We start from the raw sequence: 144,179 nt of genomic DNA on the forward strand, positions 1-144,179 counted from the left end.
CCTTCCTCCTCAGACGTGTGTCTGATTCTCCTTTCTTTCTTCTGCTTACTATGCATCTCGCCTTGTTTTCAAATATATTTGAATCTCTGTTTCGATGTATATTTTACCTTGTTCACTAGTATTCCTCATCTTCAAAATATACACTCACGGCGCTTTGTCAAGTGTGAGTGATCTGTGTATTGACTTGTAAGTACCAGGCTAAATGCAGCACAACAAGAAGCTTTCTGGAAAGGTGTGGGGTAGGGGGCACGGTAGGTAGACTCTTGAGTTCTGCTCGTGTGAAAAACAGAATCTATAAAACTGGGAAATAGTCACTCAGCCTTGGCTGCTGGATAAAGCCTTCATTTCTTCCTGTATGCAGAATTTTTATGACGTGACTAAAGTTTTATTCTAAAACCTCTGTGTCTACAATATTATTTCTGCAATTCTGTGTGAGAAGGAATCATTGACTACTGAGTGAGTCAACCTGCCCGCCCAGCATCCACATCTTAGTTTACGTGTTCACTCTTCATCACATCTGTTGTCATATCACGTGAGATATACTTGGTGCATTTTGTGGATGAATTTACATGCTCCACTGGCATTCCTGAATTTAGAAATTCCAAATGCCTTGGAACCTATCCCTTGAGAATGTTGGGCACCCACTAGGTGATGAGGTGGCTGGACGTATGGAACTCCTATGGCGTGCTGCCCTGATAAGCAAACACTGTGGGTGTAATGGGTATGGCCTTGACACTGGCGAAGGCTTGGGATGTCCACACCAGACAGACATAGGGGGCATGTGATGCTTCTGGTGGCCTCTGTCCACCTAACCTCTTCCATTGGCCTTTCAGAGCTAATGATTCAGCTGACACACCTTGAAAAGTCTTCATCATTCTTGACCCATGAGGCCCCCAAGACATGGAGAAGCTTCCAGAACTTTGACTTTACTTTGATTGAGGGATCAGACTGACAAAGCAACACAATTTCTCCATGCTTCAGACCTAATTCCCTATTATTCATGTGGCACTCACTCCTGGTTATATTCCACAACTGTCGCTGCAAGCTTCCATTGCTGACGAAGCTCTGACCAGGTCTGTTATTCACTCTCCTATGTGCTCAGAGGAGCTGGCCCCTCTGGGGCCACAGGTAATGAAGGTAGTCAAGTGCAAGCTGGTGCGGTCACTCCATTCCCCATGACCATGATCACTTAGGTACTGGCATGGGATGCAGCCCTAGTTTCTGATGTGAAAAGAGAGGTCTTTTGGGGATTTGGGAAAAGGGTTTACTCCCTGATGAAAAGGGTATGTGAGGAAAAATCACCCTTCCTGTTCTTGGACATGATTCTATAAAGATATGCTATTGGAGGCTCAGATCACCATCTTATGGCCAGTGAACCAAGCTTCAGTGTAGGAAGCACCCAGGCCCTTGACCAAGCAAAATTAAACAACCTGTTCCCAGACACCTTGTACTGGCTTGTTATGGGAGATAACGAACCCTTTGTTGCCAAAGCCACTGATTTCCAAACTGTAGGGTGCACTCAAGGAGTTCGTTATAATATAGGAATTCTGGTTCAATGGGGCTAGAGTGAGACCCATGATTTTGCATTTCTAACTCCCAGTGACGCTGATGCTGGTCCAGGAACCACACTTTAAGTCATCCTGGCTCAAGCTGATTTTAACTGCTTGCTCGACTTCTTGCAACCAAAGCATCCTATCTGATAAGTGCTTTGGGAAGGCACATGACAATGGCTATTTTGCTTCATGACTTACAAAGCCATGAGGCAGTAGTAGTTCCTTCAATCTTCACTACACGCCTAGAGGCAGCTGATCTTGCAGAAGAGGAAACTGAAGTTTAGAAACCTAGCATTTGCCAGAACCTCTGTATTTGCAAGTGAGAGAAAGCTGGCTCCAATGGAGTTTCAGCACAAAGGGAAAGTTTGTTGACTCAAGGATGTAGACAGAATAGGGGAAAACCTATTCCAGGCACCGCTGAATCTACTGGCTCCAGTTATGTTGAGGGCTTCTTTCATTTTATTCGTGACTGCTGGCCAGCTTCCTTCAGGTAGCAGACAATCCGAGCAGTCATTACCCAGGGCTCTTATCGCATGACACTGGATTAGGACTCCAGAGCAGAGTGTTTCTCTCTCCTAGTGGCCATGTATAACCCCCTGAACCACTTGAGGAGGGTAAGAAGGGAAACCACTAGGACCACTGGGGAGAGGCAGTCCCAGCTGGGCTTAAGATGATGTGGCTCCCATCAGGTGGGAGGAATAGAGTTTGTAAAAAGCAGTCGGATGTGTCTAGATTCAGATACCATTGTAAAATGTCCACTTAAACATGTTTAAAAGTCAGAAAAATTTGCTTTATTAGAATACTTGTAGATTTGGTCCTAAAAATGTGATCCCTGTAATTATAGCTCTTATTTGACCCTACAGATCATAAATGCTAATTATTACCTCCTCCATTAGATTATATAGACCCTGATGGCCAGAAACATTTCATTCATTTATTTCCTCAATAAATGTTCCTTAGCCCTGCTGTATGGCTCAGAGAATGTCACTGATAATGTTGAGTTTGCTCTCGTTTGGAGATGGCATCTGGACACATTGGCTCCCTGTGGATTGGGCATCCTGGGGTGGGGGGAGGGGGAGCTTCATGGCAGAAAGATCCATTTCATCACTCTCCAGAAATAGAAATTTGTTTGATCACAATTTTGCTAAACACACACACACACACACACACACACACACACACACACACCAGTTAAGATTGAGCTTGACTACATTTACCAGAAAACCCAACATAGGGTTTAAACAAATAGTAAGAAGAAGGAGGGCAGGGGAGAGAGGATGCTGAGAAGGCCACCAGCAGCACCTACCATAATCTATATTTGTAATAAGATGCTCTGAGATTGTACTTAGTATTTTTGAAACTTCAATACATAGAAGTAGGGACAAACCACGATTTTTACCAAAAGTTGAAGTCTTCTCATTGTTCTAGGGCAGACTTTATCTTTTGACAAAGACTGCACATTGATTTTGCAAAGGCCCCATAATAAATCTCCTGTCATGCAACAGAAAAGTCCAGAAGCTTCTGAAGTGAAGAAATTCTGTGCATGTTGTGGCAGACCACTGGTTGCAAAGTGACCTAGGTAGATGTGTCCATTGAAAGCAGAGTTGTAATTTTTTTTTTTTTGAGATTACATTTGATTCTTCCCTTTGGGCTTTAGACTGAAAATCCCTGGATCTAGCAGGGAGAAATGGCAAAGGCTGTCATCTTGTTTCAGAGACCAAGTTGGCAAGAGGTCGGATACCTCAAGGGGCTTGGCTTCTGGATCTAGGGAGCCATATTTTGTATCCTGTTTAACTGTTTCCTCTCTGATTTATTACTCTTCTGGAATGTTACCTATAGAAATAATTTATTAACTAACCAAACCTGGTCTTAACTGTCTTCTAGAGATTAGGGAGGAAGTGGCCATGCCCCGGAAAGCAACAGTTATACAATAACAAGAGGATATCTCCAGGGAAGGAGAGCTTGTTGTTGAAGTGACAAGTAGCATATAGTACAGATTTGGAAACATGCTTTCTCTCTCTGGGACCCCTGGGAGGGAACCTATTAAAATCCTGTACTTCCTTCGAAGTGGATGATTTGGGGAATGACTCTACCCTGGCTATTTAAGAGAAGGGTTTCTTCTCATAGGTTGAACAGCTTGGGAATTCCTGGCTAAATATCAAGGGTTCATAAAAGTTTGACTTTGGTCTCAGTGTTTATGAGACATAATTATATATGTTTGTTCACATATATTATTAGATTTGGCCCTGCCATTTGGGAGGCTAAACAGCCAAGTGTCTACCTCTGTCATATCTGGCGTCTCTGAGCTGATTTAAAGATTTATTTTATCCTTCTATGCCAAGAAAAGGCTGAGATTTGTTTGCATGCAATGAAAATGGAGATGTGCTGGATACTCGGGTGTGATTTTATTCTCTTGAAAGCAAATTATATTGGTCCATTACCATATTTCTAGATCCAAAATCTGAGAACAAATTTTTTCTCAAAGGATAAAGTAAGGCAGTAAGTACACCCTGAAACGTAGGAAATAAAAAAATGCAAGAAAGGGTAATACCCTTAAGAGAACTTCTGCAAATATTCATGAAGCATCTTCTTTCTTTGGTTCTAATGTGTATGCCTTTATTTAGTTTCTTTTCTTATCATATTGCACTAGGTGGAATTTCTGGTATGATGTTGAATAGGGATGGCGAGGAAAGTCTTCTTTGTCTTGTTTCCAGTCTTCTAGTCTTAGACTTGTTTCCAGTTACTTCCAGTCTCAGTATCTCACCATCAAGTATGATATTAGGGTTTTTGTTTTTGTTTTTTGGGTTTTTTTTATATTTCCCTATTGCATTAAAGAAGTTCCCTTCTATTCCCAGATTTTTAAGAGTTCTTCTCATGACATTTATGGTTTTTTTTCATTCTGTTAAAAATTACATTGATTGATTTATGAATGTTAAATCAGACTTGCATTCCTGATTCCTGAATTATACTGGTTTGTAATGTATTATCCTTTTTATATATTGTTGGGTTCTATTTGCCATTATTTGGTTAAGGATTTTTGCATCCATATTGTTGAAACATAATTGGTCAACAGTTTTATTTATTGTGTTTTATCTGCTGTTGGTACGAGAGTAATCTTATTCTCTTAAAATGAGTAGAAAAGTGTTCTCTCTGCTATTTTCTGAAAAAAAAAAAGGTACAGAACTAGTATCATTTTTTCTACAAATGTTTGACAGAACTCACCAGTGAAAGTCTAGTGTTTCCTTTTTCTGTAAGAGCTTTAAATATCAGTTCGATTTTTTAAATAGATATAAGGCTATGAAGTTTATCTGTTTCCTGATGTGAGTTTTGATATCTGTCTTTCAAGGAATTGGTCTATTTCATCTAAGTTATCAAATTTGTGAGGAAGTATCATCTTTGAGTGGCCAAAGCTTTAGTTTGTGAGATTGCTTCTGTGAAATTACATAAGTATCATAAACCAAATTCTCAAGTCAAGTAGGTGAAGAGATGATACATCTTTATCTTAATTGCTACTCTCCGAGTTTGATAATAATTTGTTTGCAACATCACCAACAGCCTTACTTATCCTGATAGAGCTGACTTAATATATCTTCCTATCTCAATAGTGCAAAGTGAGCATCTACTTGGTATAAGTAGTGTTCAGGATAGTGATTTAGGAAATAAATAGCAGCTGGGGATCATAATACATAGTTTCTACATTACCATTTCAAGCTTTAAAACTGGCTACTAAGTTGTTTTAATAACAAAAATGTAAAATGAATGTATTTTGGATAAAATACCAGATTTTTTTTATTGCCTGACTTTATTCTACTATTATTGTAATATTTAGCTTTTGTCTTAACTTTAACCAAAAGCTGATTTTACCACTGGCCAATATAGAATTTGGCCAAATGGATAATCAGTGTGCCTCCAAAATGTAACACTCGAACACACATACACACACATACACACATAACCTTCTTTATCCCTTCATTATCTCACCAGGCTGTAGTTATGATCCCAGTGACAATAATCTCTATGGTTTACAAATAGTTCTTTTATTAACATGTACATTCTGGGCCTTTCCCATCTCAAAGTATATATTAACTTTGAGTCAGAATGAATCTCAGATATTAGCTTCCAAACTATTTTCAGATCCCCAGTACTCCTTTCTGTACCCTAAGTCTTGAATCTGACCCATTTTGGCAAAATCCCACTTCTCTTTTTAATTCTCTTACAAGAATCCCCCAGCACTTTTGATAGCTGTGTAAACTCATCCATAGAACGACAAGGAAATCACAACTGGAGTTTGCCTGCAATATCCAGGCCTTATTCACATCTGTATCATTTAGGCCTTAGGATTCAGCTTTCTCACATATGACTAAACCATTAATTGACAGTGGTTTAAACAAGATAGATATTTATCTCTTTCTTATGTAAATAGAATCTAGAGGGGGACTTCTCAGAGGACAGAACTACGAGGGACAACAGAAGAGGCAGAGGGTATACTCTCTTCCTTGCAATGAATCTTCTTGAAAGTTCCACATAAGATTTTTGTTTGTATTACTGCTATAGAGATGCTTGTTGTCCACAAACATTAACTTCCTTAGAAATAGAACATCCCCATCTTTAGCTGGGTTCACAACTATATGAAATAAAAACTGCCTCTTGCAGTTCAGACATCTAGTCAATGGAAAGGAGACAGAACGTCATGTTTAGCGTCTAGAAAGTATCCTTAAAGATGGGGGCAGGGGCATGCCCTTCTTCCCCTCTCCCTCTCCTGCCAACTGGAATGCAGTGATGTTTGCTTGAGCTCAGATGACATTTTGGACCTAGAGGTAGAAGCTATATTTCAGATGTGGAACAAGACAGAGGAGCCTAGGTCCTTGACCATCATGGAATGGCTCTACCAGACTTCTTTTGTGTCCATGCAGACTGTTTTCTTCTGAAAGAGCCATAAGCTTCTATTTTGATTTAGTCATTGTTATTTTGACCATTATTACAGCAACTGGACAAATATCACAACATACACAGATGGCTATCAGGTCCTGGACAGTGCATCGGAACTGGAAGATTGGCAGGTTGGAATTGGAGAGTCATGTCCTATCTGGGGCACTTAGCAGGAGCTCTAGGGAGCTTTCGCTAACTTAGCATATCTTTCCACCCCACCCAGCTACCCAGAGATTCTGATACACCCTCCCATCCTATTGGAACTCTGTCACTGATGGACACACTTAGATATGATAACAATGTGGAGGCAGGAAAGAATGTGAGACCAGCTGGGCTGGAAGGCTGATGGTGATACGGGCAGAATCAGGAGGATGAGGGGGGCAGGTGGATGTGGTCTGAGCTGATGACATCCACGTGGTGAGGCCCACAGCCAGCAGAGCAGAGTCTTGGAGAACTCTGCAGGGAGTTCTGTTTGAAGGCATGAGAAGAAACTGGTTGATGTAGAGTGGAGGGCAGACTCAAGGGAGAACTCAGCCTGGAATAATCCAGGGTTGAAGGACTGAGAGGAAGTAAAGCAGACATAGTCAATGGAAGAGACAAAGAAGCAGCAGCCTGAGAAAAGGCAAACCAGGGCCATGTAGGATGACCAAGGTCCAGGCAGGAGCATGTCTGGAGGGAAGGAGAAATGAAGTCGAAGTACCGAGAACTCAGGCAGGTGGGACTGGCAGCAGCAGGGAAGGGAGTAGTTCTGCTGTTTAAAAGGCTCTTGGTGCCCACAGAGGGTGTTGCTCAGGGGTTATTACAAGGGGAACAGGTGGTGGTTTCACTAAGTATAAGTCAAAACAAATACTAAAAAAAAAAAAAAATAAGAGGCAGCTGTGAAAATAACTTTGATGGATTGGACCATTTGCTAGTAAAACAAAGGTTATCACCAGCCCTTACATTTGCATGATGCTCTGTGCCTTCTGGGCAGGACAAGCTACACAATTTGCAGGGCCTGCTGCAAAATCAAAATGCAGGTCCCTGTTTGAAAATGATTAAGAATTTCGAGCTGGTGACAGCAGAGCACGGAAACAAGTGCGAGGCGCTGTGCTGCAGCACAGATTGCACACCCATGAAGTCGGCCAGCTTCCAAGCAGTTTTCTTCTCTAATTTCAGAGAATTTTCGAGATGCTCTGACCCATCCAAGTCATTTCGAGTGGATGGCTTTTTTGGCTGCTCAACGTTAGACTCTCCATCCTGTCTAAGGGATTCCTCATTATAAGGGTCCAGCTGGGAGGCATGGCCCCTCCACCTTGAAGACCCTCTTCCGACCCCCAGGACACCAGGGAACAAGCCTGTGATCCAGGCTCAGCTAATCAGATGCTTCCTCCCAGGATTTCAAGGTGTTTTGTTTTGTTTTGTTTTGTTTTGTATCACTCATAAGCATGCAGGGTCCTTAGAAACACTTCCCTGTGGTGGTCAAAATCAGGAGGTTGGAGCAGAGGTGAGGGTCTAGAAGGAGTAGCAGTGAGTGTCCCATCCCATCATTCCTTGGGAGCTGCTCTTGCATTCTCTATCATTGACCCCTCCTTCATGTTGTTCCTTCTCCAATGTGTAAGTTCTGGAGGGTCCCCAAGACCACCCTCAAGTTCAGCAAAGCTGTCATACTCACCTTTATGCTTTTCTACTGTGAAAGCTCACAGGTTAAAGTCAGAGGAGCAGAGAGAAGGTTCCAGGAGAATTCCAGGAGCAAGCTTCCTGTTGTCATCTCCCAGTGGAGTTATGAGCAGCCCTTACCTCTTCAGCAACCACGTGTGACAATACTGCGCTCTGAGTATTGACAACCAAGGACACTCACCCAAGCCTTGGCATCCAGAGTTTTTATGGCTGTTAGCCATGTAGACGCAGCTGACAGCCCTGCCACAAGACTGACTTTCGTATCCGGCCCCTCTGAAGGATGAGCTGATACAGTATGGCCCAAGGCCCCACCAGGGTTCACGCTGTTGTTTACTGTAGACTATCTGGTGCGGCTCATGAGCCCTCGGGTAAATAAAGAGCCTGTGATCAAAGCAGAACATTCCAAGGGCTTAGTGGTTATCTCCCAGAAGCTAGAGGCACAGGCTACACCTTTCTCTGGACAAAGGTTAATTACTGCACACCAAGCCTCCCTGAGCTTTCCCATCCGTTTCTCTGGGTGCCCCCAAGCCCTCTCTTGGGAATCCCTGAAGTGTCCAGCTGCCTGGGTCCTTTTGATGCCTCCTGAGGTAAGCATAGCCGATGCTGTCATCTCTATTTCCCAAGTGAGTCAGACCAGGCCCAGACTGATCAAGGAACATCCCCAAGGTCACACAGGTCATTCCAAGGCACCCATGGTCATCCCATGACCTAGCCCCGCATCCTTGTGGCTTCACCCAGTGGCCAGGGGCAGGAATAACTGCAATGGGAAGCAGCTGCCAGGAAGAATCAGTCATTGGAAAGGCCAGGAGATGAAGGCCCCTGAAATTCAGCACAAATATTTGAGGTTGTAGATTTTTTAAAACCCAGATGAGCCTGCTGAAATGAACCAAGTCTTGGCCAGCCATCGGTGTTCTCAGGAGAGTACAGAGGCAGTGTATGGATACATTTCTGTAGATCTTTACAAGTTTCCAAAAAATAGTCTCCTTTTTTTCTCTGTTGGGGAAGTTCGCCAGTCTTCCTAGGAGACATGACAATACCAGGGGGCATCCTGCCTATATCCACCGAAGTGGCTTCCCTAAATCACTCGTCCACAACCCTGACCTAGAGGCACAAGTCCTTTGTGAAGCACAAGATTTGTCTCCTATCCAGGGGACAATTCGCCCCCAGCCCTACCGCCAGCTGGTTCCATCTGCAGCGGGGAGCCCTGGGAGAGAGATGATCACTAAGGTAACCGCAAGGCCCCGAGGGTGGGCAGACGCAGACACACAGCAGCTGCTACTACTGGGCACACTGCCTGTGCCCTGCTCTGGAGGGATTCCCGTGGGCCCCCTGCCAGCTGAGGCCTCAGACCCAGGGCCTGCCAGGTTGCCTGGAGAGAGCTGCTTGCAGGGCATCTTCATGGTGTCTGCAGTGCGCCTGTTGGATCATAGAAAACCCAGGGACCTCGGAGACCATCGCTTCCAACTGGGGAGACTGTGGCCACGACAGGGAACTGACATTTAGCAGCAGAGCTGAGACTCACATTCAGTGCTCCAGATGCCTACTCGTTCTTTAGAGGTGACCACTCGAGGCAGTGGGCTCTCCAGGATCTCAAAGAAAGGGACGGGATACTCTTGCAGTGGATGGAGATGCATGCATGCGTTTACTTCCCCAGCAAACATTTACTGAATGTCCACTGTGTTACTTTCCCAGGGCTACCATCACAAATTACCACAAACCCGGTGTCTTAAAGTAATGGAAATTTATTCTTGTACAGTTCTGGAGGCAAGAAGTCCAAAATCAAGGTGGTGAGAGGGCTGTGCTCCTTCTCAAGAATTTTAGGGGAGAATCCTTCCCTGCCTCTTGCAGGTTCCGCTGGCGCCAGGTGTCCTTGGCTTGTGGTTTCATGTCTGAACTGCCTCTGTCCTGATGAGGCCTTCTCCTCCTGCGTCTCCTCCCCTTCTCTTGTAAGCCGCTTGCCATGGTTCCCAAGCCCATCCTAATAGGCCAGGATCATCTCATCCTGAGATTCTTTGTTTAATTATACCTGCAAAGACTTTTTCCCCAAATAAAGTCACACACATAGGTTTTGGAGGACCTATCTTTTTGTGTGTGTGTGTGTGAAAGGATTGGGGGCTGGGGGTGTGCACGATTCAACCCACTATACCTACCACGTGACAGACTCTGGTCTAAACGCTGGATGCAAAAAGAAGGGCACTTGATGGGATGAACACTGGGTGTTATACTATAGGTTGGAATTGAATTTAAATAAAAATAAGTGCTGGATGCCCCAGGAAGTGTGGCAGGCAGGGCCCAGCTTCACGAAGTTTGTGAAGGGGAGAGGGGGAGAGGTAAAAAAAAACTACGATTTAATGTAATTTTGGGTGGAGAGCAGCTCTGAAGTGCACTTGGGAAGGCCAAGAGGGCAGAGATTATCCCGGTTGGGGTGTGTTCTCTTCGGAGTAAAGCGGTCGGAGGTGCCCTGTGGCGGGAGGCACCTGCAGGAGAGGGGGCTGGTGGGTGCACGTCACTAGCATGTGTCCAAGTCCAGGGACCTGGGAGGATAGGCACGTGGACAGAGTGAAACTGTGGCTGCTTGTCTTTTGCAGAGCGAGCACCGGGGAGCGCAGCTGTTCTGGAAGCCTCGTGGCTGCAAATGTCTGCACAGTAGCAAGGAAAGAAAAGAGCCTTAGGACGATTGGTGCAGGAATCTGGGCTTTGAAGATGGCCAGTTACTGGGCACTGGGAACCAGGCACCGCAGCTGCCTTCCGGGGTGCTAACCGAGACCTACCTGATCACCCCAGTCCCCGGCCCCTGGGAAGCAGGGGGTTCGCGCGGGTTCCTCCAGGAGGTGGCAGCCACAGCCCCACAGGATTGCCCACACCTGCAAAACCCCGGTAGCCTGGCTCTCCTCGCTCCTCCTGGGGAGCAGCTCAGAGACTGACCAAGGGTGATCTTAGAAAGCAAATTCACAGATGTGGGGAATGTTGTGATGTTTCTCCTCCTCCCCAGAGGGCAGAGGCAGACAGGGGAGCGCCTCGCCCCAAGGGGAAGGGGAGCAGAGGAGAAATCCTGGCGAAGTAAGGGGTTCAGGCAGCCAGGCTGGCATCTTGGGAGGTGGCCCGAGTGTCTCCGGAGCCGCTGGAGGGCAGGCGGGGCGGGGGCAGTGCAGGGCCAGCGACAAGCGGCGCAGCCTTTCCGGAGCTGTCCCACTACACCCACTATACCCACCACGCGACAGACTCTGGTCTCGACGCAGGAGCACAAGGGAGGGCAGCCACGGGAGCATCTTGCATCCCCAGGGGCTGGTGAGGCCAGAATCATGGGAGTCTTCTTGTGGCCAAGGGGATGCCAAGGAAGGAACCAGACCGGAGCCACCCTGGAGAAAACCCTGCCTGAGAGGGCTGCTTGCTGAGCTGGGGGACCTCCACAGTGAGCCCTCCGGCAGGAGGTAAAGAGATGACAAGGAGTTATGAGGAGTCAGACAGGGAATATATCTCCCTTGCCAGGGGGCCCACGTGGTGGCAGGTTGGGGGTGGGGGGCAGTGAGCGGGTGGGATATCTCTGAAGCCACAAAAGCACTCCCTAAAAAGGAGAAGAGAAAGAGGGCCATTATGGGTTGAACTGTGTCCTTCCAGTAGAGAGGATGAAGTCCTAACCCCCCAGGACTGGTGAATGTGAACTTATTGGGAAATGAGGTTGTGGCTAATGTAATAAGGTGAGATCATACTAGGACAGGGTGGGCTCTTAGTCCACTGTGACTGCTGTCCTTACAGGAAGAGGGAGATCTGGGCATAGGCACAGGGAGGAGCAGGGCATATGAATACAGAGGCAGGGACTGGAGCGATGTGGCCACAAGCCAAGGGATGCTGGAGCCACCAGAAGCTGGAAGAAGCAAGGGGAGCCTAGAGACTTTAGAGGGGGTGTGGCTTTGCCCAAATCTTGATTTTGGAGCTTTAGCCTCCAGAACTGTGAGAAAATACATTTCTGTTGATTCAAGCCACCCAGATTGTGGTAATTTGCTGTGGCAGCTCTAGGGAATTAACATAAGGACCAACCATTGGGCATCCACCCCCACAGGTACCAGTGGCCAGATATTCCAGCAGGAGTCCAACCGGACTGGCTTGTCTCCACAGATCCTGCTCCCCTGCCCATCCTTCTCCCCCTAGTTCCAGAGAAGCCGAAGAACAAGGCATTGGGGAAGAGGAAAGGAAAAGATGAGCTGAGGGACACCCCAGGCCCCATTCCTGCTGCTCTTCTGCCTGAGTGGAGGGAAGAGGTGGCTGCTTTGAATGGGTTGTGAGATGAAAAAAAGAGAAAGAAAGTTCTGGTTTAGGTTGGACTGGAATCTTTTTACTACTTGAAAATGACCAGAATGAGTTGTAGGATCCACATTTAATGTACAAAGTTGCTTCAAGGAGCCAAGACTGAGAGAGAATCCACGGAAAACACACAGGTAAAAGAAATATCTGACGGGGGCACCTGGGGGCTCAGTGGTTGAGAGTCTGCCTTCAGCTCAGGTCATGATCCTGGGGTCCTGGGATTGAACCCCTTGTGGGGCTTCCCGTTCAGCATGGAGTCTAGTTCTCCCTCTGCCCCTCCCCATGTTCATGCACTCTCTCTCTCAAGTGCATAAATAAAATCTTTTTAAAAAAGAAAAAAAGAAATATCTCACAGGCTCTAAGCCTGGTGGGAGCTAGAGCACCGTTCTAGGAGACGGGGTGGGATGCAGGGTGGGTGGCAGCCAGAAGTCACCTTGGATTCCCAGCATTCCTTGGGCTTTTCTGTAAATGGAAGGAACCCTCAGTTCAGCTTCACAGAAGTCTCAGATTCCTCTTCTCCAAGGATTGAAACCTAACCTGGAGCCCAGGTCACTGCAGGGAAATGGTCCAGACTTCAAGGGACAGCCAGACTCTTGCTCCAGCCACAGCTTCCCCTGGAGGCTGGCCAACCAAGGCCACATACTGGCCAGGGCCACATTGGAGGGAAGCACTTTCAGCGGGGGAGAGCTCTGAGGCGGTAGGTACCTCATGACACAAGCGCCAGTGTAAACAGACCAAGCCTTCCTGCGTGAGGGCTTGGGTGTTGGGGGCAGATGGTGTGCGGCTTTCTTCCTGGCCAGCTGCACAGTCTGGGGTAAGTGGCTTTACCGTGAGGATTAACTGCAGGAAGCAAAAACCCCCTAGTGGTTTCTAGGCAAAAAAAGAGACAGTACAGGGAAGTAGGTGCTTACAAAATCACCCAAACTTTGTTGAGGAATGAGAGGCTCTAGACCGAGTCTCCAGGAGTATTTAAAGAATAGCTGGGACTTGCTTCAATCAGGTATGGCCAGACATACAGGCATGGAAGGGACTATCACAAGAAAGGAATGTGCTGTCGTCACGGAGCCCTAGAAACAGGGGCCGCAGCCCTGGGAAGTACTGGGTCTGTACAGACGTAGAGGGAGCTAGGGGAAATGTGGACAGGAGTCATTCTCCTACTTTCCAGGGAAGGAATGTGCTGCTGGACAGACAAGCCTGGGACTGGCTGGTGTGAGTAACATCAGCAGACTCTGGGGTGTACAGAGGTGCTTGCCCTTGTCACCTGTACCTGGCTCTTGGCTGGATAGTGGCTGAGAGGTGAGAGACAATGGAGGAGGTGCTTGGGGTATGGGTTCTGGGCTCTGGATTGGTTGGCTTGCAGAGGAAAGGTTATTTTTTTTACAGCCCAGCCATTTGCCTTCTCTAGGAATTAGCTAGCCTTGGGAGGAGCAGTCCTCCAGGGCCAAGATGTCAAAGCATCAAAAATATAGAATAAATGATAATTAATAATGATTCAATTAATAGAGGAGGCATTTCTTTTTTTTTCTTCAAAGATTTTATTTATTTATTCATGAGAGACACAGAAAGACAGAGAGAGGCAGAGAGAGAAGCGGGCTCCTCGCAGGGCCGATGTGGGACTCGATCCCAGATTCTGGGATCACGTCCTGAGCTGAAGGCAGACACTCAACTGCTTAGCCAGCCAGGTGGCCCCGAGGAGGCATTTCTTTATTGTTGTGGGATGACCCGATGAGGAACGGCCTCTGCAACCTTCCGGAAGGCAAGGACACAGAGGGCCACTGGAAGCCTCTTGAGTGCAAGAGAGTTAAGATAATCTAAGTAAACTGCTAGCAAGGTGAAGCCATTTAAACCCCCCTCAGTTCATGAAGCCCCACCTGTCCTAGTATTGTGTTGGCTTCTGTAACTTTGGCTACATAGACAATCATCAAATCATTAAGTTTGCCCTTAAAAAGGACCAGGGTCCCTGTCATCTGATTTTCCATCTGTACAATACTCCCCGGAGCACAGTTCTGATCACAGAATGAACTGGCCACACTAGATGCACCAGGGGAAAATTGAAACACCCCGTATTTCAGACAAGGGAGTTGTTCTGGTCTTCATCTCTCCAGGAGGGCTTGAGCCTTGCTGGGGGTTATGTTGTCTATAAAGGACCAAGTAAAACTTCAGTGGCATTTCTGGCATCTTCCTGGTGCATCCTAAGGAGCTCCTCCCTATGTGGAGTGTTTTCTACTGCCCAGCAGGTGACACACAGGGTGAGGTGAGACCCAAGCCAGGTTGATAAGGAGGCGGACCCCAACCCCAGCCAGGGAGGGCCACTCCAAGTTCTTCTCCTGGAGTTGGGAAGACAAAACAATTATGGAGTGGGATGAGCTAAGGACAGCAGACCACAGAGCCACCCACATCCTCCACAGGCCAACGTTGGCTCTTTCAGCTGCTTACCTCACCAATGTCCCCAGCTGCAACTGCATCGTGATAATCCCACCCAGAGGGTTTTTTTTTTCTTCTTCTTTTCCTTTATAGTTTGTTTTAATAACACATTCCTCACAGTTACAAAAGTGATCCACCCTCATTGTAAAACAGAGAAATGTACGTTGTATACTAATATTGATCCACTCTGCCCACTAAAACACTATAATAAAAGATAGTTAATGGTAGGTGTGGTAAGGCCATGGAGACATTGCTGGTGGTTGGTACAGCTGCTTTGCAAAACAGTTTCTAGAGAGGTTAAGTGTGCAGTCATCGTATGACCCAACAATCCCGCTCCTAGGGATATACCTGGTAAAGGGGTATAAAAACGTATGTCCACACAGAGTTTATACACGAGTGTTCTTAGCAGAATTAGTCATAATAGCCAAAATGTGGAAGGACCTCAAATGTCCATCGATTGATGAAGAGAGAAAAACATGATCTATCCATAAAATGGACATTAATCAGCAATAATAAGAAATGAAGTACTGAGACACGTCACAACACGAATGGAGCTCGAAAATACTATGTGAAGTTATGTAGGTCCACTTTTATGAAATGCACAGAAGAAGCAAATCTATAGATAGAAAGTAGATTAGTGCTCGCCCAAGGCTGGGGTGGATGGGATGGGAAGTGAGTACTAAGGGGTGTGGGGTTTCTTTGGGGGTTAAAAGAATGTTCTAAAATTGATTGTCATAATGTCTGTATAACTGTAAATATGCTAGGAATCATTGAGGTGTGCCCTTTAAATGTGCAAATTGTATGGTATATGAATTGTATCTCAATAAAACTGTTATAAAACAAACCATGTAAACTTATGTCCACACAAAACCCTGCACATATGGATGTTTATAGCAGATTTATTTATTTATTGTTTGTTTGTTGTTTATTTATTTAAAGATTTTATTTACTTATTCATGAGAGACACAGAGAGAGAGGCAGAGACATAGGCAGAGGGAGAAGCAGGCTTCCTGCGGGGAGCCCAGGGCAGGACTCGATCCCAAGACCCCGGGATCACACCCCAAGCCGAAGGCAGACACTTAACCACTGAGCCACCCAGGCATCCCATATAGCAGCTTTGTTTATAATTGCCAAAACATGGAAGGAGCCAAGATGTCCTTCAGGAGCTGTGGGTAAACTGTGGTATGTCCAGACAATGGAACATTATTCTGCACTAACAAGAAAGGAGCTATCAGGCCATGAAAAGACATGGAGGAAACTTAAATGCATATGGCCAAGTGAAAGAAGCCAATCTGAGAAGGCCACACACTGTATGATTCTAACTAAACGACCTTCTGGAAAACACAAAATGGTGAAGACTGTAAAAAGATCAGTGGTTGTCAGGGATTGGAGGGAAGTGGGAAGGAGAGATGAACAGAGTGAGCATAGAGGATTTTTAGGACAATGAATCTATTCTGTATGATATTATAATGGTGGACACATATCATTATATATTTCTCCAAACCCATAGAATGTACAACACTAAGAGTGAACCCTCATATATCATGGACTCTGGGTGATAATGATGTGTCAGCGTGGGATCATTGATTGTGACAAATGTACCACTCGGTGGAGAATGTTGTTATTGGGGGAGGAGGACGTGGGGGCCAAGGGATATATGGGAACTCTATACTTGCCACACAATTTTTATGTGAATCTAAAACTCATCCTGAAAAATAAGGCCTAGGAGGCACCAGGGTAGCTCAGTCAGATGAGAGTCCGACTTGATTTTGGCTCAGGTCATGATTTCAGGGTCCTTGGATCCAGCCCCACTCAGCGCAGTCTGCTTGTCCTTCTCCTCTGCTCCTCCCCTCACTTGCGTGCTCTTGCCATCTCAGTAAACACTTTTTACACTAGTTTCATGTTATAGCATTTTAGCCTGGTTTTCTTCATCTAACAATATACTATAAACTTTTTTCTATGTCAAAGAAGATTTTATTACATTATATGATATGTACATGGAAATCCATTGTGTAGATGAGCTACAATTTATTTAAACACTCCACATTCTCTTAATTTGTGCTAGTATAAATAACACTGTGATAAACATTGCATGTTCTTAGAAGAAATTCTTTTTTTTAAAAGATTTTATTTATTTATTCATAGAGACACAGAGAGAGAATGAGAGGCAGAGACACAGGCAGAGGGAGAAGCAGGCTCCGTGCAGGGAGCCTGACATGGGACTCGATCCCGGGTCTCCAGGATCACGCCCTGGGCTGCAGGCGGTGCTAAACCGCTGTGCCACCGGGGCTGCCCCAAGAAATTCTTAATGACAATGAAATAGTGAATATTTGATGAATGCTTCATAAGAGCCAGTGACTGTGTTGAGTGCTTCACAAATATCTGGATTAATGAACTCTCAGAGAACCTTAGGAAGCAGGTACTATAACTAATCCCATTTTATAGATAAAGCAACTGGTGTTTGGCGATAGTAAATGCCTTGCCTGTGGAGAAACAGCTAGTAAATGGTCGAGGCTATACACTTAGGTTTATCTGATTCTATAACTTGAATAGTTAATCATTTCTGATGCCTAAACATACCAGATTAGTTTCTGTGTCTTTTAATTCTTATGACACCTTTTGTTAAATAGCCCTCACGAAAATTAATGCTAATCCGTCCCCACCAAAAATGCAGGAAAGTGTCATGACCCTCATCCACACTGATGTTATGGTTCTTCATAGTCTGCAAGCTAAAAATGGCCTCATGTTATTGTTTCACTTTGTAATTTTTAAGTTACTTGAGAGAATGCATACTTTTATATTTATTGGCTGTATGTGTTTATTTTCTCAAGAATCAATTTTTCATGTGCCTTTTTTCTCTTTCAATGGGCATTTCTTATTGATTTGCTTAGCAATATCCTAGCTGTCATATACTTTTCAAATATCTTTCACACTTCATGCTTTTTTGTGGTTATTATAACTTGACAATCTCCATTATTTCTTCATTGACTTTTAGGCTTTGACTTTGAAAGTGTTCCCTTACTAGCTCCTCCAGGCACAGCTACGGAGGCAGTAGTTACACAGCCCAGAAAGCTGACACAGCCAGTCAGCCAGTGAGCCACCTCCTGAAATGCTTTAAAACCAATCTTTGCTCTTACTTTCTGATCAAATCCACAGTAAATATCCATAGTCTTGGCTCTCTGTCACAAAGGGTCAGGAGACATGTCAGATATAGAAGGCCAGTTGAAATTTGGTGTAAGATACAGAACAAATCATAGTAATGTTCTCCTTATACATTTGCTAATTGGTTAAAAAATTTTTATCAAAGTTTTTCACAAACTACAAAATTCACTATTTAGAAGCGTAAAATTCAGTGGCATTTTATTACAGTTCCAAGGTTGTACAACTATCCCCACTATCTAATTTCAGAAACTTGGGGGCACCTGGGTGGCCTAGTAGTTGAGCGTCTCCTTTGGCTCAGGTAGTGATCCCGGGTCCTGGGATGAGTCCCCCGTCGGGCTCCCTGCAAGGAGCCTGCTTCTCCCTCTGTCTGTGTCTCTGCCTCTCATGAATAAATAAATAAAATCTTTAAAAAGATTTTTCAGAAACTTTTCATCCCTCCAGAAAGGAACTCTATACCCATTAGCAGCCATTGCCTGTCCCCTCAAAGTCCAGCCCTGACGAACACTAATTGATTTTCTATCTCTCTGGATTAGCCCGTTCTGGACACCTCCTAGAAATGGAGCTGTACATTGGGTCTGACTTCTTTCCCTTAGCATCATGTTTTGCAGAGATCATCCATCCACGCCATGGCACGCATCAGGGCTTCATTCCTTTCCGAAGCTGAATAACATTCCATCATACGGAACCCTGCCTATCCATTTACTGTGGACGGACACTTGGTTGTTTCCAAATTTTGGCTATGTTGAATAATGCTGATATGAAAACCCATGCCCAAGCTTGTTATGCAGATCTATGTTTCCATTTCTCTTGGGTAGATGGCCAGGAGAGATGCTGCATCACTTGGTGGCTCTGTGGTTAATGCTTTGGGGGGAACCGCTAGGCTGTTTTCCCAGCGCCTGTGCTACTTTTCACTCCCACCAGCAATGTGCGAGAGGTCCGATTTTCCCCACATCTCTGCTGGCACTTGTTAATTTTTAAGGTGTATTTATTTATTTTTATTATGGCCAGCCTCATGGGAGAGACTTTTATACTGGGTGGACTCTGAGTCTAAAGTTTAAATAAAGACAAGCCTTTTGGAGCACTTGGGTGGCTCAGTCTGTTAGTGACTCTGGATTGCAGCTCAGGTCTTGATCTCAGATTTGTGAGTTTCAGCCCTGTGCTGGGCTCCACCCTGGCCATCTACCCAAGAGCTCCCCCTTTTCCAGGATATCATGCACCACCCCTACCTCCTACCCTGGGGGGCCCCAAAGCTGTGGAGAGTTTAAAATGTCCCAATAAAGAATTGAGGCCAGCTGCCAGGCCTCCCTTGGTTTGATCTTTTGGGTGTGTACCTCTCACTCTGCGGAGGGTGGGAAGCAGAAACTAAGGTGGCCTGCGGCACGGGGACGTGGCTCTAACACAAGGGTGGGGGCTCTCTGGGGTCTCCTCAATCCCAGCAAGGGTGGCTGCCCTTTCCTGGGGACCTGCAGGTGTGGTACTCCCACTGCTCCTCCAGGAAGGTCATGGGGCCCATGGGGCTGCTGGGGCTGCAGTGGGAACCTTCATTGCTGCAACCCCACCACTGCCATGCCTCCTGCAGGAGTGCTTCTGGGGGAGGAGTGTCTCCCTGGAGGGCCCACGATCTGTCTCCAGTCTCTCTTCGCAGTGCTCCAGCCGCACAAGTGATTCTATCCTCCTTGTGCACAAGATGCTGTCTTCCCCTGTTGTGTAGCCTGGCTTTGCTGAGTGCCCAGGTCTCCTGGATGGGTCCCTCTGAACCAGGTTCAGTCTCTGCTGGACAGAACTGGCTGACTTCCACGCTCCTGCCCCAGAAGGAAGCACCCCGGTCAATGCGAGCAGTGATTTTTCTTGGAAACAACCACGTCTCATCTCCCACAAGGAAGGCATATTCATCTGCTGAGTGTCTTGGACTCTGAGCCCTGAGAAACAAAAGCCTTGGCATTATTGAGGTTTTTACTCAGGAACCTCTGACTCCTGTCTGAGCCGGGTTTATACTGGGAGTCTCATCAGCTGACAATAGGCTCCTGGACTGTCTTATATGATTGGCACTGGTCCTGGTGGGATTGTTCTCTGCTGTCATTCTTCATTCGGCTTCAAGGGCAAGGGCTTTGATGTCAGCAAACTGGGTTTGATTGTCATTTCCACAGCTGCTGAGCAGTCTTAGGGGCTTGCCTAAGTCTCTGGACCACAGACTCCTCAGTCATGAAGGAGGAGGATCATAAGACTGTCTTCTTTGCTGGGAGGGTCAAGACAGGGCAAGGCAAGTACTCAGCCTTCTCACCGGCTTGAGTAGGCCATCAACAAAAGTGGGTTTTATCTTCTGCACCCTTGATTGAACAAAGTCCATGCCACCTGGAGAGGCCCATAGGAGGGTACGAGGCCCTGACACTCCCTGCCCTGCCAGCCCTGTGTGCGCGTGGACAGCCTCGCGATCCAACTGGCAGGCCCCAGCGCCGCAGGAAGGCTGCAGATGGAGCAGAGCGGCATCGTGGTTCCCAGGGGGGTCTGAAGGCACACTGCCTGGGTTTGAATCCCCCTTCTGCCCCTTACCTAAGTGCTCCTTTGCACTTGCTGCTTTTCTGGTTAGTACTGTGCTAACTACTGTAGGTTAGCACCTACAGTACTTTAGTAGAGCCCAGATGTGGTAAGAAGCACCCAGAAACACAAACTAGTACTACCCGTCGTGGCCCCTTGAGGCTGCGCTGAACATCTCACGAGACAGCAGCATGTGGGCTCTCGGGGAGTTGTAAATGGCTATTTAAAATTAAAAGCTTGTCATTTGATCAAAACAACAGAGATGGAAAATGACCTCCTCCAGGATGGAACCCAGGGCTTGGGAGGCTGCCTTTGCGAGTCTAGACAGAGTTTGTGAGTGCCTGGAGAGACGATTCTAACTCCCAGTTGGGATCCTATTTCCACACTGAGATACAGCCTCAGCTTTTCAAATCGGGTCAACGGCTTGCTAGGGGGGATGATCTTGGTGCCTAATTAAATAGTTGGAAGTAAAAGGACTTTTGCAAAGTGGAGGGGAGACTACATCACTATCAGGTCATCTATGTTAAAGTGACAGCTAATTAATGCCATTTTAATTAGGACATGACAGCAATTTAATTTGCAGTGACAGTAGGGTGCTCTCCTCAGGGTGTGGTGGGACACACCCAAAGCTGTGGGTCAGAGACCTGCGTTTGGGTGCCTCTCATCTCCATCGCCAGCTACGTGTGTCACCCAGAGCACGTCACCCAGTCTTTCCAGGGCTTGTTTTCCTTCACTGAAAGAGGAGTATTCTTAAACCTACTTCAACCATTAAACCCGGTAATTGATGAGAACACAGTCTGGAAAGTATTAGGTCTAATCACATAGTGATCATTTCGCCCAGCTACCCAGGCTCTGGGAGCTCAGCTTTACCAGAGAGGGGAGATTTTTGTCTGTGTTCCTTAACCCTTTCCTGACCACCATTTTCCAACAAGGACTCAAAATAGCACATAGAAACACAGAGAGTACAGCATCATTCCAATAAATGCCCCAGCGAGCTTCAGGAGGCTGTTTCATACAGGCAACGCAATGCAATGACAGTAATTTTGGGAGGCCTCTTCTTCCCACTTGATATGTTGAATGAATGAATGAATGAGCAAATGGAAGATAATGAGTTGAGATTAGCTTCAGGAAGATTCCTTTGCAGACCACTGCAGTAAAGTGAGAATCACAATAAAGCACGTCAAATTATTATTTTTTGGTTCCCAAAGCATATAAAAGTTATATTTACACCATGCTGTGGTCTATTAAGTTTGCAATTGCATTATGTCTAAAAAATTTGTATACCTTGGGATCCCTGGGTGGCTCAGTGGCTTAGCGCCTGCCTTTGGCCTGGGGCTGATCCTGGAGTCATGGGATCGAGTCCCACATCGGGCTCCTGCATGGAGCCTGCTTCTCCCTCTGCCTCTCTCCCTTTGTGTCTCTCATGAATAAATAAATAAAATCTTTAAAAAAAATTGTATACCTTAATTAAAAAATATTTTATTGCTAAAAAGTGCTATCATCTGAGCTTTTCAGTAAGTCATAATCACATCACCATAACAAATATAATAAATAATAATGAAAACATTTGAAATATTGTAAGGATTACCAAAATGTGACACACAGACAAAGCGAGCAGATGCTGTTAGAAGATGGTGCTGAGAGGATTGCTCGAGGCAGGGTTGCCACACACTTTCAATTTAAAAAAAAAAAAAAAAAGTACCACAGTATCTGCGAAGCCCAGTAAAGCAAAGTGCAATAAGGTAAGGTATGTCTGTTCCAATTTTTGCAGGTTTGCAGGTCTGTGATAACTGATTGGATAATCCCTGCCATACACGCGTTAGCCAGTCACAAAGACATCATGGAAATGGGATCCCTTCTGTCCACCATCATCGGCTGTCGCCTTTATGACAAAGAAGCTGACATTCCAATTGACAGGAGCCAGGACTTTCACTGAAATAAGCGTCAGGATGTGGCGTGATCAAAGACCTGGTGAGACACGACTCCAACAGAATGGAGAAGAATCTCTGGTAAAGACGAAGACGCTTTATTTCTGAACACAAAGAAAACCGAGCAGAGCCCTGTTTGTGCGAGGCAATTCTGCATCCAGTCTAGCTAGACAGCGTGGGATCATTTCATACCCAATTGCTGTGTCATCGCCTGTTGGGGCGACAGTGGTGGAGGGCAGTGCTGAGTGCAGTGTCCCAAAGGCTGGTCCACTTCATCAGAGGCTCCGTGCACCACGGTTCAAGACGCTGGGGGCCCATCGCAGATGACTCCTGCTCTGCATGACACAGTTGTCCAAAGCCATTTAGGAAACATCCAGATGATGAGTTTAAAGAGAACCTCGAGGGAGCACTTAATGGCTATATACATGAAAAGACATTAGGAAAATGTAGTCCATGTGAGAAAAAGTTTCCAAGTGCACCTGGGGAGTAGCCCTGAGTGGGGTCAGCCTGTTGTTGAAGAAGTGAATCCTGGGAAAAAAGGCTGCTAGGCACCTGAGCACCCCAGCCCAGGGATAACCTCCTCTGTTAAGGCCTGAATGTGTCCCCCACAAATTCAGATGTTAAAATCCTACCCCCACCCAAGTTGGGGCCTTTGGGAGGTAATTAGGTTATGAAGGTGGAGCCCTCATGAATGGGAATAGTGCCTGGATTAGTGCCTAGATTCAATGTTCTCCAGAAAGAGAGCCAATAGGAGATACATAGTTACCCACAAGAGGAGATCTACTAGGGGATTTGGCCCACACGGTAATGGAGAGCCGGAAGCCCCACAGTCTGGTCTGCAAGCTGGAGCACCAGGAGAGCTGAGCGTGTAATGCTGCCTGAGTCTGTGGCCGGAAGATGGAGGAGCTTGCTGGTTTTAAGTCCTGGGGATGAAGACCCAAGAACCAAGAGTTCCAGGCTTGACGTGTAAGAGAACACAGACATCAAAACTTCTGGACAGAGAGAAGTCATGCTTCCTTCACTTTTTGTTCCATGTGGGTTCTGCTTGGACTAGGTGATGCCCTTCCACCCGTCTGCTCAGCCCACCGAATCAAACACTGTCTTCCAGGAACACTCACAGATAAATCCAGAAATAATGCTTTCCCAGCTACCTGAGTCCCTGAGCCCAGTCAAGTGGCCATGAGAAATGAACCGTCACAGTTCCCTCATCAGCAGAGGCAGCAGAGAGCTTGCTCTCTCTCTCTCTGCTCTCCACCAGGCCAGGAGACCGGAAGCGGCCGTGTGAAAGCCAGGAAGGGGGTGCTCAGCACATACCAGATGTGCCAACCTTCCAGCCTCCCGCACTCCACGCGGTGCTATGCTTGTTACAGCAGCCCACAGGAAGACAGTAAGGTGCTCCCTGAAGAGGCTCTCCTGGAGCCTGGCAGCCAAGGTCCTCCTTGGCAGGAGGGTTCAACCAGCTTTCCCAGCCAACTTCCTTCCACACATCCCGGAGCCCAGCTGACGTGATGCCCGGCTCACACTCACTTGTCCTGCCCCTGACTTCACTCACCACCGGGGCTCTCTCAGTCTGCACCTGCCTACACCAGGCCCACCCTTTAAGGTCTGAAGGTGACTCTTACGTGTCTGCCTGTTGTCTACCTCCCTTGTATTCTCTGCTAATGAACCGCTAACTTTGGGGCCAGTATGTTCAGCCAGCCGATGATGCTGGGTCTAAGCCACTATTTTTCAAACTATGGGACACAATCCATCACAAGATTATGGAAACAATTTAGTATGGTATGATCAGCATTTAAAAAATATAAACAGAAAATATTTGCAAAAATCAGAGTAAAGGTAGGCACTGTTTGGTAACAGTTTACTTTTTCAGACATATATGTGTGTGTCCATTGGAGTTTGATGTAAAATATACTTCCTATTATGAGTCTCTATCCAAAATGTTGAAAAACACTGGTCTAGGGCAATCAGGAAGCTCCCAGGTCCCCATCCTCCTTCCCTACTTCCAGCTAACACTGAAAAAGAAAAATTAAAGATACGAGTATGCATGCCACTAAAATGAAAAATATCTAATAAATATATAGAAACATTTAATCACAGGCTTAAAAGTAGGTATCCTTTTTAAAACACTTGTAAAGTTGGCAAGGATTAGGAGAGTCATCGAGCCCAGGGCTGGTGAGACCATTCATATACTATGTGCCCCTGGAAGGTAATTTTGTGATAACACATCAGAAGTGATTTGGAGCCTTTGCCCAAGTAGTTCCAGTTCTAGGAATTTATCCTGAGGAAATAATCAGACAAATGTGCAACAAAAAGGAATTGGTTAAAGAAATTATGATATGGCCATATATGGAATTCTATGCAGTCATTCTAAATTATTTTAAATTGTTGCATGGAAGCACTCCCACCAGATGTAAAGGAAATGAAGCAAGCTACAAATCAGCATGTAAAGTGTACCTGAAATATATTTACGTGTGGAATCCTATATCTGTGTGCATCTTTGCAGAAACAGTTTGAAAGAACGTGCACCAAGTTAAATGGTAACATTATAGGTATTCCTCTCTTCTTCTTCTTAATAATAGCCTTCTGACATTCCAATAGTGAATGTATATTACTTGAGGATTAAAACTAATAAAAAGCTTTTTAAAATGAGTGCTATTTGCCATTGCTGGAGCCAGGAAGGAGATGCTCTCCTCACTCCTTAGCAGGGGCCCGTAGTGCTGGGCACATTAGGACCATGTGGTTCACAAGTTCATGCCTGGTGCGTGGTGGGTGGTGGGGGGATGGGGGAGCAAAGGGGAAGGGGGTCTTCCTCAGTGGTCCAGGCACTGCATCCAAGTGCCTGGAAAATCAGGGCTCTGATTTCCTGGTTGACACGTGGATATCTCAATCGCTGTTGCATCCACCTTGCAGAGGTGAATGAGAAGCTAAGGAGGGAAAACTTGAAAAGTACCAGCCATCCCATAAATCCACATTGTTATGTTTCATCATGATTCATCAGTAGGGAGAAACAAGGGATTTTCTTTCTTTCTTTCTTTCTTTCTTTCTTTCTTTCTTTCTTTCTTTCTTCTTTCTTTTTCTTTCTTTCTTTCTTCTTTCTTTTTTCCTTCTCTTTTAAATTTATTTGAAAGGGGAAGAAAGAGCATGAGGTGGGGTTGGGGTGGGCAGAGGGAGATGGAGAAGCAGACTTCCCACCAAGCAGGGAGTCCCCAGTGGGGCTTGATCCGGGGACCCTGAGATAATGACCTGAGCCAAAATCAAGTCAGGTGCTTAACCAACTGAGCCGCCCAGGCCTTATTTTTTAAGACAAGTTTCAGGTTCACATCAAAATTGTGTGGGAAGTACAGAGTTCCTATATATCCCCTGGCATCTTTTTAAAAAGACTGGATTAGGAACTATAGAATGTATACGCTCCTGAAGGGAGAATCACCTGCAATTATTATTTTTAACAAGCATGTTCTCATTTTGTTTTAGGTATGTCTGCATAAGAATGTAAACGCTGGGAAATTGCTATAATATCAAGATTAACCAGATAAAATGAAATACAGAAAAAGTATGCTACATATCTTGTAGGACTTGATTTATTTTTTTTAAGCCTTTATTTATTTGACAGAGAGAGAGAGCAAGAGAGCACAAGCAGAGGGCAGGGCAGAAGCAGGCTCCCCACGGAGCAGGGAGGCCGACACAGGGCTTGATCCCAGGACCTTGAGATCATGACCTGAGCTGAAGGCAGACACTTAACCTCCTGAGCCACCCAGGCGCCCGAGAAGAGGTGGTTTTCAATAAGCAGAACCGGAACAATCCATTCATAATTGAACCTCTAAAATAGCGCTCAGCAACGCCAGTCTAGGGAGGATTAGAATCATTCAGGAGTCTGGAAAACGTGAACCAGAGGAGGTCAGAAGGAATCGAAGAGTGGTCATGCATACTTTTGTTAGAGAACTGCTCGACGTAAGAGGCAGATCTCGTGTGTTGGGCAAAGCTGTGGCGCAGGGCTGCGCCGGGGTCCGAGCTCCGCGGATTGGGGAAGGGCCAAGGTTTCTGCCGTCGCGGGGATGCGGCTTTGCACCTCGGCTCTGCTCCTCTCTAGCCGGGCGACTGGAGGAGAGCGCGCCCTACCTCTGGCTTCCACATCTGTAAAATGGGGACTCTGCAGGGCCATAGTGCAGAGTAAAGGGGGTATGAACTAAAAGGGCCTCATATGACGGTTTGTCGTGGATCCAGTCTAGGAAGTACTGCTTTCTTTCTTTCTTTTTTTTTTTTTTAAGATTTTATTTATTTATTCATGGGGGGGGGCAGAGACACAGGCAGAGGAAGAAGCGGGCCCCATGCAGGGAGCCCGACGCGGGACTCGATCTCGGAACCCCAGGATCACGCCCTTGGACCAGAGGCGGGCGCTAAACCGCTGAGCCCCCCCAGGCGTCCCGTAGGTACTGCTTTTTAAGTCACTACTATTGCTATCATAGTTATTTCCTGTCCCAGCTAGACGACGACATCTCAGGGGTGCAGGAGAAAGCAGCTTGGCCCTGGGGGACAGGCCGGGTGCCCTGTGAGACCCCTTCCAGGCAGAGACGCCCCGGCCTGGCCGTGGGCCGCCTCTGCACACGCGGTGTTTGAGGGCCGCAGGAACAGTGGCCACGTCCACTATACTCACAAGGGGAAGTCATGGTCCTTCCTGCTGTTTCCATGCAAGGTGGACGGGATCTGCAGCCGCCCGGCTTTACTGCACCTGCCAGCGGCTTCGCGGCTTCTCCCGCCCCAGGGCCAAGGCCGGAGAGCTGAGCCCCGCCGCCCAGCTGGGGGCTGTGCCCCCCTCCACCCCGGCCACCCCGGCCACCCCGGCCACCCCGGCCATCCCGCTCCCGCTCCGGGGCGGCCTCTGCGCGGCCGGGGCGCTGTCCAGCCTGCCGGGGCGTCGTTGCCGCGGGGCGGCGGCCGAAGGCCTGCATCGGCCAGCGGGCGGCAGGAGCAGCTGCGCGGACGGTCGGAGGCATGGAGTCCAGGCTGAGTCCTCGGTGCCGCGTCTGTCCCTCCAGGGAGGCTCCGAGGTTCCCGCAGACGCGCCGCCGCTTCGCCCCCCGCAGGTGAAGGCCGCCAGGTGCCCGGGCGGCGGCTGTGGCCCTGCCCGGCGCGAGCCAGGCCTGCCCGAGCCCGCGTGCTCCGGCCGAACAGCGCCCTCGCCGGGCTCCCCGTTCCCCCTCCACAGTCAGGCAGAGAGCGACAGCCGCACCCCTCCCCCGGCCCTTGGGCCCGCGACAGCGCAATCGCTGCCGCCGGGCCTGGACGGCCCGGGCCCACCCCCACCCCCACCCCCACCCCCACCCCCACCCCGTGACGTCCGGCTCTGCCTGACCCCCTGCAGCTGGAAGGGCGCCGCCTGCGCGCTCTCGTGCCCGCAGCTTTGAACCGCTGCTCTCTGCCTGCCTGCGTGAGGCTCCCTCTGCCTCAGGCCGCCTCCCTCGCCGACTTTCTGGCGCGGACCAGCCAATTTCAGGACAGCATCCTGCCCGTTCGTTCGTTTCTCATCACCTCGTTTTCTCTAGAGAATCCATTACCTTCTGCAAATACTCCGCTGTTCTCCTGTTTATTATCTGCTTTCCCCACAGGGATATTGGAACATAAGCTTCCAAAGAGAAGGGCCCTGCTTGCCCTGTCTGCTATGTCCGCAGCCCCTAGAGGAGTAGGGGCGCTCCCCGGAGCCAATCTGCCCCAGAAAGTCTGGAGCTCCGTTGCACCACGTAGTGGACTGTGCGTCTTTTCTTCCTCAGCTTTGGTGATTAAAGTGCTGGAGTCTCATGTGATATCTTGACCCTGTGCTTTATGATGTCTGCACGACTCATCTGGAAGATTCTAGTGCCACGGGATGGGGGCAGAACCTTGAGGGTGTAATAGGCAGAAGAATGCCAAGTGAGGTTTGAGCAAGATCTAGAAGCCCCTGCGTCTAATCCCACTCTCTTATCTGGCTGCCTGGCCTTAAGCAAGTGACATCAGTAAAATATAGATTTTAAATAAACTGTAGGTATATATGCTAAAGACCAAAATTCTGTTTTAATCTCTCCAATCTTTACCTTGGGAAATGCAGATGGTGGTGTTTGGGGTTCCATAATTCTGAGATCTAGATCTTAGAGAGTGATGGCTCTAGGCCTGGGTTCTCAAACTTAAGGAGCTTGTGAATCACCAGGAGAGCTGTAAAAACAGATTGTTGGGCTGCAGCGTTTCTGTTCAGCAGGTCTGGGTGAGGGCAACATAATCTGCATTTCTAACATGTCCCCAGGTGATGGGATGCTGCTGGTGGGGAAGCACACTTCGAGGACCACTAATCTTGGCTGTGAGGCCTCGGGCAATGAGGGTCAACAACTTAGATTTGCACAGTGCTATACCATTTACAGTTCCAGGTCAGATGCACTTTTTTGGGAGGGGGAGGGGTGGAGGGAGACAGAGAGAATCTTAAACAGGCTCCATGCCCAGCGCAGAGCCCGACATGGGGCTCAATCTCAAAACCCTGAGATCATGACCTGAGCCAAAATCAAGAGTCGGACGTTTAACCGACTGAGCAACCCAAGAACCCTGTCAGATGCACTCTTATTCCTCCCAACAACCCTGAGAAATGAGTATTATCAAGCCTGATCTACAGATTAGCAGCTTTGCAGTGTCACAGAGCAAGTCCCCATCTCCAGGCCCACACAGCCAGCTAGCCCTCCCGGAACTTCTCAAAGGGGTAAACGTCTTAGACACCCAACATCTGAAAAGTCACCATGCCCTACATCTGGGAAGTCCCATTCCTCTGGTGGGAATGGCCATGGTCTTGGGTCTCCTGGTCTCTTTCTCTCAAGAGCAGCACAGAGCACGGGCTTCTGAGTTACAGAAGAGATTTAGCTTTCTGCTCTGATATGTGCTGACAAGTTACCTAACACTTGATAGTTTACAAGTAGCCTTTTTTTTTTTCCCCATTTATCCTCTCATTTGATAGTTCCGATGATCCAATTTAAGATTCCATGTAAGCTCCCTCCATTGCCTGTAGGATCGAGTCCAAGATTCTTGTTAAGGCATTCAAAGCTCTCCAGATCCAGCTCCTGTCTCCTCCACCCTCCCCCTGGAGTGAAGCTCTTCCTTCTGGTATTCTCAGCATGATGGTTGGCACTCGGCAGGCATTCAGACACGTGAGGTCACGTGAGGTCACATGGTCTTTCTTCCTCTGTGTCTGGCCCGCCCTTCCTTTCCTTCTTATCCATTTAATTCCTACTCTTTTCCAGGCAGTCCAAGTGCACTTTTCCCAAAATGGCCCCCATGTTTATTCATCCAGTAAGCATATATTGGCCACCTGCATGTGCCAGGAACTGTACCAGATAGATGCTGGGACCCCATCTGCGCCAGATGTTGTGCTGCAACCGGTACCGTTTATGGCAGCACATAGCTCACAGGACTGTAACTGCCAAGCCAGTTCAACCAACAGTCTGCCCACTAGGCCTTAGATAAGCTCTGTGAGCAAAGCAGGGCTTATTCACTTCAGTGCTTTCCATAGGGACTGCATAATTAATATTTGCTCAATCAAGCCCTACAAGGGGTGCCTGGGTGGCCCAGTCTGTTAAGGGTCAGCTCAGATCATGATCTCAAGGTCCTGGGATTGAGCCCCATGTTGGGCTCCCTGCTTCGTGGGGAGCCCACTTCTTCCTCTCCCTCTGCCTCTCTTGTGCCCACTTGCTTGTCAAATAAAATCTTAAAAAAAATCAAGCCCTGCAAGATATGTTATGCATTTTTTAAAATTTCACTTTATCTGGTTAGCCTGATATTATAGCAATTTCCCAGTGTTTACATTCTTATGCAGACTTACCTAAAATGAAATGAGAATATGCTTATTAAAAATAATTGCAGGTGATTTACCCTTCAGGAGCATATATATTCTGTAATTTCCGATCCAATCTTTTATAAAAGGTGCCTCTACCTGTACCCCAAGACCCCCTCCCTGCACCGCCCTTAACTTCCTCACCTGCCAAAAAGAAAGTTGAAAGCAAAATATGTTTTGAGGATACTTAGCTTTTTCATTAACTATCAAACAACTTCCAATTCAGCTCTACTACACCATGCCAAAGTGTGCCTTTTACTAAATTGCCAATATGTGTTATCTTTTCTTATTGAAATTTAGAACAAGCAAGAGCTATTGAACATGAGCTGTTCCGTTAGCCAACTTTTCAGATCATTGAAACTCTCTTAGAATGCCAATTTCCTTAACAACTTCCTCCTCATTGTAGACATGTCTCAATCAGATTAAACATGACCTAAACCATCCTACATGTCTCAGGCACTCACCAATGCCACATATCATACTGAACACTAACACGGGGATATTTTGAGCAATCACTTGCTCAGAATCATTTGCCTCAATCTGGCCCCAGATGACTATATTTTTGCTGCTCTTTTGATGTATTAACTTCTTTGCTTCCACTTCTCTGTGCTCTTTGATTATACCCATGATCCACTCTTTCTGCACACAATTTCCTGAGCGATAAGGGGAAAGGAGCATCTGGTCAGCAGAGAACACCAACAAACATGACTTTGCCATTTATAAGCAAATTTAAGGTTCAGTTCAAGATGGCCAAGGGTGCTGGGCATCTGACCTCCAAATGAGTGGGACATAATCATCTTTATCTTTTCCTTACGAAGAGTACATATGAGAATGGAGTGTTTTCACGAGTATGTTTTAGAGGTCAAACACCTCATTTATCTAAAGATCTCTAAGTAGACCCTTCCAGATTTCTTAGTGTATCAATTTGGGCTGTAATATAGACCCTCTAGATTTAGTAGCTTTGATAGAAAGGTGTTTATTCCTCTCTCATGTATAGTCTAAGCTGAGTGTCCCTCATCGATAGGCGACTCTGCTCCAGAGAGGCATTCAAGGACCCAGGATCCGCACCCCTGTGGCTCTGCCATCCTGTGGGCACAGCATTTACCTGCATGGTTGGGGCAAAGTCACACCTTCTTTGGGTTCCAGTTGGTGGGGAAGGGAAGAGAGGGTGGAAGGGGATCCATAATGGCATATATCCTTCTGACTTCCATCCCTTGGTAGAAATGTCACTAGCCCAGAAGGAAGAGCAAGGACTCAGAGATGTAGTTCTGAACTGCCAAGGCAGCTTATGTGATTGGCTGCAACTCTGTGTACAGAACAGAACAGAGTTTGGTGGACAACTGGCACTCTGTAGTGTAAAAAAAAAAAAAAAAATCCTATTTCTATTTTATTTAAAAAAAATTTTTTTTTAATTTATGATAGTCACACACACACAGAGAGAGGGAGGCAGAGACACAGGCAGAGAGAGAAGCAGGCTCCATGCACCGGGAGCCTGATGTGGGATTCGATCCCGGGTCTCCAGGATCGTGCCCTGGGCCAAAGGCAGGTGCTAAACTGCTGCACCACCCAGGGGTCCCCCTATTTCTATTTTATAGAAGTACTGTGAAACTGCTACATAATTCTTTTATTTTACAAAAATACAACAGGAAGGGACGCCTGGGTGGCTCAGCGGTTGAGCGTCTGCCTTCAGCTCAGGGCCCGATCTTGGGGTCCTGGGATCGAGTCCCACACTGGGCTCCCCGCATGGAGCCTGCTTCTCCCTCTGTGTCTCTGCCTCTCTGTGTGTCTCTCATGAATAAATACATAAAATCTTAAAAAAAAAAACAGGAAAAAAGTAAGATTTCTATAAAATGTTAAAGAGCCATTATTTCAGACCAGGTTTTATGGTCATTAGGCAATGTGTCTTGAGGGGATGTTATTTCACTGACTTGCTTACTATTGGTCTTTCCAGAAGGGCTGGAGCTTGGTTCATTGCTGATTCCGACATCTAGAAAAGCCCCAGACACATAAAGTGATTCATAAATCCCTGTTGGAGGAATAGATATAAATCTGAAACATATCAAAATGTAGTGATTTTAAATTATTTTGTGAATTTATACCCTCCTCTGCTAGTTATCAGGAGTGGCAGAAATGTTTTGGGGATCTAACTACAACACGTTTCTTCCATGTATACATATAATGAATGTACAGTCTGAATGCTGGCCAAGGTACAGAAGTACAAAGTACAAAGAAAATTTGGATAAACTCCTGAATGACCCTTGGGGTTTATACTGTTTAAATGATAAAGCAAATTAGAGTCTGACCTAAGTTGTGCCTTAATTTTAAAAAGCAAAGTACTGTCTTGAACTTGACTCTCAGATGTGAAAAACACACTGTGTGACATTCAAAACACCTGTACATCCATTGGCTGATAGATATGAAATGGTCTATGATCAAGTACTAGCCTTTTCCGCCCCAGGACAAAAATCCAACATTTTGCTACCATTAAGACTAAGAGAAGAAGTCATATTAAACAGTCTTGTCACCTGTAAATTACAAGTAAAATTCTTATTACAGAGTGGGTATTTACTCCAGCAAATATAACAGTAAACATTATTAAAATAAATTCAGTGACCTTTTTAAAAAAGATTACAAAATTGAATTTATTGAGTTTCACACAAGATGCACTTATAAAATTAGTACTGAATGCCATTTTAACAGAAGAAATGAACATCATTCCAAACTCCCAATAGGTTCTGCAAAGGAAATGAAATCTTCTGAAAATGACAGCACAATAACAACAGGATAATTCAAGCTGAATTGAAAGATAAACCCAAATCATATTCTTGCTCTGATCAGGGCTACGTTTGGCAAAGATTTCCCCAAACTAGTCCATTCACGTGGATTCCGTTCCTTTTGGTGGCGAAGAGATGGATAGAAGAATAATTCTATGATGGGGCTTCATTGAAACATACACAAAACACAAATCTTTTCATTTTTAACTTAAAATACTTCCTGGTTTCACAAAAGCATTTAGGTAAGATTTCCTTTTACCCTAAGTGAACATTATCTTCAGATTTCTTTAGTTAGTGCAAAACGTTAAGATTTACTTCTGTATTTCTATGGAGGCCAAAGAAACCAAAACATTAAAGCGTGCTTTGTATTTCACCCAGGAAAGAGATGAAGCCCCTAAAATTTACCTTTTGCATTTAATATACCCAAAGTATCAGCACAAGAGCCGAACTTCAACATGGAAACATCAAAGGAAATGACGGTTAACAGTAACATCTGCACATTTTGAAATGAGACACTGTAAAATTTTTATAAAAGTGCAGAAAGGTTTCTCAAGATAAAACTGTGGTGGGAAATGACTTGTCCTATGATGCAGGCCACAAACTAGTAATTAAGCAGAACAAATCTCAAAACCCAAAAGCACCTTTTCGTTCCTGTTCCCAGCGTCCATACACACATCTCCACACATACACCCCAGAGACACGGCCGCCTGCCCCCAGCTTGGGAACACCCCTGGATGCTCCTGTCAGCAGGGCTCACGCCTTTTGCAAGCCCAAGCAAGACGCTGCCCAAATCGTTCAGAATATTTAAAGCTGTCACTTTAAAAACTCTGTTAAAGTTGACACCTTTGGATTTTGTACACCAACAAATTCTTCAGCCCCTTCAACACATCCTTTGAACTGCAACAATTTATGAAGCAATTAGTTTTAAAGCGAAACCCGTTAACTATACATTAAAAGTTAACACTGCTCTTTTTCAGTATAAAAGTGCCTTTTGTAAGGGTATTTCTATTTTATCCGTTGCAATTGAACAATACACAGCTCACATTTTGCTTTAAAGAGTAAACTGAAAAATTATGAAACATTTTCTCCGTGATGCATAACCACCTTCATTAAATGAATATTTTTTAAATAAACAAACCAGCTTAGGGTTTTTTTTCCCTATAAAATGCTACTATTCATCATGAATTATTTTAGGTAGCCTTTTATTCTGATTAATTCAGACACATCTTCAAGGATTATTCTGGTGGTAAGAACATTTATCTTGACTTAAGTTTAATTACCATTTTTCTTTTTAATGCTTTGGCAGATGAAGTACAGTTTGAAAACTGTGGAAACAGTATGGGACTGGAAAGGTAATGTGGTAAAAGCTTCACAGTTTTCCAGGTACATCCTTGTACTGAGAGGCCTCGATGTTCCGGAAGCGCAGACGGACGAGCAGGGTGGTGCTGACGCTGCATCGCGGGCCTGGAAGTGACTGCTCCCGGCCACGCACGAGGGGCTCCTCCTGCCCGGCAGGTCCCCAGAGTCCAGGCTGGAGGCTGCTGAGGTTCTGTGACCCAACCTGCAGCCAGACCCCATCACTGGAAGAAAGATACTAAGATTCGCTTTCCATTAATAATTTAAGTTTTTAAATAAATATTTAAGTGCCATTTTCTGCACCTCCTGCCCGGGACCCGGCATCTTGGGCACGGGAGGCATGGAGTTCAGTCGATTCGGTTTCCACAGATTGTGAACCTGTCCACCTCTAACAAATCTTTCTTTGAGGATCTGTGCTTTAATTCAGAGCTCTCCTGCGTTATGTCCTTCTCATCGCCATCTGGAGTCGTCAGAAACTGGTCAGAACTGCTCGCCACAAGGAACGGTACGACGCTTTCCTTGGGATGAACGGGCTGGCTGGTAACTGAAGCAGACAGGTTTTCTTCTGTGGAAAAGCAGATCCAGCTAATCAGAAAAGGATTTCCCCCCGACTTATGATAAGTTTACCAAAAGAGTGGGATGGAAAAAAGTGTCCATCATCCATCCTTTTAAGTAAAGCAAGTGACAACCAAAAAAGCACATGGCATATAAGTGGCCATGGTTTATGATGAAACTCAGTGGCTATGCCATTTGTTTGTTCAATTAAAATTTCATAGAAGGGCTGTTATGTGAACTGTGTCACACGGATAACACTACTAACTGATTTTGGAAAGATCAGGACTCCCATTTAACAAACTCCCTCCTACATGGCCAAGTCCAAACATGCCTGTGGCTTGAAAAATTAGCCTTGGCTCCTATACTCTGGACGGCAGGGACAAGCAGACTGTAGGGCATCCGACCTCTTCTGTGTAGTTGCCTGAGCAAGACTTAGCCTTTCACCTCTGGGAAGTCCAAAACAGAGGCAAAAACCAACCAACCAACAAAACCTGAATGTTTACCTTGGGTGCCCGGAATCCTGGAACCTGATCTGCGGGACAGCTGGGTTGGGGCCTGAACCGCACATTCTTCATCAGGGTAAAAATGACATCACGCCAAGTGCACATACTTAAAATGAATCATCTGATGGGTGCTGACACACGTACACATCTGCAGAAACCACCCCCTCGAGTGACAATGAACGCGGAGTCTCTTTTCTTGCGCCCTCACCCCACTGCTGTCCTTTGCTTCTTCTAGAACATAACCAACACAATGCTGTTCTGAGAGCCGGCTCTTCTTTTCATCCTTGAATTGAACCTGAGCCACCTGACTTACAAAACCTTCCTGATGGTGTCTGGTCTGTGGTCTCCTACCCTCTAGAACACCCTACACAGATACTCACTCGCCCAAAATGTATTTAGTATGTGGCTCTGGATCCAACGGCCCTGAATGAGACATGCACTTAAAGCTTTATCTCCCTGGCCCCTCGTCAGACTGAAGGCTCCCCGACACCATGACAAACACGTACTCACATGTTAAAGTGTCCAAGGGGCCTAGCTAGACAGAACACATGTGGACCACTATCCATCACCCAGTTGAAACGAAGGCAACCCCATATTACTAAGAGTATTTACATGTTCTTTGTTATGAAAAAAACTATTTTCAAGTGGTCATACAAGACTTTTTACTCTTGGCTCTCTAGGAAGCACGCATGAGCGTGGCCCTCCCTTCAGTCTGGACTTGGCCCCTTCCCACAGCAAAAGTCACATCCAGAATACTGAGCTGCTACGCCCCTGGCTGCTTTTCAGGCCTCCAGATTCAGCTCATGCTGGTCCGTTCCTGAAGTGTCCTCTCCCCCATCTTCACCGGGACCCACTTCTTCTGTTCTTTAAGATTCAGTTCAGACATCACCACCTCCAGGAAGGGGCTCTCTCCTGTCCTCTCCAAGCCTGTCTACAACTCACTCTCCTGTCTGGATTATCCACTTTTGCTGTCTCCTCCGTCAGTCTGTGAGGCCCTGCAAGCACAATTTATTTACCTTTGTATCTCTAGCATCAAGTGTATCACCTGGCACACAGCAGCTCCACATATTTAAAATAAACCATTTAAATGAAAAGTCACGTGAACAGATAATCATGACAATAGGGAACTGCCATCTACTGACAAAAATTACATCAGTGTCCCACTTCTTCTTCCAAATCTTCCAGGCCAGCAGCTCTGGAATCATCCTTCACTTCTTGGTCTCACACTGTAAAACCTCATCAGCACACCCTGTGCTCTTCCAGGTCTCTCCGGAATCTGGCCAGCTCTCCTATTCACAGCACTAAGCCCTGCTCTGAGCCAGGCAGCCTCCCCGCTGGCCCTTGTGCCTCTGCGCTCATTCCTCTTGAGTCCCCTTTCCACAAAGCTGGAGAATGATCCTTTTAAAATGTCAGCTGGGTCATGTCTCTGCTCCAAACCCTGAAACAGACCCCTCCCACACAGTGAAAGATAGTTCTCATGACAGGCAGCAGGGTGGCCTCTGATTCCTTCTCCAGTCCCTCTCCCATGGCACCTCTGCAGTCCCTCGACACACCCAGCAGATTCCTCCCTCGGCCTTTGCATGTGCTGCTGGTGCTCCTCCTGGGAAGGTGCTGTCCCCTTGGCTGGGGGAGCTCCCAACTCCCAGTCACGCTCCCCTTTCCAGATCCATCCGGCCTTAGTCTTCTCTACAGTATGACTGCCCCCTCACTTTCTCCACCCACCCTCCAAGTCAGAATCAGCCTTTCTTCCCTGTTGCTATACTCCTGGGTCTGTCATGTAATAGGTGTTCAACAATCATCTCCTGGACAATGAATAAATGTAAAAGCTCAGAGCACCACGTTATGTGTCTCTGCAAGGAGATCTAAAATATAAATGCTAAAGACAACTCAGCAAAGTGAAACCAAATCTTGAAAGCATTGCTAAACATCCCCCAGTGATTTTTTTTTATTAGGTAGAATTTAGACCATTAACTCTTTGTTAAATGATTCACACAAGTGATGGGAGGAACCAAACATACCTTGAGAGGGTTTACATTTGTTCTGTGATTTATTAGGTGGTTTGCCTGGTGCACTGGCTGGAGGCGGATTAAATAGCTTCTCTTCCATCTTGGCCTCCTTCACATACTGGCATGATTTTCCCAACAGCACGATGCTATTAAGTACTTTCAGGGATATCAACCTACAAGCAGAAACAACCATGGTTGGGATTCATCTCCATCAATGCAAACGCTGTCTCCCCCACTTCTTATAAGAGGGCCTGGGGCCAGGGGAGGCACATGGCCCGGGAGCTGGAGGCCCCCGTTTTCTGGAATGGGCAAGTGTCCCGTGAGGCTTCTTTACCACAAGGGAAAACGCTTGATCGATTCATTAGTTCTCATGACGAGAAGAAATTGTACCACTTAGAAATTTTACCTGGTACTAAATCATTATTCTTTCACCGCAAAACAAATATCTTTAGTAAATGTAGGTGAACAAGACAGAACTTATAATTCCATCCTCCAGCACTGCTCACTGTGACATGTGGTATACAATGTTTTGGTTGTTTTTGTGATGACTTTATACCGACTTTCCCACTGCCGGAAACGGGGTCTATTTTACAAAGCAGTAGGGGCTGGAGTTTGGGGCCAGGACAGATTCTAGGCACCAAGTGTCTGGGTTCAAATCCTGACTCATCTCTTCGAACCTGTGTGGACCTGAGTGCACTTCTTAACCAGTAATCCAGAGATGACTCCAGTTGGTGCTCAGAACAGTTCTTGGCACACAGAGATGTCAACCAATTTTGCTATTAAATGCTATTGTTGTTTTACATAACTACGTATTATTATGAATATTTTCCTTACCAGTTAATGTTCCTCAAGGACATTGTTATAACAAAGGCCCCCAAAGGCCTTAATTTCTGGATATTTGGGTTATTTCTAATATTTTGTTTCTATTTAAAAGTTTCTAATTCAGAAAACTTAGGCTAAATCTGTATTTCCTTAAGATAAATGCCTAGATAGCTATAGTTCCAGAAGTAGAATTTGTGGGAACCAAAATGTATATATTTTAAGGTATTTGATACAAATATGGCAAAAAAATCCTGAAAAAATACTCTCTTCATGTTAGTATCTTCTCACAAAGGGAGGTCTTACAGGACAAAGCAGCAAGGACCTCACTGGCAGTGTTACAGTGAGTGCAGAGGCAGCTGCTGTCTTTATGGCTGAGATGAGATCTTGGCAATTACAGGAATCTGTGAGTCAGTGGGGGCGAGTCTGAGGAGGGGGTCAGGAAGAGGTCAAGCAAACAGGTTTCCTTCACTGTCCCCAGTTAAGAATGCAAACATCCAGGGAGGACCTCACCTGGATAACGGCCCAAGGGTTTTCACGTGCAACCTCCTCCCCCAATTTACCCTCAGACCCAACTCTGCTTGCAACTCCTTACTCATACTTTGCCTTGCTTCCCCAACCTTGCACTGGGGACGGCTAATGGGATTTCAAATTTACTAAACCCTGAACTCGATTCCAACACAGCCTTGCAAAACAGAAAATTACACAAAATCACACCCGTGTGTGTTTCTTACAGACTCCTCCATCAAAATATGGCGATGCCACTACCCTAACTGCTTGGGCCCCAAACTCTGCAATCACACACTTGATTCCTCTGGTTCCCTTACACCTCACATCCAATCATTCACTGGCAAGTCCTGTCTGGCTCCCCTTTCAAAATATATACCAGATGACAAATTGTTAGCACTCCACTGCTACCACTTGAGTGGTGGCCATGGGCCTCTTTCCCAGGGAGGCCCATAGTCGCTTCCTGACTTGGCCCAAGGTCTGCTTCTCCTCCTTCTACACTCCAGCCTATCCTCCACACAGCCGCCAGAGTGGTCCTGGCCAAGAGCCAGCTGGATCTCGGCCTTTTCGGCTTGGAAGCCTCCAGGGTTCCTCCTCCCCTCAGCTGGAACCTGAGCCCTTCCCAGGGTTGCAGGGTCCTCTTTGTGACGCTCTGTCTGGACTGCTGGACTCCAGCCTCCCAGGCTCCCCACTGTTGCTCCTGTCAGGCCTGTCCTGTGTTGCCTCTACTGCGCGTGCCATCCCTCCCAGGCATCTGCGTGGCTCTCTCCCTCACTCCATCTGGTCTTCACCAAACACCAGCTCACCAGAGAGGCTCAGAGGCAGGCCCCTCTGTTGTTTGCCATCTCCTTCTACTACTCTATTTTTCTTCCTGAAGCTTACTGCCAACTGTCACTTATGGATATTTGCTTTTCTGGCTGTTGCCTCTATTTCCACTAGACTTGCAGGGCCACAAAGGCAGGGCCCCTGGTCCTGTACCCACGGGTGCTCACTGAGGAGGGCTGAACACATGAGGCGGGCGGAGGCTGCCGGCCACAGTAGGTCTGCAGGGAAAGAGGCCCAACTGGGCCATGGGGAAAAAGCCCAGCACCAGGTACCAAGAGGCCCAACTGAGTTCTGACCTATCTGCACTTGAATGAGAGTCCTGGGCTGGGTGGGGTGAGAGAATAGAGACAGCTTCACTGACCAGGTGGTTTGGGTAAGATTCTCAAGAAGGGGACAGCTTGGGTACTACCCTGATATGAGGCTCAGAGAGAGAAATTAGTCGAGTGGAAAGGTCAGTGAGCAACTGTGCCTCTGTGGGCTACAGGGGGACCAGTGATGAGGTGTCGGGGTGGGGAGGCACGAATTTTCAGTCATTTAGATTAAAGCACGTCCACTGTGGTGAATTACACACACAACTATAACTAAACAAAGGTTTTTCTAAGTTGCATATACATGCTTCACTTCCTAGTTTAAGTAAAAACACACACACACAAGAATACTTTGTTAAACAAAGATGGAAGCGATTACAGAAACAGCCCTTGATGAACCAAGAATGTGGGAGCACTGTGTGAGCATCTGTACCACAGAAGGAGGGTCTTAGGTTTTTAAGGTCAAAAACCAAGGTCAGTCTATGGTTCCTTGGGCTTTAGAATCTGTGAGTCAGTCCCCACAATATGAAGAAGGGGCAGGCTCTAGGAGAAATCAAGTTCTGGGCCCTCTGCCTCAACACAATTTCCTACGGGCCCAAACCAGAGCCACCAATTAAGGTACTGATGACATGGTTTGGGACACTGCGGGGACAGAGGCCTGATGGCTACGGGGGACAGCCTAACTCCTAGAACCTGAGCAAAACTTTGGTGGGGAGAGCCCCATGGATCAACTCAGTTAAAGATGTTTTTAAACCCAGAAAAATGTCTGATTGTAATGGCAGATTTTACTGTGAAAGAAAAAGGAAAGCAACTGAAGCAGCAAGAGCTTTAACTGATTCTACTAAAGATTAAAATCGGGGATCCCTGGGTGGCACAGCGGTTTGGTGCCTGCCTTTGGCCCGGGGCCCGATCCTGGAGACCCGGGATCGGGTCCCACGTCAGGCTCCTGGTGCATGGAGCCTGCTTCTCCCTCTGCCTGTGTCTCTGCCTCTCTCTCTCTCTCTCTCTCTGTGTGACTATCATAAATAAATAAAAATTAAAAAAAAATTAAAAAAAAAAGATTAAAATTAACCCTAAGGTGCCATTTACACTGGTACCAAATAGCAGCATACTTCATGGAGTCTCACCAAGTCGCAAATCCACCTGGAGGTACGTGCTGTGAGGGGAGCCCTGGGACAGTAAGAAGGGGTGCAGGCTGACTTGGATGCTACTAGCTTCCATGACATCTTGCATATATGCTTTATGGTATAACCAAAAATATATTCAGGAACTGTTAATCTTACCCAAAATAGAAGAGTACGACACAGGCATAAGACAGAATTCCTTGCACTTTGATTGAGCTTGTTACGACTCTGATGAGCTAGCCAGAAACAAACAAAAACAACAAAAACACACAACCACAGAGTTATTAGTTAATATTTAAATAAAAACTTCTCCATGCTGATTTCAACACTCTGGGCACACTCCTGTGGGCTTTGTCTAAATCCAAGTAGTTCTAGATTTGTCAATTCATATGAGAATATTTGGCTGCACGTGAAAACCTCTGTGGTGGATGTGGATCTGTGTAGGCAAATCTAGGATGCCTCTGGCTAATGCCCTGTTCAGCTGTCACTGACACTGAGGTCAGGCACTCTATCTGGGTTCGTGAATGACATGTGTAGTTGTACCTCACAGAGAGTCAAGTCAGCTGATTTTGAAAATGAAAAATCACTCTGGAAAATACAAATAGATTCATCTTGCTGCATCTGTCCCCACCAGAGCTAGCATCATATGGTGGGCACTTCCCTTATTCTTGCTTTTTTTTTTTTTTTGGTCTTTCCTTGACTCTTTTTAGGAACCCACAGTGACTAATGGGGAAGAGGGAAAAGGGAGCCTTAAGAGCTTTGTACTGTTTTAAAAAACTAATATTACAAAATTCATTATTTAAAAGATGAAAATTTTCAGTCTCTTTGGTATAGGCATGGTTAAACACGTTTTCTTACTTATCTCACAGAAATGTAGGAGGAACAGCACTGTCCTTGGAAGTGTGCTGAATAAATCTGGTGGGGCCTGTCACCGGAAAATATTTATACATCAGGTTCAGCTTAATAATGTATCCACACAACAGGGTCCAGGGGCTGCTACACAGAAATGCAAAGTCTGGGAAAATAAGGGGCCTTATCCAGCAAGGTTAGGTTATCATCAAGTGGAACTCTACTGAAGGGTCTTAAATAAATACCGTAAGATACGTTTTAAACAACATTTTACAAATGCTTTTAGTGAAAGAATAACTAGGTGGAGAGAGAACTACTGTCTTGTGTTCAACAAAGGTCCCTATGAGAGGACTGACGTGGAAGTCCTCGTCTCTGTCACATGCTGTACTGAGGAGACAACCTGCTGGACAAATGTTTGTGATGGATATTAACGTGGCCCTAGGATTTTACTGATTAATATGAAGGCAAGCCAGCTGCAGCATTCAAGGCTTAAATGATTTCGCTTTTATCTAATATATTATTAGGGAATTTTAAAATACATATGTCCAAAGCGTAATTTCCACGAGACCTTAATGCATCATTTACTTTTCCTGGATATGAATTCATTTTAGGACATAAGGTAACACTTAGAAACACTGCCACTCATGGGCATTAAAGAGGCCTTGGACTATTCCTCAAGACTCCTAGATGGCTGCCAAAGTTCAAGGTTACTTGGAGCTCTGAGAGAAGAATGCTACAGGAGAAAACCTACTCGATCACTGTCTAACTGCAAGATCCCCTCTGAAAATGCAAGAGGTGCTCCAGAAGCATTTCGTTAACCAATTACCAGTTAAGCTTAAATCTTTTGGTAGAACAGCCATAAAAAGTCATTTCAGGAATAAAACAAAGGCTGGAGAAAATTTTAAAAATACTAAAGTAAAAAAAATCCATACTAATTCCGAATAGAGTTTTCTGGCAAATAAATTACTAGACAGTCAATTATTTGGCAAAGCAGGGCCATATTTAAATCTCATCATTAACTAAACTTTTAAAAATAAAAAATCAGTCAGGCAACCTAGGTGTATCCTTACATTCTATGTATCACATTTCCAGTTGTAGGAAACAAATGTAGAAATATTTAATATTTTATCAATCTCTTAAAAATAATTTACTCTTTAAAGTATTGTTTTCCCAAAACTTCTAGAAGCTCCTTTTCCCAAACAAAAGAAAGCCGTATTATTATGTAACAAACAAGTTACTATAGAAAATATTTAGGATGTGGTTGTCTGGAGAGTCACAATGAAATTTACATAATATTAAATCTATTAATCTTCCGGTCTCTAATAAAGGTCAGGCAAGCTGGTCTATGATACAGCTGGCATCACTCACAATTTCTTTATACATCTCTTAGTTGACTTCTTGACACTTTGCATCTACAGGAGAACTCTAGATGTCCACTGGCAAAAAGATGGTTTCATTTGTTTTGATGTGAGACTAGGTAGCCAACGAGGAACATAATCAAATACAGGTGCAGCCAGCAAATCTTAATTAACATTATTACAGCCCAATGTGGCTAGTAACTTTTTACAAGGCTGTTCCAAGCAATTCATTAAAATATTCAAAGTATATATATATTTTTTCTGAGCATAGCAGTAAAAATTTTCACTGTGAAAACTTTGGAAAAATTGTAAAAAGTAGTAACTATAATGGACAGGGACCATGTCTTCATTGGAGCACACCAAAATTTATTTAACCCATTTCATTTCTTTCCAAATTTTTACTATTATAAATGCCCCTGCAATGCATAATATTGCCTATAATTCATCATGTGCTTTTTATAACTATTTTCTTGGGATGAATTCCTAGAACTAGAATTACTACATCAAAGCATAATACTGTCAAACTGCCTTTTAGAAATGTTGGATTGACTTCTTATACTTCCACTAATACATGCTTACATGATCACACCATGTAAGCACCAGTAGGCATTTCTGTTCAAAAAGAAAAATCTTTGCCAAATGAATAAGCAAAAATAAGTACTCTCATTGCTAGGAAAGCCATTACATAAAATGTTTGTTAAAATTACTTACCTATTAACAGCTCAAAATCCAAATGAATAATGACATAACTTAAAATTTCCTTCCAAATTATTTACCTTTAGTTTTTAAAGTCTTTCTGAAATAAACTTCTTGATAATACATTTAATACTCTATCATGACAGCTATCTCATAATAAAAAAGGAAAAAAAAAAGTATGAACTTACTAGAACAGCTAATGGGAGAGGAATGAACCCCATCCTCCGTGCCACGGAGTCACTGTAATCAGTATATGCCTGCACAGAACAAGGAGAGAAGGATTTATGGCATTTAAAAAGTCTGCTTCCACTTATCACCAGCAAACATTCTCAATAGGTGGGGCTATGCAGGAAAAGAAAACCTGGCAACTATTATGTAATTGAGTAAAATGATGTGGAAATCTACATGTTCTTAAGAAGTCTTAAATACAAAGCTGTATAACTGTTACAACGCTACAGAAATCATATCTTATTTTAGTATTAAGTACTATCATTATTTTACTAAATTGTAAACAGTGTTGAGAACAGAGAAGTAGGAAGTTGAAGTTTATGGAACTTTCCCTTAACCAATATTCCATGCTAAATCAAACCACTGTTCAGGAGATGTCAGACTATGTCTTCGACACAATGCTCACATTTTTCTGTCGACTGCTAACAAGGTCAAAAGCAAGGCTGGCTCGATACTCACTGTAGACCTAAAGACAAACAAGAGTGAAATATTAAGTGATACAGTGCAAATATATAATGTGCAAAGATTTAATGGATTTAGATGAAAAAGGTGCTGCTAACCAAGCACACACCTGGGTAGTGTGCCTCTGTTTCCCTACATTAAGGGTAAGACAGCCTCAGCTCCAACTTTTAGGTTCACAAGCCTTTTACAGACTTCTCTTCAAAGAGATAGTCAATGGTTATGATCCTGAGAGTTTAGAATTTGGGGAAGAAGTGGCTATTTTAAGTAGTATAATACATATAAAATAATTTTGAAATTTTAAATGCATAGTTTAAAAAATTATTAGTTTATATAAAGATAATCACACCTCATTTATAAAATGGATGCTAAGCAAGATGTCAAATTGAGTTCCAGAACCTAAAGCTGTGAAGGCCCTATAAACTGTCATTTCACTACAAATTGCACTAAGTCCTTGAGGTAAGTTTATTTTATTTTTTATTTTTTTAAAGATTCTATTTATTTATTTATGAGAGACACACAGAGAGAGAGAGAGAGAGAGAGAGAGAGAGAGAGGCAGAGACATAGGCAGAGGGAGAAGGTTCCATGCAGGGAGCCCGATGTGGGACTTGATCCTAGGTCTCTAGGATCACACCCTGGGCTGAAGGCAGCGCTAAACCGCTGAGCCACCCGGCCTGCCCTCGAGGTAAGTTTATTAATTTTGACTTCAGATGCTGAGAAAATGACCCCGTGAAAAGGAACTATTTTGCATTGAGGAAACCAGAGAGGAAAACGGTGAAATTACTTGATCGCTGCTTTATAAAAGAATGTAAAACCTTACTGTATTTAAGTACATTAAGGGGCAGCCCTGGTGGCTCAGCGGTTTAGCACTGCCTTCGGCCCAGGGGATGACCCTGGAGACCTGGGATCAAGTCCCAATCAGGCTCCCTGCATGGAGCCTGCTTCTCCCTCTGCCTGTGTCTCTGCCTCTCTTTCTCTCTGTATCTCCCATGAATAAATAAAATAAAATCTTGGAAAAAAGAAAAAAAAGGAAATACAAAAAAAAAAAAAGTATATTAAGGCATTCCAAAGCTCTTAATCAAATCATATTGTAGCAGTTGCAACCACATTAGATTTTAAATCTATGCCTTTTTGTTAAAGATTTTATTTATTTATTTATGAGAGACACAGAGAAAGAGAGAGAGAGAGGGAGAGGCAGAGAAACAGGCAGAGGAGAAGCAGGCTACATGCAGGGAGCCCGATGCGGGACTCGATCCCGGGTCTCCAGGACCACGCCCTGGGCCAAAGGCAGGCACTTAACCAGAGCCACCCAGGGATCCCCGATCTATGCTTTTTGAATAGTACCATGGTAAGACAAAGTACAACCCAATAAAATCTAGGAAACTGTCAAAATGAATATTCATTTTGGGGCTGAGGTAGGAATGTGGAAGGCACTCAGAACACCATGCTTTGTGGAGGATGAGCCTACAGCATGTATCTATTTGCGGAAACTCCACAGAACTGGCTGAAACATAAAGCAAATCTGAATGCTTTCACCAAAAAATATAAAGCTTCTGTCTTGTAGGACTTTTCAGAAAAATATAATCATAGAAAAAAAATCAATTTTTAAATATAAAATACTTTTAAAAAACATAGCCAGAGATAAAAGTTTTGATAGTCTGTGCTTAAATAGAAACAATGTGATTTTTAAAAGTTTAAGTAAATAGATTATGACAGTATTAACAGTTTATAATGATTCTGAGTTAGTGACACTCTGCTCTGACCTAAACTATTGGCCAATTTATACTGCTACCCAAAAGTATGAACCAGAACTGTTCAATATTGAAATAACATACTTTTTGTAGTACAATAATTTAAAATTTAAATTTAAATAATTTAGAAATTTAAAATAATATATTCTAACTTCAAAATAGTACTCTTAAGAAATAGAGTAAATCTAGGCTTATTTTACATCTTTATAATAATAAGCAGAAGTCAACATTATTTTAGAAAATATCCTTAATTATTTTTAAAATTTGAATTTAAGTTAGTTAACACATAGTGTAGTACCGGTTTCAGTAGAATTTAGTGATTTATCACTTACATATAACACCCAGTGCTCATCCCAACAAGTGCCCTCTTTAAAACCCATTACTCATTTATCCCAGCCTCTGCTCACCTTCCCTCCAGCAATCCTCCATTTATTCCCTATAGTTAAGAGTCTCTTATGGTTTACTTCCCTCTTGGTTTTTATCTTATTTCATTTTTCCTTTCCTTCTCCTATGTTCATCTGTTCTGTTTCTTAAATTCTAAATGAGTGAAATCATACGGTATTTGTCTTTCTCTGACTTATCTCACTTAGAATAATATGCTCTAGTTCTATTCATATCGTTCAAATGGCAAGATTTTATTCTTTTTGATGGCAGAGTAATATTCCCACGTGTACACACAAGAGCACACACACGTGCACCACCCCCCATCTTCTTTATCCATTCAAATGTCAATAGACATTTGCATTTTTTTCTAATTTGGCTATTATTGATGCTGCTGCTAAAAATATAGGCGTGCATGTCCCCCTTCGAATCAGTATTTCTGTATCCTTTGGATAAATACCTAATAGTGCAATTGCTGGGTCGTAGGGTAGTTCTATTTTTAAGTTTTTGAGGAACCTCCATACTGTTTTCCAAAGTGGCTGTACCAATTTGCAAAGAAGCCAACATTAAACATTGAATTGCTTATTAAAATACATACATCTGCAGTAATGTCATTGAACTTGGTGATAAAGGCGTGTTTTACAATATCCACAGCAATTTCTGATGCAATCACCATACAGACATCTGGAAACAACACCCAGAGGTGATCTACAAAGTATAGGGAAAAAGAAAACAATTAAATCTCTTAATATGAATAGAATATCATATACTATATCATAAACTGCCATAGAAATCTGAAATATCGTGGAGGAGGGGCAAGATGGCGGAAGAGCAGGGTCCCCAAATCACCTGTCCCCACCAAATTACCTAGATAACCTTCAAATCATCCTGAAAATCTACGAATTTGGCCTGAGATTTAAAGAGAGACCAGCTGGAACGCTACAGGGAGAAGAGTTTGCGCTTCTATCAAGGTAGGAAGACGGGGAAAAAGAAATAAAGACACAAAAGGCCTCCGAGGGGGAGGGGCCCCGCGAGGAGCCGGGCTGAGGCCGGGGCGAGTGTCCCCAGGACAGGAGAGCTCTGTCCTGGAGAAGCAGAAGCTGCACCAACCTTCCCGGAGGAGAGGCGCCAGGGAGTTAGAGCAGGACCCCAGGAGGGCGGGGATGCCCTCAGGCTCCCTGCAACACTAACAGACACCTGTGCCCCCCCCCCCCAGAGTGCCCCGAGCCCTAAGGGCTACAGCGCGCACGGCGGGACCCGGGAGCAGCTCGGAGGGGCTCGGGCTGCGGCTCCGCGGAGAGGCGGCTGGGCGGCCAGAGCGCGAATCCCACAGCGCAGGCCCTGGAGCACAGGGCGCCTGGGACACAGCCCAGGATCTGGTCTCCCCCAGGACAGGCAGAGGCCGGGAGGGCCCAGGACAGCAAGGACGCTCCTGCCCCGAGCTGAGCAGATCAGCGGCCCCGCCCTGGAGCCTCCAGGCCCTGCAGACCGAGAGCTCCGGAGTTACTGCGGGGGCTGAATCCAGGTTTCCAGAGCTGGCCACCGCCACCGTGGCTGTTCCTCCTGGGGCCTCACGGAGTAAACAACCCCCGCTGAGCCCAGCACCAGGCAGGGGCAGAGCAGCTCCCCCAAGTGCTAACACCTGAAAATCAGCACAACAGGCCCCTCCCCCAGAAGACCAGCTAGACGGACCAATTCCAGGGGAAGTCAAGGGACTTAAAGTACACAGAATCAGAAGATACTCCCCCATGGTTTTTTTTTGTTGTTTTTTTTTCTTTTTTATTTCTGTTTGCTTCCCCTACCCCCCCCTTTTTTCCCTTTCTTTCTTTTTCTTCCTTTTTTCTTTTTCTCTTTTCTTTCCTTCTTTCTCTCCTCTCTTTTTCTCCTTTTCCCAATACAACTTGTTTTTGGCCACTCTGCACTGAGCAAAATGACTAGAAGGAAAACCTCACCTCAAAAGAAAGAATCAGAAACAGCCCTCTCTCCCACAGAGTTACAAAATCTGGATTACAATTCAATGTCAGAAAGCCAACTCAGAAGCACTATTATACAGCTACTGGTGGCTCTAGAAAAAAGCATAAAGGACTCAAGAGACTTCATGACTGCAGAATTTAGAGCTAATCAGGCAGACATTAAAAATCAATTGAATGACATGCAATCCAAACTAGAAGTCCTAAGGACGAGGGTTAACGAGGTGGAAGAACGAGTGAGTGACATAGAAGACAAGTTAATGGCAAAGAGGGAAACTGAGGAAAAAAGAGACAATTAAAAGACCATGAAGATAGATTAAGGGAAATAAACGACAGCCTGAGGAAGAAAAACCTACGTTTAATTGGGGTTCCCGAGGGCGCCGAAAGGGACAGAGGGCCAGAATGTGTATTTGAACAAATCCTAGCTGAAAACTTTCCTAATCTGGGAAGGGAAACAGGCATTCAGGAAATAGAGAGATTCCCCCCCTAAAATCAATAAAAACCGTTCAACACCTCGACATTTAATAGTGAAGCTTGCAAATTCCAAAGATAAAGAGAAGATCCTTAAAGCAGCAAGAGACAAGAAATCCCTGACTTTTATGGGGAGGAGTATTAGGGTAATAGCAGACCTCTCCACAGAGACCTGGCAGGCCAGAAAGGGCTGGCAGGATATATTCAGGGTCCTAAATGAGAAGAACATGCAACCAAGAATACTTTATCCAGCAAGGCTCTCATTCAAAATGGAAGGAGAGATAAAGAGCTTCCGAGACAGGCAGGAACTGAAAGAATATGTGACCTCCAAATCAGCTCTGCAAGAAATTTTAAGGGGGACTCTCAAAATTCCCCTTTAAGAAGAAGTTCAGTGGAACAATCCACAAAAACAAGGACTGAATAGATATCATGATGACACTAAACTCATATCTGTCAATAGTAACTCTGAACGTGAATGGGCTTAATGACCCCATCAAAAGGCGCAGGGTTTCAGACTGGATAAAAAAGCAGGACCCATCTATTTGCTGTCTACAAGAGACTCATTTTAGACAGAAGGACACCTACAGCCTGAAAATAAAAGGTTGGAGAACCATTTACCATTCAAATGGTTCTCAAAAGAAAGCAGGGATAGCCATCCTTATATCAGATAAACTAAAATTTACCCCGAAGACAGTAGTGAGAGATGAAGAGGGACACTATATCATACTTAAAGGATCTATCCAACAAGAGGACTTAACAATCCTCAATATATATTCCCCGAATGTGGGAGCTGCCAAATATTTAAATCAATTAATAACCAAAGTGAAGAAATACTTAGATAATAATACACTTATACTTGGTGACTTCAATCTAGCTCTTTCTATACTCGATAGGTCTTCTAAGCACATCTCCAAAGAAACGAGAGCTTTAAATGATACACTGGACCAGATGGATTTCACAGATATCTACAGAACTTTACCTCCAAACTCAACTGAATACACATTCTTCTCAAGTGCACATGGAACTTTCTCCAGAATAGACCACATACTGGGTCACAAATCGGGTCTGAACCGATACCAAAAGATTGGGATCATCCCCTGCATATTCTCAGACCAGAATGCCTTGAAATTAGAACTAAATCACAACAAGAAGTTTGGAAGGACATCAAACACGTGGAGGTTAAGGACCATCCTGCTAAAAGATGAAAGGGTCAACCAGGAAATTAAGGAAGAATTAAAAAGATTCATGGAAACTAATGAGAATGAAGATACAACCGTTCAAAATCTTTGGGATGCAGCAAAAGCAGTCTTAAGGGGGAAATACAGCGCAATACAAGCATCCATTCAAAAACTGGAAAGAACTCAAATACAAAAGCTAACCTTACACATAAAGGAGCTAGAGAAAAAACAGCACATAGATCCTACACCCAGAAGAAGAGAGTTAATTAAGATTCGAGCAGAACTCAACGAAATCGAGACCAGAACAACTGTGGAACAGATCAACAAAACCAGGAGTTGATTCTTTGAAAGAATTAATAAGATAGATAAACCATTAGCCAGCCTTATTAAAAAGGAGAGAACTAATTAATAACTCAAATTAATAAAATTAAATAATGGCTAATTGGCTATTTATTAGCCAGCCTTATTAAAAAGGAGAGAATTAATTAATAACTCAAATTAATAAAATCATGAATGAGAAAGGAGAGATCACTACCAACACCAAGGAAATACAAACGATTTTAAAAACATATTATGAACAGCTCTACGCCAATAAATTAGGCAATCTAGAAGAAATGGACACATTCCTGGAAAGCCACAAACTACCAAAACTGGAACAGGAAGAAATAGAAAACCTGAACAGGCCAATAACCAGGGAGGAAATTGAAGCAGTCATCAAAAGCCTCCCAAGACACAAAAGTCCAGGGCCAGATGGCTTCCCTGGGGAACTCTATCAAATGTTTAAAGAAACCATACCTAGTCTACTAAAGATGTTTGGAAAGATAGAAAGAGATGGAGTACTTCCAAATTCGTTCTATGAGGCCAGCATCACCTTAATTCCAAAACCAAAGACCCCACCAAAAAGGAGAATTACAGACCAATATCCTTGATGAACATGGATGCAAAAATTCTCAACAAGATACTAGCCAATAGGATCCAACAGTACATTAAGAAAATTATTCACCATGACCAAATAGGATTTATCCCTGGGACACAAGGCTGGTTCAACAGTCGTAAAACAATCAATATGATTCATCATATCAGCAAGAGAAAAACCAAGAACCATATGATCCTCTCATTAGATGCAGAGGAAGCATTTGACAAAATACAGCATCCATTTCTGATCAAAACTCTTCAGAGTGTAGGGATAGAGGGAACATTCCTCAACATCTTAAAAGCCATCTACGAAAAGCCCACAGCAAATGTCATTCTCAATGGGGAAGCACTGGGAGCCTTTCCCCTAAGATCAGGAACAAGACAGGGATGTCCACTCTCACCACTGCTATTCAACATAGTACTGGAAGTCCTAGCTTCAGCAATCAGACAACAAAAAGACATTAAAGGCATTCAAATTGGCAAAGAAGAAGTCAAACTCTCCCTCTTCGCAGATGACATGATACTCTACATAGAAAACCCAAAAGCCTCCACCCCAAGATTGCTAGAACTCATACGGCAATTTGGTAGTGTGGCAGGATACAAAATCAATGCCGAGAAATCAGTGGCATTTCTATACACTAACAATGAGACTGAAGAAAGAGAAATTAAGGAGTCAATCCCATTTACAATTGCACCCAAAAGCATAAGGTACCTAGGAATAAACCTAACCAAAAAGGTAAAGGATCTATACCCTAAAAACTATAGAACACTTCTGAAAGAAATTGAGGAAGACACAAAGAGATGGAAAAAAATTCCATGCTCATGGATTGGAAGAATTAATATTGTGAAAATGTCAATGTTACCCAGGGCAATTTACACGTTTAATGCAATCCCTATCAAAATACCATGGACTTTCTTCAGAGAGTTAGAACAAATTATTTTAAGATTTGTGTGGAATCAGAAAAGACCCCGAATAGCCAAGGGAATTTTAAAAAAGAAAACCATAGCTGGGGGCATCACAATGCCAGATTTCAGGTTGTACTACAAAGCTGTGGTCATCAAGACAGTGTGGTACTGGCACAAAAACAGACACATAGATCAATGGAACAGAATAGAGAACCCAGAAGTGGACTCTGAACTTTATGGTCAACTAATACTCGATAAAGGAGGAAAGACTATCCATTGGAAGAAAGACAGTCTCTTCAATAAATGGTGCTGGGAAAATTGGACATCCACATGCAGAAGAATGAAACCCGACCACTCTCTTGCACCATACACAAAGATAAACTCAAAATGGATGAAAAATCTAAATGTGAGACAAAATTCCATCAAAATCCTAGAGGAGAACACAGGCAACACCCTTTTTGAACTTGGCCACAGTAACTTCTTGCAAGATACATCCACGAAGGCAAAAGAAACAAAAGCAAAAATGGAATTATTGGGACTTCATCAAGATAAGAAGCTTTTGCACAGCAAAGGATACAGTCAACAAAACTCAAAGACAACCTACAGAATGGGAGAAGATATTTGCAAATGACGTATCAGATAAAGGGCTAGTTTCCAAGATCTATAAAAAATTTATTAAACTCAACACCAAAGAAACAAACAATCCAATCATGAAATGGGCAAGACATGAAGAGAAATCTCACAGAGGAAGACATAGACATGGCCAACATGCACATGAGAAAATGCTCTGCATCACTGGCCATCAGGGAAATACAAATCAAAACCACAATGAGATACCTCATGACACCAGAAAATTAACAAGGGGAAAATTAACAAGGCAGGAAACCACAAATGTTGGAGAGGATGCGGAGAAAAGGGAACCCTCTTACACTGTTGGTGGGAATGTGAACTGGTGCAGCCACTCTGGAAAACTGTGTGGAGGTTCCTCAAAGAGTTAAAAATAGACCTTCCCTACAACCCAGCAATTGCACTGCTGGGGATTTACCCCAAAGATTCAGATGCAATGAAACGCCGGGACACCTGCACCCCGATGTTTCTAGCAGCAGTGTCCACAATAGCCAAACTGTGGAAGGAGCCTCGGTGTCCATCGAAAGATGAATGGATAAAGAAGATGTGGTCTATGTATACAATGGAATATTACTCAGCCATTAGAAATGACAAATACCCCCCATTTGCTTCAATGTGGATGGAACTGGAGGGTATTATGCTGAGTGAAGTCAGTCAATCGGAGAAGGACAAACAGTGTATGTTCTCATTCATTTAGGGAATATAAATAATATTGAAAGGGAATAGAAGGGAAGGGAGAAGAAATGTGTGGGAAATATCAGAAAGGGAGACAGAACATAAAGACTCCTAACTCTGGGAAACGAACTAGGGGTGGTGGAAGCGGAGGAGGGCGGGGGGGTGGGGGTGAATCGGTGACGGGCACTGAGGGGGGCACTTGACGGGATGAGCACTGGGTGTTATTCTGTATGTTGGTAAATTGAACACCAATAAAAAATATTATAAAAAAAAAAGAAATCTGAAATCTCCACAGGGTTAAGCTATAATGTTGTCAATAAATGATAACAGACAAAACTAGCATTCAATTAATTATATAAAGAGCTATATTTTATCAAGTTAAATGATAATTCATTTAATAGGTATTTATTCTATACTTCTCTGTGTCAGACCCTTGAGGGGCAGGACACAGAGGTGAAGAGTCCCCGACTTCCTTCATGGAGCCAACACACTGGTAGGATGGCTAATTAAGCAGGCTTATTATAAAATCCTTTAATTCTATAGCTGCCTAATGTGACAGTAAATAGCTAGTAGCGACATGTGCTGAAGTCAACTGAACAATGTCTTCCCAAACTCTTTGATCAGTATGACTTAAAGATACTAATCATTTATTTCACTGTCATAGAGACGCAATTTGTCAAATTTGCTCACCTTTAGATTTATTAAAATGTCAAATTGGTATCAAGCACCTGACAAAAAGATAGTGAAGAAAGATATATGGGTGGGACAGAGAAAGAAAAGGATAGAAATGCTGACAAAGACCTAGGCAATTTGGGATCTGGACACTGGATGAGGTGGACACAATATAGTTCAGGCTACCCATGCTGACAGTTTTAGTGGGTCTGGCATCCTGCTGAGTTTTGGGAATCAGGAAACTTCTTTCAATGTCAAACTGCAACTAACTGGCTCCATCACCTTGGGCAGGTTTCTTAATGACCTAAGCTCCAGTTTCCTCATCTACAAAATAAAAAGTCTCTATACTTGACCATTATGAGAATTAAATAAGGAGGTAAAGTGCAGAACAATGTGCCTGGCACACAAAGTAGCTAGTATTATTTTTTTGTTGCTCATGATCTTGGAAGCTTACAGGAAGCTTCCATAAATGGTATTTTGGTTTTTAAGAAAAGAAATGAAAAGAAGCTAAAGAGTGAAAGAATGATGAGTTCACCAACATTGTTCCTTTTATCACACTCTCTGCCATAACAGTAATAAAAAAGACCTAAGGTAATTAGCTGAAAATCACAGTACAAGTGAGAATAGGATTTCAAATATCGAGCAGTCAGCAGGCTTAAATTACTGTCCTTTGGTGCAATTGCCCTGCTTCAGGATTGCTGATCCCATGTGAGTCCTGCTGAGACCAGCCACACATGCCCACTATCCAGCCTCTCGTAGACACCATGTTAGGTGCCTTAGTTATAAACCAAGAATCCAGGTGCATAGAAAATCCCAGTGTGTGTAGGGGAGGGCTTTGCTGTCACAAGTGAGGCAGACTTTGGATCTATTCAAACAGGAACTCAAGTCACTGGAAATATATCATTTGGTCTTATGCTTTCTACAAGAATAGAACTTGTGGAAATATATTTCCAAGATCATATATCTCATTTACTATCTGTTTCTGGATTTTCACAGGTATCTGAGAAGTAGCAATGAATCAAAATAAGTGAACAAGAAGTTATTAAAAGCCTAGAATGTGCATGGCATGGCATTGAGGGTAGTTAATAAAATGCAAAGTATAATCACAATCCATAAGAACTAAGCTGTATAAAAATATCAGACATAAAAAACTCTCACTTAAGACAGGACCATTTCCCACCAACCTCACTTCAGCATTTCCAGACTGTGTTGTAATGACCTATTTCCACTATGAGCCTTGGGTGTCCCACACAAACCTTGGTACTCTCTACGTATACCACAGTGCCTGGCTTTATGTAAATGTCTGCTGAGTGGATGATGAAAATTCATAGAATCTCAACAACTTCCTGTCAATCTTGATTTGAAGATGCGTAAGTAACCAAATTTACTGCCTTACATTATATATTTTTTTAATTTATCCGTATTCAAAATGCTAATTAAGAGGCAGTGAGTAAAAGACAAATGTTAAGAAAGAGCAAAAAGTTATTCTGGTGAACCGTGAAAATGAGAAATTGCTGACTATATTTAGATAACCCTAGCACACTACAGTTAAATAAACAAAGAGGCCACAGTGCTTAGCAGCGTCCACTCACCCACTGAATACACAGCTTCTAGAGATGCTGTGAGGTTTACAGGAAACGAAGGGACAAAGACTACTTCCCATGGTGTGGTATCCCACCACACTCAGCAGAACATACTCAAATCCTTTTGTTGGAACAGGTGTTTCCAACACCCAAGTAGCAGAAGAGCTCAAGTTTTTGAAGTTCTCTGCAATATTCACTCTATTCCATGTAAAAGAATGATTTGTGGTTCAAGAGTAAAATTACAAGGCACTGTATCTGTTAAAAGGTACATACCTGGATTCCAAGAAAACTGCTCCATGTTTCTTAAACATACTATTAGCAAAAGCACATAATTTGTGAATCGTTCCTTAATATCTGAAAAAAAAATTGAATACATACTGTACTGTATATAAGTAACAATAATATAGTGCATGTGTAACTTTCTTTTAGTCAGAACACGATGAGAGTATAATTACACATGAATGTCTGCAAAATAAATACACTATATATATATAGGCTGGTGTTACACTGGTAAGGCATTTACATCTTTCACTGACATAATTCAAGTATGGAAATTCCAGTTTTGTATGTGGTTGAAAGTATTGGTGGTTTTTTCTGTTTTAATAGCTGTAGTGTTCCACAGTATGACTACACCACCATTTGTTTATCTGCTTTCTTCCTGACAAACATTGGATTGTTTCCAGTTTTTGGCTACTATGAATAAGGCCGCCACATGTCTTGTACAAGTCTTTTGTGAACATGTATTCTCCCTGCTAAGTTACAGGATAGGCAAACATTTAACTGTATAAGAAACTGCCAGAAGGTTTTCCAGGGCAATTGTAATATTCTCCACTTACACCATCAAAGCACGACAACACCAGTCACTTCGCACCCCTGCTAACATTTATTGGTGGTAGACTACCGAAGAAGCCATCCTGGCGGGTGTGCAGCGATAGCTCATTAGGGTACTTCCACCTCCATTTCCCATCACAGTACAAATAGCAACATGGTGAGAGATAAATTACGTCTTCATATTCTTAGGAAACAGTCCTGACTTTGTGAACTCCTTTCCAGGGATAACCCTCCAGGGTCCCATACGCTATATTTTGAGAACCAAGACACTATGCTGCTTTGATTTTTGTACCTATGAAAGATAATATTTTTAGGGAGAGATGTTGTGCTTTCACCTTAGGATAAGGAGGCAGTAAGCCATAACTGAAAAAGCTGAGCACAGAGAGACAATCTGAGGTTTACAGCCATAATTCTGCTCTTGGCATCTGTGTGGGTGACCTGGGGATGTCAAATTACTTTCTCTGTTAGTTTCCACATCTATAACATGAAATATCATTTGCTACACAGAAATTTCTGGATTAATAAGAAGCTCTGAAAGTATGGGATGGTGCTATGCAAATGCTCGTTATATTTTATCTTAAATGTCTTGAAATTACAATAACCAAGATAGTAAGAAAACCTGGTAAAGATGTTGAGGGAGTAAAAGAAAGCAAAGCTAAGTCAAAGCAGCAGCCCAGAGGAAATGTGACAGAGAGTTTCAGAATGAGTTGCAAAATAATACTGCATAAAGCTTCATGTAGAACCTAAGTGTACATACCGCTATTTGACATTTGAAAAAGATTATTCTTTTCAAACTTCTTGAAAACACTTCCTTTAATTTCAACAAACTGAAACAGTAAACAAAAAGATCACTATTATTATGAACAGTTTAAAAATGGACATGCTACATGTAAAACTTTCTAGAGAGTAAATAACATTTAAAAAAATAATTTCATTCCATCCAGAATATTGCCATTAAAGTGTTCATAGAGCCTCAAAAGTGTAAAATTAAATCTCATACTTACATTATTAGACATCATGATAGTAAGCAGTGACTTGTTGTGTGAATTAAAAGCCACGTTGAGAGTTGTTGCTTGAACCATGATGAGAATTGCATGCAAAACTAGCAGTGAGTAATGTCAAGGAAAAAGCTTGTCTGTTTTCATGTGAATTAGTAGATAAAACTATACAATTTTGAAAGTAAATGGGGGGGGGGATGATTATGATCTCTAAATCCAGTCTTGCATTAGAGCTTTATTATCTTATTAGCTATAGTTGATACTAATTTGACAGGTAAAATGTATGGGACCCACATAAACAAAGCAGAAATGAGCCTCTGGGCATCCATTCACTTAGACTGTGAGTCCTGGAAGATGGCAGTCTTGCTCTTTTTGAACTTCTGGCATTTGGCACAAGGCCTGGGAAACAGGTCCTTGAAAAAGTTTGTTAAATAAGTGGAAAAAATTTTCGTTAATACTGAAAAAAGATACTTAACTTGCATTCTAAAATAGAAAAGAACACTAAGTAAAAGTCTGGAAGGAACTGGCTTCTATAGTTCTGTAGGGGATGAGGAATGTAAGAGTAAGAAATGTCTGATAATTGAGATTCTTCTTTACAATGTCATTTTTGAAGACACCCACAAGTTGCAGAATTATATTCATATTACACATGGAATATTTTATTTAAATGAGAATAGCAACTGTTTTACTCCACATACTTGGAACTTTTACGCTTATAGAAATCTTCCCACTTAGTCCCTTAACTTTCCAAATAATAACCTCATTTTTTCATGTACCACTCTTTCAGAGACAGTATACAGATAGGACTTAAATATAGCTATGCATGTGCACGGGCAAATATATGTGTGGGTATATACACACACACACATACACGCACACAGTTTATACAGTAAAGCTTTAATTCTTTAAAAGAAAAGCTTTAAGGAGGGGTAAAGGGAGCAGAGGAGATAAAACTTCTAAAATTCCTCCCCAATCAATCTCACATTTTACCTCTGGATGAACCGTATACATTTTACGCCCTAGGTTTTAACAAAAAATTCATAGGCTTAAAGATAAATTACAAACAATTCCAGTATAGGTATGAAAGTTGAATATAGAGCTCTATAAAGTATGTCTAAATATGAACCTTGCATTCTCAAGTCCTTCCATAAAATCAGTCACACCGAGACTAGAATTGTTTTCTACCAGTTAAATGGAGCAAACATACATGAGGCTCTTTAATTTACAATTACTTTAAAAGAAAGACATTTCATGTTAATCTTCAGGACACATCCGTGCGCGCACACACACCCCTTTAAATCTGAGAAATAGTTAACCAAATAAAATAAGGTAGAATACGCACTGACTCGAAATTTCCAGTAAGTCTAAAGGATACAGACATAGAGAACAGCCATGAAAAAGTGAGGGATCACTCCAATATGGGCTCTTTTTCTTTCTTTAGGCTCTGTTGCTGTCCAATAGAGAGCATCTAATATATCTTGTCCAAAAGATGAAAACAGACGATCTGCTACCTAAGGAGAAAAATTATTGGAAAGGTGTTTCCTTTTTAATTTTTTTTTCTGAAAAGTGTTTCTTAATATTCCACTTAAATATATTACTAAACCTCAGATTTACTCAAATACTGGAGCTCTGACTTTTTAAATCCCACTAGAAGGCAAGCTACAAAAGAGCAGGGATCTCTTTATTCTCTGACACAGTGAGTGCTAAAAATCTTGTATTAATTTGAATTAGACTTTGTCTAATTAGCTATATATTTACAAGGAGAGTCTTATATAGTGGCAAAAATAAAAAGGGAGAGGGCACATCAAAATCATAGTTCCTCTGGTTTTGATTTTTAAAATTCAGATTCAGAATCTGAACTTAAATCCTTTAGGACAAATACATCATTTGACCCACTGTATTTGTACCTAAGATTTGTAGACAATGGTAGCTGTAATTTGTTTGGATTAATCACAGAGTATGTAATATGCAGATTTACTTCCTAAAGACATTTTCAGGTAGCAATCTCTATGGAGTTATGATGAATAAAAATAAGCACATAAGCAAGAAAGGAGGGCATATATCATTCAGGCTTCAGCTAGAATGGTTGCATCCACACCCAGACCATCAATCTCTGGCTCCCATGGTCTCTAATCCATCCCCTGTTCTTTTTCATCATGGTATTTATCATTTCTGAATATCTCCTGATTTATGGTCTCTTTTCCACCTGCAGAATATAAGCTCCATAAGATCAGGCTCTGCTTGCCTCTGATCTTCAGGGTCTAAGACAGAGCTTGGCATACAATAATGGTCAATTAAATATTTGCCAAATGCAGGTGTAATAGCTACCTGCTGTTTAGGGAACACTCAACACATGTCTGGCATCGTGCTAAACCCTGTCTATGCACTGCCTCATTGAATGCTCCTAATTCCCCTAGCACCTGAGGTTCATGAGATGAGATAAGAATTAGAGACACTCAGCAACCAGAAGCTGTGTCCAGGGCACCGAGGCTGGGAAGGGGAAGAAGTAGGGTTCAGTCAGAAATGGTTTATCCCTAGATGAGAGCCGGGACTCTTGTCTACTATGCTGAAAGCACATTATCAAGTATAGTTTGCAAAGTGAATACGCCATTCTGATCAGCAGTTCATGGACCCTTTCCACCTGAGGCCTGTCTTCTAGTAACAGTGTTGAGGCCACCCTGTAGAGGGCTTTGTAAATTAGGGGGCACACTCATTATGTGTGAGGGTAGGAAGAAGCCCTCATCACCTGCAATCCCCCAAGAGGGAAGGCAGTGAGGGAGACTAGTAGGCCACTGGCGGCAGGAAGAGCCACTCACAAAGCAGACGGAACAAGATAAGCCCAAGCTTTTCTCTCTGTGACAGGGATGGGAGGGCAGGATGACTACTCTGCCTCACAAACTTCATCCACATCATCTGTATCCAGTACAGATGGTACTTGGTGTGGCTGAGCAAGAGCATATGCAATGAGTCTAGAATCAGGAAGCTGGGGTATGGTTTTAAATCATGTTGGTAAATGAATTTAGGAGTAACCGTGACGGCCAGAGTTCCATGGCTTCTTGTGAAGAGATGGAAAGACCTCATCCAATGGAGTCTCAGAGCAGAAAAGCCAGGAGCACCCACACCTCTCTATCTGTCCACTAGTTAGGAAAAATCCTTTCCCAGTTAATTTAAAAGATAAGTACACCTTACTTGTATTCCTAAAAAGTACAGGAAAATGCACTTGAATCTCAAAAGTTTTATTATATAACCTAAGGTAGCTTACTATTTTAAGAACTGATCAAAATTCTACTTTGTTTTATAGCAAAACATGTTTTTTTGCTTTGTGTAGCTGCTTGATTTACTTTTTGCATGTAAGTAGATTTTCACATGTTGACTGCCCTCAAGTGAAATATACTGTATTAAAAGTATTATGTAGAGAAATTTGCAAACTTTTGTTTCCCTGCTGTATGTAAAAATTACAAAGCACTTTCAGTGTAAATCTATTATAGCAAATACATATATAATCCTAATATTTTTCATAATGCTTCAAGTTTTAGTAAGATGTATACATGGGTTTCCAATGAATGTTTAAACAAATTTCCCTATTTGACATTTGACAATTTACATTCTCAAGGGGGTACTGACTAAAAAGTCTCTAGATAGCAGGTACCCTTCTCTACCATGTGAGGACATGTCATACCCTAGGGACCAAGGACCAGCATTGGGCACCATCTGGTGAGGATGAGATTCTCCAGCCTCAGCCCAGAACTACTTAATCAGAATCTGCATTTTAACAATGTCTCCAGTGACTGTATAAACATCAAGGCCAGGAGTCCCAATACTAGAGTTGGTAGATGAGAATTCTGTATCAGAGGGCTCCAAGTCCGCACATTCATCAAGCCTGTGCAGCTTCGGAGGCTAGGCTAACCATGTGGGTACAAGAGGGCCCTCACTCACCTCGAGCATATTATAGATGATGTAGAGCTTGATGACTGACTGTCCTCTTATCAGGTGATACATCATGGAGTAGTCAACATAGTGCATCATAAAATAGCAGATTACCAAAATGACACCCTTCAGGATGTCACACACCTGAGCAGGCTGAAGCAAACGTCTGTCCCTGAAATACATAAGACATAATAAAAACATGAATTTTACCTTACATGCTCTTGGAATTATCTTTACTGGACATACACTGGCATACACAGATGATAATGAGAGTTAAGACGCTCTTTTAAAAACTAACAAGTTATGCTGACTACTCAATCATGTGAAGTTTTCTACCCAAGTACAAAAAAATAAAGATGTTAAACCACTATTAGAGGTGAGCCCTCTTAACAAGTGAACGCAGAGGGTGGGTGTCTGCTGATAACATGCTTTGGAGCCATGGATTTCCACGATTTTGTCCTAAGCCTTTCACCTTGAAGCACTACAGCCTGCTGGATCAGCCCTTTCCACACACTGGAAGAGTTCTGCACTTTTTATTTACCAGCAGAGCAGGTTTCTTCATGTCACTTCACAAGTTCTATTTCTACGATGGCGTCATGGTCCGGTGTGTGGATGCACCATAACTGATGCAACACTGCTGGCAGATGGCCAGTCTTCTGCAGCTACAAATGTGCATGTCATGCCTCATATTTGAAAATATATCTGTAGGATGAATTCCTACAATTGGAGGGTATGTTCCCTCAACAGAAGCAGCGAACTGCCCTCTCTGGTGGCTGTGCCCGTGTTCCCATCCACTAGCAGCTCGCAAGGAAGGCTGCAGCACACATGCAGCAATCTAGAATTCCACCAACTGTTGGATCTCTGCCAATCCCACTGTTGAAAAACAGCATCTACTGTAGTTTTAGTTAATTTTTCCCATGAGGAAAACAGCATTTCTCTATATATTTCTTTATATTTTCTGTAAATTCTTCCCTTTTCTTTTTGGCTTTACAGGAACTGAAAATGCTTTTTCCTAATTACTAGCAGCAGAATAATTGCTTCAGAGAGATTCAAGGCAATCCACTCCAAAATATGCCAACATGGCATCTTATTTTGAATTTAAGTTATTTAAGAAACAGCTGGTGCAAGGAGGACACTCTGACCTCCTCGCATCCCTTGAAAGTGGGAGATAAATTCTCCAGTGAATGGACCCTCCCTGCCCCTGGGCACAGAAGGTATCCTTATCACCAGAGATAAGAAATTCAGGGCTGAGAAGACTGTAGAAACAACCCTTGTTACTTTTACATCATCTGCTATCCCAAGCCCAGACTTCTTCATCTTGTTAATGCTTCACAAATTTATTGTTTCTTTGTCTTAAAGGTATATAAAAGCAAACTGTCTGATCACTTCTTTCAGTTGCATATTTTTTATGAGTTCCTGTATGTACAAAATTTTTCTCCTGTTAATCTGTTTTATGAGCATTTAATTATTGAACCATCAACAACGTTATTTTACAAATGAGGCTTGAAATAGTAGCTCTGTGAGCAGGTGATAGAGAACCTCATCCTTGTTTTCTACAATGCACACCACACATGGTTTTCAGTCAGATATGAATTTGATCTGTTCACAGAAAGAATATGAGATACTGCAAAAGTCCTGAAAAGAGGTAAATTCTGTGAGAACTAAGTCCACAAAGGTTTATTAGTAGGTGGGAAGACACTGGGCTGAACCAGTGAGGCTAAATGGGGAGACAAGTCAGAATTTGTCTGTGTCAGATCGTATGTCTTGAGACCAGCACTATAAGCTGATAAACCAAGTGAACTTATTCTTAGCAGCTGAAGTTTTGGGCAAAATTGCTTCAAGGACAAAGCCAATCAATCCCTATCACTATCTCCCTGTTTCCCTGACTCTTTTCTTCTCCTCTCCCAAGTGGGCTCTGGCCTGTTCTCCTCATAGAATCAGAGAAGATCTCTTCACCTCCCATCTCCCAAACATGCAGCCCAGAACACAGATATCTCTGCCAAGGGCTATTCCATCATCAAGGAATTCCCTGCTTCCAACCCCATGAGATTAAAAACAGAAGAGGTATTATAGTTGTCGAGAGTGGGAACTAAGCATGTCTTTCATTCAAGCAATGCAAAGAGGAGATATTCTGAACACTCCTGGGCTCCTGGCCCATGTGTGACCATCTCCTCTGGGCCAGCCAGGGAATGAATAGGCATCGGTACAGAGTATGGTGCCCACCTCTTCTTCTAAAGTGTAGGAGAGGCTCAGCATATACTGAATACCACAAATCACTGAGAGTCATGGGCTTTTGTATTTGGGAACTATAGGTCATGCTTTATGAATTAAAGAAATGATAGGTACCATAAGTAGGGTAGTATTAATTAATTTGCATTAATTACCAAGGTGACTTTGATAACTAATTAAAGAAACTATACTTAGAGCTTTTCATACTAGATTGGCATCTACTTAAGTGATCTCGGCCAAAGTAATTTTATTTAAGAGAAAAAGAGCATACACACACACACACACACACACACACACGTATATGTGTATATACACACATATATATATCTCCAATCCTATGTCTTTAATGTCTTTATAAACATTTACAACAAAGGACCAATGTATTAGTGTATCTATGAAGGAATGTTGTATTAATTACAAGTGATTGTTGCAAATTAGAGGCACCAAACATTAGAAATATATATCCCAAGATAGCACAACATGACACATTTTGAACTAAGATGATAAAAACTTAAAATCAAGGATAAACAACTTTAATTTAGCTTTATCTTGCCTAGGATCGAACAAGCTTGTAAAACCATAGAAGGTTGTACAAATACCTTATGCTACAATTCAGTTACCACGTGGCAGGCATTGTTCTAGGCACCAGGAATACATTCATTTCAGTTTTCACTATAATCCAGCAAGGGCAAGGTATTATTGTGACTATCTCAGTTTTACAGATGAGGCACAAAGCACAGTCAGGAATGTGCCCACAGCCGGATAGTTAATTAAGAGTGGAGGAGGAGGGATATGAACCTTGGCAGTCTAGCTCCAGAAGGCATGTTCTTTACTACCATCTCTCATTCTAGACTTTTCTTTAAAAGAACTGTTAAATCAACAACTCCGTACCCTTTCACTTTCAGCATAATTTAATACAATATAACTTAACACTGTACTGACAGCTTATCTGGAAAAATTTTGTGCTAAAAAGCAAACACACCCATCATTTTTATTCTTTATTTCTAAAAAAGACAGGACCATATTTCACTGGATCTACTGCTTCCTGTGTGCTCCCTACTCTGGTGAAAATCTAATGTCCTAAGTGGTTGCTCCAAAGACTCTGATATTCAAAACTAAGGAGCATTATTCAAATAAAGAATAAAAGTCGAAGAATTCCTAAGAAACAGTTTTGTTTTCATATAAAAGTCCTTGTTAATAAGAAGGAAAGCTACAAAAATAAAAATTATTTCTAAGATGCCACCTTAAAAGACATCTGTATGTATCACAGCACCTGACCTCAAAATAAGTTCACAGGATTAAAAGAACTTGAACCAGTCCCAGTATTTGTTTCCTTCTCTGTCAGGATATTTTTAGATGACTATCTGGTAAGCATTTCCAACTCCGTAAGAAGCTTATCCACGGCCTTGCCAATCAACTTGGAATTGGCTTTCAAACAATACTTTCAAGTTCAAGTTCTTTCTTATAAAGATCCTTTAAACCATAGTTAGTAGCAATTCACTTCGCAAATGCTGAAAATCTCACATAAACACATAAATAAATGGAGCAAGCCGTTGGACAAAGTGAAAAACCCACTAATCTAATTCACAGGTTAGGCTGTAAGTTACTGCAAGAGAAGTTAACTTTAAACAAGATATTCAACAGAACTTAAAATATTTTTTAAAATTTTCATGTTAAGCCACTCATACAGAAACCACATTTTCTCATTTCTAAGTTTCATCTTTTACTCATTCAAATACTTCCACTGGATATGTGCCATTGTCAATTAAAGCACTGCTGTTGTTTCTAAGGGCTCGTGGATTCGTGGGAACAGAACAATGCAATGGAAAAGGTGATCTACATAGGCTTCTTCCTCCTGCTCAGTAGAGGAAGGTAACACACGAAGATTAAGGCAAAAACTAGCAGCATATAGAAAGATCAGGAAAAAAGAAAAGGCAACACAAATGAGCAAGAAAAATGGCATAATCCCTGCCTGGCTGATTTTCAAATTGGTATAGATATGTGTCAAGCTATCGGCATGAGATATTTCATTATAAAACACATAGACTGAATCTTTCTTTCTTTCTCTCTTTCTCTTTTAACATTTTAGCCATTTGTAGTATACCTGTAAGAGTGTAAAATAAAGTAATATATTCAATATGGTTCCCATTTTAAAAGAGAAGTTCCTTTATAATTTTGAAGTAAATTCAAATAAAGTATTGAGATTAAGATATTTTCCTTAATTAGAAAACAGTATTTTAAATCTTATGTTTTCCTGCCATACAATAGAAAAATAATTACTAAGTGTTAAAATCGAATGATTAAAGTCTTTCCTTCAGCTTTAAAATAATTTCAAACTATACTAGGAAAAAACCCAACCAGTTTAATAAAGCTATGGGGTAATGCAAAATAAAAATTACTTATATGGAAGGAACTTATTATAAGCTCAGTCGACTGCTGTGGCATTGGGTTAAAAGTACTTGCTATCAAGGTCTAGGGCAACAAGTGTAATTAAATATCAGTTGATGGAGTGATTTTCCTACGTTAGGTGAGATCATGGTCAAATATTGCAAAAATGTGGACAACGCTTTAGGACCAAGCAAGGATAGAGACCATGTTTTCCTCAGGCATCCGACCTCAAGTGGTTATGTCTGCCTATGCTGTTTTGTTGTTTCCATTATAATTAATATCTGTTTGCACTAATGTCAATTTGGCCAAGAGTAGAGAAGGAAAAATCAGGGTTTACTCACCACAAGGAGTCCCTGTGACACCACATTCCATTCTATAAAGGAAGTGAAAGTGCTCCTCCCTTCGGTCTGATTCACGAGAGAGAAAGAAAGAGAGAAGGTTGTAATGTTGCTACGCTACTTAGAGTGCCATGGTGAGGAAACAGGGGACAACAAAACCTGATTTATGAAGACTCTCTAATAAAACAAATATATTGCTCTCTATGTATCAGCCACGCAGATCAACCCTGGTAAGAGGAAATCACAAACATACTTGTTTCCCCAGAGAAAGCCATCAAGAGCTCTACCTTCATGTGCTACAGGGTGATATTAAACCAGTTAGGGCACAATGGAGTCTTATGTTTCAGAAGAGGAAAAGTGTGTGTGTGTGTGTGTGTGTGTGTGTGTGTGTGAGAGAGAGAGAGAGAGAGAGAGAGTGAGAGAGAGAGAGAGAGGTAAATTTTGGGTAAATTATCTTGAAGAAGGTAAGGCATACAGAGGAAATGCAACAGGTTAAGAAACTCTCAAGCATTTGAAATTCATCAGGAGATCAAAGTCTTCTAAATTCAGAGGAGATAAAAGCCTATGGGGTAAACTCTCAGAGGAAAAAGACACTATTGCCTCTTAAACACAAAAAAGTCCGTGAAGCCTCAAGTAAGAGTTCTCTTGCCTAAAACCAAAGTGCGATCAGGAAATTTGCTTGCACAAATTTTATTTGCTCTGATAGTACAAGAAAAACACTCTACACTCTGGCATTTATTACCTAAGCCTACTCTACACTTATTACTGACTAAAATGTTTTAGGAAAGTTTTCAAAAATAACTCAGTCCTTGGCACCAGATAGCACCATTTTTCTCTATAATCTCTCTCACCATTCTTCAAATTTTATGGAGAATTCCAAAACACAAAATTAAGTCACAAGTTTGAGCAGGAAAGAGGATTCACAGAAATGCCAGGTAAGTCAAAAACCTCCACAATTGGTTATTTGTTTATTCTACAGTAAATTTGGAAAAATGAGGTCTGATAACCTCTTTAGCATAATCCAGAGCACTCTACTTTTCTAAAAAATGAAATATTTTCATTCTTCCAAAAAACATAGCTACCTCATATAATAAACCAAAATTTAATTCTGATTTCCTCATCATCATTAAAAAATTATTCTAATTCAAGAAGTTTCTCAAATGTCTTTCTAAAATGATACTACCCTATATATGGAAGAGGGAAGACACACAAGGATCCACTTTTAAACAATCTGGATATATCTATTTATTTTAGTCTCCACCAAAATATCTGGGAGTGAAGACTTTTCAAGACTGTCAATCCATTAGCAAAAAGTATCCAAATAAGTATTCCTGAGATCACTAAGCTTTTTATGGAAGCAGTATAGCCTTTGTAGGCAACACAAACACACCTACCAAGTCAAAATAATTACCCTGCCAACTTCTCAAATGAACAATATTTTAACAGGATCAAAAGCTGGCAAAATGCCTGCCAGGGGAGCAATCACAATGAAGGCTGGGTTTTCTTACAAGCATGCTGAAGTGCACTGGTCCTTAGCTGTAGTGAAAGGCAGCGTCCTTGTGTACTTCGGTGTCAAAAAGTGGCAAAAACCCAAACCCAAAACAAAAACCATGGCCAGTTTACAGAATATTTAGAAACAGGCCCAAAGAGTAAATTTTAAAGTAGAAAATCTGAGAGGCTGTCAGTTTTCCAAAGCCTCTGACAAATACTGTACCAGATACAACTTGCACACAAAGGCGGCAAGCACAGTAATCACAAATACAGAAAGAAGGCAACAACCTAACACAATCATTGCTGTGATATTCCAACAGACAAGACTAGAGATGGAACAGTCACTGTTTGCATGTCAGCGTCTTGATTACTCTGACGAATATCCTTGCCCCTCCTTTGGGGGAACAATTAAAAAGAACTAAGAGTATGAAGATGGCGACTTTCTCCTAGAAAAAAGACATAATAAGAATGTAAGGATAAGGTAACAGTTAGAAAAAAAAACCACAATCCACTTCTTTATTGGTCTTTTTAATTTCTTTCTATCCCTTTGGAAAAATAAAAGTCAGACTGAAGGAAAGAGCACTTTTTTGCTTGCTGAAAAAGATGGAACACAACACAGCTACGGGTGAGACAACCTTTACTGAAAGTAGAGAATGTTGAAAGAAAAGGTATAAGGCAGAATTTGGCTACTTCTAAATAATAATTTTGTTCAAATAAATGTATTTTTATAGTCCAAAATATTGAAAAGGTCTTAGACATAATATTAATAATAGCTTTGTTAATAGAATTTTTCTCATCATAGTTCAAGTTTTAAACATTTCAAATTTTGTGCTTTTAAAAATAATGCTCAAAGACACTGCTTTCTAAATTGCTCCAAGAAAAAGTAAATTACAACATATGCTACTTACTGTAAGCACAAATCCCTCAGTTTTGATAGAACAACTTAACATACTAAGACCTAAGACAGTAGGGCCGCATTCTCACGTTCTGTGTAATCTGGCCTATGCTCGCACAGAATACTCAAAGTCGCAGAAGTTCTGTCATGTAATCTTAACTGCATTTAACATTTTATGTGCACACATCATATATTTATTAGTGACAGCATAAAACAATTTTTTTTAGTTGGTCTAAGTTGCAGAAATAGCAAGAATGGTTTGGCTTGTGTAGGACAGGGGAACAGTCTTGCATATGAGGTGACACACTGCCCTCTGGTGTCATTTTAGTTCTAGAATCTTGACAATGAAACACGTTTTGTTTTGAAAAGTTACTCAAATTAATTTAGACTGAAAGTATTTTAAAGTAATATACAAAAGCAGCCATCTCTACTTTATATCTAAAAAAAAAAAGAAAAAAAAAGGAAAGAAAATCTTAAAATACCTAGAGAAGTTTGGCTCCCAGGATCATCGGCCACTCAGAAAAACAAACAAACAAACAAAACGGAGGAGAGGGCTGAAGATCTGCCAGTTCTCTCTGCAACACCTCTTTTAGTTTTCAGAACACTGAAAGATTTCCCTCATGCTATCTGGGTACTCTGCTTCCCCCAAATGACAAGGAACACTAGAAATGACACAGTTCTAGATGCCTGTGCAGTAAGATGGGTCTTCAAATAGAACCTAAAAATAACAAGGGCTTTGGGCACACTGACAAATCGCCACAGTCACCCACTCAGTGAGCAACCACTTATGTCTGTGTGCTAACACACCCAAGGAGGGACCCACTCTAGGAGGAAGAGTTTTTAGGATATATTTCCCTATAATGTTTAATCTCATCAAGCCAACAGCCATATGGAATACCCTATGTCTTTGAAAGCCATTCACTTAGAAATGGCTGGAGCACAAACTTGCCTCACATTACTGATCAAAGAATAACTAAAAAGTTAATTTAGTTCATAAAACAAACCTGAACAGTTCTACATGGCCTTAGTTATTTTATGTCAGGTAGCTTCACCCGGCTCTACCCAAATTTCTATGTGTCTATCCATGCTATGCAGTCCACATGAAGATTTAAATTTAGTAATGTCCTATTAGATATTTTTTTTCTGGTCTTCTGAGAAACTAAAATAACCCTAATTTTATTTGGTCCCCCAATAGTAAAAAAAAGAAAAATATATATATATGAGATTAGGCTTTGCTAATGTTAAAGTACCATGCTACAAATGTCTTTTTTTTTTTTTTTAAAGATTTTATTTATTCATGAGAGACACAGAGAAAGGCAGAGACACAGGCAGAGGGAGAAGCAGGCTCCATGCAGGGAGCCTGACGTGGGACTCAATCCTTGGTCTCCAGGATCACGCCCAGGGCCAAAGGTGGTGCTAAACCGCCAAGCCACCCGGGCTGCCCACAAATGTCTTTTTTTTTTTTTTTTAAGTTTGCCACTAAAAATAAAGCATTAAAAATTCTCCCAAAGGTATAAAGAATGTACTTGAATTAAAGCTAATGATTAGATTCCTAAGAAGAGTCTTCCACTTGACTAACATGTAATTAATAAAATATGTAACATAATTCTCTCATTCGGATAGGTTACAGCATGTCTGGTATCACATATAACAGTGATGTGATCTTAATTCTTGTCATTGTTTTACTCCTTGTAATCTGGCAAATAATTTTTCTCCTTTCACAATATGATCTTCATGACTAATGAATTCTTCCAGTTATTACTGGAAGGATTTCTTCCTTATGAAATTGGTTAAGGTTTATTTCTAAATGGACTTTATGTGTTATTCAGTGCTTCCTAAGTATGAAGTGTATACCCATTTACTATTTTAAAAGAAAACTTTCCAAGAGTTTAGTCATTAAAAAAGAAATCAACGCATAATTCTGAATATTGACTATTAATTTGTACCTCAGTTTCCATGGTTATTACCATAATTACATTAATTATATTTTTATATACCATAGAATGGTCGCCTACTTTACAGTTAAATGAAGTTTAATATTATTGTCCATTTCAGCATTTTAAAATCTTTTCATAATGAAACGTGTCTAAAGAAGTGATCCATGTGAGAAATGTCACTTGGGCAACTATGCTAAGAACTGCATAATATTCTAGAGAATGACTCCATAGAATGGAGACATGTTGACATATCAGTACAAAAAAAGAAAACTGTAAACCCCAAACTTCTAGCCTAAAGACCAATAAAACATTAAGATTCATGTAAGCTTAATATTTTTGTCTTCCTGTTCCTAGTTTTGGTAGAGATGGAAGGAAGGAAACTAATATTTGTTCTGGTCTACTGTGAACCAAGGCACCATGCTGGTATTCTTTTTACACTTCCCATCTTTGTGGTAGAAGATGCCAGACTCTCAACATCCCCTTTTTCTGTGATGTGGAAACAGGCCTAGAGAATAGAGAAGTTAGGCAGCTGCCCACACCTGACCAGCTAACCAATGTGAGCCTTCCCACGAGGACAATGGTCTTCAAGAGTTTTCTGCTCTCACAAATTGTGGAGAGTTGCATCGGGAACCAGTAACTAAGGCTCCCCAGGTCACTAAGACAATGATTCTTAAATGAGAGGAAGAGTCCTTAGGAGATTCTGATAACTCCAGGCCCAGAACCCCGTTTTTACTATACAGATGATGCCTCAGAGGTCAATGGACTTTAAGAACATGAAGGTACTGGGTGAGCAGCACAGTGGCCACCAGGTCCTTGGTTCTCAATCCCCAAGCCTCCCCACTCTTCTGTGTGGTCATCTGCATTATTAATTTTATTGTACTGGCGAAAGCAAAGTCTTGGTTCAAAACCATTTGGAAAAAGAGAATGCGCAAGGAAAAAGTACAAATATTATAAAAACACATTATATAATATTCATTAAAAAGACAAAGAGCATTAGTTCATGCATTAAGGGCCAAAGAATGAATGGAACTATGTGAATGATCCCAATTCTGCAAAATCTATCCAACGGATTACTGACTTTAACGACTACATGTAGTAAAATACTTTTACGAGTAGCAAAAATAATGTGAACATTTGAAACAGCTCACGATCTTAAACTTACCTTAAGCCATAGCAAGGCAAAGTGAAGAGCCTGAAGAGTGCTAGGAAGACTCTTAGAGGAAGCAACGTGAACACATACAGAAATGCATCCAGGCACAGAAAGATTCCAAAAACCATGAGCTGGATTTTAAAAGGAGAGAAGAAAACAAAAAACAAAACGTAAAAGAAATATTCTCTGAATAACTGCAGATGAAAATTTCAAAAGCGGAATTTCTAAACTGCTGGAGATTCGTTTCTCACAACTTAGCTCAGCTGAGTAACAAGTCAGTAGCTGTACTTTTGTACATGTGTCAATTTAATGAAAAATCCTTTTCAAAGCACAAGTCTGTAGTTCTTCTCCCGGAGCTTTTGGTTTACCACCTAGAAAAGTCAATTACTCAAAATGTAATCTCCCTCAGACCATGGCTATGAAACACTGGATGTGGACTTCCTCAAAATTTAAAGATATTGTAGAAAATCTTTCAGATAGAATCTTTAACTCTAGTCTTCATGATTTCTCAGACTCCTACTTATCAGAGTGCTTCCTGGACGGGAAAGACTAGGACATACATTGAGTTAAAACACTGTCTTTATATCACAAATGTGTAAAAGTAATTACTAATTTTAACAGAATTTCACGTGCGCTCAAACCGGCTGTATTCAGAAGGCATTTTTTTATATATGTTTTTTTTATTGGAGTTTGATTTGCCAACATACAGTATAACACCCAGTGCTCAACCCGCCAAGTGGCCCCCTCAGTGCCCGTCACCCAATCACCCCATCCCCCCACCCACCTCCCCTTCCATTACCCTTTGTTCATTTCCCAGTTAGGAGTCTCTCATGTTTGGTCACCCTCTCTGATTATTCCCACTCATTTTCTCTCCTTTCTCCTATGAAAGAAGGCATTATTCTTCATCAAGGGGTAGCTGCTGATGTTTGCACCTCTTCCCCTATCTTGTGCCCTTGTCCCATCCTTCCTATTTTTCTGTAATGCAATACATTTGTCCTGTTAAATACAGGACTATATTTCACAGGAGGGTGGAGTCTTTTGACGGCTTGAAGTGGCCACGCCCAGGCCACGCTCTGCTATTGCAGAAGTAGTGACTTTCTGTATGTCTGTTACACAAACATGCTACCATCTATATACCCTCACACACAACAGTCCATGTAACTTCAGGCAGTGAATTGTCCTATGTGAATATATTGCGCAGTTGAAATCCACAATGTTATTGGCAGAATCATGTCCTCCCAAAATTCATGTTGAAATCCTAGCCACCAGGACCTCAGAATGTGACCATGTGTGGATATAGGTTCTTGAAAGAGCTAATTAAGTTAAAATGAAGTCATTAGAGTGAGTCCTAATCCAATGTGACTGGTGTCCTTATTAGATGAGGAAATCTGGACATAAACACGGATGGGGGAAAGATAGAAAGATGCGGGGAGAAGACACCATCTATAAGCCAACAAGAGAGGCCTCAAAGAAATCAACCCTGTTGACATCTGATCTCCATTTCCAGCCTCCAGAACTGTGAGAAAATTAAGTTTCTGTGGTTTAAGCCACCTGGTCTAAGGTACTTTGTGACAGTAACCCTAGCAAATCTTTAAAAGAAAGGACGCATTTTATTAACTTTTTGCAAGAATGTCTTAAAAGAATATATATACATATATGGGCCAGATTTCTTGATCAGTACGTAGAGACCCTAAAAGATTTATTTATTTATTTGTTTGTTTGTTTGTTTATTTATAATTTAGACTCGCTACGAACACCAACAAAAGTACCAAGTCCTGTACTGCATGCCAACCACTTTCCAGTCTTCCCTCCACGGCAGCTGGTCAGCCAGGCATCCTGTGTGTTGCCAGCACAGCCACAGTCCTCCATCTGTTTGTTTTCCATACAGAGGAGTGTTGGAGAAGACAGCATGGTCCACATAAAGCTGGTGGCCTGTAGTTATTACTCTTCCATCACCAGGAAGCCTTTCCCTGTTTCCTGGTGGACTGCAGGCTCTACTCCAAAGGCAAAAACTACTAGAAGCCTGCACAACCCAGAAGGTATCTTGGTGTGTGTGCAACAGGAGATAGCATACTAGGAAGAAGAGTGAGTGGTTGTCTTTCTTGTGACCTTACACTGAATGAGCACATTACTCATTCATCCAACAGCTACTAGGCTGCAAATATGTGCCAAGTAACACGCTCAGCCCAGAAGGCACAAAGCCAGGGAGGACACCAGGATGGGATTTCCACCCTCACTAAGCTTATTCACATTTTAGCACTGAGACTGCTGCTCCAATAGAACTAAGTCTACAAGGTACAAGGGAGCCCTAGAGAAAGAATGGTCAAACCAATTTGGGGAGATTAAGAAAAAGCTCCAGAGGAGGCCCTTAAAGACATCGGAGAAAATGAGGAATATTGCCACATGGAGAGGGCAGATTGACAGAAGACGGGCTGGGGGGACGGAAGGGGGAAGACATTTCCAGAGGGGGAGGCAGAGCAAGAGCAGAGAGGAGGAAAGAAATTGTGAAGAGTAAGACCTACTCTTGAAGAAAGCAGTAGAGCCACTTTTCTTTGGCTTAGAGGAATTTGTATTTGCATGATTCATGATGAACAATAACAGAAGTCTACCGGGCCTTTCTCTTCACATTTTAAACCAGCCCTGCAAAACTAAGTGGGCAAGCAATAATCATCTCACACAGTATGGTAAACGTGGACTGCCTGAAGCTGGCAAGGTAATAGACTGCAACATAGAAGTGGAAGGAAATCAAGTGGCTGTGGTCTGGGGAAACGTCAGCTGGTTGGAGAGAAAGCACTCATGTAGTGAGAACACAGGATGCACAAGAAGAGCAACAGAAATGGCTTTCAGGGTTTGGAAATGTGGGAACATGGACTCAATTACTGCCTGCTACTCGGATGGTGCGCTTTCTCATAAGGCACCAGCTCTTGTAAATCCCTTACAAATGAAAACGAGAAAATTTCCTAAAAAAGTAAACAAGATATAACCATAAAAACATTCATTCTTGAAGGAGGTAAGGAAGCCATGCCAGGTGCAGATGTGCCCCAAAGGACACTGCATGGAAATCTCTCTGTTAATTCACACCCCTAACCCCAGCCCCCAGAGTTTGGACGGTCCAGGCAGCAGTGTTTTCTAGGCAAAGTGGTAAGAGCCTGCTACTTACTACTCCCAACAGCTTTTTTTTTTTTTTTTCAACAGCTCTTTGAGGTAGTTATTACCAACCCTACTTGACACTTGAGGAAACCACAGCTCTGGAAGCTGAATGCCTGCCAGAGGCTGGGGGTCAGAGTTAAGGAACTGGCATTGGAGCCTGAGTTGGCCTGACCCAAGACCCTACATACTCTCTCTGAAGCAGTTTAAACACAGCAAAAGATCCCTATTTTTATTAGGCATGGGGGTTAACATCATTTTCTTTGTCCTAACTCTTGCTAATTTGCCTAGTGTCATAAGAAATGCAAATAGACATTTAATGATTCGAACTTATAAAAGGCAAATTTCATATATTTAGACTTACTGCTAACTTTAAAATATGTTACTAAGAATTAAAAGCTTTGAGTATATATTATGAGAATAATATGTACTTTCACACCTTCAATTACTTTGCATAGCATCTTGATAAAATAGGCAATTCATATCTCCTTTTTATTTGGACCAAATAACCATAAGGTATTCAAGCAGTCTTAAGCAATGTCTAATGAAAATACCTCAGAATTATCCAAAGTGGGGCTAGAATGGAATCGGTGTCACATGCCACTCTCTGTTGCCCTTCTAAAAAACACAAAAATCTGCTCTCTTCTAAATGCCACTTAGAGTTTCAAAATGAATACGAGGTCATGAGTAACATTAATGAGGCATAATGCTTTTGGAATGTGCCTCTTTACAGCACAGATGAAAATCTGTCCTAATAGGTAGCAATCATCCGTTGTGCCCAATACTGCCACTCCAGATCTGCTGCGCTCTACATCCTGTAGGATGTAGATCTCACTTTATACCTATCTCACGGCTATAGGGCAGACCTTTTAATGAATATGTCATCTCTAAACTGGCCACTACATAATATGGCAAAGAACCAAAAGAACCAAAGCATGATGAAAATATTTCGAAAAGACATCATATACTGGAGTTTAGGGCTTTTGCTTTTCCATTCTATGCATTTTCCCAGGGATGGAAGATACGATCTATCTATATACATGGTTTTACGTGAAACCTTCCCTGGACTAATATTGAGTTGTTCCTCCTTCTCTCTTAATCACACAAATATTGTACAGCTCTCATGTGGCAGAGACTGCAATAGTTAGATAAAATATATGACCACTATTTTAAGAAGGTCAAAGTCTTAAAAAAAAAAAAAAGTTAAAGTCTGGGCACCTGGGTGACTCAGTGGTTGAGCATCTGCCATTGGCTCAGGTCAGGATCCCAGGGTCCTGGCATTGAGTCCTGCAACAGGCTCCCCACAGGGAGCCTGCTTTTCCCTCTGTCTCTCTCTGCCTCCCTGTTTCCTGTCTCTTTATGAATAAATAAATAAAATCTTTTAAAGAAAAGTTAAAGTCTTGTTAAAGAGCAAACTGCCAAAAACAAAAAAAACAAAAAAAAAACAAACTGCCCAAAGGATTCAAACTCTAACCATGATCCACTGTGAGAAAAATCACTCTAATTCACTACACACACACATTTACATACATTTAACCCCCCCCCCAAAAAAAAAATTCACCAAAATAAGGTTAATTTTTACTCCGTGGAATAAAGGTTGATATCTTCTACTTCTCTTTTTATAAAGCAATTCTGGTCTCACTAAATTCACAACCCACAAAAGAGTGGTAGTAACTCACTGTCTGAAAAACAGGTCCCCAGAGAGGCAGGCTGGTTGGAACTCAGTTCCCTTCACCGGCAGACACAGGGGCAGCGAAGACAGTTCCAAGTGGCTACTCAGCTTTGCAGAGAGTTTTGGAGTTAAGAACACACTGTTCTTTGTACAAAAATCAATGAAAAGCACCAAAACGCAAATTGCAGATATTAAAATTGGGAATATTTCTCTTAAAAATTTATTCTCAGAGTAGGGACTTATTAAAATTTACAGGGACAAATAATTCTTTCAGAATAATCTGCTTAATTAATGAGACAGCTCTTGCTAATCTTCAGAATGAAAGAACCCTAAGTAGGAATATCAAAAGGGCAGAAATGTAAGCTGGCCTGTCTCACAGGAGCTCTCCTGTCAAGGGACTTCAGAAGCCTTCTCCAGGCACCGTGCAGAGCAGCCAGGCATGTGCCCATTCCACAATCCATCTTCCCCTCTACACTGAGAGGCAAGAAGCACCCTCCCACCCCTGCTCTGCAGTGAGACTAAGGATTTTGCCTGATTTCCAAACAGCAGAGGCAGGGCCAGACTTCAGTATGCACAAGACACAACTCTGAAAATGGAAGCACTGTTTCTATTATGACACCTGTTTCTCATCCTTCCAGCCTCAACCTTGCTACTGGATTTGGCCTTCTATATGGGTTTTTTTTTTTTTTTTTAAGATTTAACATAGCTTTTGACATCTGAACTTCAATGTAAAGAAAACTAAAATGGCACTGATTCTGTGACACTGGTTAACAAAACTTCACAGGCTGGTGAAAATTTCCACAAGTGGCTCTTCCCACATTCATTTTGAACCTGCTACTATTGCTCTTCATTTGAAAAATACTCACCTCAAAAGAAATAAATAAAAATGCCAACCTCTCTTCATGGAGAATGGAGGTTTCTTAACCTTTTTGAAATCTGTCCCCTTTTGACAAAAATATCCTGCCTTCCTCTTGAAATTTCAAAATAAGTAAAATTTTAGGCCTAAAATTAAATAGCATAATTCTGGAATACACCTCTCTGAATTATGCAAACCAACTTCTGGCAATTCTGAATACCATCTCCTCCACCACAACCCCAAAAAGCACCTACACTGGTAGAGGGTGGCTGGCCTGGAGTGTTAGCTGGAAAGGAGGAAAGCAGGAAGCAGTGTTTCCCTTTTCCCTGGTCTCACGATTTATAAAGCTCTGAGTCTCCTCCCAAAAGAGCAGAGACCATATTTGGCTCAATTCTATACCCTGAGGGATCAAAGGTCATTAGGAAGGACATCTTCCCCAGGGAATTTATAATCTAGTGAGCTAGACATGAGCATATAGTAAGTGCTGGTGAATGATGTGCTCTGGAAATGCTGGAGAAGAAATAAGGTCTGGGCAGGGTGGAAGAAGTGGCACTTCATATCCCAGGGTGGCACTGGGATATGCGTACCCAGCGGAGGAGGAACAGAGTTAGCAAGTATCCCCCACAGAGGAGACAAGATGGGAACTAGGTTTTGGCACGCATGCCCAGGCGTTAGTAACGCGCATGCCCAGGCGTAACGCGAGTGGGAGAATGCAATCATTATAGAAGAGAAGTAGAAACTATCTTCAGTAATTACTAAGGAACTTTATCCTGGGTTTCAGGAGTTCTCAACAAATCCATATGCAGAGATTTATCATTAGGAGAATGGATTATCATTCTTAAGAGATTAAGTTTATCAGTTTAAAAAGTCTACATATGACCTTGAAAGCAACTGCTCTTCAAGGTCATCCCTACAATAATTTTTATTCACTTGAATTCAAAAATTCATACTTCCAGGAAGTCTGCACTCTAGGAGAAGGCAAACAATGGGATTATCGTGACCCAGGGACCTTTATAAGAAGCACGTTGCATATACATATGTAATGGCTGAAAACAAAGCAATGTTGATGAAAGCCTTCACAATAATCACAATCTACACTTGATATACATTTTAACACAAAGAATACATTTCTTAAGAGGTAAAGAAATAAATTGAGAATTTTAATTTGTAAAAAGATTACACACACACACACACACACACACACACACACACACAGAAGGGTCCTGGATTTTCCTGTTTCTTTTAAAGCAATGTTGAATATTGATATACTCTGAGTACTTGACCCACATTAATTTCTTGAATCCTTCCAACAACCTTTGAAGCAGAGACCCTTACTTGGCATCTGCAAAGAACAAACAGTGCTGTAACTCATGGCGCTGGGTGTGTCCTTCAAATCCTACGGCACATCTGAGAGTCACCCTAAGGAACAAAGGTGTTAGCTGCTGCTGCCCGCCACGATCACACCATCTTACCATTTCTCGGCTCAAATCTACTTTTTTAGGGAGTGACTGGCACACTACAGCAGGCTGAGTAAGCAGAGAGGATAGTGAAGGAGAACAATCGTCCGAATGAGAGATCACAATGGCCTGATATAGCACAATGGAAAGAGAGAGGAAGAGGGAGATTTAAAATTGTTTCCAAAGCTAATATGACAGAAATAAATTACCGATTCAAAAAGATAAACATAGGCTCACAGTTAACTATATCAGTAAATGGGGTAGAGCCTGAAGTCTCTGGCTGGTTGCTGTAGAGCTTCAAATGGGTCCTATATGCCCCACAGGTAGTAGGGCCTCCATCACGCTATGAGGCCCTGGATGTCGGGTGGCTCCTGTATCACCTCCAAGCTCCACTTCTGGAGGGGGCTGCTGGTGCTGCTGCCAAACTGACCCTGTCCTCCAAGAGAGTTAAGAAAGGTTAAGATGTTACAGAGGCATGAAGAAGCTGCTGCCACCACCACTCCAAGCATGGGGCAACAAGCCTCAGAGAGAATGGGAGGAATGCCAGCCTAAGCTGCCCCGATGCTGGATTCTGAGAAATGTGGATCCCCATTGCTTTCCTGCTTCTGAGCAGCCTTGTGGTGGGATATCTGCATGAGGGTATGTCACAGATAAGGGCTGCAACATGAGAAGAACTTAGGGGGATGATTCCCCAAACACACTTCCTTGAAATTAGCAACTGAGCAGGATGCCCAAGAAATCGCTGCCATACACGTGGGTCTTGGTAAGTACTCAATACAGTTTCACCATGAGTCCCAGGACTGTTTTCCTGAAACAAGGGTGAAACGATGGCCGTGACCACATTTTGTTAACACACACTCACATGAGAAACAATGAAAAGGCTTTCTGTGATATTTTAAGTTCACTGTTTTGAAAACAATTTGCTGAATTATTTTTTCCAAATGTTACATCCTCTACCCCCACCCTGGACTCAAAAAGCAGAAGTTCCTCCCCTACATTAAGTAGTTTCCCTTTCTGTGAAGCTTTCCGTTTGCTCCTGTTCCCTCTGCTCCTCGAACGCAAGCTCATTCAGTCACGGACCATCAGCTTTCTCAAGATGCCCAAGTCCAACCCCCTAATCTATGACAAAGAAAGTCAAAGCCTTAGGTTCAACACCTTGATCAAGCCATTTGTCTATCACCTGCAGACCTGAGAAGAAAAGTTAACATTTATAAATCTTGACTTTCAATTTTCCCATGTCACAGTAATCTTTGTCCCTTTCAATAATAGCAATAGTCTATGGAGAAAAATAACAATATTCTGTACCCATAGCAATGTTTACACCTTCAACATTTAAAGCTTGGGGAAATTTACTAGATTCTTAAAGGCAACTGAGCAGATCCATTAAAGGCTAAGCAACTGGGTTCCATCTTTGAAAAAATGTATTAAATTATGATAACAATGAAAAAATTCCCAAAAAGCATAGAATTACAAGGTAAAGAAAAGTCAAAAGCATATTTATGTTTTAGTTCTACCTTTTATAATAAACAGTTACATAAATATGTGAAAGTAATGGAAAGGCTTCGTAATAATCACAACCTACACCTGACATGTATTTAACACATATATTTCTTAAGAGATAAAATAAATTTATTTTAATTTGAAGAAATATTAGGCACATGGAAAGATCTTGAGCTCTTCTCTTACTGCTAATCCGTGTTGAATATTGCTGTACGAACTTTTCAGAGGCAGAGCTCTGAGGGGTGGCTAACCCAATCACCATTCTCAGCCTGCCTCTCTCTTCATTGGAAAAGTATCACATCCACTGTCCTTAGTCTCCCAGGCAGTGGCGGATGGCTGTGGAACTCACTCCCACCAATAAGACACACAGAAGGAAGTGCGGCAGGGCACTTCTGGGAAAGCTTTAAATTCTTTATAAAAGGGACATTTGAATGATGGCACTGTCTGTCTCCTCTTCTCTTGGGTGATAATGCAGAGGTATTGCCTGAGGTCGCAGCTGTCATCCTTCTATTAAAAGGCAGCAAGCAAGAGGACCAAAAGCCAATTTGCCAATGATGCCAAAATGGAAACATTAAAAGGAGTCCAAGTCCAGGCTGGCTTCATTAATCAGCTGGAGCAAAAGAGATCTCCTTCCTCGGACTAGTCAAAAAAAAATTGCAAACTTGTTTAAGCCACTGTTAGGTAGTCTGTGACCTACATAGGAAAAAGCATTCCTAAGAAATCCTCCCATAGCTAGTCTCCACTGCTTGGTGTGACCACTCACAGTTACCTGGATCCGATCTCTCCTCTCAGGGTACCTGTCCTTTCTTGTCCTAAACAATTTCCCACCTCTGGATCTTCCTAGCACACCCACCCACAATGCCAAGCCCTAAAACACAGGTGCAAAATCAACCTCCCTTTCTCGTCACCTGGCAATGTATTACCTTGCCAGTCTGGGGCTGAGCTCTGTACATGCACACTGTCAAAGTGCCTAGAATACAGACAGTACTCAAAATAGCCTGAGCAAAATCAATAAATAACTGAACGAGTGACCTGTATCTCTCTAAATTAGCATTTAAATATATTAGGGAATTTGAAAGAATACTTTGGTGAGCATTTCTTGTTTCCTATAATTTGGGATTCACACAGGTGAATTCACACAGACAGCCTCTGTCAAGAGTTAATTTTGTATGTGGTACAGGATACACTGTTCCCACAGGGTCCATATGCAGCACAAACACCAAGAGGACTGCCAGGTCTCGGAAGATGGAGAACATGTATCCCATGAGGCAGTGGGTGACACTGAATGCTAACTCATTTCTAGTGCCTGGCTCCTAATCCTTATGTGGTAACTGCTATTCATTTTATGAACACAGAAATAGCTGCCAGGGGTAGGATAAGCGGCCAATCAATGGGGGCTATGGAGCAGTGAGCACTTACTCACCAGGAAGTTCCTAAGAAACTGGTGATCCTGCCCCGATTTCACAAGGCTTCTAGTTAAAGTGTTGGTTGTCTGACCTAACCATCAGCTCCAAGTTCCGTGCCTGCTGAGAACAGACTCTAGAAGGACTGACAGAAAACGTCAGGGTGACAGGGTGTGCTATCTCTTTTGACCATCAGCTAAATCCTTCATGAAAGAGACATGTTTTACTCGAAGACAGCCTAATTACAAAGACAGAGGGAAGAAAACAGTTTTACCCCAAAGCTTCTTTCTGCCTGTGGTCAGCAATCAGAGAAGGCAGAGAGTCAGAAAATCATGTCCCTTACTGGGCTACAAAAGTCAAATTTAGCAGCAAGTTAAACAGGAAGGTTAGATTCTAACATGAGATCAAATGGGACAAGGGGGAGACATGGAAACCAGACTCCTCCTGGTCACCTCCTGCTGTGCAGGGAGCCCTCCAGATGACAGCCACCCCTCCTGCAAGGAGACATCCCCTGGAATGCAACCTGGAAACAAGAAACAAGAAACCTTCCCAAATTTTTCTTGTTCTCCTAGGGCTTGTTCTCAAGTTGCTGAGGTGAGAACTATGATATATTTTAAAACATTGATACAGGGCTCACCCCACAATTAATATACAGATGAGAAAACTGAGGCAAATGGACAGAAGTAAATGACTCAAGGCCCCGCAGCTGATAAATAGTGGAATGGAGAGGAAATCCAGGCAGGCTGGCTTTAGAGCTCATGCCCTTGACCACTGCACTATCCTGTCTCTCAGTTTAGAATGCAGAGAAGTACAGTTCAGTATTCTCTGCTGTACAAAGAAAACACCAGAGACCCCAAACAGATCACACATGGTGAGCAACAGACCTAGGACAAGAACCCAAGGGGTGTGTAGTTGCAGGCCAAAAGAGATTTGTGGCAGAAAAAAAAGAAATGCTGCCTAAAGCCAACACAACACTCCATAATTTCATCCCCTTTCATTAGAATGAGAAGTTCAAATATGAAAAAAGTGCCAGCCACTGGAAATACTATTTTGAGTGTATAAACAATTTACGTGTTTTGAATGTCAAGAATAATGTGTTTTTCCACTGAGAAGATTACACAAAAATTCTGGAATTTTTTTTACATTAGTAAACAAGTTCAATAAGATATACTGAATTGACGACTCTCTTAATTTGAGAGTATAAACATTAACTACATGTTTTATGGCATGTGCCACCCTTGTAGAAGCATTAATTGTCAAATTTTTCCTCCTGAAAAGGCTACATGAAAATATCATAGCATTTACCAAAAAACAAAAAAAAAAGATGAATAAGGTATTATATATATTAGAAGTATTCTATATTCTATATCAGGGAAAGGTATTACATATTATGTATTACCAACTAGACAATAAATTTACCAATGTGAATGTCTAGACAGCCCCTCAACTCTTGTAATAAAAGCCTGGTGAGGGATCCCTGGGTGGCGCAGCGGTTTAGCGCCTGTCTTTGGCCCAGGGCGCGATCCTGGAGACCCAGGATCGAATCCCATGTCGGGCTCTCGGTGCATGGAGCCTGCTTCTCCCTCTATGTCTCTGCCTCTCTCTCTCTCTCTCTCTCTCTCTCTCTCTCTCTCTCTCTCTGTGACTATCATAAATAAATAAAAAATTAAAAAAAAAAATAAAAGCCTGGTGAAACCCTACTCCTAACATCAAGGCCTGGGAGACACTAGAGAGAACCTACCCTGTTATAAGGTATTTATGCCAGTGATTCAACTGAAATTGAACTCTGTTTTGTTTTGTTTTTTTTAAGATTTTATTCATTCATTCATGAGAGAGAGAGACACAGGCAGAGAGGGAGAAGCAGGCTCCTCCGCCTGATGCAGGACTTGATCACCAGACCCGGGATCACACCCTGAGCCAAATGCAGGGATCACACCCTGAGCCCAACCACTGAGCCACCCAGGTGTCCCTGAACTCTGCTTTCCTCTACATTTCACTCACTCTGAGAAATCAAGAAGAAATTGCTCTAAATTGAAAAATGTGACACCTTTTGTACATTTTAAGCAATAAAGCTTCTGGAGTGTTGTTCTAAGAAACTAAATCAAATGTTCCTAAATAGGCCTAAAGCCAAAGCCTCGTAATAGGAAACAGGATTAGAAAATTATTACAATTGTGCATGAGCAGTGTTAATTCAACTTTTCTGACATTACACTTCTTATATATACACAAATAAAACCAAAGTTTCATGACAAGATACTTACCTTCCTACAGGCAATGCCATTCTGATTAACTTTTCTTAAAAAAAAAAAAAATTCCTAACTGATTGTAACCTACCTCACGGGTTACTCATCCCATCAGTGGTCCCTTAATGCACCATGGTTTGAAATACACTCTGGGGATCCCTGGGTGGCGCAGCGGTTTAGCGCCTGCCTTTGGCCCAGGGCGTGATCCTGGAGACCCGGGATCGAATCCCACATCAGGCTCCCGGTGCATGGAGCCTGCTTCTCCCTCTGCCTATGTCTCTGCCTCTCTCTCTCTGTGACTATCATAAATAAATAAAATTAAATAAAATAAAATAAATGAAATACACTCTGATTTATAGTGAAGGCTTATCAAGACCTGTGTGCAGTTCCCCCAGAAGACAAGATTCACAATGACACACAGGAAATGCTCGCAAGTTTCTGTGAGGGATCTACCAAGAAACTGCTTGGCATGTCAGTGCTGCCCGAGAGAAGAGAAGAGGATGTGTGTACCAATCCTGACTCTGATGAGCTCACCATCACAAGGGCATAGCCGCTGCTCATCATATCTGCCACATGAGGGGTAATAAAAGGGGCCAGACACACGCTTCTTGCTTTGAGGCAATCCCCTGGGTGCATCCGTAGTTTGGCTGTGGATTGCAGGCAAATTTCTGTGTTTTCCCCAGATAAAAAGGGGAATCCACAACTATCCAGACAGGGGACAGCAGGTGGGTAAAACCTGACTGTGGCTGGCACTGCCCTGTACAAGGACCTAGGCCCCAACCTCCCTCCAATTCCCTCTGCAGTATATCCTCATGCTTCCCAGTCTTGGCTTATCATTGGAAGGAAAAAGTGAGCTCTGAAAATAATGTGTTCAAGAAAGAAAGACATAAGAACTAATTTTATTATTGTTGTTGTTATTTTTATTGGCAAGCCAAAGAAACATTACCCCCATCCCTGGCCAAAATCTTAAATAAATTCAAGGCACTGCCGCACTAAGGCAGCAGGTGCAGAGAGCGCCCCACACTTCTCCATCTCCCCTACCAGGCACCGATTCTTTCATGGAACCCGAGACTACCTAGAAAAGCAGCCATGTAACCATACCCTAAGCACAGTTAATGATCCTGACCACAGGCAACAACCGTCTCATTTTCATGACTGTTCTCCCTCCAGCCTGCGCTTGCTCCCATTCCTCCCTACCTTAACTCCCCAAAAGTTCAGCATGCAACCTGCCACCAAGAGCCCATGTGAAGCAATACTTCTCAAAGTGTCACTGGACAGCTGACTCCTTTCCCTCTACCATATCGATGCACTGACTGTCAGAAGTAAAAGACCAGCAGCCAAAACAGCTGGGTCCTCAATCCTCACTGTCTACTGCTCCTCCAGTTCTAGAACACTCTGACTGAGCTAACCAGCAAAATTCCTCTGACAGCCACTCCAACAAAAAGTGTGATTCTAAGGAAGCAAATTATTACAAGTTTTATGTGACTATAGAAGTATGAAACTGTGTTCTAGTACAGCCAAAACTGAATTATTTCTTAATTCTTCCTTTCTAGTAAGAAATCTTGGAATTGCTTAGACTTACCGGCTGCAGGAATGCAAAGGGAAAAGAGCGGCCTTCCTGTCATATCTGAGTGTCATATCTTAAGACACAACTAAGGGAATACGGCTTGTACAGATTCAGTGGCTATGCTTGTGGCTACACTCACCCTGGGATGTGAGGTTTTCTATGACAAAGATGCAATGAATCGTCTTTTTCTTTGAAGAGACTGTCATTAATGTTTTTAAATACAAGGGCTTTCTGGGAAACTGAAACCTTCAAAAGGGCTGACAATTCAGTAATTTGTCATACTGAGAAAAAAAATACTGCTCTTAGCCCAAGAGAACTGATGAGAATTAAGGGGGTAGGTAGAGATTAACTCCTTGGAAAAAGTGACTTGGATGGGACACAAGTGGGAATATGGTAAGTTTAATACATAGCAAAGTTAAGGAACACTTACACTAAAAATACAAGGTTAAAGCCTCTTCCTGTATGGGAATTCCTATTCCCAATACATTTAGTTACCTATAATATTACTTTCAATATTTTAAAAACTCAACTCGAGGTGTTCACAATTTATTTTTGTATAATTAACATGTCGACATAACTTTCAAAATGATGTCTGGTAATAGAAAAAAAAATAGTACCTTTTCCAATTCTCTTGGTATTCGCATACAAGTGTATACTCTTTCTCTTCTTTCTGTATACTTGGCCTCATTATGTTCAAGGAAGTACCCTCTTGTTAGTTCAGCACTGAGGAACCTCAACAATGAAAGCTCTACAGAAAAAGAAAATGACACAAAACAAAAAGAACAGTATTTATCAAGAAACTTACATGCTAGCTGGGGCCATAGATAATACATATATAACACAAGAAGAGAATAAAACAAAGCAAACTATAATTCTGTGCCCAGAACTGAACAGCTACACACAAATGATCAGCAAAAATTATTGACAAAATTGCTACTCTGTGTGGTATAAAGAGAAAATGCCACAGGAATATAAAAGGAATGATTACTATGAGCCAGAACAGTTAGAAAAGGGTCTGCAAGAGCCCAGTCCTGGGTCTTATAAGTGATATAGGACCTGGACTGATAGACAGAAGAGGGGTAAAAAGAGTAGAGATCAAATATGTAATATGAATATTATATGCTGATAGATACATATACATATATCCATATATCTACACCTATGAATGACTCTATATGCTAAGAGGGAGCCAAGTCACCTAAACAGGCATTGCTCAGGTCCAAAAACCATCCTGGGTGAACTACACTGATACCAGTGCAACTTCTTCCTTCTTCAGTCTCAGAGAGCCTGCAAAACTATCTAAAAAATGCCAGTCCCCTAGGTGAAGGCTTACCAACAAAATAATCATACTAAGTCATACAAAGTAGAACCTCAACAAGATCTGAAAGACTTCCCTTTCCTTGGATTTATCCACCGGCTATCTCTGTTCCTCCAGAACAAATTCACCCAGAATCATTCCATCTCAAATGAAAGTAAGGCCAAAGGAGGTTGAGTACTTTCCCCTTGGCTCTAACTGGAGTCTCTGAGATAAGAATCTAAGGTTGCGTGCGCTTCCCTGACAATCCATCACCTCACTGACTTTTCTGGATCCCTAACTCACATTACCTTACTATTCTTACTACCCATGAGGCCAAGCCCTCTTCCAGAAGTCAGGACACCAAAAGTTTCCATCTGTCCTCTTTGCTCTGAGCTGGCCCTTGTAGTCCTTTTACCAAATGCAGTGTTGGTATTCCCTCCAAAAAAATGACAAAGAGGGAAGGTGGATTTCATTTATAAGGACTGACTCAGGGAATTGCATCTTATGTGAGTGCTAGGATTTAAAGTCTGTAGGTATACGGAAGAGTCTGTGGTCAAAAACACCCTTGAGAAGCCCTCAGGAAGACCCAGACGGAGACTTACTACCTCCCAGTGGGCCTAAAACAGCTTACTTCCTCCAGCACTGAACAGATGGCTAGTTCTCTGAGTACCAGGTCAAATGGCTTGTTTGTGTACCGAGGTCACAGTACAGAGAAAATACACACGTGTGCACACATTTCTTTAAATTCCAGATTCATCATCTCTCTGGAGGGTTGGTGATACCACGAGAGAGATCTGGGGATTGAAACAGACGGAGAGAAGAGCAGACTTCCACCCACTCCTGCCGTACACAGGGCAGGCCGAATCGTCAAATGCACTGCCAGCATCATGCTTTTGGGACGTTTACAGTTGAAGCCATGGATGCCAGAGGTGAACTGTATCGTTCACATATTAATAGATGTTCAGATTAGAAGGCCTTGGTATCACCAAATCCATGCAGAGTAAAATTTTTGATCGAGAACTTTCTAATATACTGTAGGCTGGCTAGATACAGAATGTGATCTGCTGTTTGAAGCGGAGAAAAAGAGCCTTTTGAGCTGCAAACAAGAACAGCCAAACCAGTGAAAGATAAAAATTATACTCTTGGGGCACCTGGGTGGCTGCGACCGAGCCCCACATCATTGGGCTCCCTGCTCAGCGGGGAGTCTGCTTCTCCTTCTCTCCCCCTCTGCCTGTCCCCTTCCTTGTGCTCTGTGTCTTTCTCAAATAAAATTTTAAATATATATTTGCATATATATTCAGTTTTCCAATTAGAAAGCAAAGGATGTTCTGCTTAGCTGATATATATCAATAAATGTCATAAATACTAATCCTTTCATGTAAAAACAGGCCTCTCCAAAGGCAGGAGAGATTGTACTTGCACTACCTTTCGCTGATACCAGTGAGCCCCAAAGGTCATGTCATCATGATTCCCGTCCCCTCTCCTGCCACCCTCCACTACAAGCGCTCCTCTCTCAAATGGCCCAACTTTTTGGAACTGGGTGTCTTGGGTGGCTTCTCCCCTCCACCTGACTGTAAGCGTTTGCAGGTTCAGTGTTCCAGTCACTGTGTCCTAACAAAGCACCAGTAACAGTAAAATGTCAGCCATTCTTTACGGCTGTATTCCCTGGAGTGTCGTCTTCTTTTCTCTTTTTCCTATATATATATTCTCCTTGGACAATCTAAGGTTAAAGCCATCATCTGAATCCTAAAGTCACCATATCTGACCCCAGGAACCTGTACCTGTATTCCCAGCTGCCTTTGGGCCAACTCTACCTGGAGCTCCCCCACAGCCCCACCTTTAAACCTGCAAATGGAGCTCAAGATCTTGCCCTTCAATCCACCCTCTCCTGCAGCCCTGGCTTTAGCTCGTGCACTGTCAGTGACACAGTGTATGTCAGAAACCCGATGCTACTGGCCCTCTCTCCTCACTAAGTCCCATTGATTCATTCTCTGGCACATTGATTAACTTAGCCCTCCCATCCCCGTCTCTGTCTGTCACCTGAGTTTGGTCCTTTTCATCTCCCTTCAGTTCCCACCTAAGCTTCCTGACTGATGCCCTCCTTCCATCTCTTCTCCCATCAGTCCTGGCCCTGCCAGGCAGCCAGAGCCACATGCTCACAGGCCAGCAGCAGCCCCTCCTTCAGTGCTGCCACCTGTGGGCCAGGCCCTCCACCTCAGCAGTGGGGACACTGGATCCTTTACAACTTGGCCCCCTGCTAGGTTTTCAGTTGTGCCTCACACCTGCCTCTGCTGAGTCTCTTAGGTCAGAGTTCTCTAGTTACACTACTTCTCATGTCTTGCAAACAGGGCAGTCAGTTCACAAGGTCTGTTGTCCCAAGAATTCGCTTCCAGTTTCCCACAGGTGAAAACGCACAGGCGCCTGCTCTGGGAAGCCATCCCCAGGTCTTCCAAACGGAATGCAGCCTTTCTCCACTGGCTTGGCACAGCGTCTATCCTCCCCTGTGCTTCCCTCCACCCATACCATACGAGGTTTTGGGGCTGGTTTTGTCCTTTACTTGGCATCATTGGGGTACAGCACATCACAGGTATTCAACAAATATTTGCTGAAAGATTATGAGAGGAGAAGGAGGGGGAAAAAAAACCACAAGGAGGAGTGTGGCAGAGAGAGAACAAAAACAGAATCAGAAATCAGAAGTGGCAAAAGCAGAGAACACCAGATTCTTGAGAAAACAGCCTGTGACTGAGACAGAATTTTCTGAGACGGGAGAGTGAGAGGGGAAAGAATGACAAGCTCTGGCACCTCACTGGATGCAGCAGCCACTGAAGATAAGGAGTGTCTATGTCGTGTATATGTGTGTCTAAGTGAATGTAAAGTAACCTAACACGTATCTGAACCTCTGCCCTAAAAGGACAGGGTGCCATGGTGGCAGGCACAGCCATTGAGTGCCCTGGGGTATGGGACAAGGATGCTTGCATTATTCACAGTAAGGGAAGGGAGGGAAGCTGGCCAGCCTGCTAGTATGTCAGCTGTGTAAGGAAATACAGAAACAGGTTATTACAGAATTTTACATTTAAAACAGCAAATTAAATCAAAAGAGACAGCTCTACCTTACGTACTTAGAAAATTATCCTCTACAGTAGCGTCTTCCCTGATGACGCAGTTGACCGAGTTTTACCATAATAAGAGTTTTGTTATGATCCACAAGAAAAGCAGGGATTAGCGATCAGAAGGGGCTTCTGGCATCCTCTCTATCACACATGAGTCCTGTGACCCTGCTCAAGTCATAAAGTTCAATTTCACAGAACAGAAAACTAAGGCTTGGAGCAGTTTTAGAACCTGCCTGCCATCCACACAGGATGGCCAAAGGACTGAGAGGATTTGATGAAAGCACATGACAAGTGCAGAGCATGACACAAGGTCTTGAACTCTTTACTAGTAATTTCACAGGACCTGACATATTACCCAATTCTGGTCTGGTGGTTCCCTAATGTTTACTGCTGCTGCTTCTGCAATTCTGTTTTCATGGATAAAAGGTATGTTGCAAATAAGTATATTTAACAAACTAACCTAGTTAACTAATTTTCTATAAACAAGTCACAGCATATACCTACAAAAGTGTCTTAACTATATTATAAATTGAAGTGACATGTCAGGATTCTACTTCTACAAATTCAAGAATCTTAGTCATAAACACCAATTTAAATTCCACAATGGAAAAAATTAAAGTATGTACTTAAAAAAATAAAAATGATAAAAACATGTTTTTACTGCACAGCTCTCATAACTATGAGGCATATTCTTCTGTTACATCCAGTTTGCAGATGAAGAAACCAAGGGATAGGGAGGTTAAGGAGGTCTCCAGGGTCATAAAGGAAGAAAGTGGTCGAGCCAGAATTCAAAATCAGGCATTCTATTCTCAAAGCATGTGCTTTTTGGCACGAGATTATTATTATTATTTTTTTTAATTTAAATTCAATTTAGTTAACATATATGTATTTTTAGTTTCTGGGGTAGAATTTAGTGATTCATCAGTTGTATATAATACCTACCCTGTACTCATTACATCAAGTGCCCTCCTTAATGCCCATCACCAGTTACCCCATCTCCCATCTCCTCCCCTCCAGCAACCCTCAGTTTGTTTCCTAGAGTTAAGAGTCTCTTATGGTTTGCCTCTCCCTCTGTTTTCATCTTATTTTTCCTTTCCTTCCCCTATGTTCATCTGTTTTGTTTCTTAAATTCTACATATGAGTGAAATCATGTGGTATTTCTCTTCCTCTGACTTATTTCTCTTAGAATAATACTCTCTAGTTCCGTCCACATTGTTGCAAATGGCAAAATTTCATTCTTTTTATTACTGAGCAATACATACACATACTACACACACACACACACACACACACACACCCCACATCTTCTTTATCCATTCATCTGTTGATGGAAATCTGGGCTCTTTCCGTACTTTGGGTAATGTGGACATTGTTGCTATGAACATAGGGTGCAGGTGGTACTAGATTATTTTGCCTATCATTGTCTTAAGTAATTTTTGTAGACAGGCCACTGTGTACTTTCTAGAAAACTGGGACCACCACTCCCGTCCTCTTCTTTCTCTGTGTTTCATATACAGCACCCTGGGTTTACTTCTATGAAGTTACACTGTTAACTAGTTGGCTCCCTTACCAGCTCATGAGCTGTCTGAAAGCAGGCACCACGAATCCTGATCTTCCCAATCAATGTCTAGCCCCCAGTGAGTTCTGAGTCTGGGGGAAGTGCCTGCATACAATTAACACCATTACTGATGGGCTAGGGAATGGTTTGTAAAGATACATTAAAGCAATACTGACAAAAGAACAAAGCTTCATGGGGTGAACTATTTTGGAAGCTTCATTTTCCTTCTTCTCTCCCACTCCTGGAAAACTTGTCCTGCTTAAGGGATTAGGATCCTCCCACTTTATGCCAAGAGGCAGTTTACAAAGGTCTAGCACCCAGTATTGCATAAAATTCTCACAACAATTCTGAGGGCTAAGGAGAGCAGGTAATGTGTTTATGTTTTACAAATGAAGAAACTGAAGATCCTGGAGGTTAAGACACTTGTCCAAAGTCACTGAAAGGCTGAGATGTAAATTGGGAATAGGATCTGGATCTCTGACCAGGAGGTCAGAGTGCTTTCTCCTCTATGCCATAATTAGCATCCATCTATGGACAATGACACAAGAGAAGATAACCTAGCCCTAACCTGGCTTCAACCAGCCAGAAAGGCCCTTTGATCTTTACCAAAAGAGAAGGGGCTTGCTTTTCCCTGCAGCCTGAGCTAGTAAGTTAGCCTTGCTGCTCGGTCGGCTGCACCCACCTTCCCTAGCCACAGATATACTTTGTAGGATGCTACTTAATCTTCTGCTCCGAAGTGGTTCAGCTTTTGTTCTTGTTATTTCAAACACTGTTCTCTAGCATTCTACAGATTTGCCTGAACTCACTTGTCCTGTGATACTGGGTATAGCTGCCTAGCTAATTATCTAAGAACACTGTTATTCCTTCAACTTGCAGGTACCACCCCTCCAGAATTCTGCTAAGTCCACCATAACTTCTTCCATACTGTGGTGCCATGTTATTCCTTCTCAGCAAAAGTCACTCTCATTTGTTATGCCAAACATCTGTTTTTATATTTTAAGAAGTTATTTTCCAAAATAAAAATAACCCAAATGTTTATTTTCCAAACACTGACTTAACTTTTTAGATTCAACCGATTTTAGTTCATTTATCTAGCTCTCACAAAGAAACGTCAGCACGTCTTTTTAAAATATTTATTTATAATATAAACAAGTGCTTCTACATTAGAAGAACTAAGCTTTGCCACCCAATCATAAGTCCAAATCAGTTCCTCCAGAGTATTTTTAATCAACATTCATCTTCTACTGCAGAAATGCTCTGTGTTCTGGTATCTTAAATTGAGAAAAAGCATAGTATAAGTTGCTTCTTCCTCATCCCTAAAAGAAGATTATGTTTAATTACCTTCTGGGATAGTTCATTTTAGAAATAAGAACCCAGGAAACAGAAGTATTAATTAAGCGTTAATGCGTAATCATAAATATATTTAAATGGTAAGTAATATGTCTAAATATATTTTCCTTAAAATAGCATTGACCATCAAAAAACTGGGGAGTAATACTGGTTGTTAAGAAAATCTTATAGGGCAGCCCTGGTGGCGCAGCAGTATGGCGCCGCCTGTAGCCTGGGGTGTGATCCTGGAGACCTGGGATCGAGTCCCACATTGGGCTCCCTGCATGGAGCCTGCTTCTCCCTCTGCCTGTGTCTCTGCTTCTCTCTCTGTCTCTCTCTGTGTGTTGCTCATGAATAAATAAATAAAATCTTTAAAAAAAATTTTTTTAAAGAAAATATTATAAAACATGCAAATCTCCATAGTGTTAAATAATGTAAAATAGTAATAAACTTTACTAAGGTTATATGAAAATGTTACACGTAAGTCTGTTACACAAACACAGAGGTATGCCCTTGTACAAGGCGAATTCAAAATCAATACATCAGTGATTCTGTCTTCCTAAGTTAAATAAAAGTAAAGGTACCCTTCAAGTTTTTAAGATCCTGAAACTGCTCACAAATAGTCTCATTTAGGGAAGAATAGATAGGATATTCATAAACTTATACATTTATATGGAAAAAGGGACACAAACAGCAGCGACTTTTTCAAAGGTCACAAGGTCACAGGGCTAAGGACTAAAAATGGGATCAGAATGTCACTAATTTGACAGTCAATGCTCAGTCTTTCCAAAGACCTGATTCATGCAAGCATTCCTCAAACTGGGCCACAAATGAGCAGCCAGGGCTGAATTGTGAAGGGTAAACTAGGATGGAGTTACACATTTTAAAAAGCCAGGATACTGAACTGACCAAAATGAGTAACTTTTCATTGCTCAATTTACACGTACTAGTTCAATAAAGTGAGAGTTTTAAAAAAGCAGAGCAACAGTGTGTCAGAGAGAAGCTAATTTTACTTAACCTATCTCAGGGTTGTGGTTACTCCACGTAACTTCCCAGTTTTACAGTTATCATTACTTCCCTTTGTAAGTGAGAAATGGACTAGAATACAATTTCAGAATAACAACCTTTAATATCCATCCTTAGAATAAGTTTGGGGTCATGGGAATAACCATGTAACACATTCTATGGAGGAGAAGGATCGATAAATGAAACGGTATTTTAGTTAAAATAAATTAACTGTAATAAGAATTTAAATTTTCAATTTACAAATAATAGGGCATAGAGAATTTGACCAGTTAAAACCTTTGTCCCACGTGAAGTCTTTTGTGAGAACTGTGAAAAGGAGCTCACTTGGGCTTTTTGGGGTTTAGGCTTTCTTCCCGCCTCTGCTCATTCCCTCATGGAGGTAAAGCAAGAGGACTAAACTGGGTAAAGAAAGAGAAAAGCAGCAAAAGAGACGGAAAACAAGCATTAAGCTCTAGATGTGGAGAAGTCACCATTGAAACAAAAGGAAAAACATGGGCCCCACAGCATTATTGAAGTGAGACATGATACTATCCACCCTAACCTTACTTTAAGCTCTTCTGTTTTACAAGCAACACCTCACCCTACGCATATTCTTACACCTGCATCATATAGGTATTGTTTCATCCTCACCAGTAGGTATGAGGCTTAATTTACACCAATTCTTCCACTGTTAAGTCTCCATGGGCACTAGAGCCAACTCAGGTACTTCAGATACTGAACTATTTAGTAGTGGAGCCATGAAACAGAGCCAAAAGAATTAGGCAAGCAGTCTAAGCAAGCACACAGTCTAAAAGCCACTTGACAACCAAACCAAGCCAAGAATAGATTGCCTAATTCTTAGTCCAAAGTTGACTTGCTGGGCCTAGATTCCTAAATGGGAACATGGTAATACAGAAATTCTCCCCCTTAGGACTTTTACAGATGAGTAAGTTGGGGAATAATACAAAACTATGGTAATAGGTACTTATTATCTGAGCTTATGTCAAAAAAGGATAATAGAAGTTGGCAGTACTTTTAAGAGTAGGGACAAAAGAAAAAAGAGATGAATCTGTAGCTTTGCACTATACCGAGTCCAAGAACAGTGACCACATAAGGGCAATGGTGGAACAAATGTTCTGAGAGAGAAAGAGAATAGGTATGGTGAGTGGAATACCCATTTCCCACTATATTAAGTGATAAGCCCTAGCTAGCATCAGAGAAGTTTCAATCCACTGCCAGGCTACCTGTAAGTCAAAGACAGAGTTCAGAGAATCAATGATTCAGAGTTTGAAATGAGAAACAAAATGAAAGCTTATGCCTGATGCAGACATGTGTATATGTAACAATGTAATGCAACATGTATATGTAACTGCCCATACACAAATAGATATCAAGTATATTTTCTAAACATAAAAATGGACAAAGATAGATATAAAGCAAAGATTTAACCTCAAGTACTATGTCTTGAATTTTACTTAGATAGGGAGGGTGTTGATAAGCATCTAGTCTGTATGTTCATTCACGAAATCCTACGTTATTGGGAAAGGCCAACAAACATTTAAGACTCTTAAATTCCTTGAGAGATTTAACAAAGAGAATTTTGGAGCTGATGGTGAGGCCACTGGGACACTAAGATTATGACTTTCAAAGGGAAAAACAAAGGTTGCCCTAAACTGGAGAGGAGGACTAGAGTATCAGAGGCAGTGCGAGAATAAAAAGAGTAGACAAGTATGTGTGGTGAGGATGGTAGCTATACTTGTGAGCACAGAAAAACCTATAGGGATGTTGCATCACTCTGCTGTACACCTGAAACTAATGCAACATTGTGTGTCACTATACTAAAAAAAAAAAAAATTTAATGGACAAGTAACACCTTAGGTATAAGGACAGAGGCTTGGAAGACATTTGATTCAGGGAGAAATGCTTCCCACATGACACTAGGTGGTGCACTCAAAGGCCCTCTGGCCAGGCCAGCCCCTAGGGAACAGTTTTCTCAAGTCTGCACTAGAGAGGAGGGAAAGGTTACAGAGCAGTAGAAAGGGGCGATGCCAAAACAGCAAGGTGAAGCCAAGCCGCTTAGCCTAGGTGTTTAAGAACGGCTGAAAGAATTCTAATCTCCTGGGTGTGCCTGCAACCAATGCGGCATCAGAGTCGATGCTAGCAGGGGCAAGAGCTGTGTGACTAGCAGAGCAGAGACAGACACTTGGGGGAAAGAATTAGAGGCCCCCATGGAATAACACTGGCTTATGACCCCCAGCTGAAATAGTCCTGGGATTCTTAGACCTAAGTCTTGATCTTGGACAGTTGCCACTGTCATCTCTCCTCAAACAAAACTGATGGAATTAGGGAAACCGTGAGGGCTATCCCAACAACTAGCGCTGGAAGTGTCTCCCAGATAAAGACTTTCTGCGATTATGGGTTAAAGGTCCAATTTTCAACAATGTTAACTATACCACGCTCGGAAACTCATGTTGATGAAGAATGCGAGTGTGAAGTCTCAGGAAGCCCCTGGTACCAGGTATTCAGACCCGGCTTGGGAAGGGCCAGGGAAGGGGTGTTATGGGTTACTCCAAAAGTCTAACATCTGTGCTCATCAAAAGACTCCTGACAACTTCATTTTCTATGCATGCAAACAACAAAAATGGCTTCTGTAATATTGGCTTTCCTGAAAACTCAGAAATATGTTAAAGACATTGTTGTGAAACCTGGCCACTCTTGTTTCCATTTGCATCAGAGAGTCTTTAAGATCGAAGTGTAAGTCCGTAAACAAACAGCTGAGAGATTTAATACTCTTACTTAGTTCCTGCCCGTTGAGAAAGTAAATACTCTTGAAAGCAAGTATTTAACGGGCAACTAAACCAAACAGAATTGAGAATTTTTTTTACGTGGTTAATAGGAAAAGACGGAACAAGGCGGTCTGTACTCAGTATTTCAAAGACCCAGACCTCTTCAAAATCTAACCTGCGCCTAGTTCTGAAAACTGGCAAATTAAACAAGGATCTCACCTGATCAACCTTCTGGGATCCTATATTTCCAATACCCAAGTACAATCAATGGTGCAGTCAGCTTTAGGACTTAACATTCATTTGCAGGAACTGATGGCAATAACGGCTAATGGAGCCCGGACTGCCCACCAGAAGCAAAATTCTTTTTTTTTTTTTTTTCTGGAAGAAATGTAATGGCTCAGCGGCTGTTTCAAAACTTAGAGTCATGTAAAAAACGTAAATGTCGTGATCACTCTACTCAACGAAACATGTATCTCACAATCCCATTTTAAGCCTAACACGCAACTATAACATGAAATACAAATGCAACCTAAACTAAAGAACAAACAAAACAAAACAAACAAAAAAATCAGAATCCCACTGCTTACAAAATAACATTCTAACAACATGCTTAAAAGCGGTCGTCGAAAAAAGGACTTACAAGGGCGTCTTTCCCCTATACGGCCAACTTTCTTTTCTTTTTTTTTTTTTTAAAGAGGCTTAAGTTTCGGTTTAGGAAAAGTTCACAGGTAAGTAACATTTTGAAGAGAGCTTACGCTATTTCCGTTCTGGGCAAAAGTACTGAAGTTCAGGGTCATCACCGCGCCGCCCGCTGCCGGCGGGGAGCACGTATTTGGAGCGCGAGGTAACAGGTCTCTACGGCTCAAGTTCGCTTAAGACACACGACGACAAAGTCACCTTGGCGCGGGAGGCGGGAACAGAGCAGCCGGCAGCGTCTCGGTTCGGGGCTCCGCGGGCGGCGGGCGCCAGCGTGGGCGCGCCCCGGGGTCTCCCTGCAGGGCCGCGTCCGGAGCCGGCGGGGCCGCGCGCCGCCGCCGCCGCCGCCCCCGCCCGACCGGCTGTCAGCGGCCGCCGACCCCGCGCGCCCGCGCCCCGGGCCGCCCCGGGCCGCCCCGGGGGCAGCTGCGGCCGCGGCGATGCCCCCCGCCGCCCGCGGCGATGCCCCCCGCCGCCCGCGGCGATGCCCCCCGCCGCCCGCGGCGCGGCCTAGCGCCTCCGCCCGCGCGCCCGCCCGCCCGCCCGCCTCACCTGCGCGGCTGCGGCGCCGCTCCCGCCGCCGGTCGCTCTCGTAGAAGCCCAGCGTCTCCGTGAGCTGGGGCGCCGGCGAGGGCCCGTGGCCGCCGCCGCCGCCGCCGCCGCCGCCTCCCGGCTGCTCCGCCTCGCCGCGGCCGTCCGCGCCGCCACCGCCGCCTTCTCCCGGGGCGGCCGCATCGCCGACGCCCGCCATGTTCCGAGCACAACAAACTGTCCCCGCCGCCTCCCTCCAGCCTCCCGCCCGGCCTCCGCCTCCGGCCGGCCCCCTCCCGGCCTCGCCCCGCCCCTCGCCGGAGCCCGGGCCGCCGCCGCCGCCGCCGCCGCCGCCGCCGCCATCCGCGGCTCGCCGGCCGGCGCGCGCTATTGGCGTCAGCGGCGCGTGGGAGGCCGCCGCCGCCGCCGCCGCCGCCGCCGCCGCTGCCACGGCCGCCGCCATCTTCTTCCGGCCCTCGGCGTGGCGCGCGGGGGCTTCCCGCGGCGCGGCGGGCTCGGCCGTCCGGGACCCCGCGCCGGGCTCCATGTCGCCGGGCCGCGCGGCCGGGGAGAGCGGCCGCCTCCGGGGCTCGGGTCGGAGGCTCGGCGGCGGCGGTGGCGGCGGCGGCGGCGGGGCGGCGGAGGGGCCCCGGGGCGGCGCTCGCTGCGGCCGCTGCCCGCCGTCTGCGAGGTGCGCGGCCGCCCGCGCGGGGCCCTTTTTGCAGGCGGGGGGCCCGGAGTGCGCCGGCGCCGCCCAGCCCGTCCTGGCACCGCCCGCGCCGCCCCGGCCGCGAGGGCCCGGCTCCAGACCCCCGCCGCCCGCGAGCCCCGGCTCCTCCGGCGTCGGCCGTGGCGACTCCATGTCTTCTGCATATTTATGGTCGCCGTCACATTTCCCTAGCCTCTGGGCTCCCGTTGACTGTCCGAAACCCCCGGGCAGGGCGGGGCGGGGGGGGGAGCTCGGGGACGCTGCCCCGCAGGTGGGGGCGCGGGGGGAAGCCCGAGGAGCCGGGTGTGGTGCGCCGCCAGCGCCCGCGGGCGCCCTGGACCTTGCCTCGGGATTAGGGCTGGTCCGGCCCCCGGCGGCCGCCGTGCCCCCGCCGTGCCCCCGCCGTGCCCCCGCTCCGTCACCTGCGCGGCCGCTTTCCCTGCACCGGCCCTCGCGGCTCCGGCCTGAGACCGCGCACCCGCCGCAGGGATGGTGCCGGCGAGGATGCTGCAGGCAAGGGCCCGGGGGGCCTTTGCCCCTGCCCCCCACGTGGTTGCCGCGTGCTCTGCTTAGGACGACCGTGGCCGGCCGATCTGCCAACTTCAGAACCTTCCTGCGCCTGTTGCCCTTTTGGTTAGCGAGCGTGAAGCTGTGGTTCTTCCCCCAGCAGTAAGCTCTCCGCGGTCTTGCCTAGACCCAAACCGGACAGCCAGATGTAAACGGGTAGGAATAGAGCAAAGCTGGGCTCCTGTTGATCCTTCAGAGAACCTTGAGGGTTCCGGGGCCACTGGTTAGGGACCTAAGGAGTTCGCGAATTTGCAGACCCAGCAGGTTTAACAGCGGGTAGGTGGGGGCAGTGTGCCCAGAGCAGCCACCTGCCAGCGTGACGGCAAGGGAGAGCCCTAATGGGGGACCAGGATGGGCGGGAAAGGCCCCGAGGCCGGGACCTGACCCTCACCCGCCCTGGAAAAAAGGGGAACCAATCTCTGGAACGTCCTTAGGCTCCTTCATGAACTAGAAGAGTTCCCAGGAGTACGGTTCTAGACCTTAGGGTGACCGTCCTCCATGTGATGTTGTTGGGTTACACTTCGTCAAAACCGAGCCTTAATCAAAAACAAGTGCTCTGGACAAATCTTCACAATCATTTTGAAAATCAAAGGCCCTGAAAATTTCACGGCGTTTAAGGTACAGCTCGAATTCTGTGATCTTTCATAGTTGAATACCATCCTCATTCCGTGGTTTACCGATGTCAAGAAGGAAGTAGACCGTTGTTTCTTGTTTATGTCAGTTCTTATTTACTGCCTCACCGTATTCATTGGCTTATTGCCCCGGCCTTTTAACTCGACAGAAGCTGGAAGGAAAGGAACCTGAAATTCTGTTTCCTAAGGTAGCCGGTCGTAGGAATGGGTTTCTCTCATTTCTTTTTTTTTTTTAATCTTTTTTTTTTAATTTTTATTTATTTATGATAGTCACACACAGAGAGAGAGAGAGAGAGAGAGGCAGAGACACAGGCAGAGGGAGAAGCAGGCTCCATGCACTGGGAGCCCGACGTGGGATTCGATCCCGGGTCTCCAGGATCGCGCCCTGGGCCAAAGGCAGGCGCCAAACCGCTGCGCCACCCAGGGATCCCTTTCTCTCATTTTCAATATCAGGCCTGAGGAAAAACACTGTTCCAAGGGCTACCTCTCCTTTTAAATAACAAAGAGGAAGGGAACATCTGCGGGCAGTCTAGGTATGAAGGTGTCAAGATGGGAAGACAGGGACCTGGAGCTTCTCATCGGTTGGGTCTTTTCACTGGAGCTGTTTTATCTAGTACTTTGTGAAATGGCACCATTTCAAACCCATTATGAACTCAACATTACTAAAAAGCGTTCTGAAAACTATAAAGAAAAAAATTTTTTTTTCATTTAACACTATTCTTTCTTTGGATAGGTTTTGATGGTTAGATGACAAATATCCCACTGTAATACAAAAATTTATTTTCTTTAGGTTAATTCGACCTTCTGCAACTTAATTCAGAATCCAGGAAAGGGTGTTTTCATATGCGTATTCTAAATCTTCAAAATACTAACTTACAAATAATCTCAAGTGAGAAATAGTTACACAGCACAGAAGAGCCAGTTCCCTGAGGAAAAAAAATAGCATTGCAGTTGAGATATAATGTTTTATATATATATATATATATATATCTGTTGTAAAAAGAAAGATATAGGCCTAGATTTGTAATACCACCATTAGAAAACAGTAAGAATATTTTAAAAACATGACAACTCTCACTGTTAAAGAGACCTCAGATGACATTCTGAGTTAAGGTAGAAGGGAAAAACAATTTGGATGACAATGAGCTACAGTAACTTAAACCAGCGAGCAGTGAGCTGGTGTGCTGTTTACATGTCACTGTCCTAGCTGCTGATCAAAGAAATAACTTTATTCATGGGTAATACTTCTAACAGAGGAAAGTGAAGAACATGAATAAGAAGTTGGGGAGAGTCTTCCATGTAAACAAGAGAGGGGAAAAATTCAATAAGCTAAAAAACCTTTCTTAAATAAGAAAGGGATTTATATATTCAAAGCTACATTTTAATATACATGAATAATTGATATAAATTTAAGAGTATAAAATTGCACATGTTTTTAATTGTGTATTCTTGTACTTTCTGGTTGCAATATCTGTCATGTGGCTATTGTATTTTGAAAATAGCAAGCACAAAATACCATTTTTAAGAAGAATGGAAATTTAGTGAGTAGTATACACGATTTTATTCTGTTTTTTAAAGATGTATGAGAGGGAGGAAGGGCAGAGGAAGAGGGAGGCAGAAACTCAAGCAGGCTCCCTACTGAGCATGGAGACAGAAGAAGGGGCAGGGGTTCAGTCCCACAACCCATGAGATCATGACCTGAACAGAAACCAAGAGTCAGACCCTCAACTGACTGAGCCACTCAGGTGCCCCAATATACACAACTTAAAAAAAATACATTGCATAACTCCATATTCTAATAAAGATTTAATAATTGTGATTTTGTGACTAAACAAAACAAATTGAACCCATTCTGCATGAACCATGGATTCAAGCTTCAGAAAACTGTCTTATGAAGTCTATATACTGGTTCTCAGTGCCTTTCATTGGTAAATAGGGCAATACCCACCTATTTTATAGTAGGAGGTGAAAAAAAATACAATTTCCCCGTTTTCTTTCTCTTTAGTGATACCTGTGACTGTTTTCTTTAAACGTAGTAGGTCTTACTTTTCAACTACAAAGCATTTTAGCTCAATAGTGTTTTATATATACGTGTCCATAAATATGTTTGAAATTAGTGCCAAAATATCAAGTACTTTGATGATTTGCAAGGATCCTGAATCAAGAGAAAGCCTGTACTCTCTCTAACTCTTCAGTTAAAAGAGTCTTTTGACCTAAGGGTAACACATGTGACCTCTCTTTGCTTCACTTTTCCCGTTGTAGCATATTGAACTAGATTTCCCTCATCCCCACTTCCAAAATGTCAGGATAAAATCCTTGCAAACCCTTTTTTAGATTCTCGGGCTCTTGGGTTAAAAATAGCTCGATATGCCTATACTCTGAAGATTTGTACAAAAGTATGAAATCCTTAATTACAGAATGACTTTGTAATGTGGTCTAAAATCTGAATGCAGGGAATTAAAATACGGTCACTTTACTCTTAACACATCGGAGACGTTTAGTCTTTAACATAACTTTATGATCTGTGCATTAGTTCTGCATGCCATTATGAGAACCAACCAACAGGCTCTCACTGACCTTTCCGGTCTTCACTACAGGCCTCAGGGTAGAAACTCACTTTAAACAAGTTTCCCATATTGTACCTGTGCATACCTAAGTCTAAGAACACTGGTTTAAGGTGGCATTTAACGGCAACTGAAACGGTATTTGAGATGATTACTGTTGGACAGTTAATTTTGGTAGTATAAATTCAACCACTGGACAGATACAGTTTAAATTAATTTTGTATTTCTCAGTCAAAAACTTACTTCAGGAGTACATGACTTTTTCCAAACCATAAATGCCATGTGTTGAATTTGCAAACTGTCTTGCTGAATTTAATTCATCATTTTGTCTTCAAAGAGAAAAGTTAAGAGTTGATGTTTTTTAAAAATCAGAACAGCTTTGCAACTGATATTCTAAAGGAATAAAATAGAGCGCTGGACCCAGAGCAAGGCTTGCAGCAAATTCATCTGAGTTTATTGAATCTCTGAGTTTGAGTACTAGTATTTTCTATCTTTCAGCAGTCATTTTTGGACTGCTACTCATTAAGTTTTATACTGTCTGGGCTTTATTCCATGCATTTCTAAAGGACACCAATGTAGTTTGTTTCCAGAAGATGGAGCACAAATTGAATAATGTACTTTTGATTCTAATGTACCTGTTACAATTTAACTAAAACAGTCATGAGCAAAATCTTATTTCTAAAAGCATTTATGCAGCAGGAGAATATAGAAAAAACATTTGAAATAGACTCTATTGAAAAGGTTATTTTGTTAAAAGGGATGTTTTATAAAAAAAAAAAATTCTGTTCTGAAGACCTAAAGGTAGTTATGTTTATGTCCTAAGAGTGTATGAACACAAACCCATATTATATTGGCTAATAGGACCTTAGGACCTTTTCGTGACCAGATAAAAGGTTTAGATTTTAAATTTCTGGAAAATTCCAAAATACCGATGAAAAGGGACCATGGTGATGACTTAGCAAGCTTTCCATTCCAGATTTCTCTTTTTGTAGAGAAAGAACATTGTTCATTTTTCATTATACCCATTAAAAAAAAGCAGACATGTCATGTTTATAACGGTTTTAATCGTTTAGTCAGTTAATTAAAAATAATCTATTTGCAGAATGAACTCAGACATTCCAAAAAATTTTTTTGATAACCGTTAAAATTCTTCTTTATAACTCCAGCTAACAAAGCCTTTATTTTTAGAATTCACCCACTAAAGGTGATTTTATTTACCAATGAGTTCATGTTGGATTTTGCCTTTCAGAATTTTTATTGTCCTGTTTTCATTGTTCCCTAGTGATGAGTTATTTATTGCTTCTTTTGGCCACTTATCAAATAGTTGTTGGTAATCAGAAGATTTTACAAGATATTTAGGATAAATTTTTACATTTTTCTAGTGTTTCTGGTTGAATTCTCATGGATCAAGATAAGAGTAATTTGTTCTCTTTCCTTGCATGTCTCTTAAGTTTTTTGGGGTTGCGATCACGCACTCCTTCTTATTCTGCTCATTCATCATTGTTTCCATCCTAATATTTTTTTCTATTCCTTTCTCCTTCCTCTTTCTAAGATAGTTAAAAGTAAATGGACTTTCTGGGTCTCATAAGCATTTATTTTTAAATTTTTATCTCTTCTTATGCAAAGCTAAATTTCTATTTTGTCTTTGTGACCAAAATGTCTTGTAAATGCAGAGTAGATTTTCAGAGTCTCAAAACTGTTCTCCCTTAAGAGTTTCTGCCTTCCAGATTTTAGAAATATGTTTATCGGAGTTCAAGGCCTTGGATTTTCAGATTGCTCTTTTATATGCCTCTACTATAATAACCTTTTCAATATTCTAGTTTTTGTTTCAATGTTCTAATTTTTGTTTATGTGCAAACTCCTTCTGTTGTTTCTGACATTTTCTAATTTAGTATCAATTTCAAACAATGAACAGCTTTTAATCTTTATCTTCCCTATGGATGCTATAGCTTAGGTGCACAGTTTTGTGAAGGGGAACAGTAATGCAGCTAATTTTTCAAAATAGCAATAAAAAGAAAACATATATTGTGGCTTTAGCACATTATTTTCTTGGGATAGTGCTGTCCTCCTAATTATGCTTTGTCTAAGCTGGTACTAACATTAATTCACATTCCCCTGAGCATATGCACACTAATGACAGATATATGGTGCAGTTAAAAATTGGCATGCATAATTCATACATAAATATTTGATTGCTGAGAAAAGTGAGGCTAAATCAGGCACTGGTCATTATTTATCATCTCTTTATTTTCACTCTGATCCTTCATCCATATACTTAGAAATGTCATCACACCAGTTGTATAAATACAAATTCATTTCTAGTACTTTGAATTATTTTTAAATATTCAATTTTAATGTTCATTGTGCTGGAATTTATGATCTGACATGTTAGATATCCTTTTTCTAAACTATTAAGTTTCATGCAATTTGATTTTATTATTTTTTTTATTTATTTTTATTTTTTTAATAAATTAATTTTTATTGGTGTTCAATTTACCAACATACAGAATAACACCCAGTGCTCATCCCGTCAAGTGCCCCCCTCAGTGCCCGTCACCCATTCACCCCCACCCCCCGCCCTCCTCCCCTTCCACCACCCCTAGTTCGTTTCCCAGAGTTAGGAGTCTTTATGTTCTGTCTCCCTTTCTGATATTTCCCACGCATTTCTTCTCCCTTCCCTTATATTCCCTTTCACTATTATTCATATTCCCCAAATGAATGAGAACATACACTGTTTGTCCTTCTCCGATTGACTTACTTCACTCAGCATAATACCCTCCAGTTCCATCTACGTTGAAGCAAATGGTGGGTATTTGTCGTTTCTAATGGCTGAGTAATATTCCATTGTATACATAAACCACATCTTCTTTATCCATTCATCTTTCGATGGGCACCGAGGCTCCTTCCACAGTTTGGCTATTGTGGACATGGCTGCTAGAAACATCGGGGTGCAGGTGTCCCGGCGTTTCACATGCAATTTGATTTTAGTTTTACAAGCTTTATATGCTCTTTCACAGTTTCTAGTTAATCTTAACAAAGATAATAAAATCAGTCTCCTATTAAATAATTAAAGGTACAAAAATAAATTAATGCCATTGATTTTAGGCAACTTAATGTCCACTCTAAATCCTCTGCTAATATTTTAATCATGTTTTGCAGAGAAAGCCTAATTGGTGTGATCTCTTCACTGGTGTTTTGTAGACAGTGTTCTGTTTTATGGAAAGTGTAAGTAGCTTCTCTCTTGAAAGCTAATACTTTTTTTCATATTAAGGGTATATATTTTTAAAATAAGATATCAACAAAGATTTTTCTTCTGAGTCTATCATTTTTTAAACCAAGTATTCATAGGCAGTGTCTGTCTGTTAATCCTTCAGGGACCCATAGAAACACACAGGTGGATTCACCCATGCAAACATTAGTTTCTAGCTAACGGATGGTTTTCTCAAAATAATCATTTTTGGTGTGTCTGCACCAAAGTAGGTAAAATTTTCGTCTCGGACTAGACCCTAGAATTTAGTCTCAACTGATGGCATTAGACTAGCAAAGGTCGTCAGTATAGAGACAGAGGAATAAAATGGAGAAAGCTGTCAACTTGGAGTTGAGAGGCCTGCGTTAGGATTCTGGGCTGCTGCTTACTAGCAGGAAACCTGAGATGAGATCTAGGTCTTAGTTTCTTGATCCATATAGCTGACAGTGGGTTAGATTTGCCTCAAAGTTTCCTTTCAGTTCTAAGATGATGAGATTTTAGGTACCTTGTTATTTTAGGCTGAAGTTAAATGTGGACTTGGCATAAATTTGTAATGTTTTTATTCCAATGAACTCCAGAACCCTGTTCTAAATTGCAGTCTTTAAATAAAATAAATAAATAAATAAATAAATAAATAAATAAATAAATAAATAAATTGCGGTCTTTACCCAAAATTTCTTACCTTTAATTAACATACTTTATTACTGCTTATTCAACAAATATTTGTTGAATGTTTTTGTATGTGCCAGGTACTGTGCAAAGCCTTAGAGTAGTAAAGATAAGTGAGATGTGTTTCCCCTCCACAAGTAACAATATTGCGGTGTATTAAGGACCACAGTAGACAAATGAATGAAGTGCCATGGTAGTTAAGAGAAGAGACTGGGTAATTCTGCTTTGGGGAGAACCAGGACAGCTTAGAAAGTATCTTTGAATGAGTTTTGGGAGATGTGTTTGCCCGGTAGGAAATGGGACTGAGGGAGATAACAAAAGGGCCTCACAGACAGATGGAGGAGCATATACAGAGTGAAGACGTGGGAGGATTCGTAGTGTTTGAATGGAAACTCCAGATTTATTCAGTTTTCAGGGCTAAATCAAAGGGAACAAATGGAGGGGGAGGGTTGATGAATAGAAGAATGAACAGGAATGGTTGAGGTGAAATGAGGAATTAGGAGATTAAAAGGCTGATATCAGTACCTCTGGGCCTTCTTCACAAGTTGAAGAATAACTCAAAAACAGTTTTTTTTTTAAGCATGATGTATAGTGAGATTTGCTTGCACTACTGCTCATAATTGTTGAGTAGAACAATTAGAACATTAGTCCATGTCTATTGGGCATTTACTGTGTATTAAGTCTTATTCACAATGTCCAACTCCAATATCTAGTTAAGTAGTATCAACATCATTTTTTTTCTGAAAATTGATCTTAGTCATAACATTTGCAGAACATTTTCTTTGTTTATTTATTTATTTATTTATTTATTTATTTATTTATTTATTTGCGGAACATTTTTAAAAAGATTTTATTCATTTATTTATTTGAGAAAGAAAGAGCAAATGAGCAGGGGTGGGTAGGGGCAGAAAGAGAGGGAAAGAAAGAATCTCAAGCAGACTCCCCCCTGAGCAGGGGCCCTCATGGGGCTCAATCTCATGATCCTGAGATCAGAACTTGAACCAAAACCAAGAATCAGATGCTTAACCGACTGAGCTACTCAGGTGCCCCACAGAACAAATATTTTTTAAAAAATTTGTTTTGAACAAACATTTTTAAAAAATTTGTTGTGTTTGGGAAAGGAATCTATTTTGGTTTTGTGGGGGGGGTTGCATAGGAAATTGCAGATACACTGTAATGATAAACATCATATTCTTTACATATAGAACATCACATTTCACCTCAAAATTCCAGATTAAGTCATTTCAGTGTATTGAAGGAATAAGATGGGATGATGGCTTCTCATAAACTTTATGCTGTAGATTGTTTGAATAATTATAAATGGCAGAAAGAGCGTACTATTGATTACATCTTATGTCTGAGTCTCCTCCCTCTCCCCGCACAATTATGGGTTGGAGTAAGAACTATATGTCAACTTGGAATCAGACTCTGTTTTGAGCCATTTAATTTAGACACTTATTATTTTAATGTAAGCGCTTTTACTTTGGCAGGCAGCATACAATTTTAATTAGCACTTGGAACACAGCAGAATAGGTTGATGAGGTACAAGACATGGAGAAATACGTTCATAATGGCCTGCCCGAGGACTCTGGCAGGAGAGACGCTTGCAGCATCATGCTCAATGCTTCTGAGAAATCATCTCTTAAACTCTTATACATTTAATCATTTTAGTGTTTTGAAATTTTGAAATATTGGCATTAGTAGCTTTGTCATCTATACTACATGCAGAAAGAATATTAATTTTTTAAGCTTATTCAATGTAGCAACCGATGTCTAAAAAAACTGAACTCATTCTCTACATCTGCCCAGAATTCACTTTCCAGCTTTGCCAGTCAAGCTCCGACTTATCCTTTAAACCCTAGTTCTAATACCCCCTCAACGTCTTTCCTAACCCTCCCTTTCGCCTTTGGTCATTCTTTTTCTTTATGTACCCATAGTCCATACATCTAAAACCCACTCTGTTCCAGTGATTTTTTTTTAATGCGTTATTCTCCCCTTTTGACTCTCAATACCATGTTTGTAGGAACTGTGTCTTCATATCTGAATTTTGGTTGCATACAATTAAAAAGCACTGCATTGTGGAATAGAGAGAATATGTACTTTATAGCTAAACTTGTGGGTGAAGTCTTGACTGCTTCTTACTTGCTGTAGAACTTGGACAAGTTATTTAACTTCTTTGAGCTTCTTTAAATAAAGGTAGTAATGCCTGCTGTGCAGGATTGTTGTGCAGATTAAATAAGATCCATCAGTTCAGCAGATACATAGAGAGGCCCTATTACATGTCAGTCTCTGTACTTGGTAACTAAGAATATAATGATGAATAAGGCATGATCCTGCCCTGAGAACTTTATAATTTAGTGGGAGAGACAGACAAGAAAACAGACAATTGCAATTTAATTCTTGAAAGATGAATAGAAATTCACTAGCAAAGGGATTCTAGGAGTTGGGGTGAAGGTAGCAGGATCCGAGGTGGAAGAGAAAGCATATGCCTTTGAGCCAGAGAGAGGCTGGCAAGTCAAGACACAGAGAGAAGCTTAATATAGTAGCAGCTGTGAGGCTGAGGAGACGTACATGCCATGAGGAGCCTTGCAAGCTAGGCACAGGGCAGAGGGAACCTATAAAGAACCTACGATCAGATTTGCCTTTCTGAAAGACCTCCCTCCTTGGCAGTGTGTGGAGTGCTTTGAGGTCGTTCAGGAAATTAGTATGACCAGTTACGAGGCTCTTGCCTGGCTCTGATGATGGCATCCACAGCAGGAATTAGAGTGGAAATGGGGAGATAGAATATACTGAGAGATCTGTAGGAGCCAGAAAAGGCAGAATGTGGTCAGATGTGTTAGGAGAAAGGTGGTAAGAAAGGGAGAGGAGTCAGGGAGAGGAAACAAGAGGAGTGATGTGGAGTGTATGAGGAAGGCAAAGTGAGTCCAGTTTGGAAACTGAGGTTTGAAGTACCCATGGGGAGTGTGGGACATTTTGGCTTCATCATTTTGAGCTCATATATGTTTTTGACCCTGCCTGGTTTTTATTCTTGAGCATAAACATTTCTGTTAGGATGATATCAACAACTGATGAATTTTGTGGCAAAGATTTATTCCAGGATGCATTTCATTGTGGCAATTTAGTTCCTTGGTCCATTTTCTATATAGCATATTTAAACTGTTTCCACTTTGATTTTTATTTTACCAATATTATTTCCATCAGGATACAATCTTTCTTATGTACAACTTACAAGGAAGTTTATTTTTCAACTTTTTCATTATCTTTGTGAAATTTGTACCAATTATAGCTTTTCCATGGTAAATTTTCTTTTATTTCTACTATTTTTTCCATGTCAGATTTTACACATGTAAGCTTTTATCAAATGTTTTTAATATTTCATTAATTTGTGAGCAATAATAATTTTTACCATTTGCTGATTTTGCTCTTCTCAGCTGTAGTTTACGTTTTTTTAAATCAAGCCTAAAATTATACTGAAGTAAATTTTGGAATTTTTAAGTTTACCAATGATATATGATTCTCAAGTAAGCTTTTCATCTATAACAAATTTTGCTGTGTATCATTTGGGCCCATGTCAGTTTCATTTGGTTCTTAAGATCAAGTTGCCTCAAAGTGACAGAATCAAAATGGCATACTTCAGTCCATGTATAGCCAAGGGGAGATGTCTAGGAAATAGGATATACCCATACAGCTATGGTGATGTGGAGAGAAATCCAGAATCAAATATAAACTTGAGAGTCATTTTCATCCGGGTGTTGAAATGAAGGGAGTAGGTGACATCTCACAAAAGGGTGCAGAGCATGAGAGAAGAGCACCCAGGAAATCTTGGAGGAACATGAACATTTGGGAAAGAAATGGCCAGATGGGGAGTCCATGAAGGAGAGGCAGGAGATAGGAAGAAGCCCTCAGGAGGCATGGCCATGGAAGCCAAGTCAAGGAACAGGAGTAGTAGATAATGGATGCTGCAGAGGGCATGTTGGGTACATACTGAAACATGTCCTTTGAATGTAGCATCAGCAACACCATCACTGTCCTCAGTGAGAACCACCTCATGAGTAGAGAAAGAAATACCTAGCTGGATGTACTCAAAGGGGACTGAGAAGGAGGTGAAGAAGAGGAGACAATTGCATAGCCAACATTGACTGTAAGAAGGGAAGTTTGTTTGCTTATTTGGTGACTGGCACTGTTTGTTGCAGGGAGAAGATGAATATACACAAGAATGGGAATGGGATCCCCAAAGAGCACATTAGGCCTGTCATGCTTTCTGGGGATAGGATCTGACATCAGGCGTGCTGCCTAAAGCTCCATATCCACTGAGTCATCAGCTGTCATGAGCCCCCACAAGATGTAGCCATCATAAATCTGCCTATCCAATTGGACTTCTACTTCTGGTGTCCTAATTAATCCTGATTCCCAACTGGGAGCTCTACCCTGAACTATTAACTATTTGCTTACCACTTAGAGTCCTCAGTCAAGAGGATCTTAAGTATTGTCCCTAAACCCACAATACTATCATCTGCCCTGACCTTTGGATATTACTACTTTTGAGAATATCCCACTGCTGCATATTGCCCATAACATCAGGTATACTGTGATATCCTTGCTCTATAGTTGTGAGGTGTTTTTTTGTTTCTTCTTTTTTGTTTTTTTTTAACCACATCTACTTAGATCTGTCGCTCACAGGGCAGATGAAACTGAAAGACAACTCTCTACAATGCCCCCCTCCCCCCCCCATTCCCTGCTCCTTCCATTTGTCTGCACATGTTGTGGCAAAACTTGGGCCACCTCCTAAATCACGGGGCTGTAGCCAATGCACACACCACCTGTCTATCCATTGAGCTCCCACCTCGCCATCCATACACCTCTTCACTTCTCATTTGTTAGGCACTTAACAGCACCAGGCACTGTGGTAAGCAGTGGGGTTCAGATATGAAGAGATGGTGTCCCAGCACTCTCAGAGCTCACATTCTAGCAGGTGAGCTTGTCATTGTTGCAATACTGTGTGAAGGGTGGGCAAGATAAAGAACTAGTTCATCTAGGTAAGCAGGGACTAGTAGAGTGCCTTAATATTTTTTTTTTTGGTAGAATCTATAACAATCTTACGAAGTCAGTTGGACATATAAAATATGCACTTCTTGTCCTAATGCATTTGTTTCACCTGCCGATTCACACAGCTCCAAAGGTTAAATTTGTTTTTGAAGGTGGGTGGTTCCCAAACCTGTGATTACCGTAAAAGAAAACTTGTCTCCTTATGTAGCAACCACGATCAGCTACTGAATTTCCAGGACATTAAAGAAAAGGGATTCTCTGTGAATCTTTTTATATTTTTAGCTAGTACCTCTTCCACCCTGTCCCCATTCTCCTGTTCTGGCCCCTTTTTTCTATTGTTGTTTGCTTTCAGGACAAAGTGCAGGACAATTTTGTTGGCTGTTCTCGAGTCAAATGTATTTGACCTCTGTGGAATTTAGTTCTGGGGACATGACTTAAATAAAGGTGGACTGAGCGGTCATGATCTGCATCCCTCCCTGACAAGTTCTCCAAGCTCTTGACTTTGCTTGCTTTGCTGGTTCCTGATCACGCTGACATGCCGCTGCCTCTGGGTCTCAGCACTGGCACCCTGAGTGTGGATGGGATAGCCGGGGTCTGGGGGAACCCCAGGAAAGCCAGAGATACCCTGCTTTTGTTTCTGTGCACCTAGCTGCTATTCCTGTGGGGGTGTAAGCATCTCTAATTAGGTGGAGAAAGAATCAGAGGTTTTGGGTATATATTTTGTCCCCAAATTGAAGTGTGTAATAAACACTCCAGTAAAATGATCTGTAAACCAATTTAATACTAACTTTACATTCACATTATGGCAGAGTGTTGGAAAAAGAAAACAGGGGGAAACCCTTGCTTCATCATCCCAGGGCTCACTCTCTCTCTCTCTCTGATGTATGTCACAGTTCCTGGATCATGTCCCCTGCCAAAGTATGTGTGGGGGCCCACTTAATCTTTGTTCACTGCCCCTGAGGGTCTGTCTGTACGGCCCTTCACCCATGATGGGTCTGGCTCTGTTTCCTTGTCTTGCCTGGAACACAGGACTCAGGCTGGGCTGCCCCTGATGCCCTCTGCCCAGAGGGTCCCAGCCATATAACCATTCCTGACACGTCTTCCCCTCCCTGCCTGTAACGATAGATGGCTCTTCTCCTTCTCAGAACCCCAGATGTCATTTCCCCCTTCCTCACCCTTGCCTAAGCCTGGGGGTGGGGAGGGGTGGGGCAGCAAACGTTAGCCAGACAGCCTCTTATCTCCTACTCCTCCACTTCTGCTCTGGTGCCAGTGAGCACACAGCTGCCTCCTGCTCCAGTTGGGGTGGGGACGAGGAGAGAGGGAGGAACACACCCACCCGTCGAGGAAAAAGACACAAATCAGCATCCTGCCACACAAGCAAAACTGCTAAATAGCCTCCTGTAAATATTTCGAATAAAATATTTTTAACTTAAGCCAAAAAGTATGGGTGAACAACAAAGATTTCAGGCGAGACTGGGGGAGGAGATTTTGCAAACTGAGGGAGAGTTGCTTGGGGGAGGTGATGTCTCTACCAATCAACCGTTCCTGTTCTCTTGTTCCTTCCCTCTTGGCCATTCTCATCCTGAGCCATACTGTGTCTCTTTCTCTATCCATTCCCTATCTCTTCCCTGCCATTGTCCTTCACCCTCATCAGACACCCATCAAGGAAAAGCCAGTTAGTTGTACACAGGGCCCTCTAGCTTCCATGCTTATGCCCTCCACCCTGTTTGCCTCAGCTGTCTACAGGGAATTAATTTTGTTTCTGGTTTATTCTTCCAGGATTTCTTTTTGCAAGTATAAGAATATATATATGAAAGGTGGCGTATGACTTAGCAGTTTGTGAATTAATTTTGTTTCTGGTTTATTCTTCCAGGATTTCTTTTTGCAAGTACAGGAATATATATATATGAAAGGTGGCGTATGACTTAGCAGTTTGTACCTTGCATTTGCATGAAATAATTGATCTTTGTATCCACAGATAGGTACATAGGAAACTTCCTCATGTCTTCAAGGCTGTCTATACAGAATCGTGGGAATGTGTCATAGTTTATAAGTCTCCTATTAATAAACATTTGGATTCTTTCTAACCTGCTATTATAAATAATGGCACAATGAATAGTCTTCTGTCACTGACTTTGTTTTATTTTTTATTTTTTTTTAAAGATTTTATTTATTTATTCATAGAGACACAGCTAGAGAGAGAGAGGCAGAGACACAGGCGGAGGGAGAAGCAGGCACCATGCAGGGAGCCTGATGTGGGACTCGATCCGGGGTCTCCAGGATCATACCCTGGGCTGCAGGCGGCGCTAAACCGCTGCGCCACCGGGGCTGCCCTGACTTTGTTTTAATAAAAACTAATAGGAGTGCAGGCAGGAGGGCACGGTGGAGAGGGTGAGAGAGAGAAAGAGAGAGAGATGCTTGACACTCAACTGACTGAGTCACCCAGGTTCCCCTCCTTTTGGGTTTTTTTTTTTTTTTTGAAGACTTCATTACATAGGCACAATTGATGAAACCATTGGCCATTAGCGACTGACTCAACCTTTAGCCCCTCTCCCCTCCCTGGGGGTGGGGGTGGGGGTGGGAGTGGGACTGGAAGTTCCAGCCCTCTAATGATGTGGTTGGTTCCCCTCCCAACCAACCCCCCATCCTTAGGTACTTTCCAAAAGACACCTAATTCACACATAAAAAGCACCTTTAACATTTTTATCACTTAGGAAATTACAACGGTTTTAGGAACTCTGTGCCAGGAGCCAGGATGAAGACCAAACACATATATCTTCTGAAATCACGATATTGTCCACTTCTGAAGGAAGGGGGCACTTCCTTGAGAAGACACTTCACAGAGCAGAGGCCAGAGCAGGTGTGGTGATGCCCAGTTGCAGAAGATGGAGGGGATATTTTACTGCACAGGGAGGAAGCAGAGACTGGGAGTGTGTCACATGTTTCCCAAAGGTTCACCAGGATGTCTCCCAAGCTCTGCCAACGTAGCAACACCTTCACTCCTGAAGCTGTTGCACCCTTTCTTATGAATTCCTATTCCCTTCCTTGGTTCACTGGAACTAGAGACCTTGGTTATTTGGACTTATCTCTTTGCCTCACCTGTATTCCCCCTGCAGACATCCTTTGTTTTGTCTCCCAACTATCCTAGCTACTATTGCCCTGGAGAGTCCTTCCACGTATCTTGCCTGGATGATTTCAGCAGAGTGGGGAAGAAAGGGCTGTGGACTCTGGAGTCAGACTCCCTGGGTTTCCTTCAGCACTCTGTACTTACTAGCTTTGACCCCCTGGCAACTTACTTAACTTCTTATGCTTCAGTTTTCTCCTGTCACTTGAGATGCACAATAGCATTTGTGACCCTTAGTCATAGCCAGGATTAAGTGAAATCAAATATGGAAAATGCTTGGAAGAATGCCTAGCACTTCACAAATACACAATAAACCCCAGAGACATTCCAAAAGCCTCCTAACTGGTTTCACTACCTTCTCATTTCTCTATGTCTCTGTCTCTCTCAATTTCTCTATTCCCCCACATGCTGGGCAGATTGGTCTGTATAATACATATGAACAAGGCACCTCCCACTGAACACTTTTCCTGATGCTTTGGATCTCCTCAAGCTGATGCCAGGCTATCTGCCCAGTGTCACCTCCTGCCGTGTCTCTGTAGCACTCTGGGCTCACTGGGTCCTAGCATTGCCATCTGCGGTCCTATCTCTGTCCCTTGGGAGACTCTTTCCCTGGGATTTCCTTCTTTCTTCTTTCCTCCTTGGTTATCTACCTCCCATCCTTCCAGGCACAGATCAGATGTCACATATTCTATAAAAACTTTCCTGACCTCCCCCTCCTCATCACCAAGTAATGTTGGTTGTTTCATTTTCTGTAGTCCCATGGCAATTTGTACATCCCTCCAACTTGACCTAGCTTCTGCCACAGTGGGAACATGTACACCATGCCACCTGTGCCCTACGGAGGGAGATGTCATCACATCCTGCATATCTTGGCTTCCACAGAATTCTCTATATACCTGTTAACAAAAAAGAGACAACAGGCCCCTAATGGAGTTATTTGTACTAGGCCTAATGTCAGCAAATCAAGACTCAACACCTACCCTAATTGCAATTTCAGCTTCTCCCAGGAATGTGATCCTTACCCAGTCAACCTGGAATTACCTGGTTAGCCTTAGTGAGGTGATCTGCACAATAGACCCCCCTCCCCCAAAGGTAACCTGCCTGAAATAGTCCAATCTATTCAAACTTGCTTTTCTACCTCCTTCTGCCTGTAAAGGTCTTCCATTTTGTACATTTCCTCGGAGCTCCTTTTCACTTGCTAGATGGGATGCCGCATTGATTCATGAATTGCTGAATAAAGCCAATTTGATCTTCAAATTTATTCAGTTGCATTTCATTTTTTAACATGCCTTCCCTCACAGCATCACACATTCCCATTTGCGGCCCTTGTTATGGCCCCCTAAAGAATTGAGGGAAGGGTTCTTCAGTTTATGGGTGAAAGTGCTTGAGAAAGAAAATGAGAAAAATGAGTTGCGGGAAGGGCAGATTTTTCAAGAGCTGAATTATCTGGTTCCTGTGCTTTGTTTTTGCTTCAAGAGCTTTCAGAAACATTTTAAATAATACGATTGTCAAACTCTGGGAGCTCCCTGAACCCAGGCCTTGCTGTCCTTTCTTTTAGTGTTCATTTCCTTTTCTGGGAGGCAATTAAGAGAGGACAGAATAAAGTCCTGTAAAACCACAAAACAGATATAATTTGTCCTATCGCCCTGTATAGAAAAGAGGGCAACATACCCTGCAGTTGTCCACTTTGATGCTGCTTGTTTTAGCAAAGAGCACTGAATTCAAACCTAAATCATTGCTTTTCTATATTGGGTCATTATTCTCCTTCAAGAGGAAACCTAAACCCAACTGTATCAGGTTGGGTTGCCTAGAAGCAGAGCCTGAGACAGGGATTGCTCTGACTGTGATGTATTGAGGAAGTGCTCTCAGGAGAGAGGAGTGAGAGTAGACATGGACATCCCAACATGGATATGGTCTCATCAGGGACTAACTTGGGACTGATTCCCTGGAGAGCTCTGGAGCATGAATTGCACAACAGAGCTGGTCCCCTTTTGAGATGAGTGTTGTGGTTTTCTAAACTCATGTCAGTGACTTGTCACCCCTAGTCTTCTCTGAAAGAGGAATGGTAGAAACTTAATCTCCTGAATAAAGTAATTCCCCGTGGTTGAGCACTGATAGCATCCATGACACCAACAATCTTAGGGCAGAGGAGTGGGGACAGAGAATAGCTCAGAGGATTCATTAAGCACCAGAAAGACCTCACTGGGGTACTTTGGAGAGAGTGACACAGGGATGGGGAAAGTGTGTGCATATTGTGTCTGTACATGCATGCCTGTGTCAGGGGAAAGTGGTCACAGAGTTTCCCAAGGTATATGGTATTGGGGCCCAGACAGTATTATCAGGATCTTTAAGGAATGATGACCTCAGAAGACACAAGGACTTGGCTGAAAACAAGTAGAAGTTATTTGTTTTTGATAATCCAGGGACTATTTAAAAGGCCATACCTATTCTATGTTCATATATTGATCTAGCAGTGATTGACTATGGCTGCATGTTATGCTTTCTACCTAATTTAATTGTTTTATTTGGAATTTCCACCCTGGTTTTATAAAGTTTAACCCATATAAATTAGGCTATTCCAAAAGGGAAGTGGGAAGTTACTAAAGGAAGCTCTGAATCAAGCTCTCCCTTCTGTATAAGTGAGACAAAAATGGAGTGTTGGGTTAGAAAGTTTTTATTATTTGAAAAAAGAAAAAAAGAGAACTATAATGTAAAGAAAGACACAAAGGTTTAATAATCTCTCCCAGTAATCTCAAGCTACACAAGGGAGACTCCTTGTATAACTTGAGTGGCTCCAGATGCAACTCTTTGCCCTTCCCAGAAGTTCTAGAGCCCCTTAAGTAAGTTCCTTTTAAGAATAAATGACCCCAGAAAGCTGGAGAACTTGAAGACATATATGTGGCCAATTTTGTATTTTTATGTATTTAAGGGTTTTAGAAGAGCACAGCTTGTTAGTTGACTGGATATCTGGGTCCCGCAGATATTTGTACTGCCTTCAGAGGGTCCAGTATTATGTTTCTACAGTGTTCTCCTATCTGGTCTTCAGTGGAAAGTCCTATCTCTGCAGTCATCATTTTCTAGATGCCTGAGTAAGATCTTCCAAGAGTAGGGTTATACATGGTGGAAGGGCTTGCATGGGCCAAACTTAAACACTTTTCCCCCTAAAAAGTCTTTAGGTCTTAAGAACTAGATATATTTTTACATGCACATGTATGGTTGAAGTCTATAGATTCATAAGCTGTTTCAACAGCTCCTTAAAATGGTCTCTGATAAATCTGTAACTGTTAGCTTCTCTCCTACTTTCAGATTTTAGAAATCTGGCACAGAAGAAATAATAAAACAGTTAAGTTAGAGGGTTCATTCATTTGGCTCTGGTTAAAGTTATAGAACTCTCTAATTTTAGCACTGTTGACTCCAGGAAATGATCTGTTAGACCACCTATAAAACAGCAATAGTATTATTTAAAAGTATTAGCAGGAAAGTGATTTTTAAAGCAGAGATATAATTATTTAATATATATGTGTGCACTTATACCTATAGAGTTGAATTTTATATAAATCCAATTATATATGTGTGATACGGTGCCTGGTGTGGTAGAATTTTTTATTGAAAAGTGAACATTGAAAGTCATATTGGAGCTGCATCCTTCATCCAAATATAAGAATTGAGGCATGTCTTGACTTTGGAAAATGGTATGCAATAAACTTAAAAAAAAATCTGTTGCAAAAGACTTCTTAGTTTACAGAAGTTTAGCAAGGGGGTGGTTGTATCTGCATAGGATTCTAAAAGTCTCCTGAAAGGGAAGAAAGGAAGTCAACAATCCATTCAACCAAATGCTAAAATTAGGAAAACCTGCCACAGTGAACCGTGGTCATCCTCACCAAGGTGACAAAAGAGAACACTAAATTTCCCCAGAGGGAAATGCATCACAAGAGAAAGTGGAGGTCTGGCAGTGACATGATCTCCACACAATAACCCATAGTCAGGGGGAAGAGCTCTATCTGGCATATTATGAAACTGAATTCAGAAGATCCACAGGTAGGATCAAGGAAACCAATAATATTGAATGCTGTGACAAAGTTTAAGCATTCTATGTTACTCTAAGGGCCACCAAAGAGTTTTTAAGCAAGGCAATGGCTTGGTTTTTGTAGTAGAGAGCTCATTTCAGTGACCAATGAGAAGGACATATTTAAGAAAAGCAAGAATAGAATCTGAGAGGCTGTTGACATGGTTCAAAGGAAAAGAACAGGGCCTGGATGAGCTAGTGATAAAAGGAAAAGATTCAAGTAGGAGGAGGTAAAGCTGTCATGACTTGGTAATTGATAGGCTCAGAGGGAGCAGTGCTTAATTTGTTTGCTATTTGTGCTCTTTATTACTATTAGAAAAAGCAGGGGTTGGAATAAATGGCAAATTATTCTCTTCCTGATCATTTGTTTCAGTTGTTGGTCTCTAAAAAGAAAATTATGAAGATGGGGCTTTGATTAGTTCCACTTACTTTCATTATGACTGCGGTTATCATTTCCAGTTTATTGAATGGAGTCATTGTTTTAATTTGCATAAGTGGCATTTATGCAAAAATCCAATTACATTAAAAGCTAGATATCAATTGATGTAGGAGAACAATTATCTAGATATGGCCATGACATTCAAGGGAACAAATGTCTAACTCGAGAGTTTGCCAACATTTCCATTGAGTTAATGCTGGCTGCCAAAGACTGATGGGTGGAAAACATAAAGAAAAATATGGGTGATCTTAGCCAAATGGTACTTCTACAGATTATAAGGACCAAGGGGATATCTTTTTTGTCTTTTTTTTTAAACAAAATGTTTAAAATTAGAAAACCAACAAGTCTTTTGTTATAAAACAAGAACAATAACCTAAAACAACAAAATGGTGTATACTGTAAAAATTAAAAAACAAAAACATCTTTCACCACAACCTCCTACTGTCCAGGACCTGGGTAGGTAACTACTGTTAATAGATAGGTGGGTATTCTTCCTATTAGAAAGTGTCCTTAAAGACATTCGGGAGCCAAGAATATACAATGGGAAAGGACAATCTCTTTAAAAAATGGTGACAGCCACATGCAAAAGAATGAAATTAGACTACTGTCTTATACGACACACAAAAAATCAAAGTGGATTAAAGACATGAATGAAGACCTGAAACCATAAAACTCTTAAGAACACACCAGCGGTAAGCTCCTGGCCAGTCTTGGTGATGATTTTTTTGGCTCTGACTCCAAAAGCAAAGGTAACAAAAGCAAAAATCAACATCCAACTAAAAAGCTTCCACACAGCAAAGGAGATCATCAACAAAATGAAAAGATAACTTACTGAGTGGGAGAAAATATTTTCAAATATTATATATGTGATAAAGGGTCAATATCTAAAATATATTTTTTAAAAAGCTCATAGAATTCAATAGCAAAACCCCAAAGAATTCAATTAAAAAATGGGCAGAAGATCTGAATAGATATTTTTTCCAAAGGCATACAGGTGACCAACAGGTACATGAAAAGAAGCTCAACATCACTTATCACGGAAATACTGATCAAAACCACAATGAGATACCACTTCACACCTGTGAAAATGGCTTTTAAGAAGATAAGAGATAACAAGAGCTGATGAGAACATGGAGACAGGGAAACCTTGTGCACTGTTGGTGGGAATCTAAATTGGTACAGCCACTTACTTATGGAAAACAGTAAGGAGATTTCTCAAAGAATTAAAAGTAGACCTACCGTATGATCCAGCAATTCCACTTTCAAGTATTTATCCAAAGAAAATGAAAATATTGGGCAGCCTGGGTGGCTCAGCGGTTTAGCGCTGCCTTCAGCCCAGGGCTTGATCCTGGAGACCCCGGATTGAGTCCCACGTCAGGCTCCCTGCATGGAACCTGCTTCTCCTCTGCCTGTGTCTCTGCCTCTCTCTCTCTCTCTCTCTCTCTCTCTCTCTCTCTCTCTATCTCATGAATAAATAAACAAAATCCTTTTTTAAAAAAAGAAAATAAAAACATTAATTCAAAAAGATATATACCCCTCATGTTCATATTAGCATTATTTATAAGCCAAGTTATGGAAACAACCTAAGAGTCCATCAATTGATGAATGGATAAAAAAGACGTGATGCATGTGCACACACACACACATACACATACACACATTATTCAGCCCTAAAAAAAGAATGAAATCTTGCCATTTGCAACAATGTGGATGGCATTACAGGGTATTATGCTAAGTGAAGTAAGTCAGGCTGAGAAAGACAAATACCATATGATCTCATTTATATGTGGAAATAAAAACAACAACAACAAAACCCCAACCTCATAGATACAGAAAACAGATTGGAGATTGCCAGAGGCTGGGGTAGGGGGTGGGCAGAAATGGATGAAGGGGGTCAAAGTTACAGATTTCCAGTTATAAAATAAATAAGTCCTGGGGATGAATGTTCAGCATGGTGACTATAGTTAATAATACTGTATTGCATGTTTGAAAGTTGCTAGAAGAGTAGGTCTTAAAAATCCTCATCACAAGAAAAAAAATTTTAGGTTAACTCTATCAAGTGGTGAATGTTAACTAGATTTATTATACTCATTTCATAATATATACAAAGATGGAATCATTATGTTGTAGAGCTGGCATTAATATAATGTTACAGGTCAGTTATACTTCAATTTAAATATTAAATAAATAAAAATCGAACATTCAAATTGACCAAATAAGGGGAAAAAGCATATAGTCATTTCAACAGATTGAGAAAATGAATGGGCAAAAAACACCACCCATTCGGAATGAGCAAACAGGCAAAACAAAATAGGAAGAGAGATTCTGTTTTTGCAGACTCTAAGACAGCACATCCTTCATCAAGATAACCTTTGACCTATTTCCTTATCTGATAAAGTGTACTTGGTGATTCAGGTCCTAACTTGCCTGATGGCTGAATGCTAGAATTGCCGCTAGCAAGAGATGCCATCACACTGGGACAGTTGACAGTGAGAATAAGAGAGACAGGACCGAAAGCCAGGAGAAAAGGGTCACATGAAGGTTGAGTACAAAAGGCAGATGCCAGGCACGAAAATAGGACCGGCTCGGGCACAGAGGCTTGGAAGTCCAGTTTCTCTGCCTTCACTGTCACTGTACTCCTTGTCACTCCAACCTCTGCTTCTGAGTTTTGCCTCCTGCCTTCTATTTATTCTCCTAAAGGTCACCAAGGGATCATTTGGTCACCATGTTTGATGACCTTTTCTCCATTTTCACCCTCCTTAACCTTGCTCAGTGCTGGACCCTGCCAACCAGAGGCCTTCATGAATCTTTCCCTTTCCTTGGCTACAGTGACAGGGTGCTCCTCCAGTTTTTAAATGTCCCTGACTTCCATCCTGATGCCTCCTCCTCTTCCAGTCCTTGAACTGTGGGCCTTACCTACAACTCTCTTCTTTTCCTTTTCCTTCCTCTGCACTGTCTACATCATGATACCTGAATCTGCATCTGTGGCTTCAAAGATCACCCCTATGAGGGACACTTTGAGATATGATTGATACAGATAGATATAAGAATATTAATCTGGCCCTCATTTTCCCTGGAGTTTTGATCTTCTGTTTTCTGCTACCTTCTAGACATATGCCATTTATATCTCAAACGCAGCATCTCTAAAATGGAACTTCTCTTCTACTTATCTAACAACTCCCTTAGCATGGTCCAGAGGGGTTTAATAATCTGTCTCTGCCTACTTTTCTATCTCATCTCCTGCTGCTCTCCCACAAGCCCCTTCTTTTCTGGTCCTACCCATAGAACTGCCATTGCACAGATGTGTCATGCTACCACACACCTCTATGCTGTTAACTATGTTCCCTCCACCTGAAACATCCTTCTCCCACGTCCTGGATTTTTCTCCCCAGACAGCTCTCAAAACTTCTCTCAGGTATTATCTTCTTTAGAAAGACTTGCCGGATTGTTGGATTCAGCGCCCCATTGCTGTCGCCCACAATATCCCCAGGAAGCTTATGCCACTACACTGTATTTGGTTTTTCCTTGCTTGTAAGTGGTGAAACCTATGCAGAGGAAGACTGTGTCTTTGGGCTTTGTATCCATAAGGCCTAAAAATGTGTTTCACACATACTAAGTACTTAATAAATACTGGATAAATATATGAACCACCTACCTGGCTTTTCTATTTTTGATGATGGTAAAGCCATCTCAAATTTATATCTCTAACCCTGACTCCTTCCTCTAACTCCAGAATCATATTTCCTTTTACATCTCCAGGTTTATCACAGACAACAGGCTCTAAGCAAAGCTCTTGTTTCCTTTGCCCACAATTCCCCTTCTCAGCTATTTATTCAACTGTTCAGGACACAAACCTTGGAAGCGTCCTTATTTTTTTTTCCACTCCACATCAAATCCAGTGAAGAGTCCTATAACCCTTATCTTATCGTAAACAGATTCTGGCTGTTTTTCATCTCTAACAATATCACATTAGTCCAAGTGACCATCATCTCTCGCCTGGACTCCTGCAAGTTCACACTTGCCCCTCTACAAATGATTCTGCACAATGGCCAAAGGTCCTTAGCCTGGCTTACAAAACCCTTTAGGATTTGGCTTTTTGCTCTCTCTTTCTCTCTAGACTCATTTCCTACCACCCGCACTTTGTGGTCTCTGCTTTGCGCACAGGCTTCCTTGCTGCTCCTCGAACATACCAGATGGATGCCTACTTTGAGGATTTTCCTTTACCGTTCTTGCTGCATCAAGTATTCTTCTTCCAGAACTTTGTGTGGATCTCCAACCCACTCCTGTCCAGTCTTTTCCCAGAAGTCACTTTCAGAAAAAGACTTCTCTGATAGCATTATCTATAAAAGTACCTGCCTGACCCTCTATCCTCTTACCCTGATTTTTTCCCCTTTCCTCACTGAAATTTTATGTTTCTTTACATATCTATTAATTATTTCTTTTCCCTTCTATATAAGCTCCTTGAGGATAAGCTATTTGTCTATCAGGTTCCTTGGTATAGCCTGGCATCTGGAACAATTCCTGGCATTATAATAGGACTTCAGTAAATACTCAATGAATAAATTATTTACCCTAGTTCTTGGGGCTTTGGGTCGTCTTTAACTCCTCACTTGCCTTCCTTCTTATTTATAGTTACCAAGTCCTTTAGAATCTTCCTTGAGCTTATTCAATTAATATTTATTAATGATGCAAAGTGTCTGTCTTAGGGTGTGTCTATCATTGAGTTACTTATTTTTCACAGTTGCTGTATGACACAAGGTAATTAATGCAACAAGAACTTCATAAACTCTAAAGCACTACACAAGCAATTTGCCTTCCAGTCACACTGTGATGATACTAATTAACGTTACTTCCACTTCCAACCTGTACAGGAATGTCTGACTGATCTTTCTGCTTCCAAACACTCCCCAGATAATATATTCTGAACCCTGCTGCCCACTTAATCTTCTGAAAGCATTGCTATGATTATGTTTCTCTCTTACTCAAAAACTTTGACTGCTTTCCAATTCCTGACCAAATAAAAGACAACTCTCTGGCTTGTAACCAAGATCCTCTACAACCTGGCTCCAGATGGCCTCTTCACTTCACTTTCTGCCTCTAGTCCCCATCAAAGCTTTGGTTTCCAAGTCAGTCTAGAATACTCACTTTCCCTAGGCACCTCTGCCTTTCCTCTCATCTCCACTCACGCTTCCCCACACAGGAATACTGCCTGCAAAACTTCCCCCAAAAAATTCATACCTGGAGGTCGTAGAGCAAATGAACATCGTGATGCTGTCCTCCTTGGGTTTTTCCAGTTCCAGGGGATCTTTCTCAACTCTTTGCATGTTCACAGCACTTAGCTCTTTCATTTACCTATTGAAGGTCCATTTTTATCCCTCCTCCTACTTTTCCTTAAAGGAGGAAGGAAGGAAAATGTGGAAGGAACACTTGTATCTTTCTCCTCTTTTATCACCCTGATTTGGAAGTCAAAGAGGGTCTGATCTCCACTAGTCCAAGCTTCTGTGATTGTCCCTCCCTTCAAAACAGGCCACGTGATTCCCTCTTTGGTATCTGACTGCCAACAGTAAGCATGCATTCGTGGCTCCTGCCTGCAGATGGTAGGGTTCTAAAGACAGGTTGTCATCTTGCTTTTTTGAATAAGGCGAGGGTGAAGGGAGTCTTGGGAAGCCTACATTTGCTACAGGATAAACGACATTCTCCAATATAGCCTTTAGAATTATAAGGCATATATTTTGGTCTCCATGTATCTGACTTCTTTTTTTTTTATTTATGATAGTCACAGAGAGAGAAAGAGAGAGGCAGAGACCCAGGCAGAGGGAGAAGCATGCTCCATGCAGAGAGCCCGATGTGGGACTCGATCCCGGGTCTCCAGGATTGCGCCCCGGGCCAAAGGCAGGCGCCAAACTGCTGCGCCACCCAGGGATCCCAGTATCAGACTTCTTGATTAGCTCTGAACTTTGAGAAGAAGGAGCAATTAATTATCACCCTCCCTTAAACTCAAACATCATCCAGATGACCCTTTTTATGAACTCCTATGTAGTACAGATAGTTATAATGTCTCATTCAGATTTGTAACCCAGTATCATAAGCATATGGAAAGGCAGTATTATATGCTATTATTCTTCCTAAATCTCTTTCAACTTCAGATTCATGAGCCAGTATTTATTTGCATGGGGGTCATAATGAGGTAATAAATTTGATACTAAAAAAATAAAACTAAAGCATAAATTATGAGAAATGGATGTTTCCTGTTGGAATTTTGGCTGATGACCAAAGCTAGTTATAACATATGACAAATTCCCTGCATTATAAAGACTAACACAGGACACATTTCTGGAGAACTGACTTTGAGATGAACAAGCAGGTCCTCTGACTATGAGCTCTATCGACCCATCTCCAACTATATAAGGAAAAGGACCCATCTTCAACTATATAAGGAAAAAGTTGGGAAGATGCTTTAAATGGGATTCATACATGTAAGAGCAACATGGCCTTTCCCTGCTCTTCCCAACTCTGGGGGAAGGGAGAAGGGCTTGTTTCCTGAAGCCTATTTAGGATGGTCCTCAAAGCAAACCTACAAAGGGGGACTATCTTCCTGCAGGGAATCTTGACATCTCATCCCTGATGATTGGTGCTTTCTTCTTGTCTAAATAACTGTGAGTATGTGGAGGTGGCCAAAGCTACCTGAAATGGCGGAGAAGGACTGAGGGCAGCAGGGGGGCTGGTCAGGACTTCTAGAATTTTTTTTTAATTTTTTTTATTTATTTATGATAGTCACAGAGAGAGAGAGAGGGAGAGGCAGAGACACAGGCAGAGGGAGAAGCAGGCTCCATGCACTGGGAGCCCGACGTGGGATTCGATCCCGGGTCTCCAGGATCGCGCCCTGGGCCAAAGGCAGGCGCCAAACCGCTGCGCCACCCAGGGATCCCAGGACTTCTAGAATTTGATAGAGCAAGCCCATCCAAGTGACTCCACTGGAAGCCCTCAGACTTGAGTTGTCTTAGTACAATCATATCCAGAATGAATGTGAAGGCAGTTGTGGGGGAAAAAATCACATTAACACTCATGGAGTGTTTGTCCAGGATTAGGGAGGGTACAAGGATTATATTACTCATCCTTGCAATGGCCCTAAGAAGTGAGACTTTCATTCCTATTTTACAGATAAGAAAATTGAGGCATAAAAAAAGAAAATTGAGGCATGAAGAAGTTATTTGCTCAAGACCATGGGATTAGCATTGTTTCTAACTGGTGTTTAAAGAGACAAATTCTTGTATATATTACTTTGGTTTTGATTTCATCTATTGACAATACCCAAATTTATTACTCCAGCTCTGTGCATGCTCTCTCTCTTTCTCCCTTGGACCCAAGTCTTGTATATCCAGCTCTTACTAGATATACCCACCTGGGTCTTTAATAGGCAATAGAAAGCTAATATATACAAAGTAAAAATTCTTGATTGTAACCTCTTCCTCTTTTACTCTTCCCTATCTCTGTTGCTTAATCCAGATTGTCCCCATCCAATACACCCAGTTCATGTAGGCCTCCAACCCATTGACTTCTTTCCATTTCTACTGCTACCTTCTCTGTCCATGGCACCATTACCTCTTTGCCTTTATTTTTCCCTCTTTAGTCTTCTTTGTGGTAGACATAAAATTATTTTTTATTCCCCTCCATTGGTCTTGCATTTCTCTGAAAATAAAAAACAAATTTGGTACTATGAATCCTTGCAAGGCTTGCCTTCTCCTCCCCACCCCCAGTTCTCTCCACATTTCTCACTGGTCCTAAGCAGGACCAGCCTCCTTTCTGTTCCTCAAGAGCCCTAGCATTTACTCTTCTCTCTGCCTAGAATGCTCTTTTCCACCATTTTGCATGGTGACATCATTCTCATCCTTTAGATCTCTGCTCAAGGTCATCTTTTCATTGCTACTTTTCGTTTCTTCATCTCCTCCCTTCTTGATTCTTTTTCATAGCCCTTCATACAATTGATACGGGTTCTGTGTATTATTTTTTGAGTGGTTTTTGGATGCATTCATTTCCACTTCTTCCCCCAACTAGAACATAAGCTCCCCAAGAAAAGGAACTCACTTACTTTCTTGTGAATCACTGTATTCCCAGAATCGAGCACATTGCCTGATATATAACAGGCATTCAGCAAATACTTGCTAAATAAATGAGTGAATATTTCAGTAGTGCTTGTTGTATGAAAGAATGGAGAGAGAACCAGGTGTCAGATGTGACATACTGGATATGGTGACTTTTTAACTTGAGGGGGTTGGAAAGTATATTGTGGGAAGTATGATAGTCCTCATAACTTAGGGGGTTGCCTCTTTTAGAGAGGCATAAAGGCACTATCTATCACCCATAGTTATGGCAATGCTTTCTATTTTCTCGTTTTAAGCACTAGGTTAATGACTGGGGATAAAATGAAATTGGCACAGGCCCTGTCCCAAAGCTTTGTGAAGCATTCTTCTCTGGACAGGAGAGAGGAAAAGTGGGTTGGGGGCAGTAAACTCAAATCAAAAGTAACAAATCTCCAGTAACCCCTCTGCTGTACAATATCCCTGGGAAGGTGAAGTCTCCATTTTTTTTAATCTTAAATACAATATATAATAAAGGCACAGAAAGAGTCTTTGAGGGATAGCAAAATGCCCGTCCTTTAGAGATAAGAATGACCAATGAGAAATTGGAGCAGAGTTTCATCTAGAGATCAGTTAGCTGTTAAATGCTAATTTTTCTGATGTGAAATGTATAAGTTGTCAATGCTAAAGCTGAAATTTAGAGCTTAATACACTTTTAGCCATTTAGAAATTACAATAGCATCGTTATGCAATACTTCTGCCAATATCAACTTGTAATGATGCAAAGGGACATTCAAGAATGGAGGACACAGTGTGGTTGGAAAGCCTTGATGAGCGTCCTTGCTCTGTTCCTACCAGCTCCTTAGCCTTGAGGATGTTACTTAATCTTTTCAGTGCCAATTGACTCATCCAGATATAGGGAATAAAAAAAGCACATATCTCATGACATTGTTGTAGATTAAATTAGCTAAACCATGTAAAATGTTTAGCATAGTGCCTGCTATTTAGGATATGGAATAATATTAGCTAATATTAATATGATTGGGAAAGACATCAAAGTACCTACATCACAAGGTTGTCATGAGGAGTAAATGATGTTTGTGTGTATGTATGTATGAATATCTATCATGGTGCTTGGAACAGTAGGAATCAATCAAGAGTTGTTGAATAAACTAATGTATTGGAAAAGCTACAAAGTATAGATCACTGTAAAAATGCTTTTGCTTCTTATTTTATTATTTATTTTTCAACTAAAATAGATTTGTTAAAAATCTTTGTATGAAAAAAAAAAAAGGATGCTCAAAACTTTCCCTACCAACCAGGTGTGATATTTAGCACATTAACCAATCAGCAGGGCATGAATACTGACCAATAAGAAGAGATGCCAACAGTAGCTCCAAAGTAGGGTTCTGAGGACCTCCACTCTACTGAGGCATTATCCCTTTACTTAGAAATTATGGGAAGGCCTCAGAGCAGCCCCAAGCAGGGACCAGAGAAGGAGAAGAGGTGGTATGGGGAGGAGGGATTTGCACAGGGTAGCAAGTATTTTCCGGAAGGTATAAAGCAATTTTGCTATCTTAAAATCTAGGTTGACTGTTGCCTGTGATCTGGAGCAGCTCTGTCCCCAAACTAAACCCTCCATAAACTAGATTTGAAAGGAGAGAGAGATTATAGCCTGGGTATACTGTTCTCCTGTTCCCTTCTCATCCTAACCAAGGGTTGTTTGCTTGAAAGTAATGTTGTCGGTGAACTGGGTCAAAGAGAAGACCCAGAGAGTTCCACATTAGAAGGGTGATAATATTACATCATAGATCTAAACAAGGCAGTCTGTTTTTGGAAATACGTGGGTGACTTGCCAATTGCATCAGCCTTAGCTGTTGCTGCTTTTGATAATACATTATTAGTCATCTTTTTTTCCAACAGAATCCTCACCATTCTCTCCAGAATTGATGCTGAATTTCAAATCCACTTTAGTAAAAATATTTATAACTGGTAGGTTAGACACCCTGCATTATTTGAACAAAAGCAACTTATTTAAAGATTGGAGGAAAAGTTGGGGAATAAACAATTCCTGGTAACTAATGATTTTTTTTTCTTTACAAATGCTATAAATGAATTGAGACTTTGCATGCTTCTATGTAACTCTTTTAAAATCTATATTGACATACTGAATATCATGAAAATTCAAGGGGCTGCTGGGGGTTTTGCAGTTTGGAAATTAATGAAGAGAAATGGAGGAGGGATCACAAATATTTATGTCCCTATTCAGGTGAAAGAAGTTTATAAAGGATATATAAGTTGACTGACACAAATGACTTTCAGAATCCACCTACTGCATAGCTTATGTGAAAGCACTTTTCATCAAACATATTAGTCAAGGTTTCCAGGGAAATAGAACCAATAAGATGTCTCTGCCTCTATCTCTGTCTCTATCTCTATCATCCGCATCTCTCTAATCTTTAGATCTATCTTTAAATCTATTTATTTAAAATACATCTATGATGAATGAAGAATTCATCGCATCTATGAGCGAATGAAGAATTCGCTCATATAATTGTGGAGGCTAGTGAACCCCAACCCGGCTGGGGTAGGCCAGCAGTCTGGAGACTGAGGGAAGAGCTGCAGTCTGAATTCAAAGATAATCTGTTGCCAGAATTCCTTCTTGCATTGGTGAGGTCAGTCTTTTCTTTTAAGGCTTTCAACTGGTTGGATGTGGCCCACTCACATTAAGGGGGGCATCTGCTTTACTCAGAGCCCTCTGATTTAAATGTTAATCTTTCCCCCAAAAAAATCCCTCCTAGAAACACGGAGAATAATGTTTGACCAAATATCTGGTCACTGTGGCCCAGCCAGGTTAATACATAAAATTAATCATCACAAAAAGTAGTGTAAGGAAGTAACAATTCCTGTTGTTAGTTATCTGCTTCCAAGGAAAAGCTGCCAAGGTGGCAACATGACTGCTAGCTGAGGAATAATTGCAGGTTGAGATGTTAAACTAGAAAGGAGAAAACTTAGGGACAAATTGTAACGTAGATCGTAACAGCTCGGTATTCTCACCAGCTGCAGATATATAATGTGTGTGTAAGGTACACATTTTCAAAATGCTCACATGCCTGCATGTGAAAGGGGGAGAGAAGAACCAGGACTCTTGGAGGAGATAAATTTTGCCTCAAGACCTGATTAGAACCATCAGGAGCCATGACTTCTGGCCACTGCTGGTCCCCGGCAGACCTGTAACTGCTGTTCTCTGGTGAGCTTGCTTCCAGTTCCTCACAGGGGCCCACTGTAAACTTTTCTCTTTTTCCTTGAGCCCCATCCAAGCCCTGCCCATGTTACCTCCTGCATGCAGAGACGAAAGACCACTAATTCTGTAGCATCCCCTCCAAACACCTCTATGCTCAGCCCTTCTTCTTCCCTCTTTTCTATGAGTTGGTTTCCTGGATATTTCCCAAGGCAAGTTTCCCGATGCTTTCCACCTTCTCTAGATCATTTGGTGAAAATAAATATGTGATATCCTCTGCATTTACTATTGTATGGAAATTTGACTTCTTAGTCCCAGTGTCTGCTATGGTAAGCTTATGGCTGACAGGATTTTTATGTAAATCAGATGGGTATCTATGTATTTATGAAAAGCTACATTGTGTGTTCAGATTGGTGCAGCCATTAGGCGACAGAAAGAAAAGCAGATGAACAAAACTGAGAACAAAAGATTAAAATGTGAAGTACTGTAGATAGACCGAGGATTCTTTGCTATTTGTATTAAATCCATATAGATCATATGCATTTTATATTTGTTACATATTTATATTTATTACACATATTTATAATTATATATATTTATTTATAAATATAAAATCTCTCATCTCTGTATATATACTGGTTCTGTTTCTCCGGCAGAGAGAAACAGTTATTACCCTAACTAATACAGATCATCTCTGGGTTACCTCTTAATCCTCTGAATTTTCAGCTCTTCCAGCAATTCTGTAATCAGTTCCCTATATTCAATTCCTTCCGTATGGAAGAGTGGGTTTTCTTCCCCTGCTGAGCCCTCACTGGTACAGCATATTTGAAAGAAGATTTTTGAAGGATATTGGTTAGAGACTATGCCAGTATTACCTTTAAAAACGATGCGTGTGGGGCACCTGGGTGATGCAGTTAAGTGCCTGCCTTCAGCTCAGGGCGCATCTCAGGGTCCTGGGGCTGAGCCCCACATCCGGCTCCTTGCTCAGCAGGGAATCTGCTTCTCCCTCTGCCGCTGCCCTTCCCTCCTTGCTCGTGCTCTGTCTCTGTCTCAAATAAATTAAAAAAAAAAAACCTTTGAAAAAAATTGATGTGTGTAAATAATTAATTCTTGAAGAGGATTTTACAATTTGTAAAATACTAATACAAATTCTATCATGTTACCATCTCTCCCTATTTTACCCCAGGGAGCTGTATATTCACTGAAGTACTGCATTTCATTGAAGACAGTGTTACTCAGAGAAGTTAAATAATTCAACCCATGTCATGTATCTGGGAGGTAGAGGAGTTGTAGTTTGAGTCCTGGTTCCTGACACCAAAATAGGTACAATTTCCAACACCCGTTGTGGCAATATGAATGGCCACAGAGTGTGGTATTTGAGAGCATAGACCATCTGTGTGAATGTGGGCAAATTATTTACATTATCTGTGTCTAGTTTTCATACCTATAAAATAACAGAATCCACTTCATGAGTAGATTTTGAGGACTAGAGGAGATAATGTGTATTAGAAAAATCCTTGACAGTGGCACATAATAATTCCACAAGAAAAGTTAGCTATTACAGCCTTAGCAATATTTGTAATTTGATACTACATATGATTTGCATTGAAAATTTGTTTGACAAAAGGTCACTGTCAGCTTTGTGTGGTCAGTGGAGTGGCGGCTGCCCACAACCACGAACAGTTGGTTACCAGTCTAACAAGATAAAATTTAGAAACTTTTATATCAACTTAATGTCATGTCAACATCCAACAACATAATCAGTGAGCTCATTTTATTTCAATTGTATTATTTGGAATTACAAAAGTATCAGTCTGTGGTAGATTGAGGGAAGAAACTTTCTTCACCACAAGATAGTTTAGGAAGCACTGCTGCAGGGAAACTCCTCTTAAGGGAACCCCTGAGGTTTAAGCTACTAGTCAAAAGGAAAGGGAGGAGAGCGAAGAGCCAAGAATCACATGGGATGCATTTTGAGAGGCACTCAGAGGTTTTCAGTGGAGATAGGATGTCAGAAGATGCGTTCAATCTGAGGTTCAATTCCTTTCAGGTTTGAGGACTGGAACTCCCAAAATGGCTGGATGGGTAGCATAAATGAAACAAGAAGGCTGAATCTAAAAATAGTACATTCTGTTTTCGTTTGAAACATGCAGACATATTTTTCTTGGGCTTTTGTTTTTTTTTTTTTCAAACTGAATGGACTTTCCTTTGACCATTTTCTCAATTTTTAAAAGAAGCGTTTGCATAGAAATTGTTCAATTTCCTTCAAACTCTATTTCCTTTAAACTCTATTCTGAAGGAGTTTATGTTGAATAGTGAACGACAAACTGGCTCTCGGCCACGGCAGTAGATAGAATTCTGGTTTCTGTCTCGTGTTACACGGCCTGGACAGCCTCTGGGACTGTAAATGTGACAGGTCATCCCTCTCACGATTAGGTTATGTCATACAGCACATCTGACTCTAAGAAAGGGAGAGGAACCTGGGTACCCTGAGCTAACTGGGTGAGCCCTTAAAGGGGCTGGGCTGCCTCTGGAGAGAGATGGGAGGCACGAGTGGGAGTTGGTGTGTGCTACGGTCTCTGTCGCTGGCTCTGAAGAGGAAGGGAATCACACGGTGAGAGATGCGATGGGAAATGAGAGTATCAAAAAAAAAAAGGAAACGAGAGTATCCCTCTCAGAACCAGGAAGGAAATGGGGAGCTCAGGCCCACAACCACAAAGAAATAAATTCTGTCACAACCATATGCTTGGAAGAGGATTCTAAGTTCCAGACGGGAATGCAGCCTGGCTGGCTGACACATTGATGCTGGCTTTGTAAGACCCTACGCAGAAACTACAGTCATGCCAGGTCTGGAACTGTGAGACCCACAGAACTGTGAGCTCATACATGGGTGTTGTTTTAAGCTTCCAAGTTTGTGGTGATTTGTTACATGGGAATAGAAAACAAATATAACTAGAAAATAGATAACAGAGTCCAAAGAAATGAGAAAAAACTGAAGGGCTCTTGCTTGGTCAAAAAGGAGTAGCCACCATTTGATTCCAGCCTCAGGTTGTGTGTGAAAATATGGATTCGGTGTTGGCAGGTCTTCTGCGTGCACCAGATAACCCAGGGATCTGGATTTTTATAGGGAAAAGCATGAATCTGAATATGGGCAGTTCTTGAAACACACACACACACACACACACACACACTCACACACTCACACAGACATACTTCAGGCCAAGCAAAATACGTTCATGCCCTGAATTTGTAGAATGACAGTTTGTTAGATAAATTTTTCAGTTGTGTTGGTATGTTTCCCTAAAGTTTCAAGTTTCTTTTCTAGATCATTAATTGCCAAATAAATTCAAGATCTGACTTTGAGAAAGGCTTTATTATAACTGGTTCTTGGTAACGGTTGAAAGCTTTCTTGGCTAGGAGATCAGTTTTCATTTCCTTTAGTTTAAACGTAAATGAAGAAAAGATGTCTCAGAGAATCCAACCCTTCTATCCATATTATATTTTAGTCTCAAGAATTAGTACTTAAAATAGAATGTGCGAATGTGTGGAGTAAAATAATGCCTCTAATAGATCCATGGTACTTTAAAGTTAAGCTGAAAATCACTCGAGTTCTTTATATTGTTTTAGAGTCTTTGCGAGGCTGACATTTGTTATTAAAATAGCTTTTTACTTCATTACTTTGTAATATCATTATTTGTTAGAACATGCTGCCCTCTAGTGAAATAGCAAAAGCACTGTGCTGGCGAGTTCAGATTTTATGCTTTTTGAATCTGAATTTTGGTTAAGTATTAGGATTCTCCTAAATTATATAAAACTTTAGGCACCTGGGTGGCTCAGTGTTGAGCATCTGCCTTTGGCTCAGGTCATGATCCTGGGGTCTTGGGATAGAGTTGTGCGTCAAGCTCCCCGCAGCAAGCCTGCTTCTCCCTCTGTCTGTGTCTCTCACGAGTGAATAAATAAAATATTTTTTTAAAAAAAGCTTTAGACTGGGATCCCTGGGTGGCGCAGCGGTTTGGTGCCTGCCTTTGGCCCAGGGCGTGATCCTGGAGACCCTGGATCGAATCCCACGTCGGGCTCCCGGTGCATGGAGCCTGCTTCTCCCTCTGCCTGTGTCTCTGCCTCTCTCTCTCTCTCTCTCTCTCTCTCTCTCTCTGACTATCATAAATAAATTAAAAAAAAATTTTAAAAAAAAAGGATTAAAAAAAAAGCTTTAGACTAAAAGCACTGATATAGGAAAGATTTCCTATAAATAGAGGGTCTATATAGTAGGCATTTTTAAGTCTTTTTTTTTAACAGATAGAAAGTTACTTTGTTAGATTTTTGGAGAACTAAAATAAAACTCAAAAGCATGTTATATATTTTTCAATGTTTTATACTTACACATAGCTTGCTTTGTTTTGAAAATTGGCATGTTTCATTTGTTAGATATATGGAAGTTTCAAAAAAAGGGGAATTTCCTGGAAAAAAGTCATCATTAGTTGAGTGTTTGTTGAAGTCCTGCTCCACCAGGCTCCACCGTAAAATTTTCTAATATCCATACCCTTACCATCATTCCTCTTTACCAACCTTCTTGTCTCAGTTCTGGGGATTTGTTTGTTTACTCAGCAAAGTACTTAGGATTTGAAATTCCCAACACGAGCGGCAGGTCGCCTATTGCAATTAGATTCATAGCTAGAAATGACCTCAGATTTTTTAAAAAATGTATCTCCTTCACTTTATAGAATAAACATATATCCAAATGGGCTATGTGGTTTCCCCTGGTCACCAGGCTTCTTTACAGCTGAGCTGAACTGAGTTGAGCTGAGCTGAAGTCTCTTGATGGCCATTGAGCATCCTAGACACTAGGATGTGTTTCTTGTCCTGGAGAAGAGAGCTTGATAAGGCTGAGCTGGGATGAAAAAGAGATGCAGTGCAATAGCAGAAGCGACATGACCCTGATCAGAAGAGGGGATCTTAGCTCTGCAGCATCTGGAATGGTCTGGGGCCAACAAAGGAGTGTTTATTGGCAACATCTTATCTACTCAACTTTGCAAGTCTCATCCTTATCTGTACCCAGGGCATGCAGGGAAAGGAGAGAATTTCCTGAAATTACAGGGAATGTATCTGCTATCCCTCACAAGTGAGGCTGGCCCAAGCAGAGGGATAGTGAGCTCACGGACTGACAACTTGCTTGAATGGGGTTGAGCCCAAACCACCCTCCTTGACTCCTGAAACACCCTTTTCCATAAAAGTCAAATTTTTTTTTAAAAAAAGTAGTTAAGAGCAATTTAATATTGGCCTACTTGTTACCAGTAATTATGAATTATTAATATATGATTCAGATATATTAATAATTGATATTAGCTTTTTCACAGCAGTAAAATCGTTGTAAGAGATTTTTAAAAAGGTCATCAGAGGCCAAGAAATTAAGCAATTCTCTAGGAAATGAAAATAGCTCTGAACTCATCTGCATCTACCAGCATCATTTTCAAAATATTTAGGCCAATATTGAAAGAATTTCAAGGAGAAAGATGAATATTCTTACTAATCATGAGAGAGAGTTTGACATATCTCTTTTTAGAATCTGATAAATAAGACAGACAGATTTTTTTTTAAGGATTCAGGAGATTTGGATAATACGATAGAGTAGGCATAATAAAACCACCCTGATCCCATCAACTAAAGAATAAACATATACAAAGCCACAGAAAGTCTCAGCAAATAACTGAAACAAATACACTATAGACTATGTTGTTCTACTAAACGCAATCAAGTTGACAATCAATACTATAAACAATCCTCATAGTTTTAAAAATGAAAAAAAGTTAATAATGTCTATCTCAAGAACAGATTATAATAAAAATGACAAAATATTTAGAGTTGAATAACAATAAAAACACTACAAATAGAGGATAATGGGGTTTAGTGACTCAAATAATTTAAATTTATAGACTTAATACATTAGACAGAAGATAATAAAAATTATAAATAAAGCTATTTAATTCAACAAGTCAGAAAAAGAATGGCAGACTAAACCCAAAGCAAGAGAGGAGGGCAGTACTAAAGATAAGAACAGAAAATAATTGGGGCACCTGGGTGGCTCAGTCAGTTGAGTGTCCAACTCTTAATCTGGTTCAGGTTATGATCCCATGGGTTGATAGTTGAAGCCCTGCATTGGGCTCCATTCTAGATGGGGAGTCTGCTCCTCCTCCCACTTATGCACGTGCATACTCTCTCTCTCTCTCTAATAAATAGAGGAATCTTTAAGAAAAGCGCAGAAAATAATTAAATTGAAACAGATTTTAATAGACAATCAATAAACTTTAATTAAAACAAGTTGTTTCGAAAAAACTAGCACAACAGACAAACTTCAGCAATATTAACTGATATTAACATCAATGGTAAATGATGATTGCTGTTAGGAGGGAAAAAGGAATCATAATGGCAGATGCAGAAGAGATTACACACACATACAAAAAGATTACAAGAGAATTCATGAGCAGCTTTATGTCAATAAAGTCCATTAAGCTTATAGAAAAACGAAGAGTACCAGAAATGAATCAAGAGGACATAGAAACTCTGAAGAGTCCTATTAATATTAAAGAAATTAAATCAGGTTTCAAAAATACACACACACACACGCTCCCTCACTCACATAGATCGGACTGTTTTCATGACTCAGTCTGTCAGATCATGAAGGAAGTTTTATACTAGATTATGCAAACTGTTCCATTAACAGAGAAAGATACAAAGCTCTTAAGTTCATTTTATGAAGCCAATAGCCCTTTGAAAACAAAACAAGGACAAAAAGAGAAATAAAAATATAGACCAATCTTATGCACTTTAACATTTTTTTAATATCTATTTTTAAAATTTGAAACAAAATTTTAATACATGTAATTCAGCATTGTATATATGTGAACAAGACTTAGGAGTTAAGGAAGAAGAAAGTATCAAAAACTGGGAAATGAAAACTGATAATTTGTACTACCTTAAATTTAGCAACATTAACAAAGACATGACCACTAAGACTTTTTGTTTGTTTTCTTTACTTTCCCTTCTTCTCCTCTTACTTTTTAAAGGAAACTTTCTATTCATAAACTTTATTGATTCTGAATTTATCTCAATCCATCACTTTATTATCACAGAGGATAAATCTCTCATTCATTCATGTAAGAAACCTACCTTTTTTTTCCTAAGTGCCAGACACTTTGCTAGCTCCAAATAGCTTCCTCTATCATTTCTCCCTATTAAAACCTACCCATTCTTTAAGGTTCTACTCAAATCCCAAATTCTGCCACTAATGAAGTGGATCAAAGTGAGTAAGACACGTTATTTTCCTCCTATGAATTTTCAAGTTGTTGGAGGGCAGGGAGACACAAATCAAAATTTTAAAACATTATAGTAAAAAAGGAAAGTAAAGAAATCCTATAAGAGAAACACAAACAACTCTTGAGGGCTGAGAGAAATTTTAGTTTTTACTCTATATATTTCTATACTACTTTTATTTTTTATATTATTTTAAAAACCCAAACCTAAAAGCAGAGAGCAAGAAACCAAAGCAATCAAACCAAACTGTACATTGGGAATTTGATGATTCAGAAAAGGGGTAGGTTTCCCTCTGGGGAAGGAGAGGCTTAGGGAAAGACCTGGCATTGGTCTTGTTTGAGATGTGCCTTTTTAGATTGGGTACAGTGGAAATGAATGGAAGGTTTCACACCACATATTCTTGCTTATCTCTGGACACAGCAAGGTTTCTTTCCCACAGAGCTTACTAGACATTTAGTCATGTTCTATTTTGTGCTGCTAGTTTTTAAAGCATATTTTATCCTTGAAACAATTAGAAAAAAATATGGAATAAAAATAAAAAAGAAAAGGGATCATGACTGTTGCTGTGTCCATTCAGAAGTAGGTTTGGACCAGCAGGACTGAAAGAAGATGTCTTTATATCTCCTAGAGACTCTTATTGAAGACCTAAAAATTGTTTGGAGGGGAAGGACTGCTCCTGAATAAATACTTATCCAGCTGCGACTGGATGAGAGACATAGCCCGAGGTACTGGAGGTAATATGGTTAATTAGAGACATTGCTCCTGTCTGAAAAGGAAAGGAGGATAGGTTGGCACTCCACAACATCTAAATGTTCTCCTACTGCAGCCCTAAATTAACCTCTGCCCCATCCCTACCCTATTTTTTCATCAATGTGTGTCTGGAAGTGGGGTTGGTTCTCATTCTGCTGAAGTGACCCAGCTTGGTAAGCACTTTATGCAGATAGAGATAATTGATCCCAACACCTGATAGTGCTCAGAATTTAGGATGTCAGCTACTTGGCACCTTTTGCTAGCCTGGCGTTAGGTGCTCAGTGCCAAAACTGTGAGAGGGGAGATCCACACTAAACTCTAGAATTGAAACCTGCTGGGCTCAGCCTACTGAGTGCTGCAAAAGAGTCTCAGAGCTCATGCAGGGGATCTCTAATCCAAAAGCCCCTTGTGAATGGGCCTCCTCCATTCAGACCTGCCAATCTCAGGGACTGCTGCCCCTGTGCCAGCAGAGGTTTCCCTCCCTGAAGCTTTCCATGGGAGAGCCCCAACCATAGCCCTGCTTCTGAGTGGCACTGGCTTTTGCAGAGAGGTTTAACTACAACTGTATTCCTAAACCTCCTTTCACTCAGTGAGCCATTCTTGACACCCATGGCACCTACTATCAGTGAAAACTTGTGTCTGAGGCTGTAGAGAGCCAAGGGTGCATTCTTCTAAGAGCCTAGCCAAAAAACTAAAAAAAAAAAAAAAAAAAAAAAAAAAAAAGAGCCTAGCCAGTAAACTCAGAACCTTTCCAAGGACTGCATTACTGATGAGTCAGCTGCCCACCACCTAAGATGAGTGATCCTGGAAGATGACATCACCACTTGTGTCCTTTACAGGACTTGGTGACTAGATGACCTTCTGGGATCAGAACATGACTGGGTAAGCTTCTATCCAACCACCACTGTTTTTCTGAATCAGACTGCATTGAAATATGCCACTGCCACCCTTAACCCAAGACATCTGAGGGCACAGGAGAGTCCTGAATGCAAAGCACTGTGTGTGTGTGGAGCCTGGGAAGGAGACCCATGAACTCATTTCCTGCTGTTATTGGCAGCTGGGAGCTCAGGTGTCTCACTGAGTACCAAGAGCAACATTATCTTCAAATCTAGGACCATGTAGAGAATTAAATGTAATAAGACACCAATGGGTTCTCAAATACCCGGTGGATCTGCTTGTGGAAAGTAGTTCAAGTTAACACGCATCAAACTCTGGCCACCTTTGGAGAACCTTATAGGCACTCTGAACAGGGCTAGGAGTGAAGGACCAAGACGCAGCAGCAGCAGGAGCAGATCCTGATGAACACTTTCTGGGAGCAGGCAGGGGAGGTAGGAATGTGTTTCAGGACTGAGCTTTCTTGGAAGCCATCTGAGACCCTGTCAGAGACCACAAGGACACTTAAGGCCCTGGATTGGAGACTTTGCTGTCAGGCAAGCAAGTCCCTGCAATTTTGTCACAGGACTTGTGTTCCCTGAGCCAGTAGGGCCCTTGGGAGCAAAGATCCATATGCTGTCACTTCTGTAATTTCATTTTTTGGCAGGGCTTGGATGACCTTGGGAGCAGTGGTCACACATCATCTACCTACTCTATTAGTCACCTTCTTTTGGTTTTTAGTAACTGAATCCCTTTCCGGCCAGAACAAGGGCACTACAACCTATGTATAGCAGGCTCTAAATCAAGTTGTAATGGATAAATTCTGGAACAAACAAAACAAAACCAAAACTAACCAAACAAGCAGAAAGACCCCACCAAACTTGAATAATGACAATATCATGGGGATATTTGTAGCCCCAGGGAACTACTTTGGATGCTACATAAGTCCTTGTACACAGATGTCAAGAAAGTGTATGAAGTCATTATGTTGTAAATCTTATTTACCTACCCTCATAGGCTACTTTTCAGAAATCTTAATAATCACATTTTACATACTTATAATTTATTGGTATCAGGCTCTTCTCTAGAAAATCCACATATATAACTCGTTCATTCTCCGAGCAACCCTAGGAGGAATGCACTCTTGGTCTCTCCATTTTCCTAGCAAGCAGCTTGCCCAAGGCCATATAGTTATCAGGTGGAGGAAGTGAGGTTCAAACCCACTGGGTCTGTGTTGGGAATTTGGTTCTCAACCGCTACTTCCGCTGCTTCTGGTGATGTCATGTGCTCACAGGATATTTCCAAATTGAAACTGACCACAAGCAATCTTTAGAAACAGCTCCAATTTAGGAGAGGATCATGACCTTCTTTTCACTCCCCTTCACTGAATGCCACGTAGATCTTAAATTTCTCAGGAGAAGTGTATCCATTGGGTTCCTTTCTGGAAAGCCACAGAAATAAACACTGGTTAGGATCATTCAGAAGGGGAATTTGTTGGAGGGATCCTGTGTGGATCAGGGAATGTGAAAGTGAAATTGGAAAATCTGGCCTAAGAATGGGATGGGAAGAGCTGCAACAGACATCATGTCTGCTGCGGGGGACTGGGAGGGTGATGTTGATGAAACGGCTCAAAATTCATGCATCTGATTGTCCACACTCCAGTCCTATGCCCTCCCAGTGGCTGTGCAGAATGGGGAGGGAAAGGTTTGCTGAAGGAGCCTTTGGGTACTTCCACTGGAGGTACACATGTGGGACTTAGCAGGGGAAGGAAGGATCTCATGAGCTACCATAGCATGGAATGGGGGAGAGGTGAGCATGCATGGAGAGGAGGAGGGAGTCAGAAGAAACTGATTTGAAAATAATCACAATAGAACAAGTAGGTGGTAGTATAGAACTTAAACTTGGGTAATAGAACTGAGGGGAAAAACAAGGTTTTAAGAGGATGACTGACCAGGAGGTATTTGTTTGTTTGTTTGTTCTTCAGGTTCTGAGCATCACCTCCTGCCCCAGGTCTATTTGGGCAAATCTGAGAGTTAAAGTTGGTCTATTTCCACATGGTTCTTCTGGCTGGAAGACCCTCAACTGTTCCTCAAATTTCATCTCAGTACCACTTTGTTCCCAGCATTTTCAATCCGAAGTCATTTTATGTCTGATAGGAACCACAGCAAGTATGGTTTATCTTTTTAATGTAAATGTAATTTCAAAAGCAGACCATGCCCCTTGATTATAGGCAAAATCAAACCTAATATTAGTTTGGAATTATTTTGCTGTTAATATTATTTACCTTCCAAAAACAGACTAACCCCAATTAGCATTGTGAATTGTCTGCCCTGTAATGACCACATATCCCATTCTATTACATTATTGAAATTATTTGCATAGTAATTATGGTTTAGATTTATGCGTAATTGGAATTGTTTCCCTCCTGGTAATGTTGTTCAACGGTCTCTCATTAATCACATGGAAAACCTTGCCAGATGGCAGAACTAAGGAAGTACAGTCATATGCTCCCACTAAGCTCATGGTCGTTGTATGATTCAGTTTGCTCCATTATCTTATGTTTTTTAGTTTTTAAACCACTCATGCAACAGAAAAACAATTTAAATTGCAAATGTGATTGGTGTGCAAAAATTTTACTTAAATATTTGAGTGTGAATTACCCATCTTGCTCCTCCCCTCTTCTAGATTTCTCCCTCCTCCAATATAACAAATGAAATGAAAAAACAAATATTATAGGCCTATTAAGGCAATTGAGACATATTTATCTGTGGGCATATGTGGAAATCTGTATTAAGTAAACTAAATGTAATATAGGAAAACCTGGACTTGCAAAACAAAACTGGAGACATAACCTTCACTTTATAAAATAACTCTTTTAAAAAATATCGTCAAAAATATTTTCAAATCCTAAGTGCCCTGGTGCAATTAAAATATCATTTAAGGGATCCCTGGGTGGCGCAGCGGTTTGGCGCCTGCCTTTGGCTCAGGGCGCGATCCTGGAGACCCGGGATCGAATCCCATATCGGGCTCCCGGTGCATGGAGCCTGCTTCTCCCTCTGCCTGTGTCTCTGCCTCTCTCTCTCTCTCTGTGTGACTATCATAAATAAATAAATTAAAAAATATATATCATTTAATCTGTAAATTTTTTAAAAATTTTTAAAGAAAGATTAATTCTGTGAAACAACCTAAATTCATGTATACCCATATACATGTGTGTGCACACAGGCACACACATTCCTAGATGCATATACGTCACCTAAATATTATCTGAGGCAAGATGACATAATGGAAAGAACGCAGATGTAGAAACAGGCAGAGCTGGTCCATCTGTGGCTACAGTTGCAAGTAAGTAATTCTAACCATCTGAGCATTAGCTTCCTCATCTGTGAAATGGCATTAATAATAATCTATCAGTATTAGTTGGGATATAGTTTGACACTTGTAGCAGAGACCTCAAAGCAGAAAGCAAGACAGATGGATGTCATGCCCCTCATAAACAGCCTAAATCAGAAACTCATGCTTCTTCTATCTTATTGTTCCTCACACTCTGGGTGGTGGGGGTGGGTGGTTGAGGGTGGTACTCTTGTTCAGGAGATCCGAAATAGGGGCAGCTTGGGTGTCTCAGCGGTTTAGCGCCACCTTCAGCCCAGGGCCTGATCCTGGATACCTGGGATGGAGTCTCACGTCAGGCTCCCTGCATGGAGACCGCTTCTCCCTTTGCCTGTGTCTCTGCCTCTCTCTGTGTCTCTCATGAGTAAATGAATAAAATCTTTAAAACAAACAAACAAACAAACAAACAAACAAACAAAAAAACAAAATAGGCCACTGCCACATCCCTATTCCAGCCTGTAGGAAAGGGAAGGTATTTTTTTTTTCTTAAGAAAGAAAGAGTAGGTAAAGGCACCCCTAGCTTTGAATAACCTGCCTGGAAGTTGCACAGAACACTTCTGTTCATACTCATAAGAGAGAACTTGGTAATATAGTTACATTTAGCTGCAAGGGAGGCCGAGCATCAGCAGCTTTCCTTTGTTTTCTTTGGTTTACTCTGAGCTCATTTACTCAGTACTCATTTAAAACTAGAGAAGGCTCTACTACTAAGGAAGAAGGAGGAATGGACTCTGGGGATGCCTAGCAGTCTGCAACCCCATGCCATGTGGTGGTTGGGAGAATTCAAGGAGATAGTGATGCCTGGTGCAGTCCATATTCAAAATAACTCCCTTTGTACACCCATATTCATCACAGCACTATTCACAATAGCTAAGAGGTGGAAGCACCTTCAATGTCCATCAGTGGGTCAATGGACAAACAGAATGTGGTGCATACATATAAGGGGCTTATAGCCTTAAAAAGGGGGGGATCCCTGGGTGGCTCAGCGATTTAACGCCTGACTGGCTCAGAGCGTGGTCCTGGAGTCCCGGGATCGAGTCCCACATCGGGTTCCCTGCATGGAGCCTGCTTCTCCCTCTGCCTGCTTCTCTGCCTCTCTCTCTGCCTCTCTCTCTGTGTCTCTCATGAATAATAAATAAAATCTTAAAAAAAAAGGAAGGACATCCTGACACATGCTATAATGTGATGGAATGTTGAGGACATTATGCTAAGTGAAGTAAGACAGTTACAAAGAGACAAATGGTACATGATTCTGCTTATATGAGGCATGTGAAGTAGTCAAATCATAGAGACAGAAGGTAGGATGGTGGTTG

At 42.1% G+C, this 144,179-nt stretch overlaps 1 protein-coding gene across 4 annotated transcripts; it reads right to left on the reverse strand.

Moving 5' to 3' along the window:
- Nucleotides 1–32,953: 32,953 nt before the first annotated feature.
- On the reverse strand, nt 32,954–98,389 carry TAPT1 (transmembrane anterior posterior transformation 1). 4 transcript variants are annotated; one of them, XM_055326488.1, is made up of 14 exons: nt 98,191–98,389; nt 86,475–86,605; nt 72,025–72,143; nt 61,594–61,756; nt 59,033–59,168; nt 57,664–57,761; nt 57,417–57,486; nt 56,102–56,182; nt 47,430–47,539; nt 44,647–44,706; nt 44,201–44,269; nt 41,269–41,345; nt 37,539–37,699; nt 32,954–35,027 (listed from the first exon to the last, which is right to left on the reverse strand). In XM_055326488.1, exons 1-14 carry the CDS (start codon nt 98,387–98,389, stop codon nt 34,810–34,812), a joined length of 1,692 nt encoding a protein of 563 aa, XP_055182463.1. In that variant the 3' UTR covers nt 32,954–34,809. The 4 variants fall into 4 exon arrangements, with proteins under 4 accessions (XP_055182463.1, XP_055182466.1, XP_055182465.1 ...); XM_055326491.1 differs by lacking the exon at nt 98,191–98,389 and adding an exon at nt 97,698–97,714; XM_055326490.1 differs by lacking the exon at nt 98,191–98,389 and adding an exon at nt 97,162–97,182.
- Between the last annotated feature and the right edge of the window lie 45,790 nt (nt 98,390–144,179).

The sequence above is a fragment of the Nyctereutes procyonoides genome, unplaced genomic scaffold, assembly GCF_905146905.1.
Source record: "Nyctereutes procyonoides isolate TBG_1078 unplaced genomic scaffold, NYPRO_anot_genome, whole genome shotgun sequence".
NCBI lineage: Eukaryota > Metazoa > Chordata > Mammalia > Carnivora > Canidae > Nyctereutes > Nyctereutes procyonoides.

What these genes read in the sequence shown, in the direction of transcription:
- TAPT1 (XM_055326488.1), bottom strand. Translation starts at nt 98,389, where the DNA reads ATGGCGGGCGTCGGCGATGCGGCCGCCCCGGGAGAAGGCGGCGGTGGC. An exon ending in CTATCATGATGTCTAATAAT is followed by an intron (nt 57,487 to 57,663) that starts GTAAGTATGAGA and finishes TTACTGTTTCAG; the next exon opens with TTTGTTGAAATTAAAGGAAG. An exon ending in GCAGTTTTCTTGGAATCCAG is followed by an intron (nt 47,540 to 56,101) that starts GTATGTACCTTT and finishes TATACTTTGTAG; the next exon opens with ATCACCTCTGGGTGTTGTTT.